Source organism: Uloborus diversus, chromosome 10 (genome assembly GCF_026930045.1).
Source record: "Uloborus diversus isolate 005 chromosome 10, Udiv.v.3.1, whole genome shotgun sequence".
In the NCBI taxonomy this organism is placed as follows: Eukaryota; Metazoa; Arthropoda; class Arachnida; order Araneae; family Uloboridae; genus Uloborus; species Uloborus diversus.
The window spans coordinates 85,843,420-85,987,598 of NC_072740.1; the positions used below are offsets into that span (position 1 = coordinate 85,843,420).

Sequence of the window (144,179 nt, forward strand, 5' to 3'; positions counted from 1 at the left end):
CGGTACATATTGACATGATTTTTACAATGTACATGATTAATTAGTTAAAAAATAAGTTTAAAAGTTATTTTTAAAAAAGTCTCGTATAACACGGTTTCGATACTACACGGAACGAATTAACCGTGTTATGCGAGGGACGCCTGCATATTAGACGAAATAATGAATTCATATTTATTTTGAAATTTTGTCGTAATATTTTCACAAGCATTAAAATTATGGTGTATTATGTGTGTTTAAGTTATTTCTTGTCACCCTGTATTAAGCGACCATCAGCCTTTGACGGACACAGCAAAGCTTAAAACTACAAAATTCTCAACTAAGCTGACATAGCCTACACATGGGTAGCTAAAAGTATTTTGCATGCAAAGGAAATGCACTGAAATTGACGTACCTTTTTGTGACACTTAATCAACAAGCTTAACCTAGATTGCTTGAACGAGTACTCTTGTAACTTAGCAAAAACACCTGCACTCTTTCCTGTATTTTTACAGCAATCATTTACAATAAGGGAGGAGAGTATTTTTCTGTGAAACTGTAATCGCGAAACTTGATCTGTGTTTAAACTAGTACTTGTATAATTTTCAAAGGTTCTTGCTTTTTTCTCTGTATTTTTATCAAGTGAGGGAAGAAAAACAAGTTTTCGGTAAAACTGTTATCAAGACACTTCGCAGATCGTAGTGTTTGAAGGAGTGCTTATGTAATTTAACAGAGATACTCACTTATTTTGCTGTATTTTTACAATGTAAGCCGGCTGGTGGCGTGATGGTAAGGCCCTGGCCCTATACCCCTGGGACCCAGGCTCTGACCTGAGGTGGCTAGTCGGTGGATCTTCGAGATGCAGAAAATCATCAGCGCCCATGTCGTATGATTATGCGGCATGTAAAAGATCCCTTGGGTATTCGTTTGGCTTTGAATTCCCTTGGCAAATTAGATTCCTAGAGCAGCTTCGTATCAAAGAGAGCCCAGATGCCTCCAGCAGGTGAAAATTGGGCGTCAAAAACTACTTGTGTCATGCATCAACGTTTTAATGGTGTCACGTGAAAGACTGATGTCTTGTCGGGGAGCGCACTAGGTCTGGTAAAGGCCAAATGGCTTCTAACACAGCCCCATTGGAAAAAACAAAAGTTACAATGTAAAAGTGCATATGAAAATTATTTAATTTCATTGTCCAAAACTTATAAACTTTCACTTTTTTGATTTTTTTGTATTTTATTTTATTTATTTTATTATTATTATTATTATTACTATTATTATTATTATTATTATTATTATTATTATTATTATTATTATTATTATTATTATTATCATTTTTGAATATTGGAAAGACTTTTTATTATATAAAAATACTCAAAAAATTCAACGGTGTTTCAAACTTCTTTTAGGAACCTTTAATGAACTTGCATATGCAGCAAAACTTCGCTGTAACAATATCCGATAACAACGCAACTTTTAAAACATTATTATGAAACGAATACTTGAAGGATACATAAACAATAAGTTGAAAATAAATACTAACTAACTTCTTTGCTAGATTATAAAGCTGTAGTATTCGTTTTTATTTTCAAAACTATATTACACTTTCAAGGAAAAATCGGTAACTTCGAATACATAAAACAATACTTCTGACATGAAAATATAGATAATGAAGATTCTACTGTCCCGAAATATTTTCTCAATACATACATTTTTGCTTTTGTCCATAGCTTATGATAACTAAAGATAGGATTGATGTAAAGATGCATAGTTGTCAAAACATTAAATGCGGTCAACAGGAAATGATGAATAATCCTCAATCAATGCTTTGAAGAAAAAAGAAATATACCGCTAGTATTGTCTTAAAAAGGACATACAATGTAGTCTTGAGACGAAACTTACACCATTGTTACATGAGGCAATGAAATAAAATTGTGCTACATTGCAGTGGCAAGGACGCACCGATGGGAGGTCATGGGAGGTCGCGGTGACCTCCCAAAAATGTCTTTATTCAGCAAGTTTCGTTTGACGATTCGGCACATTTGAAAACATAATTGCGATATTGTAATTTTTAAATTCCTGAATGTTCCTTTTCATTATAAGTAACGTATGTGTGTATAGGGAGGTCACGGGAGATCACTGTGACTTCCCAAAAATTTTCCTTATTCGGCAAGTTTCGTTTGACGATTCAGCACATTTAAAGGTATAATTGCGATATTGCGGATTTTAAATTCCTGAATGTTCCTTTTCATTAGAAGAAACGTATGTGTGCATCCCGTATTTTATCATTCGGCAAAATTTGGAGTTTTATTCGGCAAACTCAGAAGTCCCGCCCTCCCAAAAATTTTAGTTCAGAGTGCACCTGTGCAGTGAACTCAGTCAAGGAGATGTTCTGGTTGGATGGTTAAATACAGGGTGGTCCAAAAATTACGATCAATTTTCCTGAAAACACAAATGTATTCATTTCTTTCACATGTGTCTGAAGCCAGCCACCTTGTCTAGTGGTCAGAGGAGAAGTTTGATTGTGATAGGGAGGTCTCGGGTTTGAATCCCGGCTCGGACATGGATGTACTTTCTCTCTCTCCTGTCCTTGTCCTTTCTTTGTGTAAATGTGTTGTTGTGTTGTAAATTGTTGCGTACCCTATAAACGGGTTCTTATGGCATGTGTGTACTGTGGCAATCGAACTTCACACCAAATTTCGGTACAGTTGGGAAAGTGAAGCAACGCATCCCAAATTTCCAGCCTAACTGGCACAAGACAACAACAAAATGTGTCTGAAGAAATGTTCTCCTGCGAAGAAAGAATATCCATCGTTTCCTGGAAACTGGGAAAAAACATATGAAAAGATGCGTCATCTGTACTAGCGAAAATACGGAAAAACAGCCACCAACTAAGGGCCGATATCAGGCTACTTGTGAATAAATTCAGGCGACCCGGTATCGTAAGATGTTGACGCATGTCCAGGATATTTTTCAACTGCCCCGCTACCTGTTCGTTTGGGTCCTGGCTCTGAGGGAGAAGCTTTGCTTCGATTGCCGAAGGTCGTGGGCTCGATTCTCAACGGTGTCCTGGGTGTTATTTCCTCTCTTTACACTACAAGTCTTTCTTATGTTGTCTCATATGTTAATAAAGAAGTTCAACATTTAGATGCAGTGGCACCCAGCATCTTCATAGTGGTCTATGACATGGAAACAACAACAACCTGTTCGTCCGAATTTTTTCCCAAGTAGCCTGCTGATTGCTCTTGTTGGTGGCTGTTTTTCATATTTTTACCGGTTTAGCTGACGCACCTCTTCATACTTTTTACCACCCAATTTCCATGAAACGATAGCTATTCTTTCTTCGAAAGACAACATTTCTTCAAACACATGTGAAATAAATCAATATAGGGTAACGGAACCAGTAACAGACATGCTTAAGACATCGCTCTCAGGTTAGCTCAATTTTCTGAGCCTTTTAATGTATTTAGACTTTTAAAACTATTTTTCTCTCATGCAACTACATCTCATCTAACGTTTGGCTGCTTCTGGATCCTCTGAATATATTAATTCTATTTTTATTTGCTCATTTTCGAAAAAAAGGTCCGACCACCAGCAACAGACATCTAAAAAAAAAAAAAAACAGACGTAAAAAATGATGATACCCAGCAACAGATAGGATGAGGAAAGGATGAGCAATGGACAGAATTCCCCTTTTCTCTTCAAAATGTGTAACAGTTCTTTATTTTTAGATCTAAAACCTTATTAAATTTAAATGAACATGAAACACCGGCAGACCTCGTGGTGGTTGTTCACAACCTTCCACCACTGTCTTGTAAATACCTACTGGCTCATACAATTCACTCTGATTACACTAGATGGTTGTATGTATTCACGGGCCACAGCAACATCAGTTTTACCCGCCTAAAATTCTTGCTATTTAAATCCAAATTTACGACTCTGTTACTGGACCCTTGTCTGTTACTGGTGCTGTTACCCTACACATTAGTGTTTTTTAAACACCCTGTATATACCTAAAATTTTCCGTTTTATCGATGAAAAACGGAAATTAGAATCTGCGCTATGTGCCTACATTTTTTCCCTCTGAATAGGGGGAAAAGGTCTGTCATGAGGACAGGAAGCCAGAGGGGCAACAACAATGGTTGGTACTTTAGTTGTAACTCAAAGAAACGATAATTGTGTGTCTTTATATATAGCAAAGCAGGCCGGGAAAGAAGTATCTATATGGATCTCTGGGATACCTACAGCCCAGGCTTATGTTTAGCTTTAAATTAAACCCAAATCACTGCCATATGATCGCGCTATGAAAGCGCTAGAGTTCGATACGATGCAGGTTTTCTCCGTTGGTTGGACAAAAAAATTGCTGAATGTATTGACTTACTTTACAGTTAATGTATCCATCTAAGCTAGCGTGTCCCAGCCTGTGGTACGCGTAAAATTGGTGGTACCTGAGTTGCTTGATGGGGGTACGCGAAAAATAATCAATGATTTCGGGAGTAAAAAAATTAAAAATTAAATAAAAAAATGTCATAGAAATATTTTTTTTTCCATAAGTCTTTTTTTCCCAAACAATAACATTATACAGAACAGTTGTTGATATTTACAGTCGATGATCTAAAATCCGGTAATTGATGTAGTTATTCTTTGATGTGCACTTAAATTTTATATTAAGCGCACACCATTATTAATTATCGATATCGTTATTATTTGGTGTGCTTCGAATTTAACCGTTAGTTATCAGTAACTTGAGATGTCAGATGTTAAAAAATAAGTATCGTCACTGATCACGTAGACTTTAGGGCATGTAACTTTTGAATCAATCTTCTAAAACTGTTCTTCGACAGCCCAAAGAATCCCATTAAATTTGTTTCATAAAAATAGTTTATTATGAGAAAATAAACTGCTTTTTAAAACTTTGAGCTTTTGTTAAAATCATTTTTTAGTAAACGAAATATGACAAAATAGAAGGTGAGTATGAAAATTTAACCAAACAATATATATATATATATATATATATATATATATATATATATATATATATATATATATATATATATATATATATATATATATATATATATATATATATATATATATATATATATATATATATATATATATATATATATATATATATATATATATATATATATATATACTCTCTTCAAAAATTCCAGCGATTTTAACTCAGACTGAATAAATTTTCACTCCTTTCCAGTATCGAAAACGCACTTTCCTTATAGGAGTGAATTTCATTCCTTTTGCGGAGCGGTTACTTTCACTCCTTTTGGATAAGCTAATTTCACTCCCTTTTGATAAGTGTTTTTCACTCTTTTTTAAGACTAAATTAATATCCTAAATCAGTGGCTGCTTTCCGTTTTGGAAAGCCGCTATTTCACTCTTTTTTAGAATAAAATAGGTAAAATCATTTCACTCTCATTTGGTGAAATTTTTTTAAACGTGTTTTCATGTGCTTATGCTGTGTATTTGAATTTAAAACTGTTTTTTAAATCGTTATTTCATTTGAAAAAAAAATTAGTTTTTAAGTTAAAAAAATGAAAAAAAAAAAAAAAAACTGTTTTTAGTGTTTCCGAAGAGGATGCACAGAAACTGTATGGTAAGTACGAAGAATTTTCTTTTTTATTAAAACTTTAACTGGTAATATTTCTTGAACTACACGTATATCGTTACAAATCACCCACGTGCAATATTACGTACATTTCCGAATCTAAAGATTGAAATAAAATTAAAAAACCCACACAGTTTTAAATAAATAGATTTAAAGTTTTGAAACTCTATATTGATATTCTCGGTATGCCTTTTAACATTAATAATGTTTTAAAAGTTACATTAGTCCAAATTAATTAAAAAAGTCACTCATGAATTGTGACAAGATACGTTTGAATTCAATTTTGTTTCTTCGGGGCCATTCATTAATTAAGGACAATTTTGGTAATTTTTGACATTCCCTTCCCCCTATGTAAGGGTATGTAAGACTCCCCCCCCCCCCCATCTTACATGAGATTCTTTTTTTTCTTCACAATAATAAAATAACAAATATTACATCACTGGGATTGTTCTTAAATTAACTATCATTATTTTTTTTAATATTTTTAAAACATTTTTGAGTAAAGAAATGTTTACTATAAGGAATCTAGACCGAATGTTTTTTCGACAAATAATTTTTGTATATGATGCGATAATAATTAAAAATAAGACATGCAAAACACAGTGCGATTCTTTTATTATATTTCATACGTTTCATTCTTCGAAACACAAGTAAAACACAGCTCATCCTATAATGCATACTTTTACCTTCCTGAAGCAAATGAAATATAATATTTGCCAAACCACTTGACCACGAATTTCTAATATAAAATTTTCCACCCCCTCCCCCTCAGGACCCTTACTTAATTAATGAATGGCCCGTTACACATATGAATGAGTGTATTATACAAAATTTATGATACTCTTTAAAGTTTATTATACACAAAAACAATATTTGATTAATTTAAAATATACGCAGTGGTTGGAGCTCCGACCATAGGGAGCGGATTCGGTATCCGACCTATAGATTTGCGCATGGTTGGGTCTGTAACACCTGCCTAAAATATATATACAGTACACACACACACACCAAAGATGGTAACGACTGTTTCAAATGTCATATTTCTGATTCGATGACCGAAACAAAATTGTTGATGAAAGTTTCATTAATTTGGAAGAAAAAGTTACAAAAAGTTCGCCGTAACATTGCACGTGGGTGATTTGTAACGATATACGAGCAGTTCAAGAAATATTAACAGTTACAAGTTTTAATAAAAAAGAAAATTCTTCGCACTTACCATGCAGTTTTTGTGCATTTCCTTCAGAAACCTCATTGGGAAACAAATATTGTTTTAATGCATTAAATGAAGACCTTTAGATAGCGACATTCACTTGGTATTCGCGACCAACGTTAGTTAAACCGAACGTGGAGGTATAGAAGATTCTCCCTAAACAAAATCATGTGACAGAATCGAACCAATGAAAATGTTTTTGAGTCCTTCTTTTAAAGAATGTTTGTATTTTTCGCTCATCAAAAGGAGTGTTTCCGAATTTCACGCCAATAAAGAAAAGTTTTGTTAGTCTTGGTTTTTTCGTAAAGCGCCTTTTTTCGATAAAGCTAGCACTCAGAAAGAATGAATGCACTCGCAATAGATTTCACTCTTTTTAAGAGTTATTTTTTCGTTCTTTTGAATTAAGAGTATATATATATATATATATATATATATATATATATATATATATATATATATATATATATATGTGTGTGTGTGTGTGTGTGTGTGTGTGTGTGTATGTGTGTTACATTGAGTTTCTAATCCGACATGACCTTTAGGCATGTTTCTGTGTAATATGTCTCATCATATGATGAACATAAATACATGCTCGTCCTATAAAATGTATAATTCAAATGACTAAGCACTCGCAATAACAAATTTCACGAAGTACAAACATTTTTGTAAAGTGATACAATTTAGCAAATTGTGCACCCAAGTGGTACTTGAGCCAAAAAAAAAAAAAAAAAAAGGTTGGGACGCGCTGATCTAAGCAAAAATATTTTCACTCATCTTTATTTGAAATACCACTAGGGAAATTACTTTCGAATTGCAACGATTGTTTTTGCTCTTTAATGATTTTTAATGATTCACTTATTAAAATGCGAAAAACTTTATAAATTGTATGACTATATCGGAAGAAAATAAGTTAAAATTACGTGAATATAACAGCTTTAAAAGTCTAGACTAAGTTGAACAAATGCAGAATATTTTAACTTTCTTTATAGCTAATAGTTTCATCAAAGCATTGATGCTTTTGTTTTTACCCATCTTCAGCAAAAAACAAAAACATCTAAGCTTATTTCAGTTCTTTAAAAACCCACTAATTAAACAGGTGAACCAACTTTAATTTACGTGACTACAACCAGGGCCCGATTAATGCATGGTCCAGCGGGTCCATGGACGTGGGCACCACACTTTTTGGGGCACAAACATAGGGTAAATTTTGTTGTTTCTGCACTTTTTTGGAACTATAACTTCGGAAATGTACCGATCATCTTGCAAGAGGGGCACCAAATTTTACCTGGACCTGGGCACCACTTTGACTTGATCGGGCCCTAACTACAACGAATTTAAAAATTTAGGCTAATGACAATGGAATTCATTTATTTCGCATCAAAATGCAATGGGCATAAACCCTTTAAAGTAACATATTTTCTTCACGTGTATCTTTCTTTCAACCGAAGTCATTGTTCATGAGAAATTATTATCATTGTAACTCTTGTGTACTATGCTTCTCTTGCAGTTTTCCACATTACATTCAATGCTAGGGTTATATAGATATGTACGAAAGTTCAACTACTCTAAACGTTTTCAGGAAACACAAAACACATTCGTTTCTTTATAAAATAATGAGTGAACACTAAAAAAAAACTGTAAATTTTGAAGAAGTTATCCGTATTTTTTACAGAAAAAAACTGTTCGTAATAAAATACAGGATTTCTCTGTTTTTTTTTGAATCTGGAACCGGTAATACTTTGTTTTTCTTCGAATCTTCGAAATTTCGCCCGCGTGTTTGGATTTTGGTTCTCGTGCTCGAGTTTTTGATCTTATATTTATTTAAAGCGAGTAAGTCTTAAATCGTTTGCAACTTCCATTTCCTAATCAATATTTGCATCCTAATCAATATTTTATTATTATGTTTTTTTGTCATCTGTTACTGAGGCATATTCGGAAATGTACCTTTGTATACATGTATTTCGTAGTAGTATAGTAAATATTGAAATGTATTTATGAAAGTATAGTTTCATTTTTTAATCTTCATAAAATAATAAATCAGCTTGAATAAATAATAAAAATACGGAAGATTTCTGTAAAATAAACGGAAGAAAACTGGCGTCCTGGCTGACAGTTTTTTTCCGGAAATTTTACGGATTTTTTTTTTACATAATATCGGTTTTTCTTTTTTTCCTTTTTTTTTTCCTTTTAAAAGAAAGAAAATAACTACTTAATATCATTCAAAGAAATATCAAGAAATTTGTATTACAGCACTTGTGCATGTATCGAAAAAATTTCAACCGTTATCATCTTTTCCACTTCTTTTTTTTTTTTTTTTTTTTTTTTTCCTGAACACAGTACCAACCCCATATGAGTAAAATTCTAGTATTAGCAAGGTCTTTAGCGAAGAGCTAAACTTTGATTTTGAAAATACAGTAAAACCTGTGAAGTTGACTACCTGTCTAAGTAGACTATTTTTTTTTCAGGCACGGAATTAGCCCTATATCATATAAATCAACCTCTGTTAGTTGACCACCAAAGTAGTGCACCGCAAGTGGTCAACTTATACAGGTTTCACTGTATTGCCATCTTGATAGCTATAATAACTCCGCTTGTGCTCTCTCAACTCCCTTCTTAAATATTCATCATTGTTCGTTGATGTATTAAAAATCACTGTGCATAAAAATGTGCACTGCTGAAATAATTTCTAAAAATAAATAAAGGTCGCATGTTAACATTCATATACTTTTTATATTGTTAAAAGTCCAAAAAACAGCGGAAAATTTTTGGATTGTACAAATTAACACCGACGAATAAATTAGATGAGTCAGAACGGAATGTCAATTTAAACTTCATAGAAAATAATGTCACATTGATACCTATAATAACTTTTTTATTTCGTAATATCCCATCTTGAGTACCCTTTAATGCGGGAGTAACTATCAGTGAAATCATTGTGCATTTAATGTGCAATGCAATTTAAAAGCTCCAAAATGTTAAAGTCTAAACTTACTATGAATATATTTTCCCGGATTTGCTGCTAATAGAAGCACCTTACGTTTGAATTCCCTATGGTGCTTAAATTTTCGGGTAAATAAATCCGATAAGCATAGACAAATAAACAAACTACTATTTAAAATAAAATGTAGAATGACAATATAAATGACGTTATTTTTTTTTTAATTGCAGGTAAAACAGCGCTTAGATATTTTTACTAAATGTACTTACCAGTCCATTGGCAGGAATACCAAATTCTAAAATTCAAAGTTGAGGACATTTCCATTCATTGCATTCAATCATTGTCGTTTGAGGCATAAAAATTAAGCACATTTCAGATAAAATTTAAAATGTTACTCATGCAATCCGCGTAGAAAGTGCCACTTAGGCAAGGTTACCAACTGCTCCGCATTTTGCGGAGTTGCTCCGAAAAAATGGAGAAACTCCGTGGAAGTTATCTTGCTCCGCTTTTCCCGCCCGAACGTTTTCAAGCTCATATTTTGCTATTTTATCATAACAAGTATGTAAGTATGAGAAATTAAAGATGCTTATACTCAAAGATTGAAATATTGTTTAAATCTGTTTCATTAAAGTAAAAATAATTGTTTCTGACTAGTGCTTTAAACGATTATTAAAGCTCAAAAACAATTTCAGATAAGAGGTTTTAGTTATTTTCATTGATTTTTGTACAAAACACTGAACTGCTCCGCAAAATTTTAAATTTCTCCTCAAAATCACCACAGATGCTCCTCAAATTGTTCTTCCAAGGTTGGAAACCCTCCACTTAAGTTTCAAAGATAAATCAAACAGTTATTCTGACTTTAGTTTTATACATTTATAAGAATAAAGTATAGCTGCATAGGTACTAAGTTTGGAAGTTTGGAAAGAAGAAAATTGCAATTAACTAAAAATCCTGGGAATTCTTTTATTGAGAACTCTTTTTTCAGACTTGCGGCAAAAAAAAAAAAAAAAAAAAAAAAAAAAAAAAAAAACAGGAATATGATAAACACACTGTTGAAAGCGAAATATATGTTCTCGATTATTAAACACAATTTGAAACTGTGGGAAAACTCAAGATGATAATTTTAATAATTTGTGAAGATAATTGATTTATTTTTTATTATTTTGTTTTTATCTCAGTCAACGACTCTGAAAATGCGTGATTTAGGGAAACGTGAGGCAAAGTGAAATAGTCAAGATAGCTGACCTTTTATAAAATGATTAACAAATTAAAATTTACATTGAAACATTATTTTTTATTTTTGGCTTTAAAAAAACGTCCGGTTATTTTTCATGGGGAAAGTAGAAAATGACATATTTTTCTAATGAAATATTTTCTATTTGGTTATTATAAATGTTTTGATAAAATGAAGAAGTAAATAAAAGAATGAATGACTTGGTGAATAAATAATGAAGCAAGAAGAGAATAAATAACTTAATTAACTAGTATATGAGAAAAACAAATGAGTGAGTAAAATAGCGAATGAATAGGTGAACAAATGAATAAATGCGTGAACTATTAAATGAAAGAATGTATATTAATTAATTAATAAATGAATACGTAAGTGGTTTAATAAATGATAGAATAAGTTAAAAAATGAAGTATTTTCACTTTGCTCAGTATGCAATTGAGTAGTTCCACAAAATATTTACAACAAAATAAGCTTAAAGTAAAGTTAATAAATACTGCACTGAATATCAGTAGGCGTCAGGCGTCATTAATTATTTAAAATGTTAAAAACAAGAACTTGATCGTTTTATAAAAACAAAAATAATTTTTGACTTACAGCAAAATATTACAATATGGATGTTATTTTTTGAAACGAACTATCGTACGCTTTGATTTTCAGAGGTAACTTTTTCCTAATAGACGACATATGCTACTAAATTGTTAAAATATTGCCAGATAGGTAGCGCTAAAAACAGAGCAAATATTTCACAACTTCTCTTTGCCCCGTTACTTCACTTAGCCCCACATTCCCCTATATCACCCAAATGTGAGACTGACACTACATATACACGATAATATTCTATTTTGAAGGAGGTTACGATTCTCTTCCAGACCTTTCAATTTTTGACAAAGCTTTTGTGATTGCGCGGTTTTACGGAATCAATAAAACCAAACAGGAAAATGTTATCGAAAAAATTCTAGATACCCCCAAAAATCTGTGTACAATACAGAATTTTTCAAAAATTTATCCTGACACTCTATCATCTTGAAAATGAGAGTGTCCTTAAAAACGGGCGTATGTTTTAGAAATAAAAAATTGGAAAAACTGTTATTATATGCATTGAAAACGTCGTAATCTTAATAATTATCCCTTCGCCTAAGGAATGAATTAAAAAATCCTTAACTGAAGTGAGTTGTGTTCAATGTGAATATCCGAAAAATAATGCAATGAAATAAGCCTATAGATTTCCCCTCCTTTTTTTTCTTCTTTTTAAGTACATTACCTGTGGCCAGGGATGCCCACTTAGGGGGGGGGGGAGGGATCATAGCGCAGACTGAGCCATTGAAATTTTTAGGGGAGGGGGTTTTGAGGGGTATTTTTTACTTTTTTAGGGGGGTCTTGTTTTGGAGCGTCTTCGCGATATTTAGAGGGTGCGGGTATGCACCCTGGCTCCTAGGGGGGTGGACACCCCGGCCTTTGACTCTAAAGTTTGATACCCAAATATGAACCTTTTCTATCGTAAAACAGAATCACACCGGGAAAAATTGGACTGAACACGTAACGCGTTGTCTTGCACTTCTTGCTGAATAGTAGTCAAAAACCACATCCTTATTAAGGGGCCCTGGGCGCAACGATTGATTTTTTTTTAAACTACCACTATGATTTATTAACGTTGCAAACACACACTGCTGGCCTCTGGAGAGGGGCCTTACAGATTTTGTTTGTGGGGGGCCCAAATTTATAGATCCGAGCCTACCAGCTAGGGTGCGACATGGCACAAACTACGACATTGAAATTTTTAGGAGGAGAATTTTCCTTTTTTTTGGGGGGGGGGAGGGGAGGCTCACTCTTGGGGGAGGGTTGTAGAATTTACAGGGGTGCGCCCTTGCTATTTGGGGTATGGGCACCCCTATAGTTATATTAGTTGATAGCTGTCCATAATATGATGTCATACTCTTTTTCTTTTTACTTTTCACCCCCTTCCTCCCTTTGTCACAGGATCACACTTCACTACACCTTTTCGACCCTTTGTTACATGTCAAGCTTATTTTCATAAACTTATTCTACGAAAAAAAAAAAGCTTGATGTCACATTTTTTGTTACCCCTCCCTCTGTCTTCTCACGAACTGTGACAATTTTTTGAACCCCTCCCCCCACTCCTCAAAGCGAGACATCATTTGTGGACATACTGTAAGTTCAATTAGTTCAATAATATTTATTTTCTTCTTATCTATTTCATTGGATGGCAATTTAAATGAATAATTTGCTTCAATTGAAATGCTTATTAATCCTTTATTTCTTTAGCGGCTGATGCCTCTTACTCCATGAATGTAGGAATAATTGCTCTCATGATGAGCCAAAGGACATTAGATTGATTTTGGAACTTTTATTGGGAAAACTTGTTCTAAGTTCGTTTGAATTTTTCATAAATTTATTTTATATAGTAAGGGATAGTTCAAAACTGACGCGCTTGAAAATGTGGGCTTGGTAAATGTCTGAAGGAACCAATCAACATTCACTGGTTTTCTTCATGTTTAACTTCAACCGTGTATTTAGAAGAAACTTTCTTTTAGCACTTCCAGGCGGCAGACCTCCCCTCTGCTGTCGTAAACTTCTGCTCAAGTGACATGAGGAAATATAACAGCACATCGGTGATCTCAGCGGTTCTACTATTGTTTTATTTAACAGGTACGTTAAATATTTTTCTGAACTTAATGCTTCCCGATTCGATAAAAATAAAAATTGAAACAACTGCACGATTGGCGATGCTTTTCATTCGGTATTCATGCTTTCAAATCTTCGGCCCCCCGCACCCTCTAATTAAATATTTAAATAAACAATGTTGTATTTTGAGAATATTTTTATGCCTTTGTATGAAATTTGAGAAGTTCAAAGTTCGATCTGTGATTGTTTTCCGTTCAGGTTTGATATTTCTGACATCTGGCCCGTGTATTTTTTTCTTTTGCTTGGCGACTGTTTTTCCCCTAGAACGTTAGGTGTGGCTGTGATAAGACAAGAAGCCCGATTTTAAAAAATTACATAAATTACTAAAATCTCTTGCGCTGAAATTGAACATATTGATTTGTTGTATGATCAGAAAACGTTACGTAATTTAAATATCAAAGAAGGACTCGTGCGGCCGCTGATTATACTCGAAAATGTATCAGACATTTACTTTTTTGAATGTTTTGCTATTAGCATACTTATAATTTAAAATTTGGGTTTTAATTTAAACTGTACTGCAGTTTTTATAACCTCTGATCTCCCATGACTTTTCTTTTAAATTGCCTTAGTATTTAGAATATATTAAAAATCATCTTCATCAGAACCATGCTGTTCAAAATTATTTCTTGTTTGTTCACAAAATGTAAGATGCATATACAAAAATTTGTAAGTTGTTTTCCAAGCATTTGCAAGAAATAACTCCTGATATGAGTAGAAAATTTATACATGATATTATAATTTATGTTGTAAGAAATTAATTTTGTGTGAAAAGGTTTTTATAAATTTTCCCCATATGCAGTGAAATCTCTTTGCAATGAATACTAATACAGTGAAAGACCTGTTTCAAAACGAAATTTATTTTCCCTCCCGTTTTAATTGATTACATGCTAGTTCCACTGCAATGAAATTCCTGTTGCAGTGAACAAAATTTACAGTCCTTTTGAAATTTGTTGTAATGGAATTGGAATTTCTCTATTAGAACCTTCAAAACAGTTAGGAATGCATTTTTTAATCTTGCTATCAAAATGTTCACTCAATAGGTTATTTTTATACAACCAAACAGTGGCCGGCTCTTGCTCCCCCCCCCCCCAGATTTAAATACAATATATTTCATAATATATTATTGGAGGAGGGGGGGCTGAGGGACTGTAGCCTCTTCTCCCTTTAATCAAAACTTAAACTATATAGCCCTCCCCCCTCCCTCATTTGTGGGCTGAACTTACACTATTTTTAATACTGCATTACATTTAGGGATTGAAATATGCCTTACATTTAAATAAACTACTATATTTTGTGGCATATTATTGGAAGAAGGGGGAGGGGGGCTAAGGGTCAGTGGCATAGCCAGGATTTCATTTCGGAGGAGGTTCAATCAGTAGCACAGCCAGGAAGTCATTTCGGGGGGAAAGGGGGCTAGAGAAATTTGACAAATTGATATGGAGATCTTCTTAAAGATATAAGCAAAATAGATTTTAGAGATGAAAATTTTATTTGACTGTTATTAATGACAAGTAATTTTGAATGCATTTGAATTTAAAACAAGCAGCAAAATTTAATGCAAAATAAGAATTCGAAAATTACAGCAAAATTACAAGAGTACAATCTTCTGTTAGACATAGCCATTTTTTTTAACGACCTCGTCAGGAGTTATATAATCATCATCACGATAGACAGATACTGAAGCCAAACCTACCCACCTATTTTCGGTCATTTTCTTCCTTAGATATGTTTTAATTCTCTCAAAGCATGAGAAACTTCTCCGGGTAGAACACTTTGTATTAGGAAGTGTTGTGCTTGGAATTTTTAATTACACATTAGTATGAGACGAAATACTCTGTTCTAATGAATAAAACCGAAAATAAAATTCTCAGCAACCCTAAAAAAATACCAATGAAGCTAATCGACTCATCAGCAGAATGGTTCCTTTGCTGCAGCGGCAACAGGGATGCACTAAAAGTATTTTTTCTCTTGACGTCATCGGTTCTCTGTCTTGTTCCCAAGCTAGATTAACCAATTCCCCAGAAAACCCAAGCAGGGATGAAATTCCAAGAAGTTTAGAGGAAACCAGATAAATGAGAAGTGCATTTTGATAGATTCTAAACAGATAGATTCTCAGAATTTGCATCTACTTCAATGATAAAAGGGCAACCAATGTTTTGGAGACTGATGCAGAGAGGAATATTTTCGCACACTAGCGAAAAATTAAGAATGATTGCAATAAAACTCTCGCCTTACACCCCCCTCATTTCGTGCCCCCTTTATATTAATGGTGGGTTGGAGGGGGGGGAGCTATAGTCCCTTCTCCCATTTGGTCAAAACTTACAGCAGATTACACAATGTGATTTGCAATGACATAGAAGGTTTGGCGGAAATAGCTTCGTCATACTATTCAGGTTTTTTAATCTGCAGTTATTAGCTTCTAATTACTTGTGCTTCTAATGAACACAGTCGTATATTTAACTTCGTTCGAAGGCTAAGGGGGCTATTGTCCCTCACCCATAAAGTCAGAACAGTATAGTTGTTGAAATATTTTTATAGTGTGCCTCCAAACCTTCCCATTTCCTAAAGGTCACCAAATATCGACTAAAATTGTGTCTTTCGTCACCTTAATGTCATCACAGATGGTTTAAAATTGCCATTTTAAAGTTTTTTATTTGCAAATTTTTAGAAGGAACATTCGATCCCTTAATATTTAAAGATAGCTTGAATTTGACTATGGTTACGAAAAAGACTCAGGAAGGTAATTCAACCCCATTTCACCTAACGTTACTGTGGCGGCACAAATTGCCATTCAAATGAGCAAACCAAAGAGAAGCGAAGTGAATTGAGTAACTTTTGACTAAAGGTTAAGGTGAGAACAAATGTGTCAGAAGCTCAAACGTTTTCTTAGCTATGGAAGTTTTTACCTTTTATGTTCTTTTAAAGCGTTTACCCTTTTATTGTTCCTTAAAATAAATGTTGAAATATGGATTACTTCCTGTGAATTGTAGAACTTACACCAACGCTATCATTACAGCGCGGCATAGATAATCTACTCAGCTTTATATGTGGTTTTGCCTGAGCATGGTTTTGGCTACTCCAAACTCATGAGCACAAAGCTAGAGCACAGCTGCAATTTCTGGATGCTATAACTAAACTTTTCGGTGTTTGCTTGCAATTCCGCCTTAGCTTTGTGTCTATATGGCGATAATTTGTAGCTTTGTATCCAATTGAGATGTATATAGTGTTTTCAGACCTTTCACATGTTCGCGAAAGTATTTATATTCCTCAGTTTCCTATATAAGTTTATTTGAAGTGAAAAAAAACATTATTTTTAGTCCTAAAGTCTTCCAGAGAGGGATAAGAGACCTCTTGTAGGGATAATTTTATATTGTTTAAACAGGAGTGTCTGTCCCTCTAAGAGCAATTGTTCCCCCCTCCCCTCCCCCAAGTTGGAGAGTACCCACAAAAATGAAGAAAAAGACACTCTAAAACAGTTACTTCCCACTTTGAACTAGGTTAGCCCCCCAACCTGTTCTAGATCCGCCACTGCAGCCTAACATCATCAACTTGCAGTAACTTGAAGCCTTGTAACCAGGGCTACGGAGTTGAAAAAAAAATTACAGACTCCAACTCCTGGACTTTGAAACGTCCGACTCCAACTCTGACTCTGGCTTTTTTTTTCAAATCCCCCTTCTTCATGGCAAGGGGCAAAAACTCCTAAACAGAGGTTGAATTATTAATTCCTTTTTATGAAACTTTGCATTGTATTTTATTGTAAACCTAAGATGTATACAACGTTAGAAATTCAATTTGAAAATCAAATTATCCAATAGTTGCGATTTCTAAAGTGAGATTACTTAAAAATCCCATTAAAAAAAAATGAATGGGATTAATTTGCTCCCCTTTAATGTTTAACTAAGAGATGTTGAATCAAATCCTGTGCTTTCAATTTTTGAAAACTGTAACATGCGGGATTTTTTTTTTTTGCTTAGTCAAAAAACTTTTCTTGACAGGGGGTGGTCTTACCCCCTCCCGGGTGACACACATCTGGTGGGTACCACCTCAACTTAATCTCAGAGTTTGTAAAAATTGAAATACTTTAATTCTGAAAATTTTCTCCAATAATATCCCCCTAAGTCTTAAATTTCATCTTAAAAATTTCAACGAAAATATTGCACAATATTGCAGGAAAAGGTCGGGTACATGAACGTCTGGAGCAAATTTTACCCAAAATGCTGTGATATACAGCTTTGTATGAATAACTTTTACTATAGCTTAGGTGAGTTATAGTGAAAATTAAAGAATTAAAAAAAACCTGGAGTCGGCATGTTTTCAAACGACTCCGACTCCACACCCCTGCTTGTAGCTCGAATATCAGATTCTGGTTATTTCTCAGGTAAATGTGGATCTTTCTTTCTCCTGCTTCCTTCTGGAGTAAATATGGGGTTTTATCCAGAGTGTACTACTATGCAAAAAGAGTTTGTTTACTTGCTGGGTATCGGGGCCGTGTCCAAGGGGAGGGTTTTAGAGGTTAAACCCCTCCCATTGGGGGAAAATAATGATAAAAGCAATATGAAGAAAATGATATTTAACTTAGTTATAGTGTTAATGTTTATGTCAGTGCTCTTTTTTTTAAGTCATTTTCTTTGATTTTTTTTCTGCAATTTACGAGTGCCCACTCTTCACCAACTGAAATTATATTTTAGAAAACCAGTTGCAAAAGAACCACTGAATAGACTGACAATACAAAACATCCAATGGGAATATTTTTTGGTATACAGCATGTAAAAATATATATATATATATATTTGTGCGAAATTTTTAATACCTTTTGCAATATGCAATGGTGTTAACAGATAAAAAGGCTTGTTTCTGAAGAAGCTGTAAAACAACATTCTATCCACTAGCAAAGCCGGAATTTGGGGAAATAGGGGAGGGGTCACAAACGTCCCTACATGTATATAACACTATACTTGTTATCTCTTCCTAGGAATAGTAATGCGCTTTAAAATCAATGGCTCTGGTCCCTAAAGTACTCCATTGCTTGATTATAACCATAAAACAGGAATGAATTATTTGGTACAAGAGGTGTTTTCATGCCACTGCGAGAAATGATTTTTAAAAGATCTTTGAAACCCCTCCCTTTGTGAAATCCTGGACACGGGCCTGCTGGGTATAGCCGCTATGGATGCTGGGAAAAACCACGTTTTTGGGTACAATACAACACATATAACCTCTTTTCACATGTGAATGGTGAATTTTCCAACTTTTTTTTTTGGGGGGGGAGGGGGCTGGAGCAGGGAAATGGGAGGTACAAAAGTCTCATATGAAGGTGGCTATTGAACCAAACTCTTGAGAAGGCTGTAGGATGTTCTCACTACTCGAGTTATGAAGGTTTTAGCTAATCTTTTGGAACTTTTAGTTATTTAGAGTTGACTATGTATTTGAGGTAAAAAAAGACCATGTATAACAGAATGACTTTCACACTTAAAGTGAACCTACCAAGAGTAATAACTCCCAATGTGAGTTGTTCAGTTCCCACAGGTGGATTAGATGGAGGGGGAAGAACAAAGAACCTCCCTTTGAGGGGGTGGTTCATGGCACAGACTGCTGCGTTAAAATTTTTACGGGTAGGGATGATATTACAGCGTTTCTGTCTCATTTTTCTGGGGGGGGAGGTCTTTACTCTTGGCACCTCATCTAGCATTTGAGGGGGTCACCATCACCCTTGGAGGGGGGGCACACCTACATGAGATATTCTACTGGACTTTCTACTTATCATCTGGCTGTTATCCCTTTAATTTGGGATAGACACTTTTTATTCAATTCTTGGATTTTCATATGAGTTGAGGAATGGGAATATCAATTGAATCGATTTTTGTTAAAGAGACGTAAGTCCATTTACAAACAGTGTTGACTTACGCCCATTTTGTAAAAAGAGATTTGATTTTGGATAGTGTCGACACTGAGCACGTGTGCATGAAGTAAGGGTGTATTAACGCTGAGAACACTGAAAAGTCATTACGGGACTTTTTCTGGTCACAACTCAGGACTCAACTATTTTTATTGGGGTTTTACTACCGGAAAATTTACAAATTCAACCCTTATCTGTACTAATAATTATAAAGAGAGAGTTCAGATTTTTGTATATTTATATATTCGAAGTAATCTCCAGAACCAATTCAACTATTTCAAAAATTCTTTCACTATATGAAAGGATCGTATTCTTACTGAGTGACATAGGCTATACTTTGTGCATATATGTATTCATACTATTATTTCAAACCAAAAGTTTGTCTTCACCACCAGTTTCTTTTTTGTAATGTTTTGCTGTTACGTACGTAAAAGCAAACCCCGATTGCCCCACATCCGTAATGACATATTGAGTAATGGTTCTCTTTAAACTGAATGCTTATTGATGCCAGTATGAGAACCACCAAAAGCTCCACATGCATTTGAGACTGCAGAAGATAAGGTATATAGCATTCTGCTATCCTGTGACATTGAAAACCATTTAGAGTCACATAATGTTAACGCATCAAATTTTAAATAAATGTAATAGAACTGAGATTCACTTCGGGTAAAATAGTTTTTGAATTTAAGTAGTGTAGATAGACAATAAAATAATCCGTGTTTCTAAAAGTTGTATCTTGCATGCATTTCTGTCTTTTTTAAGGTTTTTGATTCATACTAAAATCGAAATGAGAAACATCTGCCAATGAATTCAATTAAGTACATTTAGTTTAGACAATTCTAACTGAAAGAGTAATTGCACACAATTACTGTACTTTTAAAGTTAAGAGTTAAAACAACAAATAAAAAAAACATTAGCAAAGAATTTGATCAAGAAGAGAAAAAAATAACTAAAACTTATTTGTTGAACTATTCTTTATGACCACCATATCTACTCATTTAAAAACACTATAATAAACTTATTAAGTTCACAAATATCCTATCAGAAAGAAATTGCCAAAAAAAGTCAGAGGCATAAGAAAAAAAGCAAGTTTTCCCAGAAAAAGGAATACAAGAGTTAAAGATCCTGTCAACCTATCAAGCTGCATGACTTATAGAGGATGACAAACCTTGGAAACTATCCTTAGTTGATACATGTAACTTTCCGACTCCGCTCCTAAAGTCGAAGAATTATTTACAACTATTCTGTTTTATGTCAACTTTTAGACACAGTTGCTTTGTGACAAACATTCAAAAAAGATCTCTGTAACAACATATTGCAAGGAGAGTGTCAGCAGAAATACTGTGATTGTCATTCAATGTCAATCAATATCATAAAGGCAAAGTTTGTGAATGAAGTGGACACTCCATAGGGGACTTATGTTTGCCACCAGAGAATCAATGAAAAAATATCTATTAAACCAGAAAACCTGGAACGTAAATTAATGTTGATCGGCATACCCGGTGGAACTGGAAAAAATTATTAAATTGAACAACACTATTCAAAAATCAGTCAACAGACTTTTGCGATAGTGTTTTACTGAACTGCTGGGATTTTACTTAGAGGTATAAACTGGCCATTCCAAATTTAAACTACTTTGAAAATCTCCTCCAAAATGACTCTGTTAGTTTAACAAGAAAAAACGGGCAGTTGGGAGAATTTCTTTAATAGGGTACTCCTCAGGACTTCTCTTCATGCTTTTAAAATTAAAGGTGGTATCCCAATAATTTTATTGCGCAACCACAATTAAATTCACTACGGAACAATATGATTTCAAATATTGTTTTTACACCACCAGCAACAGATCAGTTGGCCTATAATCCTTGCATCCCCATGGTCCCTGCATATTTCCTTTTCCAATTTAATAGATTACAATACCAATAAAAATTTCTTATGCCATCATCAAAGGTACAACTATATACGATACGTAGTGCAGCGTTAGATACGGGAAGATTGTATTGTTCAGTGGGAATTATCTGTTGGTATTTCATGATTAGGAAATGTAAATCAATTTGTTTCAAATCTCTTAAGAACAAGAGAAAAAATGTTGCTTACTATTAGTTTTCAACTTAAAAAATACCTTTGTAATATTTATTTAAGGTAGATAGTTTTCTTAACCTGAACTAGGTCGGGATGGGCCTCTAGTACATATATAAATGACTTAGTCTGAAAAATAAATTAATTGTGGTTCAGTGTTTTATTCAATCACCTAAGTACTGTGTTGTTGTTACCTATCCCCTTCCCCTTGGTGTAGGAAAACCTGCACCTGGAAAGCCAGGTCTACATCCTTGTAAATGAGATTCTGCTCATCACTTAGCTGCTTCCATGATGCGCCAATAAAAGCAAGAAGATGAGCTTAACTTGCAGAAAAGGAACAAGAACAAGGAGAGAAAATTTTCTGCTTGTTTAAAAACTTAAAGCACTTTAAATATCTACTAAGGAATTGAGCCGTGGCGGATTGAAGAGGACGAGGACCACTGTAAGAAATCAACAAACCAGGACTCTTGGCTGCGTACCAGTGGTGGGGCGGCAGAATGCGCCATTACCCAAGTACTGTAAAATGACCTGTTAGAAAAATAATAGTTGTATGTCTATTATATATTGTAATCAACCAAATGACGATTTCATTAATATAAATGCAGTTTACGCCAGATTTTTGCTAAATTTGGCTAAGAGGTCCTTTGATGCTCCAGAATTCACATAGGGTAGTTTTCATTCGCAATGAGGGCAACTCTCCCTCCCACAGGGGATTTCCTTATACAAATCCAATTTTCGTCAGATATTTGCAAAATTTGGCACAGAGTTTCTTTGATGGTCAGAAATTGTCATAGGGTTTTTCGCCTACCTATGAGGGAGAGGGGGGGGAGTCCTTAAACAAATCCAGTTTATGTCAGATTTTTTCTAAATATAGTACAGCGGTCCTTACATGCTCAGGAATTCACATAAGTTTTTTTGTCCCAATCGGGGGTGACCACCTAGGCTGGTTTCGCCAGAAGATTCGTGAAACAGAATATTACACCTATTAATGACAGTGACTGAATTTTTGGATTTAAAAAAAAAGTCAAATGATGTCTGAAATTGCTTTTTGTACCCATTGACAGAAAATGTTTTCCTATTTTCTTTTTCTAAAGCCTGATTGTTAAACATGTGTCACTTGATGCAACATTATTTTTGAGGTAGACTGTGCAATGCCGGGTAATGCAGCTAGTGACACATAAATTAGTGAATGTATATTTCATAGTTCTGTGTGCTTAATGGGTGTATTATGATAGTTTCCAAAATTTATAACTGCATTCTTTTAAGATATATTCTTAGTATTTTATTTTAATATTACTCAAGTAAGAAGTAAAAAGTCCTTATGCAAGAGGCATTAAATGACTAAAAATAAACTATTTAAGATATCAATACGAAACATAGTTCTAAACATTCAAATTATTGAGACTGCTGAAATTAAAAGGTTTAAACAAATTACAGAACACCTTATAATCTTTAAAACTTTTTCATAGCTAAACATTTTTGTCATGTATTGAACTATACCATTTGCATCCCCCACCTCCCCAAGAAAGTTTTGAAATAGGGAAACAATTGTATTTTTTTTTTTTTTAATTTGGGAGTGTTTTTTTGTTGCTTTTTGATATAATCTGCACTGTACTATTAACTTTTGCACCCCCCTCCCCCAGAAATTTTTGAATTCTTCCGTGAATATATCTATATATCAATATTTGGAGAGCGATATATTGTGGATCGCCCAGTCTTGCTGTTCGCAGATATTTATTTTAGTTTGAGTTCAGTGTTATGACACACATTCTTTAAAGTGTTAAAAATAAATATTGGATCATGTAAAAAGTAAAATGAATTTTTAATTAATGTAAATACTAATTGGCTCTTGAGGATGATGAATTTACATTTTAGAATTTTTGCAAGTGCTCTGATAGTTGAATTTTATTCCTTTAGTAAAAATCTTGGTATTTTCTTTTGTGTCTGTTATTTAAGCCAATTCATATTTTGTTTCTAATTTGTTTCAGACTGTGTGTTTTCTCAAGATGAAGTAAGAAAAAGTAATCGTAGACTGATTGATAGGGAGCAAAGTAAGCATTTGCTTTAGAGTTTTGAAGCTTTAATTAAAACATTTAAATTAATTATAAGTCAACCTTTAGATTGAAGAGGAGGGTCTGGGCCCTCCACCGGAGAAATTTTTGAAATGGTTGTCAATTAAAGCAAGTGTGTGTAGAGTTGGGAAAGGATTCGTTAGAGTTATCTCCAGAGATTTTTTCATAATTGAAGTCTATTTTTGAAGTCACTCTAACTTGGGATGTCGGTGGCTCTGCCTTCTTCTGGAAATTTTCTGAATTTGACGTTTTAAAACTACGATTTTAGGCTATTTTTGTTGAAATTGTGGAATAGAGAAAGTTTGGAGACTTGCTCAGAAATTTTTTTCATGTTGAACTTCCTGGAAAACCCAACCGTATTCCATCTTTGATGACGAGTTGATGATTAAGAAAAGGGAGGGGTATTTTTCCTTTTTTTTTCTTCAAAATTGAAGTTAATTTGATGTCTTTAGGAGAGGAAAGATAGATTTCTGTCTCTATTTTCAATCAAAATTTTAAGCTTCCTGGGGCAATGTTGGGGAAAGGGATAAAATAAATGATTAGAGAGTACTGCCTAGAATTTTTTCGTGCTTGATGTTATAAAAACTTGAGTTTTATTTATTTTTGAAGTGGTTTGGGAATGAGAACATTTTGCGAACCCCTTGCAATTTCATGCTATCTTTGTTTAAAGCATGAGGGAAACAATAGGCTTTCATAACTCTCCTCGTGAAATTTTGGAAAGCAAAGTCACAAATACTCGATTTTGGCTATTTTTGATGTTGTTAGGAAAAATGTCTGTGTTAGGGGCTTTTTCCAAAAGTATTTTGGGATAGCCCTTGAAACATGCTTGTCCTCAGCAAATTTTTCAATATTCAAGTCCTAAAAATGCAAGTTTATCATATTCTGTTGGGGGTTAGGTAGTCTCTCCTAGAAATTTTCTGAACTTAAATAACTTAAGAATGCAGTTTTCCTCTTCGATGGTCTTGTCAAGGGATGTTATGACCATACTTAGATACTACACTTGAATTGACCTTTTTCTGAAGCTGCTGCAACAAGAAGGGCACAGACCCGAAGACAAGATTTTGCAGTGACAACTTATTTGTGACTTCCACATCTTCACTAGTGGATTGGTATGATCATTGATCATACCAAGTTCAGTGCCGAATCTTTGATTTTTCTAAGCCGGGGTAAAAACTTGAAACTGCTGCCTTGACTCTTCTTCCTTCAAGTTTTATGCCTAGTATCAATGAAAAAACAGAAATAGGACAAATTGGCTGCCCTCTGAAACTTGCAACCCAAGGCAGGGGCCCTGACTTGCTCTCCCCTAGATCTGACATTGACCAAGTTTAATAGTTTGTTGCTCAGATAATAGGATGTGTTCCCATTACCATTTTTTTAGTCCTTACATTATGAATTAGAATTTTAGCGAAGGTCAAAGATGTTTCATATTTCTTGTTTTTGTATTGTTTTATGCAAATTTAAGTTTTATTTAATTCAAAACTTTTATTATTTTTTCTTTATTTAAACTTTTAATGTTTTGACAATGAATTTCAGTTTGACCCTTTTTGTGATTGTAAGCATGCGTCAAGAACCAACAATTGTAAAAAAATATAGGTCGTTCAGGTAACCCCTCCCCCTTCTTTTTATATCCACATTTGACTGTCGAACTGACATTTTCCTTGAATTTTATGATACCCTTCTACCTTTAGAAAAGTAATTGATTTCTAATGTCAATAATAAAGTATTAATCCCTGAATTCGGATAGCAAGATGTTTCTGGTTCAAATACTATTCCATCCCAAATGCTAAAGTAGTTAAAAATTGAGTAAAGATTGAAACCATTTTGAAATAAAATGTTATTAAGTTTTGTGTTATGAATTAAATTACTCTCTAAGGTGGTTATAATTAAACTCATCTCGTAAATGACATCCTGAAGCTTAATTAAATGTATGGACTATATACAACATTTGTTTATTAAAAGATATTGCACACTCTAGAGAAAATTCAATTACAGTGGCAAAAATAATATAAATTGCAATTATAACAAATTGTACATTTAAAATATTAAAACATCTAGACTTAAAATTATGAAATGACATGTTGAAAATATCTAAATCATGACAATAAATGCTAAAAAGTTTGTAAAATTTAAAAAGACAGAAATTATCAGCATGATTAAATCTGGTAAAAATATTTCAAAAACAATAATGACTTCTAAGAGTCCTATTTAGGACAGACAGCAAGTTGGTGCAAATTAACAGTATCACAGCAGTCAATTAAATTGTTAAGCACCTTATAGAAAAAAGAAGACACAACAGTTCATAGCCTGATTTAAGACTGGGAACATGATAAATATTCGACAAATAAAAGTAAGAATAAGTCAAAAAATCGTAAGCCCTCAATGTCCTCAAAGGTTGCAATATATTGACATCCCATTTATATTATCCAGAGACTGCAGTCTCCGGATCTCCTAAGCTGGATGTTGGTATATTGCATATAGTTTTGCCTTAGCCCTGGCTTCCGGGCAGAAACTTACTGTTTGATGCAATTAGAGTTTTAAAATATGTTTTTAGCATAAAAATGTATTAAACATCCAAAATGAATTTTGTTATAGGTTGCTAAATGTTTGGGATAAACAATCTAGTTCAAACAACTTTTAAAATGAATGTCATTCAAATATACAGTGTTTCCTTTTTGAAGTCAGTTTTAAAATCCGAAATAATATGTATAAATAAGTTTTTTTTTCCCCCAAACAAGAAGCTTCATATTTTCTTTCTTTCTTTTTTTTTTTTTTGCAAAATACAGTAGATAACTGCTTATCTAAACTGACTGTAATCAAGAAAAGTTCCGATTATCTGAACACTCACGTTTTTTAAGGAAAAATTTGTTAATTGCTCATATTTTTTTGAAAGGAAGGACAATTAGAGAAAAAATAAGAAAATAACATATGCTAGGTCGAAAACATTCTTTTGATCAATGATAGTATCAATAGGAACCTTAACAAAAGAATTAGTACTTGGCAGAAGGTGTGAAATCAAAGTGAAGGCAACAGAATTTCTATCTTTTATGCCTCTTTCTGTGGACTAACTTTCCCACAACTACTTCCTGCTGTTCAGGGAAAAAGTATATTGATACATATTTTATAAATGAAGTTACATGAAATATAAGTGGTAAAAATCCCCTACAGTTTTTAATCAAGTCGGTATTAACAACTGTAAGTGCTGGTTTAAGTGCAAAGGAAAATTGTGCACTCACAATATTTTGAAAAAATATATTTGTTTATTGTCTCCATAAAAATTATTATTCAGCAATTTAGGTGTAGTTAGAAACTTCCTGTTGTATTTTGTTCAGTCCTCCTTAGAGCTGAGACAATCGTATATATGGCACTCTTCTTTACTGTTCTTCAGCTTGATTGAATTGTTAATCCCCCCCCCTTTTTTTGTTTTTCTATTAGTATTCTGTGACTGAAATCATCTTTATGAACTCTAACTGTCATAAACCTAACTTTTTAAAAACATGTCGATTATTTAAAAAAATCTGTTTATTCAAATGTTCAATTTTTGTCTGTATTGTAAATGGGTTTCTTCCTTTAAGGTAAGTATTTAAAAATGGGGATTTGAAGATTTAGATTCCAAATGTTTTATGTTATATAGCCATTCTGATTTTGTAGTATTTTTGCTGCATTTCTTGCTGATTTTTTTCTGCATATGCTTAAGTAAGATTTTCAACTTCATAGTAATTTTTGACTGAATCACTAACATAGAAATTAAGCTTAACATGGGTGGAATATTGGTAAAGGTGTATTCTGAATACTCACTGTATAATTATTCTCTATATTTGTTTCTGTGTTTTGTGTATTTTATGTTAATTTTTGAGCAAAGATGTTTTTAATGAATATCATGGTTTTTCTTTGTAGCGATTTGAAGTTTAAAACCAACAAGTAAACTTTTTGATGGTGTCTTAAAAAAAAAAAAAAAAAAAAAAAAGACTTAAAAGTAAAATAAGTTAGAAAATAGGTTTATGCATTGGGAAATCAATGAACCTTTTCTTTGCTTTTGATTTAAACAATTTTGTTTTAATTTAGCAGGTTTGCATCAAGGTTCAAACATATTTTTTGGTTGGTAAACAATTTTTGTTTTGAAATTTGAGTAACAGTATTTCATCAGGATTCAAAGTGTCTAAATACATTTTAGATGAATATTTAATGATCATGTATGCTGGATTGTTCTCTTTCAGTGCACTCATGAAGACATCTGCGGAAGGAAAAATCTGGTTAAATATTTTGTTTATTGCCAATAACATCTTACCTCTTAATAATTGATTTTGCTGGGATGGTTTATGGATAAATATAACATGCTAATGCGCTTATTCAAATATTTTTATCTTTCATTATTTTGCGCGTAACATTTTGCTGCACAATGAAAGATATCTTATGCAGGTTTGGTTAAGTGCTGGTTGCGTCATAATCATGCTAAAGCTTTGTTATGTATATATAAGCTCTAATATTGCTGAATTTTCTAACTGGAAAATTGGCTAAAGTTTGGAAGTTTAACCAAGACTAACAACTATCTGAGTTGTACTTTAAATTGATTGTATGACTTTTTTGATATTCAAGATTTGAAGACATTTACTTATGGCACATCGAAGAAAGATCCTCTTAATTGGCCTAATTTTGTTACATCTTTTAAAGACCAGTTGGATATATGCTTTAAAGATGGGAACACAAAATTTAGTATCCTATTTCTCGACAGGAAGCTTTCTGTCATATAGTTGTGTATGTATCACGTTTCATTCTAATTTGTTCTAACAACATCTGCACTGTTACCCTTATTTCATTTTTTTTTTTTTTTTGAAAGAATACAGATCAAGGCTGTCAAATTGATTTTGCAACACTAATAACATTATATCATGTGCCTATGGATATTTTTATTTTCTTAAAACAATCAATGCGTGCAGTGATTGCAATACCGGTATACCGAATACCAATATTTAGAGCTGATTTGAAATTTTGAAGTACCGGTATTTGCTGAGGTAAAATACCTATATTTTCGGTGTTAGTTGAAAATAGTAAAAAGTTTTTTACTTAAGGAGCTTTTAATTTAACTTATTTAATATCTACTGCTACTTTAAATGTGTATTTCTTTCTCGATGAGACAGTACCAAAATCAATCTATTGATTTAAAAAAAATGACTTTAAAAGCATGAGCTAATAGAATATCAATGAATAATAGTAGTGGAAAGAATACAAAATGATATTTTCATCACTAATTTGTGTGTTAATCCCACATCCGTGGGTTTATGTGCAGCACATTTTTATTTCTTCCTCTTTGATCACTCACTTGCCCTTTAGTAAAATATAATTTCAAGTGTAATTGCAAATGTATTTGTGCTATGAATAATTTATTCCAGCCATAAATTGGATTAGTAATTTATGATATTTTTACAAAAAATATTTGCCTCAACTGCCTTAAGTATTTGACAGCTGTTGTCAACTTTCAATGGTCAATTCCCAGTGGATATACTAAAAAAAAAAAACTTGTTACTATAACAAATGGCAATTTGTTGTCACCAGTATTGGTGTGCTGGTGTTGTGCTGTCTCGCTATTTAAGTGTATATTTGGGGAAATACTGTGTCATTCTACATAGTGCTTTGAAAATTTGCATAGAGGCAAGGCATGGTGAATGGGAAAATATTTTCAGAGTTTTACATAACTATAAAGAATTTTGAAAAGAAAACAAAAATAAATAAAATAAGCTAACAAGATTAAATTTAGTTAAGTTCATCGTAAATTTCAACCCAAAGGTTTTATACATATAAAGAAAAAGAACACAAACCTATCCTGGTCTGGAGGATATTGTTGAAGATGATGTTAATATTAAAAAAGAGTCATGTCTCGAAGAGAAATTACAACTAGCTACAATTTTTTTGAAAATACCATGCTCAATACAAAAAAAGAAAAAGACATTTCCAAAATCAGATCGCAAGAGACAAAATTATTTGAAGATGAAGGACTACGAACGCAATTAGAGGAGGTCTATTGCACAGTATTAACAGTACCACTGACCAGTCTGAACTTGGAAAGAGTATGTAAAACTGTAGGAAATTTGTGCGCTGAAATGAGTTCCAAGCATAGTGACAGTACAATAGATGCTTTGTGCATAGGCGGATTTACGGGGGTGCCAGGGGGTGCGCCGCACCCCCAAAATTTTTGGTTGGGTTTTGAAAAAAATTAGTTTAGTATATTTCACTCAGAAACGCAGTTGGGGGGGGGGGGAATTTATAGCTGCTATACTAGTAAATTTATTTATTTATTTTTTTTTTTTTTTTGAATCCAGTGTATCACCAAACGTCGCTAGTGCAAGAAAAACATAACTGTGCTCATATTAAGAATTAAAGTAACTTTATCCATTTGGAAAAAAAAAAAAACTAATAAATAATTTCATGCAAATAAAGAAACTTCTCAAACAATTTATTGTTCAGTGCTGTGTTATTGTATAGAATAATTGCATGTTCTGTAATTGGGTATTTGTTCATATATCAATACCATTTCTTCTGTTTTAAAACAACTATAGCTGATCAAGTCCAAAAAAAAAAACTTTATCAATAAAATCTACTCCGAAATCAACTAAAAACCAACATTTATAAGGTAAATTTTCAAAAATTTTTGAAGGAGGGCTCCCGGACATTTTGTTGCAGTGGGGGGGGGGGGGGGGCACAAGACTGGTGACCCTCCCCACAAAATGGAAGAAAAGATCTCATTTTGGGAAAACGCAGTTATTTTACGAAAAAAAAAGAATGTTGAGGTAAAAATCTTAATTTCTTTCAAAAAGAAATATTGACATTTTAATTTTTCAACAGTTTCAGATTATTGGCGGCGAATTGTGTGCCTCCTCCCCCCTCCTCGCACAATCCTCTTTCTTTCATATCTCCCCCTTCCTTTTTTTTCATTTTTAAATATTTCCTTTTCATTTTTTCTATTAGTCTTCAAAATTTTTCTTCTTCAAAGCCCTTTCTCCAGCCAAAGTTATTACAGAGTACCTCAAATTTCGTTTCTTGAGCTTCACTTTCGCAAAATTTCCAAGGAAGCTCTTCTAATCACCTAAATACATCGAAAATAGTTTGAAATTGCGTTTTTGGAGTTTCATGTTTGAAAAGCTGCCGTGTCCGTAACGTTACCAAATATGGTCCTACACTCATGTGTTTAAGACTGTAATTTTGGAAAATATTCAAACAAGGGCCTCCGGCCCCCTTTCTCTAATATCATCAAAGAGAATATTTTGGTTTTGAAAACTACTATTTCGAAATATTTGGGAGAATCCTTTTTTTTTTTAAATTCCATGGAGTATTGCAGAAGAACTTCATTTTTAGGACTTCAATTTCGAAAATTTTCCAGGGGAGAGCTCCAGAACACCTCGTTCGGAAACAGCATCAAAAACTGTCCTCCGTAGTATTTTTGGAACTTTAATTATGAAAAGTCAAAGAGGTAGCGTGGGGGAGGGGAGGGGGTATGTATTTCTATCTGCTTTTCAAAAAATCGTTTGGAGACAGTCTATGAGTCTCATTCCTAACCCAAACTATAACTATAAATATGGACTATAATCACATTTATAAGACTAAAATTTCTAAAAATAGCCTTGGATCCACACGTACCTTTCTTGCCCCTAAAATATCACCAAGAACTGTAAAACTGCGTTTTCAAAACTACTATTTCAAATTTTTTTCTGGGGCGTGAATCCCATTCCAAACCAGTAGCTGGATTCACCCATTGCTTCTAATATCGACTTTCGTTTAAGACTTTTTCTGCAGTTTGAAATGTTAAGAATTGTCCATCCCCTAATCTTACTAAAAATGGTTTACATCACGTTTTTTAGGCTTAAAAGTTTGTCCCGCCCTAAAATCATTTTCTGATTTCGCCACTGCCTTGTTATTCCGGAAATGCCTCCCCTCCCCAGATCCCTGTTATTGTTGCACCCCCAAATATTTCGGCATAAATCCGCCTATGGCTTTGTGTTACTTACAATAATTGAATTTCTTTATCAGAATACTTTTAACAAAATTACGAATAATGACAACAAAATAATATGTTTTTGATAATTTTTGGGGAATTTTCAATTACTGGTATATTATTCCTGTATCATGTTTCAAGAAATACCGAACACTGATATTGTGTTTTTGGTCCGGTATTGCAATCCGTAATTGCATGGTTATTTGATGCCCTTTCAACTATTGCAACCTAGCATATATTTGTTTTTCCAAACTGATCATGTTTTAAAACTTTACTGATATATATATATATATATATATATATATATATATATATATATATATATATATATATATGTATATATACACACACACACACAGTACAATACCGTTAAATAGTGTAAGTCTTCAAGGGAATTGAACAGCATGAACTCTCCCTGGCTAGTAGTCCTCTGCTGAAAATTTAGTGAGGACAAAAATACGATTTTAAGTAGAACTTGGTGGACTCTTTAAAAAAGTTTTTTCTTATAAAACCCATAAAATTCAACTGTATAAACTTAATGAAATTGTAAACTTAAATAAAGATAGATAGAACTAAAGATCTTTTTTAACACACAAGTGTATATTTTAAGAAATGCAAATTAAACCTAATGAAATAGCACCATTCAAGGCTGCCTAAAGCTTAACCCGGCCTCACAGCAATGTATTGACGTGTCTGTAGAGAGAGGGGGGGAGGTGCAGTAGAAATAACTCCCGTACTTGTGCTACCTCAGTTTCTCTGTCGCTAGTGGCATGGAGTTAGCAGGGGTGCCCACCTATGCATCAGAGGAGTCATGGTGCAGACTGCCATTTAAATTCTTTGGGGGGGGGATGTTTTAAGGAATATTTTTCTCTTTTTTGGGGGGTGCACCTCTTTAATTAGTCAGTTTTGGCCTCGTGTATCGAGTGTGAACTACCGTTTAAATTACTTCCATGGTATAGAGTTTGCATTACTATATGCCTTTACCAGCCGGCTGGTGCCGTGATGGTTAGGGGTTGGCCTTCTACACCTAGACCTACGCTAGACCTAGGTTCTGACCTGGGGTGGCCAGTCGGGAGATTTTTAAGATGCAGAAAATCATCAGCACCCATGTCGTACACTACGTGTCCAAAAAAAAGTCGCATGCCTTAATATTTTGTTGGGCCACCTTTTGCGCATATTGCAGCTTTCATACGTCGTGGCTCTGCTGCAGTGAGCTTTTGTAGAGTATCCGTTTTTATTTTCGTCTACAATTCCATCAAGAGGTCTCCTAAACTTTCGATAGATAAAGGAAGTGTGATATGTGATCTTAAATCCTTTTCTAGTATGTCCCGAAGATTCTCGATTGGATTCAGGTCTGGACTTTGTGGTGGCCAAATCATGTGTTGAAATGATGCATCATGCTCATCGAACCAAGATTTAACAATTGTAGCCCGTTGTACTCTGGTGTTATTGTCTTGGAATACACCACTACCATCAGGAAAATAAAAGTTCATAGATGGCACAACATGATCATCCAAGATGTTAAGGTACTGTGCAGACTTCATTTGGTTGGTGCACAATGCAGCCGAGCCTAGTCCAGATGAACAGAAACAACCCCAAATCATTACACTGCCTCCGAAAGAGTGCACAGTGGGAACGAGAAATGTAGGGTCCATTGCTTCTTGTGGCTCTCTTCGAACCCTGACGCATCTGTTGTTTTGAAAGAGCGTAAATCTTGACTCATCGGACCACATGACCTTTCCCCAACCATTAACAGTCCAATTTTTATGATCTTTTGCAAATTGCAGTCTCTTTCTTCGATTAATGGCACTCACAAGTGGCTTCCTTTTTGCAACACAGCTTCTTAGTTCCGATTTTTGAAGTTCTTGTCGCATTGTGCGCTTGGAAATTGTTTTACGTCCCTCGTTGAAGAGTGCTGTGAGTTGAATGGTCGATTTCTTGTGATTTTTCTTCACTAATCGCTTCAGAGAACGCCGGTCACGTTCGTCCAGAATGGATTTGTAACCACAAAGATGTCGCGAACAGGTAGCTTCTCCGCCATCATTCCACCTTTTGATTATGCTTTGAACAGTTCACAATCCTATACCACTAATTTCAACTATGTTTTTGCATTTTGTCCCAATTTAGTACAGGCTAACAATTTGCCCCTTTTTGAACTCTGTTACATCACTTCCTCGAACACAACTACCGATTCCAGCCAAGCTTACTTCAAACTAAACAGTCTTCTAGTGCAACGCCCGCATTTTAAGCTTGCATCAAGCAAAGATTTATGCAAATATCTGTAATACTCATCGAATCACCTTCTTTCAAAATTGGAACTTTTAAAATTCGACCGCGACTTTTTTTTTGGACACTTAGTGTATGATTATGCGGGATGTAAAAGATCCCCCTTGGGTATTCGTTTGGCTTCGAATTCCCTTGGCAAGATTTAAATTCTTAGTGCAAATTTCATATCAAAGAGAGCCCAGGTGTCTCTATCTGGTGGAAATTGGGCATCCAAATTATCTCTGCCATTGACATCTGCGCCTTAATGGTGGCACATCAAAGACTGAGTGCCGTATCGCGGGATCACACTAGGTCTGCTAAAGGCTAAATATAAATAGCCTAAAAACACAGCCCTCATTAGACGAAAAATATGCCTGTACCTCTGCCACATTAATCTCGAGTGGCAAAAGAACCCTTTCATTTGACACTTTTCTGCATCAACAAACAAAATTTTAGATATTGGATAAAAAATAGTTCTCTACGGATTTATTCTCAATAGATCCTTTGCAACTAAAATATGTTACTGTATAGTGTGCTGTGCTGCTGATTTCTGAGCCATGATATCTCAATTGTTTCCTGGGCACCTGATTTCATTACGGGATGACATTTCATAGCCTACCTGTTTTTTTGATCTTGCTACTTACAATTTTTTATTGTGGGATATTTGAAGGCAAAAGCCAACCAATGTAAGGCAAGAACATGATACAAAATCAAAGTTACATCTTCAAAGAAATCGCAGCAATATCACCTAAATGTCTCAATGAGGTAATGAAGAACTGAGGGGAGATGCATTGGAAGGAAGGTATGCGTTTAGAAGATTTCATATTCAAAACAAAATGATTCAGGGTAAGCTATATAAATAGTAAATATTGGTATTTCACAAGAAAAGAAACATTTTTCAATAGGCTTTTATTATTGCTATGTTATTTCACAGTTGAAATATGGACGTTATTTCTGCCCCACCCTGTATATATATATATATATATATATATACGAGGCGTATCCGGAAAGTAAGTACCGTTTTGAAAAAAAAAGCTATAAATTTTTTTTTAAAGATTATTTAATGTTTACATGAAAGATCATACCTTAAATTATTTTTCAACATAGTTTCCACCATTGTTGAGGCACTTGTCGTAGCGGCTCACCAGCTTATTTATACCTGCCTCAAAGAAACTTGCCGCCAATGAAGAGAGCCATAAATTTACAGCGTTTTTTGCATCGTCATCACAAGCAAAGCGCCTACCTCCAAGTTCTCGTTTCATGTGCAGGAACAAGTGGAAATCAGATGGTGCCAAGTCTGGGCTGTACGGCGGGTGATTAAACTGCTCCCAACAGAACTGTTCAATTAGTCTTTGAGTGTCACGAGCAGTATGGGGCCGAGCATTGTCATGCAGCAACACAATTCCTTCACAGAGCATTCCTCTACGTTTGTTTTGAATAGCTTGCCGAAGATTCCTCAAAGTCACAGTCGGTGGGATCATCGATTTTTTTAAACATTATGTACGGCCACAGTAAACGCAAAACACAAGACAAATCAACCGTAATGGTGTGAGTTTGTAGCCGATGAACAGAGGAAACAAGTATGCATGCACTGAGCGCCGACAGCAGCGCTGCAGCGGCATTAGAACGAAACGGTTCTTACTTTCCGGATACACCTTGTATATATAACTTATGATAAATTTTAAGATTTAAATAAAATACCATACGAATGCACAAAATATTAAAGGAAGAACAAAAAAATAATTAATAAATGAAGCCAGCACTCACCTATACATATATATATATATATGTATCAGGGGTACCCACCCCCCTTAACCCATAACAGGGGAGGTGAAAAAGTAGGACGTAACTGGGGACGTGAGGTCTCAGGGACCGCTCTATTTATGAATTTTTCAAAAATCGTGTAATTAAGATACATTCCTGTAATTTTGCCAAGATGTTATTTGAACTCTTATTAGCATGGGGGGAAAATATTTTTGAATTTTGAATCGAAATATGCCTTTTCCGAGGAATATTTGCTACAGTCTTAAGATTTTTTGAAAAAAATCATATGCTGCAGTAAATAACTATGTACTTGTAATAAAGATGAATCTGTTATTTATTATTGATTTTATTTTAGTTGTTTAATATATTCAGAACATTTTAGTACCAGAAAATTGATTATATCATGTTACGGGAAAGTTTCGATACCCCTTTAACTATTATTATTTCGCGTCGTATTTTGAGGAATGATTCAACCTTCATTGTCCCTAGAACATCATTGCGTAACGTTTGTAAACATTTCAGACACATCTCAACCTCATCTAGAATATTTTGCATCTTTTCCGCATTATGCGGATAAGATAAATGAACCTTTATCCGCGGATGTAACGTTAAGAGCCACGTCTACTACAACCGTGACACTGAAGAGGAGGTGCGGTCTCACAGACTGCTTCTACAGAATGCAATGAAATTTAAACCAGAGGCACTTGCCTAAAGATACTGATAAGCAAGGGGGATGTTAAAGGTCACAAAACAAGAAGCTATTGGGTAAAACCATTCAATCGGACTGAAAATAAAATAGTGGTGATCAGATGAACTTTTGAGCAGTCTGTGAGACCGCACCTCCCCTGTTAAGTGTTAAGGGCAGGGGTGAACCCTTAAGTAAGTGGTAGTAATATTTTTTTTTCTTAGTCAACTTACATATCTTGAAATGCTAATACAGTTCCATTTTATTGCTTATAAGGTTTCAAAAATGGAGGTGTAACGATTTTGACTGTCATAGAAACAAGCAGTTACTCCTAAATATTGTGAAGACCCCCCCCAAAAGCAAGAGCCCTCTAAAAATGAGCAAAATACCCCTCAAAACACTCCCCCTAAATTGCGCCATGACCGCCCTAGGTGGGCACCCCTAGGGCCGTCCCAAGAGAGGACACGATCTTGAGCTATCTTTGGAAACATTGGAAAAGGGGTCAAAGAGTTTTTTTTGGGGATTGAAGTTTTAAAAATGAATTTCAGACAATAATACATGAAGTTAAGGGGGAGGATGTTCCAAGCTTTCTTACAGAAATTTTAAGAAATTAAAGTCCTAAAAATATTTTTTATCCACCTTTGATGACGTTACAGAAAAGGGTATTGTTTAGAGCTCTTCCCTGAAATTTTTCGAAATTGCAGGCTCTCTTTAGTGATGTAAAGGGTCATGATAGTGATGTAAAGGGCAGGCTCTCTTTAGTGATGGGTTTAGGAATCCACATGCAATTTTTAGGAATTGAAGTTCTAAAAATATAATTTTGGGTGTTCTTCCATGTTGTTTGAGGAGTGATATTCCGGATAAGCCTTGTACTAGAATTTTTCCAAAATTAAGATTCCAGAACCATAATTTTAGGTTTCTTTGGCTATGTTCGGAGACCACATTACCCCAATTTTCATCCATTTGTGGTCCCAGTTGATAACTTCGAACATTTTTGACTGAGATGGTCAGTTTCAATGATACCTTTGGTCACTTTTTCCACTTTATTTTATTTTAAATATCATGCCTTTTTACCCCACTGCACGTGAGCGACGCAAAGGAGGGTAATGTGATTATCAGTCTATGTATGTATGTTTGTTCCTATGTGGCATTGTACAGGCTAAACGCCTTGGCCAGTTTTGATGATTCCTACGTCAATCTATTTGTCTTAACCTTGGGAGAGTCACTAAACATATGACATTAATCAAAATTCACCATATCATTCAATCAGTCGCCATTTTGTCATTTCGCGATCATGTTGCATGCTACCTGCGTGCGACACAGTGAACGATAAAGTGACAGTGAATTTTTTGTTTACTAAGCCTACAAATTCCATTTAAATCTTTAACATGTTGCATTTGTTGTTGCGTTGATTCAAGGGACTGAGTTTTGCAACATGTACATTTGACAATGTTTTCGATTTCGCGTGATCATGAGTTATACAGGCTGTTTTTTAGCGGTGATGTGGTTGACTTTAGTTGGTATATTTTTGCTAAAGGTCAGGCACATGTAGCTTCAAGCCGAGTTAAAATGATCAGTAGTTTAGATTGCTGCAAGTTACTTAATAAACCTCACGATATAAAACCTCTCAATGAAATGACAAGATTTCAAAATTTACCGTCTTATAATCATAATAACTAAGTCAATGAATATTAACTAAAAAGTGTAAAATAAAAATAATTATTAAATAAAAACAAAAAACCCGACTGCGTAAAAACCAAAAATAAAGAAAAAATATAAGCCCAATAGTTTAAAATTTTATTCAGTACTACTGAATAACTACACCATTGAAATAGTTCTATAATATCGATACACACATAAGACAAATCATAAATTCAAAAGCAGAATAAAAGGATCAACAGTTCGGCCCCATTCAAATTTTACGGGGTTCCTTGATTTAAAAAGGAATGGGCCCCGACTGTTGATTCTTCTATTCTGCTTTTGAATTTATGATTTGTCTTATGTGTGTATCGATTATAGAACTATTTCAGTGGTTCTATAGTGGTTTAAAATTTTATTCAGTAGTACTGAATAAAATTTTAAACTACTGGGCTTATATATATATATATATATATATATATATATATATTTTTTTTTTTTTTTTTTTTTTTAACGCTGTCGGGTTTTTTGTTTTTATTTAATAATTATTGTTTTGAAAAACATATTTGTGGCAACCAAAAACTTTAATTAAAAGAGAAAAAAAAAGTAAGATGTTAATTTTCTCTTCTTTTTTTTTCCTCCAAGCAAGAAGTACTAGTTTTTACTGGTAAATGGCGCTGATTACAAAAGGCATGCAAATGGTGAATTTAAATAGTTCAATGTATGAAGTTCCCTTGGATTCCTACATACTTTTAAACAAAGGTTATAGTAGGGGAGCCCAAAGAGTTTTTGGGGATTTGCTTGAGCACATCAGATAAACATAGAGGAGATGCCTTACATCTTGACGAGTACCTACACCAAATAATGTTGGCCCTTTTTGTTGGTGGATGCATCTAAGACAGCCTGTTAGATTAGTTTTTTAAAAAAAAATCAGATTTATTGAAGAGAGTCAGATCAAAATAAGGTGGGTTAATTACTAGCTAAAAAGTGTACATTTTAGAAAGTCTGATAAACTGAGCTTGACGTAAGGGTGTGGGAAGATTACAAAGCTGCAAAAAGAAATGTTGTCTAGACATTCTGGAGTGCTGTTGGTTTTTTTTTTTTAATATATACAAGAATCATGGAAAATATATAATCTGCTGTTTTCTGCGAGCCAAAGAAATAAAAATCATCTATCAAGTTCAAAACATGCATATGCGCAGTAAGCGATTACAGCTGATTACAAAACTACGGTACGGTTAAAGCTTGACCACGGAGAGGTGACGGGTGACTAGACAGCTGAAACGAAGTACTTCATTGGTTAGTAGGTATGACGTGCATGATTTTTTTTCTAGCTGTCAGATTAATAATACCCCTCTAAATAATCATCAGATTTTAGGCTACCATGACTGGAACATCAAGCTAAACCTTCTGTATAAAAATCTGACACACTTGAGTATTTCAATTTTAAATATGCGTCAAAAGTTACCTTTTTATTTTGAAATGGTTGAATTGTATATTGTACTTTTAACTTCGTGAAAAAGATCCTTAGAGAAAATAATTTTCCTCAGAAGAAAAATAACCATAATATTTGATGTTAAAAAAAGAGAAATTATTTGGGGGGAAAATCATAAACTTGTTAAATTAGAGAAAATGCAATGTGGCTTTAAAATATGCCCATAGATACTCATTTCATATTTTAACATTCTTGGAAGTCCCAAGTACATTTTGAAATTACCACAGTGCAGTATAATAGAATGGCACCGTTGTATTCTTAATCAAAGTAATTTAAATTTAAACAGCTTAGTTTTTGCCATTCTCTGAAATAATTCTGTTTCTAGTCCTTTAATCAGAAAGGAATACATTACTGGCCTTTTTCCATATTTAAAAACATTTATCAACAATCTTCCTGTTTTGCTATTTGAAAACTGATAAGTTTTTTTCATTCTATAATGATATTTACTTTAAAATATAAAAGTACTATGAACTTAAGTTCAATTTTCATAATTTTTTTCTCATTATGAAGATACATTGTAAAGTTGTAGTCATGTTTTGGTCTTCTTTTATGCTTCAGTTTAAAAGTTTCAACAAAACAAATTGCACTTTTCTTGACTTCTGCTATATTTTAAATGTGTATTTGTATATAGTGTTCCCTATTTTCATTGCTATTTTATCTTTCAATATAATTGCATCACTGATATAAATTCTTCATAATATTTACTTTTATTTTGTAGGCATCTTTTCTCAAGGATCATATCCTTCACCTCAAGCATGTGAAGATTCCAGCTGTTATCCAGCAACTGGTAATCTTCTGATTGGAAGAGAAAGAGATCTTTTTGCATCTTCTACTTGTGGGACAAAGGGTGTAGAACGTTATTGTATTGTTAGTCATTTAAAAGAGCGTAAGAAGTGTTTTCATTGTCATAGTGCACCTCATGTGAAAGACAGCCATGAAAGGCACAAATACCATGGAATTGAGTCAATTGTGTCCAGGTAATATTTTTTTTTCTTAGTCAATTTACATATTTTGAAATGCTAGTACAGTTCCATTGTATTGCTTATAAGGTTTCAAAAATGGGGGTGTAACGATTTTGACTGTCATAGAAACAAGCAGTTACTCCTCAATTTTAAGGCTGTTTCCTTTGGTTAAATAGTCATAAAAGGTTGAATTTTTATGTTAAAGGATTTAAGTTGACAATAAATAACTTAAGTTCGTGTGATCTCAAAGTTGAACATTCAGAGACTGCAATTTCCAGCAGGGCAGAACTGCAGTCTCTGAATGTTATAACTCTGCTGTCATTATATGCTTGTATTTCTGCTTTAGTCCCAACTAACTTATAGTTTATTGACTAAGATTTTACCTTCGCTGTACAAGATGAGCTGTGCCATACTTGCAGACTCTCTAATGTGTGCTAAATTAATTTTAGCTACCAGTATACAGATAATTTTAGCTTCAATGAGTGGGCATCTGCCTCCAGATAGGTTAGGGCTTTTCTGGACTGATAACCCTAAACAAAGGCAAACCTGCAATCTCTGAATGTCATAGCTGAGCTGTCAGTATATGAGGTCAATGCTGAGGAAACTATTAAAATTATGCATAACGTACATTTTTAATATGCATTTAATCATAAGTAGTTGCATAGTAATACTTTGCTGGTTGAGACTGAACAATACAGAAAAGAAATTTTATTTCAGTTGTATATCTATCATGAAAAAATTAGTTTTCCTGATTTTTTTCTTTCTTCCAATTGTTGTCTGCTCGAAAATAATCATGTGAGCTTGATAACTATAACTCAGGGGACTTCTACCTACTGCCAAGGGAAGCTTACAAAATTTTTAAATTTGATAATATGCTTCCTGTTAACCCTCCTAGTGGCAAGCCTAAGTATACTTGTGCTGTTTTACGGGATTTAGCATTGAGTGGGCGTGCTCCTGCCGCTAGGAGGGTTAAACATTTTAAAAGAAAACTGAGCCCAGAAAATCTCAAAAACTTGTTAAAACAAAAACATTATGGGTGTATGGGGGGGGGGGGGGGGGCTATTAGCGCTAACTACACCATTGGAACTGAAATATTGTAAGCTTGTGAGCCCACTTTGTTTCTAAAAACTTACAACTTGGCCCTTGAATATAAAAGGTTGGAGACCCTGCTGTACCTGATTAAAATTGGATCATTTATTGATTTTTTTGACGTTTAATGTCTTATAATAAAATATTTTTCTTTCAGAATTGGCAAAAAGTCGAAAGGCCGGACGTGGTGGCAATCTGAAAATGGAAAAGAGAATGTAACAATTCGTTTAGATTTGCATCGAGAATTTCATTTTACTCATCTCATCATTACATTTAAAACATTCCGACCTGCTGCAATGCTTATAGAACGATCTCATGACTATGGAGCAACATGGAGGGTAAGGTTTTCTCACATACAAAAATATTTCACAGTACTAAATCTATTTAAACATTTTTAAAACATAAATGTAACAACCCAGGTCTTGTTTGAAAATTAAAAACTAAAATTTTTTTGGAACGTCTCTGAAAAGGTAAATGCAATTTATGCAGACATTGATTGCACAAGTTACCACCCTGGGTTTCATCCTTGCTGGGAACACCACTGGAGGCATCACATAATCTTTTTTCCACAAACATTTCAAGCTTTGACTTGAATAAGCGCTATTTGTAGGAACTTTAAATCTACTTATTTAAATAATCTGCAGAGAATCTGTAGAATTTCTCAATTACAGAAACTTGAAATTGCGAAACACCTATGATTTGACCTTAATATCTTTGAGTTTGTAATAATATCTACATTTTTACATAAAACTTAGGAGAAACTTAATGAGGGTAGGTCAACCTAAGTCAGATTTTATACCAGTAGCATTTTTAAAGTTAATTTCACTTGGACAAGGCTAGGGATGGAAATCCTCCACTTTCCACCCAATTTCTACTTTATTTTTACCAAAATCCCTTTTTTTTTCAAACAGTGTCAGTTCCAAGATTTGACTTAAAATGAAAGTAAGAAAAAAAAAACGGTATTAAAAAAATAGTTTAACTCTACTATTATAATATTTCATATTGCATTATAATGCCTGTCAGCTCTGTTAAGGCTGCTCTTCAGTGAGGGAAAACATTGAAGTTAGGGTGTAAATGGCTTTCTTCCTTGAACGACGGGAGTGAACCTCAATCAAGTGATTGACACTTCAACGGCCAATGGAGTGGACGGTAATCGATGTAAGGCATGAACACGTGACCTGTCACAGCTGTCATTGTTCTGGAGGGAAAGGATCCCCTAAACGACCCCCGTCGTGAAGAACAATCAAAGAAATTAGCTGGCGGCCAAAACCCCGCTTGAACAGTACCGACGCGAAGGTTGCACATAATAGAAAATAGAGTCAGTACCAAAGGGTCTGCGGTAATTTTTGAAACAAAGTTTTGTTTTTTGGATATGCGTTCCCAGATTTTATATTCATGAAAATTGATGAATGAAATGAAAATTTATCATAAATTGAACAGGAAAAACGATTTGTCTTATTTTTTTTTAAACGATGTTCTCAATTACCATGTCCGAATCTTATTTCGTTCATAAAGCTAATTTGTTTCTTGTCTGAAGTTTAATTAAATAATGCAATTTTTTGCGTTAGGATATGATTATATATAAAAAAGGAAAACATAAGAGGTATAAGCTTAGTGTAAAACTGTGGTGTAGTCCCGGAAAAAAAGGGTGAGGTGTGAGGAGGAATGATTTCATATCGGTTATCAGATATTTACAGTCAAGAGGTGGAGCGATGCTGATTTTATTTTTAATTATTGGGAGGACGGCAGAAATGGCGTAATCAGAAAACAATTTCTGATTAGGATATGGTTACATTTCAAAGAGGGGGAGGGGGGATCCCGCTATTTTTAGTATATATATATATATATATATATATATATATATATATATATATATATATGGTTGAAAAAGGAATACTTCTGCAATTCGATGAAGGATATGCAATGCTGAACTGACATTTTTGTTAATTAATCAATTAATATTTTAGATATTTATTTATATTTTTCCGGTGATTCTTCATGCACAAGGCTGCATTTGTTTACTATCAGTAAACAAATCATCTCGCAAAAATATAGATAATCAGCATGGTGACTAGAGCATCATACACAAGACTAAAGAATTAATACACTTCTTAAAATTGAAATTCTTTTTCAATAATAATAATAATATTAATAATAATAATATTTTACGCATCAGACGAAAAGTGCAACAGGCTATAATAATAAGTAGTTGGTAAGTCTTTTATTGAAGTGTATTTTCGAAGCACGCAGTTATATGATGTTTGAGAACATTTGAAAATACATTTCGTGGGTGGAATTACACGAGCAACAGGGAATTGCAATAATGTACTTAAATTAAAAATACAAGCTGCAGTTTACTTGCAGTACACTTGGAACAATGTACTTCAAATTATTCAAATGCAAAATGTTGGGAGGAATAGAATAACTTTTTAAATATTTTTTGATTTTTTTTCTTCTCAGGTCTTTTTTCTTCTAATGGTTTTCAATTTTTGGTTACATTAGTTATGCATTGCTTTCTGCGATTCAAAATAGTAATAATAACAATAACCAGAAATGCTTTCCTTTCTGCAGATACTATGGTGAGAAAAGCAACGGCTAAAAGCACAATTTTCAGAAAATTCATTCATGGGTGCATTTCGAAATTAAATGAAACCTCTTTATTACCACACAAAGTTGAGAGCTTCGTGCAAACGAAGTCCTAAACTTGATAGCTGCACTCAATCAAACTTTCATTGATGCAAATTATTGCAATCAATCAAACAATCATAACAATTACGCGGAATATTTCCGGATTCGCTTTTTCCCTACTTAGGTCAATTGTTTGCTCGTAAGAACGTGAACAATGTCTTACATACGTAATTTATATTCAGAAAAAAATATCAGAATTGAAAATATAATCCGACATTTGCAAATCACACACATTAGTATACTATCCTTTAAATTTAAAAAATATTTCAATTTAATTTTTCTCTTTTTGTATAAAAGTATTCATGAAGCAGAATTTATAAATTGTTGAGTATACTAACATTTATTGCTCTAATTTTTCTTTTTTTGATCTCTTCTCGTCTTCCTGGGGAAATTTTAAACTATTAGCAAAATTAGGGTGACTCAAACAACTCTTGAACATGGAAAACAAATCTGTCAGGCCCAATAAAAACTTTTTGAATGATGTAAAAGACAGAAACACATGTATTGATAAAGATGTTCTTAGTAACCCCAAAACAAGTGTAATTTAATTTGCACGTTTGTACTTTAAAATAGTGTAATTTCTATGTTAATAAGTGTTAACATTTAAAATCAACAAAAATTGAGAGATGTGCGCAAAATTTCGTGAGACTAATACAAATCATTCGCCCTCGAATACCTTATTATTGCTTGACCAAGACCAAATATATTCTTTTTTGAGCGACCACGGTTGCTTATTGTTTTCACTTGTCCGTAGTTGATGTTCTTTCGACTTTATTTTTCTATGCTTTCAATGCATTCCTATACGAACGGATTGAATTTATTTATAGACAAAAAGTTTTTCCACCCATCTAAAACAATTCTTTTGTTGAACTACAAATTATAAGTGTAGAAAATGCATTGCTTGATTGAAAACTTGTGGCTATGTATTTGTTTTTTTTTATCCAAGATATTTAAAAACTTTGACCTTTGACACTTTGAATTAAAATTCAACTAGAAATTTGGTTTTTCATACTAATATTCAAGCCGTATATATTGTATTTATGGTTCAGTTCCCTTCTTGTTGTTTACCTTTTTATAGCGAAATTGAGACTATAAACGAAATTGTTCGGTTCCTTAGACTTCACTATGAACAGGCGCAACTGCACAGTGCATACACACAAATATATATTGATAAAGACCGGCTAAAATTGAAAAACCTTAGGTTTCAGGGAAATGTTTTAAATGTCAGACAAATTATTTGTCTGAGCTTATGAAAATTTCAGTGTAACACGACTACCGAAAGATTCTTAGAACATTGTGTATTCATCCAGTTAAAAACAAAATGGTCAGTGTTCTCCCCCTTACCCCATCAGTTCTCTAATTATCTGTAAATTTAAACCAGTGGTTCCCAATCTTTTGCACGTTACGACCCTTTTTTGACCAAGTAAAGGACCCGTGATCCCGTAGCCTACATGTTGGTAAAGTATCGCTAGGTGTGGACCTAACCTGGCAACATTGTGAGAGCTACGTTAGATCCTACATTACAAAACTGTTATGTTAGATTCGATCCATCCCCAACTATACTGTGGTAGGAATAATGTTTCGATCGAATAAGAAACGCTACACGACCCCATTGGGGGACACGACCCTGGGAAAACACATCTGCTTTCCCAACTACACATGTATCATTTTTCTCCTTAGAAAGTTTTCAAAAGAAAAATTCAGTGAAATCCTGTTACAACAAATATCAGTTTAATGAAATACTCATTTCAACCAAATAAGTTTTCAGCCCCGATTTTGAAGTTCATTGTTAATGGATTTCACTGTATTATGAATTACATGATCAATGTGTACATACCTTGTAAAGAATTTCTTACGAGTTTGGCTCGAGAAATTATTTTCAAAAATGTTTGTTGAGCTATGGAAAGCATTTTATGCGTTTACATTTGTAGTAACATAGTATAATAAAGACAAAAATAGATTCCAAAAATCTAGTAAGTATTTAGAATGCGGTTTTGGAACCCCGTTTTTTTTTTTAGAAATGGTCGCAATTTTTCGAAAAAAGTCTCAAAAGAGTGTTGGAAATATTTTGCCAGATTTTTTATGGAGCAAGATGTCGAACAGTACCTACCACCTTTTTCAATGAAATTCATTTTTTTTCGAATTTTAAACAATCAAAGAATGGATATTTCAAAAAAGCAAAAAGTACACGACACAGACAGAGGCTGGAAAATACTCGGAAAAAAAATTTACATGAAAACTTCAAAGGAATTTGTAAAACTTTCATCCAACTTTCCCCGTAGGTTAACATTGGATCCGTAGGCTTTCAGACTTTCAGTGAAAAGCACCCTTAAATTTGCTTATAAGTAGAATTAATATACATATTTATCTTTCTTTGGACGCACCAGCTCCATTGTTTATGCTTTCTTGATGTAGTGAAAAGTAATGGGGGTAGTGCATCCCCAGAAATAGAAATATTCATTAATACTATATTATAAGCATACTTAAGATAATTTTAATCTTAATTATATCCGTGAATTAATTTGAGTAACATGGAAAGGTTCTTCACTGAAGGTCTGCAATGCAACTTTACGCAAACTGCGATACTTCCTTTTTTTTTTTAAAATTTACAACGTGAAATTTTTTTTACGGATATAGGACTTATAGGTGTGAGTCCTATACTCTGGTTTTATGCCAAAAATAAGGGAAAAAATTGTAAAACAAACCCCTAGAAAAAAGGATGGGTTTTGATGATTTTAAAAACATAATAAGTGGTAATACTCCCCATGAGTTAACCAATTTTCTCCATATGTTCTTGCGTACAAAATTAGCACCTCTCTAGTCCCTCAGAAAAGTATTAATGTATAATATAACGATCCCTTCCCCTCCAAATAAAAATAATGGCTATGAAACTGAAAAAAATTGCGGGCGACATTTCCAAAAAAACAGGACGTGTGAATGGAAAAAGGTGGTCATATTTGGATTCAGGAGATCATTTAGCACAAGAATTCGCAAGAATTATCTCAGAAGCACTCTTTAAAAACTATATCCTTTCTAAACACAAATCAAATCGTGAAGATGTTTCCAAGCATGTGGATTCACTTTCAAAAGCACTCATTTATTCCTTCATTGAAAAATGCCTCTGGAAAAGAGGGGAGTAGTAAATGGAAATGGTCGTTTGCGCTAATGACTGTAAATCTTATACACCTCACCAGGTTTCTCCCCTCAAGAAAAGAGGGACTGGTGGGAGGCGTGGCTTAGTAGAGGAATTGAGCTTTTTCGAAAATATTTCAGACGGTTGGAACCCCGATATTTTTTTAGAAATGGTCGCATCATTTCAAACTTAGTCTCAAAAGAGAGCTGGAAATATTTTGCATGATGGGGCGTTCTTAAAATTTCGATAGCACGATTTGCAGATTTTTTACAGAGCGAAAGGTCCAACAGTACCTCGTTTTCGAAGAAATTCATTTTTTCTCGAATTTTAAAAAATCGAAGAATGGACGTATCAAAAAAGTGAAAACTAAAAGACACAGACATAGGCTTGAAAAATACTCAGAAAAAAATTGACCCGAAAACTTCAAAGGAATTTTGTAAAATAACATTCAACTTTCCTCGTATGTTAGCATTGGATCCGAAGCTTTCAGACTCTCAGTGAAAAGCACACTTAAATCAGACATGAAAACTTCTATATTCTAGTTATTATTATGCTTTAGCTTTTTATGCATTCAGTCTCAGTTTTTGCCGAATATTATAAATCTCATTGTATCCAACTTCTGCATCATTGTTCATTTTTATCTACTATATGCTTCTACTTCTTAGACATTAATTACTTTGTGCTGATGGTTTTTCCAAATCCTTCAATTTTTTACGAGGCGTGTTTTTAAAGTAAGTTCCGTTTTTATATAAAAAAGGAACGAGTACAGATAGAGCTAAGTAATTTAGTGCACAAAAATCTACCACCCTTACGCTATTTTTCGACATTGCTCCCGTGATTTTCCAAGCATTTGTCATAGCGTGGTACAGGTTTTTGTATACCTATTCGTACAAAGTTACCGCCTGTTTAGTCAACCATGAGGACTCTTACAGGGCTTTGGCTGGGGCGTTTTTGAACATCCTCTGGTCTGCCCTCACCTCGCTCGCAGCATCTTTCATTTGTTTCGGCATCTAAAGTCTTTCCAAGGTGGTCTGTGGCACAACAGCAATAATGAGCTCAGAGAACATGTTATCCCTTGGCTGACTACACAGGCGGCAATTTTCTATGAATAGGTATACAAAAACCTGTACCATGCTATGACAAATGTTTGGAAAATCACGGGAGCAATGTCAAAAAATAGCGTAAGGATGGTAGATTTTTGTGCAATAAATTTCTTTGCTCTATGTGTACTCGTTCTTTTTTTATATCAAAACGGAACTTACTTTAAAAATACGCCTCGTACTTTCTATTGAAGACTTGCATGCACAGCCTTTTGCCATGCCTATTCGAAAATTTTTATTCTGTTTCAACCGAGGTAATTCAAGCCAACGGATTTAACAGTGCTGAATCATATCGTACTTATTTTTTCTTATGAAACTTTCTTTTATTTATTTAGATTTTTTTTTTAACTGAGTAATTTAGCAGTTTTGAATACTTTTTCAAAATTGATTGTCTAAATATCTGATTGCTATCGAGAAGTTACTTTACACATCATAAAATGGTTTGAAATTATTGTGAATGTACTACATTAATATTAATTTTAAGTGTTTCCAGCATTAAAACTAATATGTTGAACTCTTCACATGAGGAGTAAAATGTTAAAGAAGAATGTTTTTTTTTTTTTTTTAAATTCTGTGTATGTTTCAGTTACTCTTTATGGAGTTGTTTAACTCTTGTTTTTAATAGTTGTAAGCCATCTCTTGTTAAGTTATTTTCTTTTCATTTTTCTTTTTCTCTCTGATGTTTAAAACCTACAGTTGAGTTTTCTTTAGTGGAGTGATTGTTGATGTTCAGGTCTGCAAATTTATTCTTTGAGAAAAAAAATCAACACCAGAAATTTAAACTACTGACTAATGAATTACAGTATAGTCTCAAAGATCTGAGCTAATTTGGGCTTGTATCACCTTGGATTTTCCCAAAAATTCTTTGAACAAGATTAGAATGTGCACTCTTTACTTGTTGTCTGCCTTGTACAAGAAGTGTTGCCTTCATAAAATATTTATGACTCAAATTTCAACATTAATTTGTGTTCTAATTACCCATTAATGAATTTGGATTAGTTTTTTCATCTGAACTTGTTTATGTCTGTAAACTTGTAACCAGCCAAAAAATTCATTTTGATAAGTTTTGTTATGTATATGTATGCACAGTATTTACCTCACATTACATTAAAAAAGTTGATCATTGAAAGTTAAATTTTGTCTATAAGATTTGTACAGCATCAAGTTGTGCACTTCCCTTTTCAATTATTGAAAAAGGCAGTTTATTATTCATTCTTTGTAACAAAACAATGTTAATTTTAAGTTGCTGTTTTTTCTATATCAAGTTATTATCTCCCAAGTATCTCCTAATTTATCTTGAGTAGTCAATGAATATTTTAGGCAACTTGGTGAATGCTGTTAACATAGATCTTTAAATACCTTTTTATTACTTAGTTTTGTGTAGTTAGGAATTTTTACCATTTGAAAAGATTTTGATATTCAGATTTTAATGTAAATCATTGTTTGCTATAATAATTATACTTCAAAATAAAGCATCCTAAATTAATCCGAACCTTAGACTTTTGAGACTTAGATTTTTGAGATTTTACTGTAGTTTACTTATAGGATGTATTTATAGCCTTTTCCGCTCTGCAGCTTTCACATTAAATCATTTGACTGCTGTTTTTTAAGAGATTTGGATATTGTATATTAGGGTGGGCCGAAATAAGTCGAAAAAAAAAATTTTTCGAAATCAATTTTTGGATAGCGCGCAAAAGTTGCGTAGTGAGCTAGTAAACACTCACAAAAAATTTCTTGGATATTAAAAAATATCTAGCCGGCGCTATTTGACACTGAAAAACCGAAAAAAATGAGAAACATGATTTTTTTGTCGAATTTTTTTTTAAAACTAAATTCCAAATATTTTGCTGGAATGCACCGAAAATGTTATATAATGAGCCAGTTCGAGTCCATAAAGTGTTTCATTGATTTTGATGAGCATATAACCGCTCCTTTCCGATATCAAAAATTGGAGAAAAATGAAAAAATATTGAATTTCTTTAAAAACCAACGTTAAAATTATTTTTCAAAATTAAATCATAGACTAATTAAATAGCACTATTAATCACAGTAATTATTATCACGCAATAGTATCACGCATTTTCTAGAATTACATATAGAGATAATAACATTTTGAAAAAGAAATCTTCAAATTTAATTTATAATACCTCATGCATAATGAATATTATTTTTTGGAATAATATTGTCCCTTATGGAAGTTCTTTCCTAGCTTGAAGTTTGGCACGAATGTATCCATCTAGGGCAGTTTCACCACGAACTTTTATTGCAGCTTCAGTTATTAGTTTCGCACAACGTTCCACAGCTTGCGTGTGACAGGGAAATTTCTCGAAAGTAGGCTATTCTTTGCACATTTCTTTCAATTGTTGGTCTTTTAGATGCATTGTAAGAGGTGGCTCTGTTACAACACAGTTTGTCCGATCAACTAAATCAACATAATCAACGGCTTCAAAATTGAGTTTTGGATGCTTAAAAAATCGTACAACATCCAAGCTTTTCGTTTTCTTATTTCTGGAGTTCAGAATGCGCCTAACAGGTAATTCCCGATTGTATTTTCTTGAGTCAAACAACATTGTCAACAGTAGCTGTTCAGGATGAGCGAAATATGCACTATTTAAGAGAACTTTGAAAATTATCTCCTTAACACTGTCTGGAAACTGCCTTGCAAGAGAAATCATTTTCCAAAAATGTTGGGCACTATACTGGCAGTCCGGTTTCATTTTTATTTCAATCCACATTTGAGTATAAACTAACATTACATATGTTCTTTTCAAGCATTGTAAGATTTTCTGATGGAGTTGGAGTGTCTATATACAAGCGTAAGAAACGGTTTGCCATCGCGCATGACTGAGTTTGCCTGGGCTGCTGTCAGACACGATAGAAGGACAACTATCATTTTTACGGAAAGACAGATTCTATACAAATATTGTTGTTCAGTACTTAAATTTTTTATATCTTCCATGTCCAAAACCAGAAGATTGCAGTCAATTTTAACAAATTTGACCACCGGATTTTTTTACAATCTCTAAGAAGTTGTCCGATAGCTCCAGAATATGAATGTGGCCCTAACTCCAGAATAAGATGCCTCAGTGGCAACTCATTAGTATGCAGCAGATATACGTTCCACTGAAAAGGCCTTTTGAGATATGTCTTAAGTAAACGAATTACTCCACCTTTCCATCCCGTATTTACATTTGTTCCGTCGCATCCAATAACCGATGAGTTAAGCAAGCTCATATTATACTTTCTTGCAAAGCCTATGATACTTTGCGAAATTTCTTTTGCACTTTCACCGTTAGTGATAAATGACCTATGTACTTGCTACCTGGTTCTTCTATCAGTGCTACATGTGCTTCAGGTGCTAACTTTTGATGGCCAGATGTCTTTTGAAGGGTGTCATCTTTGCCACCGTCAAAATACAAACTTTTTATAGCTGCCCCTTTAACTGCTCTTAAATCCCTTTCTCTTAGCTCGCTCCTTTTTTTATCGACTTCCCTCCTTACTTTGTTTTTATCGACTACATATTTTTGTTTTGTTTAGGAGAAACTAAGTTGAAATCAGCGAGAACTGCTGTAACAATTTTAGCCACTGCTCTATTTGAAGCGCCAGTTAGATCTGCTGCTAAAGCTGTATGAGACACAGAAAGTCAAACATATATAAAATAGTTATAAAATAATCTTAAGAATAATAGAAGCTGTTGAGCGCCGTGTATTATCTAGGAGAAACAATTGGAACCGAAGATTAAAAAATTAGCATCTTATGTAACTATTTTTTATTTGAGAGTGTGCATTTTCTAAAATTGGCGTACAAATGTCGCATAAAATTGATTGAATTTTCAGTTTTTTTCTAAGTAACGTATTGAGTAACATTTGAGTATTTACTTATTTCGAAACTACTTTTAATTTTTTTTTTTCATTTTTCCCATGTTTTAGTCTTAAAGGAGCGAAATGTATAAAAGTCTTTGAGGATTTCAACTAATTCACTGACAGATACTTCTAATGTTTGCCGAAACTAGCTTCAAAATTTTATTTTTGCCCCCCCCCCTTTTTTTGGAAAAAAGTGCATTTTTGCCCTTTTTTCAGTTTTTCAAGGTCAAATAGCGCCGGCTAAATATTAAACAAATTTAGCGAAATTTTTTATGGGTAATAATGGGCCCATATAGCAAATTTTCCACACTATCCAAAAATAGATTTCCAAAAAAAAGGTTTTTCGGCCCACCCTATTGTATATAGTTTCTTATGGTAAACTTCCAGTTATTCTTAACTTATACTTATTCTTTTGTGAAATGAGGAGCAGTGTTTTGACCTTTGTGTTTAATGCTTTTATGATTGTACTAAAAAATAAAAAGAAAAGAAAACAGGACTAGTAAATAATTCATGACTTTAATTTTGTGCAAACAATTCAATAATAAAAATTTCATTAAGACATTGCTTTCTGTCTGCAAGTTCTTGTTTTTAGCAGACAGCAAATTAACATGTGTTTTTGTCCATTTTGTGTAAAATTTGTTCTATCAATCTTGATTATCACTTGGAATATTCTCGTTCTTCTGTTGGTGTTTACAGAATTGGTTGTAGTTCAGCTATAGATATCATATTTAATCTCTTTTATAATTTTATATTGATTTCATTTAAAGTTGATTGCATATGCATTTTGATTACATATGTATTTTACCCACAGGTTTATCAGTATTTTGCCTATGATTGTGCTGAGTCATTTCCTGGAATACCTCGTGGCCCACGAACAAATATTACTGAAGTTATATGTGAATCTCAGTATTCAGGTGTAGAACCATCTACTGAAGGCGAGGTACGTATATTAAATAATGTAAAAAGAATTTTTGTCATCATGTAAATTTTATTGTTTTTAAATAAGTCTTTTATTTCATTCTCTATGTGTTGTTTTAATTTAAGTTTTTTTTTTTTTTTTGTAGGTTATTTTCCGGGTGCTTCCTCCAAATATTCCTATACATGATCCATACAGTACTGAAGTTCAAAATTTATTAAAAATAACTAATTTACGAATTAATTTCACAAAACTTCATACATTAGGAGACAATCTTCTTGATTCACGGAATGAAATTAAGGAGAAATACTACTATGCTATTTATGACATGATAGTTCGTGGTAGCTGTTCTTGTTATGGTCATGCAAGTAGATGTGTTGCTGCTCCTGGTGATGTCAATCTTCCAGAAATGGTACTTATGTCTTCTTTCTTATGAGCTATTTAGTAGAATTAGGAACTGAGTTATAGTTTTGAATATAAATTGTTACTTTATTTTACAACAGGTTCATGGTCAATGTGAATGTACTCATAACACAAAGGGTTTAAATTGTGAAGAGTGTGAAGACATTTTCAATGATTTAGAATGGAAACCTGCCATTGGAAGACAAATAAATGCATGCAAAAGTAAGTTTTGAAATTCAGTTTTAAAAAAAAAAGAAAACAGGAACTACATTTCAGTATAACATTTATAATGTGAGACATTTTCAACTAATTTTCTTTTTATTCAAGTTAGTTTCTATATTTCTGAAAAGCATTTGGAAGATACATAATTTTGTAATTTGTAATAATTTCTTAAGTATCATACAGTATAAGCATTCATGGACAATTAATTAATTTAATGTAGACTATTGTTAAGTGTTTTATTACAGGTATTAGTGATAAGGATTTTATTTTTTTATGAAATCATATTATTAATATTTAATTTGAAGTGACAGAAACCGTAATATTATGTCTTAAGTTTTTTCATTGAACTCATGTATTATTCTTGACAGGATGTAACTGTAATGGTCATGCAACAAGATGTCATTTTGATAAAGCTGTATTCTTGTCAACTGGCAATGTTAGTGGAGGTGTTTGCGATGATTGTGAACATAATACCATGGGCAGGCAGTGTGAAAATTGCAAAGAATTTTTTTACCAAGATCCTGGACGTGATATAAGAGATCCAAATATCTGTCAAGGTTGCAAATTTCCCTTTTTTTATTTTGAGTTTATTTCTCAATCTGTTTTGTCTTATTCTCTCTAGCTATCAATTGTTTTTTAATGATTTGGTGAAATATGATTTTTATAATTGGGGGATGTAAAGACATTTTAAGTATAAAAGTTTAATATTACAGGGTGTGAGATAAAACTTTTTAAATAGTTATTTTCTTAATATTGCTACATTATTTTTTTTTTCTATTTTTATTTTCTTCAACATGCAAAGTGTCTTCTATAGATTGTTGTCATGTTTTAGCTACCCAGAGTGTCTGAAGTTTTGAATAAAGTAATTGAAAGGATTGCGAAAATGCACAATACGTTTTCTATTTTCTTCTTTCTTTTCAAGCAAGAACTTGAAATTACCTCATTACAATGTACATTAATTTTACATCCTGAAAAAAAAAATCATGTATCTTTCTTTAAAAGCTAGAAATAAGCTATATTTCACAAAATAATTTATTTCATATGTACAATTATTCTGTCAATTTTTGAAGAAATATCATGTATATTAAAAAGACATAAACATTTCTTTGCAAACTGTAAGTTTATGTCACATGTTATTAACTTGTAGCATGCACTTGTTTTGCCCCAAATTTTTCCAAACTTACAGAAAATTTGACTGCATACACAAGTCATCATTCTTAAGCTTGAAATAAAATGCGGAATATTTGGAACAATATAGGACAATAAAGAAAAAAAAAAGTTTTTACTGAATTTATACTAAGGGCAGAAATTTTCATTTATCATTATTTTTCTTAGCCAATTATACTATGCAACTTCTCAGAAAATATAGTAAAAAACAGTTTTTGCAACTATGTTATTGAAATTTAAGGTTAACTCAAAAATTCGTATGTTTATTTGTCTTCAGGTTATGTTGGTTCATAATTCAAAGACTCATTTGTTTATTTGAATTCAAGTTCTGTTTCATCCATTACATAGCTTACACCTGCATCAGACTTGATATTGTCTGCCACTTGATTTTTATCAATGTATGTGAGTCTTAGATAGGTAAAGGTTTTTCTGATGGTTAAAGCTTGGGAGAACATCAATATGTTCAAGTGAATTTTCTCAATAACTTTTCAGTTTGGCACTATTTAGCTTAAATGATAGAGTATTTGTCTCTACAAGAACATCAACCAACCTTGAAAGCTGTGGGAGATATATTCATTTTTCAAAGAAAGTTTCTATACTTTTCTTAACAGCTGTGGGTTCCAGGGTTGGCCGAATTGGACCCAATTGGGTTGGACCCAATGGGTTTTTTTGAAAAAACCCATTTAAAAAAACCCATTATTTAACCCACTTTTGGGTTTTTTAAAATTTTCTGAGAAGTTTTTAAAAAAATTAATTTAATTTAAATACTTTTACAATTTAAACTTCATTTTTATTTGTTCTTCACCACAGACAAAGAACAAAAAAAATGAATTTAGAACTTGAATAGTATTTCTTAACTCTTAACGGCATTAAAAAAATACTTCAGATTTTAAATAAATGTATTTAATTTTTTTCTTTAACTGGTCAATAAATAACTCAAATTATATTGACCAAGTCCTGTCAGTCTGATTTTCTCAATATTTGTAGATTGTACAGAGGAAACTAATTTAGTTAAAAGGCTTTCATGTGAATTATTTTCTGCTAACCAACACATCACAAATCTCGAATAAACACAAGGTATATTTTTTAGAAATAAACAGATTTTTCAAACGGTCGACAGAAAACAGAACAGGTGCAGTATTTTCATTATCTTACGAAAAAGTTTAATATTTCTTACTCTGTACACAAAAATAGAAAAACATGCAACATACAGTTAAAAGAAATATCTTGATTAATCTGGAATTCAGTAAAAAGGGATTTAAACTACTTGAGGTTCTACAGTAGTTTTACATAACAAAATAAAATACAATTAAGTAAAATGCAAAAAAAAAAAAAAAATGTAGTAATTAAAAACGTACAATAGATTTTATCACTCGAGAAGTAACTTTACCTTAACTGTTGGTAATAATGAAAATTAAAAAATCTGAAACTTCACCATTCTTGGGTTTTTTCGTCTTTTATATTTTTCTCCAGAAAATGCTGAATTTTAACTAGTTTTCCAGCTTTTTTTACCCGAAGACAATTTTTGCACATTGTCCATATACTTACACTACAATATTCTATAAGTACCCCCACATTTTCCCTAAAAAAAGACAAAAAAACCCACATTTCTTTTAAAAAAACCCAACTTTAGTTGGGTTTTTTTGGGTTTTATTTAAAAAAACCCAAAAAACCCTGGGTCCATGGGCTTTTTTAAAAAAACCCGGGTGTTTGCCAACCCTGGTGGGTTCACTAGAATTATTGCTTTGATGAACATCACTGAAATGTTTTTACCACAACTATTCCTGCCTCCTTGCATGTCAGGGAAAGGGGCATATGGTATCATTTATTTAACAAATATGAACCCCATCTATCCTCAATTATAATCTTGTTTTTTTTTCCTCTTTAATTCAGTTTCTTTGTTTTCTAAAGGTATATTGTGCTTGAAATGATAAATGTGCTAAATTAAATGACGAGTTTGTTACTGTTATGAATCAATTTTATGTATTTTGATTGATCTGAATACATTTCTCGAGTCTACTCAATTTTTTCCCATGCTGCGAATTATATTTCACTTTCCAGCACTTATGTATTAAAATGTGCAATCTTTTCTCATTCTTAAAATAATTTAGAATGTTCTCTATTTGAGCACTTAACAACCTCGCCCATGCCATAAACTAAGATGACTTTATACTAATTTTAAAATTTTTGATTTTCACCCTCTTGTGCAAGCAAATTACCAAAAGGTTGCAAAAATTAATTTTCTTCTTTAGCACTTCCAAATGAAGAACAGACCCCGAAGAGTTCCTATTTTTCCTACTTTTTCCTACTTTTCAGATCTCTCTCCTTATTTTCCTACTTTTTCCTTTTTTTTTCCTACTTTTTCTTTCTATAGTATAGAACTTTTAATTGTGCATTGATTCTTATTTTTACAATGCCACACCGATAATTTTCTGCATGTTTCAATTTTGAAAAGCAAAAGAAGCAAGCAGATCCTGAGCTTTTCATTGACTGACTACATTAATTTCTGGAAAGAACAAGAACGCTGCGGCGTTTGCGTGTTTAAAAGTTAATTTTTCGTAAGTAACTTTTTTGCCGTTGCGGCGTTTACGATCGACTTTTCTTTTTATTGCCCCGACTTCAGCCTACTGTTTTAACGAAACTAAAAAAAAAAGATACTGGCACATTCTGATGCAATTATATATTATTTATCCGTCAATTACAAGCTTTAATTAAAGCAAACGGCCGACTGTTCAAAAAGTTCGGGAAAAGCCGAATTTCCTAATTCGCAAATTGTTTGTATGATTGCAAGTGAAATGGAGCTCTATATTTAAACAGAAAGGCAAAAAAGGAACATAAGGAAGCAAAAAATGAAAAACTTGTACACTGTACATATTTTATTAATGTTAGTGCAAATTAAAATCAACAGACAACAGAAATTCGCAAAAACGGACCACTTCAAAACTAATCACGGAAACTAACTTTTTTCGTATATAAATGTGATTATTGTTCATTCTAAATTGTAAACATGATTATAAAATTTATTAAATTTCATTTTCTTTCCTTGCAAAGAGTGTATTTGCAAAAAAAAAACGGCAAAACCTGGATGGGCAAAACATTCCCAATTTTTGGAGAAAAATCGGAAATCAATTTAAATAAGAGATTCCGTTTTTATTTCTTCACATTTTTAAAAGTTGAGGGATAGAGCCACAAGCGAATATGTATTTTTTTTTCTTTTTAATGGGTATTTTCTACTCTGATATATCATCAATATCGAGGAGTTGCTCATCATTCTTATGTGCTGTGTTTAAGGCAATGCGGCATTTCTGAACATTAAAAATTTTTTTCAAAGACTCATACTCTTTTCGGGGTGCAGCAATTATACCGATGCGGCGCATCTACTGTAAGTTATTGTACTTAGTGCTTCTGATCAAAGGGAGGGGGAAGAAAGAGATATATGCAGGCATTTGATGCCAGGTGCTCCCCCTCCCCCACTCTCAATTTCGTGAACAATTTCTGAATGAATATTTTTGTTGTATGGTGAGAATTGAGAGAAACTACATTCCTTCCCTTTTATGCACAGAGAAACATTAGAAACTGATCTTTGTCTTTGATAAAAATGTTATGGTTACCATGCATGGATGTTTCCTTTTTTTTTTTTTTTTTTTTGGTGACAAAAATTTTTGAACAAAAGTGAGGTAAAAATCACCAAACCATTAAAACAATATTCCTTGTTATTGCTTGATCTCTACATAGTATAAAATAAAGTCGACAAAAAGCGTCTGTGTGTTTGAACTCGCAAAACTCGAGAACTACCCAGCCGATTTTGCTGAAATTTTCACAGTTTGTTCCTTTAAGTCCGGAGAAGGTTTGCAGACCAGTTCGAAAACAATTCGATGAATAGTTCTTATTTTATTCCAATATAGGTCCAATTTTCACATAAATTCCCGAATATGGGGGTGAAAAATTACTTGCACATATTAATATTACATATCGTAAGAAATGGTAGAATGTTCCGCGTTCTACGCAATTTGGTTCAATGCTCTAATTTTATTATGGCGGGAGTTATTTGCATTTTTAGCTCGAATTTTTTTAGGCTTAGCTGAAATTTAGGCACTACTTTCTTCATTAAATAAATCAATAAAAAGTGAAGGAATCGTCCCACAGCTTTCTTTTTGACGCCATTTTAAAAAGCGACCTTTTTTTACTCCAGATCTAACTCGACCTATGGTCGAAAAAATAAGCTTTTATCTCGAAAGGAAAAAGATTACAAGCCTTTTTAAATCAAGTTTTAAGAAATCTCGATTCCATTCAAATTGCGAACCATTTTCATTCGCGTTTTAATTCCTTAAACTTATTTTGTGTTTTCATGGTTACGCATTTTAAATCCATCTTTCTGGATTTAATTTCTTAAAAGTATTTTAATATCTGTCGTCTTTGTTTGGGCGGGAAATCATTATTATTTTTTTTTTTACCCCTGATTGTTAAATATACATCACTTGACACAATTTTTATTTTCAAGGTTAACCGGGCAAAGCCGGGCAACGCAGCTAGTTAAAATTAAAACTGGCCGTCACATTGATTCCCCCCCCCCCCCCGCCCCCGGAGGTGGCTAGCGAAGGATGTATACTAAATGCAAATTTTATCTGAAAACAACAAAAAGTGCACAAACTTGTATAGTTAAGTATTAATTTTCCAAAGCCAGGGAGGGGAGAAATTGACCCCACTGACCCCCATAAATGACGTGCCTTAAACAAAAATGTATGTTGAATGCTAAAAATACAGAACATAGTATCGCTACAACGCGATTCGACTTACGCGAAATGGCTATAACGCGATTATTTCACCAGTAAATAATATTTGACCTAACGGTAATTCCTCCCCCACAGCACGAAAATTTTCAGAAGGGAATCACGGTGTGAAAGTTTCAGCTTTGTTATTGGCTACTAGAATATTAATGGACCTTCATCCCTTTAGCATCACTGACAGCAGAAGTTCCCACACCGTACTAGTCTGAACATAGCTGTGTTTGTGTGTACAACTTACTACTCCTCATTTACCATATTTTTTTTTAATTCTAAATGCGAAAGTTGATGAAATATAATGGCATCTAAGAGCACAGTTCCATCTAAAGTTTATGAAAAGAGAAAGAGAATGTTTCTTACAATTAAAGAAATGCTTAAGTTTCTCGATGTGTTTGAACAAGTAGGAAGTGGAGCGAAGGTAGCACGACAATTAGGTGCGAGGAAATCTCCCATAGGTACAATTAAAAGTCAAAAAAAGAAAATCCGTGAAAGTTCGTCACATGGGCGTGCACAGGGTTGGAGGACACCTGTTGGCCTGGGTCCGAGCCTAAAGTTGGTCCGAGATTTTTAAAATGAGCGGAAATATGTGTAGAGATGCAAAGGTAAGCAAACAATATGAAGGGGGGCTGTAAAAGTCATTTGAGACGGGCCCCAAAATTTCTGTGCACACCCCCTGGTTCGCCTAGCAGTGTCTAAGCGAAATGCAAAAATTATGAAAATGGAAGCTCCTCTTGTATTGAGGATGAAAGAAACCAAGAGGAGGCGTGGAAGCGTTATAAAAGAGCTAGCGAATCAACTGAATTTAAAAATGTATTAGAATAATGATTTTATTATGGAGTATAAATCATCAACATCTTCATTTTTTAAAGTTACAAGTATCATTACTGGATCTACTGCACAGTATTATTATAGTACATCATTTTATTATTACAATATATACAGTGCGTACCGTACTGGTTTATTTTATGTCACGTTGATCACTGATTTCGTGCACCTTGACAGTATTTTATGTTGATTAAAACAGCTTTTTTTAAAGTACAAATAAAAATTCAGTTCTTTATGTAAGAAACGATAATGTGTAGTTAAGGTATGGTTTAAAACAGTTTAAGGTGGTGTTAACAAGTGTCCAAAAAAACTAGGTATGTTACAAAAAATTTTACACTTGCGCAATTTATACAACGCGAAATTTCTCCTTACGCGAGAGGTCTTGGAACACATTCCTCGCGTAAGTCGGGATTCGACTGTACAAACCCTTTAGTTTACTTATTTCGTTATTTATTTAGTTTAATTATTTTATTATAAATTTTATGTCCCATATTTAAGAACAAATTAATTTTAGTTCTGCATTTTCAGTCTTTTTCCTTTTTTTTCAAATTTAAACATCTGTCTCTGTTTATGCAAGAATGCATGTCAGCTGCTGATTATTTTCAACTAAAACTAATTTTTAATATTTGCTTTGCTTTTGTATTATAGTTTATGACAACATGAGCTGAAAGTGTTAGAGTATTTTCAAATGATAAATAGATGCTCTCGAATGTTTTCGTCTTTGACAAAACAAATCTTTAACAGAAATGGTTTTATTGCACCAAAATAGGAGTTTTTTTTATTATTATTATTATTCGTTTTTTTTCACTTAAAAATTTTATTACTGTTTTGTTTGTTTGTATTTTATTTTCATATTTTTGTAATTAATATCTTTGTTTCCACCAGTTTATTTTTCATACTAATGATTGTCAGTCGTCTTGACGTGTGTGTAGTCCTATCTCTTCCAATTTTTTCCTACTTTTTTAAGTGATTTTTTTCCTACTTTTCCTACTTTTTTAATTTTTGATTCCTTATTTCCTACTTTTTCTCCTCAAAAAACCACTTCGGGGTCTGGAAGAATGGAATTGAATTGCATGCACTTTCTAACAGTTTACTAGATTTAATAATATTTAGTTTTAAATTGCTGTTAAACAATAAGCAGGATATGTAGCACATACTTATACATAAAATCATACTAAAAGACACTTGACTCCGCATCAGGAATCACTAAGTATAATTTTCTGATGCTTTTCAAAATTTCAGTAATAAAAGCTGCAAATTGGTACTTCTTAGCTTCTTCAAAACAGCTGGTCACATTTTTACTCTACAAACCAAAAAAAAAAAAAAAAAAAAACCTCTGCTGAAAACTGACAATGACACATAACCTCAAAAGCATGTGCAAAACAGGACTGTGTGACACTTGGGCATGTAAACCTACCATGGCAACTTAGTGGTGTTGCCAGTATTAAAATTGCATTGCAACAGTGTCGAGATTTTAAAAGAGGAACTCTCCTGTGCTCAAGTATCCAAACTCTCCCCTGTATTTAGTGTTGATATTCAAGTCCTGTGAAGAATACTGTTGCTTATCCACAGTAAAAAAATATGTGTGAAATGTTTACTTCCCTAATGCATGCAGGGCTGCAGAGAGCCAAGGCAGGCCCTTTGTCAGTTATGTCGCCGTGCCCCTCCCGCCTCCCAAAAAAAGAAGAAAAGAAAAGGGGAAAAAGAAAAAAGAGGGAGGTGGAGAAAAAAATCAAAACTTCTTACTAGAAAACAATTAACTCTATTTTAAGTGCCACAACAATAAATACCAAAAGAGTAAATTTTACCTATTCTTCACATTTTCTCTTATTCGGAGATTCCCCATTCCCCCCTTTTTTCTTTCCGTTTTGTATTAATTTCTTTTTTTGCATCAGTGTCACCCCCCCCCTCCCCACGAGAGCTCCCCCTAGGCTTACATAGCCTCTCTTCGGGCCTGAACGCATGTGAAATTTTATCATGGATATTATATTTCATGTTGCTTGCAAAATCTCTCAATTTTTTTTCTTTCTGAAGTTGCAGTAATGACTTGTCACATAGGTTTTTTTTTTTTTTAATTATGAAAGCAAAAGCTTACAGTTATATGAGAAAGAAGAGATATTCAATGATTAAGTAATGTGGTTCATGCTGAAACATGCTTTTATAAAACATGTTGTTCAAAAAAATTTTTTAAAGTAGAATGAAACATGAAAAATAGAAAGGAAACTGACTATTGAAATGTGGAAAGTTTTCTCTAGTCACTTATTCTATACTTGTATTGCTATTCCTTAGTCACTATTTTTTTTTCACTTTGTATATCATTTATACTGCAAGAAAGGTTTTAAAATCTCAGATATTTGCAAGTGTTATGAGACAACTTTTCTTATTAGCTTTCTTCTGTTTTTCAATCTTACCTGAAACTACTAGAAGTAACCATAAACAAGGGCTCAGTTAAATTCCTATAATGTTACTCATAAATTTAAAAAAAAATTCAAAAATACCTTGTTCATTAGGGGAAAAAAAAACTTTTAGAATTTGAAAATAGAGGCCAATTCAGTATGAAAGAAGTAATTTTGTTAATTGTGCAAACAATGAGCTATTTTAATGATTAATGTGAATCAAATGTTAAGTTCTCTTAATTAAAGTACAGCTTACATTTTAGTTATCCATTTAGTTCAAATTTGTGTTAAAAATAGTATAGTATTAATATATTTTGAAATTAGTAAATTTGGAAATATACTGGTAATTTATAATTTTGGTAGACTGTCTAAAATTGATGTATTTACTCTCCATCATTTATTCACACTTCAGAAATACTGACATTGATAAGAACTGTCACAAAGGTGAGGAATTTTCCATTAATATATACCTAACAAATACATTTTTCAGTTGAAGAAATTCTTTCTTTGTTGCTATAATCTGCATATGCTAAGTATATGCTCTTCTCATGTGCATTTCTTTTTTTACATTAATTTATATCCCTGAAATTCAAGTTCACGGAGATAAGAATTCTCAATAAGCACACTTGGTTTTTAAAACAAAATCTTTTTTTCTTGTTTTTCAACAAAAACTTTGCAACTTCTTTATGGCTGAAAATAAACAAGGGGGCTCCCTTGTATCATGGGAAATAAAATGTGATGTTATTACTGCCATTTGTTAAATTAACAGATAGGGAATGTCATTTTGTGTTTTGGTAATGGAGGATGAGAATTTTTTGTGTGACGTAATTCCTTATCCTACTAGAACTGAAACACAATTTTAAAATTTAAATATACTTAAACATTTAGTATTTAAGACACTTACAAAAGGAATAATAAATAAATATATACTCTTAATTAAACTAGTTATTAAGCAATATAAACTGTCATGTGTGACGTGCAACAGAGGTGAGAATTCACATGCTGTGAACCAAAAATATATCAAAATAAAAATTATTATTAAAAAATTGTCAGAAGATTTAAATAGATGTATTTTTGATGAAATTAAAAAACATTGTTAAATGAATTGTTCCTTCAGATTTTTAATGTAAAAGATGTGTGACAGAAAAGTTACTTTTTGAAGAATAACCCAATTATGTTTTAACATTAGTATTTTCCCATTCTACAGCTTGTGACTGTGACCCAAGTGGCTCATTTGATGAAGGTGCTTGTGATTCACATACTGACACTGCGGCAGGATTAATTGCTGGGAGATGTCATTGCAAAAAGAATGTTGATGGACGACGTTGTGATAAGTGTAAAAATGGATTTTGGAATTTCCATGCTGACAATCCAGACGGATGTGAATGTAAGTATAATTCATTTGCATGTTTCTTGTTCAAACATCAAGATGGAATGAGAACAGCCAACATGTTTTATTTTTGTTCAAATGTGAAAAATTACACTTGCAGACCTATCTCATAAAAATGCAAAATTTGAATAATGTACATAAGTACCTTCAATTGCTCATCTGTCTTTAATTTTCTTGCCATTTTACCCTCAATACTACTTATCTAACTCTACTTGATAAAATTGATTTGTGCTTTTGTTTTTATAAACGAAGCAATAAGTTCTGATGAAAATATAGATAAAAATTCAACATTTTTGAACTCCATCGTTATGTAATTTACCTGAGAGCTTGATCTGCAACCTGCTTCCAGTAGTTCCAGAGTCATTCTTAATTCCATTAGTTTCTATCATGATTACATCGTGAGGAATATGTAGGATGGTTTCAATGGCCATTTTTCTTAGAAACTCAGAATGACTTCCTGTTTATTGGAAGAACACTTCAATTCAACTATTATAACTTATCCAAAAAGTGTTTAAGGCATAAAAAATAAGTTTCAATCGTACAAATCTGCTCACAGCATACCCTCACCAAACAAAATAAAGCATAAAGACATAAATTAAAAATTTGAAATATATGTCATATGAGTCTATTATTCCTAAGATTACCTGTTCAGAGCCGCCAACTACGACACATTGGGTTTAGTAATTTCGCATTTACTCAGCTTACTATGCACTATCAAAAATTTCGAAATTTTTTTTTTCCTAAAAAAAAAACTGATGTGCAAATCCTTTTACTATTTCTCATCGATCCGTTTCAAATAAATGTTCTATTTAAGCAACAATCCTAAATTATGCACTTTAGGACATTGAACTCATATGTTGTAGGAAATTGCTTCCTGTCTTTCAGGTTTCATTCCTTTTGCATCTTGTAAACATTATATTTCGGGTTGTAGGTAGCTATTTCGACATATGTTACCAATGATTAGATTATTTTATAACTTATTTTCATAATATATGTATAATTTTTTTTCTTAAATGGAGCAACATTGAACACATGTTTGAAGTTTCAATCGTTTTGCATCTTATGCATATTTTAATACTTAGGATTATTAAAAGTTAATCTATATAGCATGTTACCGAAATATAAGCTTACTTTTTACTGTAATAATTATTGAATTACTTTTATGTCAAGATGGCAACTTTGAACATGTGAACTGAGGGAAATTGTCTCTGAGTTTATGATTTCAATCCTTTTGCAGCTTGTGAATTTTTCAATATTTTGGACTTTTGAAAGCTGTTTGAATGCATACTATTGAAGATAAGCTTATTTTACTTTATATTTTAATAATTGATGAAATTATTTACTGTTTCAAAACATGCGCAGGCCAACATTCAATATACATTTAATGCAAATTTGTTTCCACTACCTGCAATTTCAACCCTTTTGCATACTTTTACTTTAATATTTTGGCAGTTGGGAGTCATTTAATGTGTGCTACCTTAGATTAGCTTATTTTCTTATCCTACCAATTGAGACTTTTAAAAAAATATATTTATCGTGCACTGTTTATATTTTTTTTTTTTTTTTTTTTTGTGGCTTTTTAGTTCCTTGCTTGGATTTGAGCTAGATTTTTATTTAAAAATGATTGTCGCAGACTACAGAATAGTATAATTTTCAACAGTATAATTTAAATTTTCAACACATAATGTTTTAGTTTTATTTTCTTTAAATTACATAATTGAGGCATTCTGTTTTTAACTTATGAAATTATGAAAATTGTAATTCCAGCCCCCCTCCCCTTATGGTGGTAGAGGGTTAGGGGGGGGATATAATTGGACAATGTTTAAAAACTACACATAAATCGTAAATTTTCACATTTCTTAAAACATTTTACTTTGCATTACTGTCTTAAAAAGTTGGCAGCCCTGCCTGTTTTAAAAGTGTTTAATTTGACTGTCATTGCAGGCATAATATCCTCTCTTGCTTGAAATCTCTTTCCTTTCAATCACCTTTTGAATTTGGGGAACAGCCAGAAGTTGTAGGGGGACAGATTTTAGGAGAGTACCGAGCCTGTTGAACCACATGAGTCTGGTATTTCAACGAACGAGTTTGAATCAAGTGTGAAAGATGTGCTGGAAACTCATTAGTGAAAGTCATCTGCATGTTCCAAATGTTTTCCACTGGGCTGTCAACCAGTTTCTAGCAAAATTTGATGAAGTAGTGCTGTTTCAGTGTTTCCATTATTTTTCTCGAAATTAAATAATACTATGAAAGCACTACCTCAGTCAAGCACTGTTTGCCAGCAACTGACATTACAGACAGATGGGAAAACATTCCCAAATGTACCTAAAGCAACTCGTGCAAATAAACTTGATTTGTATTCATATCCATCTGGATTTGACAAAAAAGAGCAGTTTGTATACTTTTCTAACAGACCTCATATATTGGTTTGTTGGTCAAATTAAAACTAAATTGCTAAAATTCATTGACCTCTGTGCAAATAGCTGAATTTCAGTGCAATTTCACTCTTGATAACACTGACTATGGTCAGTAGCTGTAGTTGGTATTGTTTACTTTCCATTTACTTTTTTAAAATTCCTTAGTTTATTTGTTGATATGTTTTCTATTATAATTATAATTCTTTTATGTTTCATTTCTATAATTTACATAAATCTATCCACATTAATAGTGCACTTCAAAAGTTGACTTGAATAATTTCTGATCATATTGCAAAATGTTATTTTACTTTACATTTATTCTTGTACTTTTAGTTTTTGTGACATGCTTTCGCTTTCTTTTTTTCAGCATGCTCATGCAATGCTCTGGGAACAATCGGTAGTTATGGGTGTAATGTATACACGGGAGAATGTGTTTGTAAAAGGAATGTAATTGGTAGAGATTGCAATCAGTGTTTGGTAAGCTATCATCTTCTACTTGTGTATGTAATAGTTTTTTAAATAGTAATAATGTGATATAAATGCTTAATTTTTATGTGTTAATTTGAATTTGAATTGTGTTACTTATAAAATATTGTCAGAAAATATGAAAAAAAGAAATTAATAAATGAATAAAGAACTTTTGTATCTCAAGCAACTGTTAAAAAGTTATATGGAACCTACATTCTTGTCTTTTTTCGCCTTTTCTTTTAGATTCTATTGTTTCAAAAATGATCTAAGATATGTTTTGCTTAGAACAGTCTTGCTTTGCAATTTGCAACTCTTAAACACTATATTGGCAGATTTATCATGTATAAATAAATACTAATGTGATGTATAGAATAAACGAAATATTTAAAATTGTGTAAGAAATAGAAGAGAAATAAAAAAGAAAATGAATTTCCGAGTCAAAAATATGCTGATCTCAGGGATGATATTTTTCCAGTTTTCGCCAAAATTCCGGCTTTTTCTGCAGGTTTTTTAAAACCTTTCCTTTTTTCCTCTTTTAGGCTTCTCAGTTCTCTTATTTTTCTTGAAAATCTGAAATAATTCAACTTTTTTACTTTTTTGTTCCTGTTTTCTTATTTCTATTTTCCCTCCTGAATATTTATTTACCGCAATTTTTGCCATGAACATAAGTTTGGGAGTAATGCCAACGTGAAACGCATGCTTCTCTAAAAATTGCATGCTTTGTTTGAAATTTCAATCCTTTTGCATCCTGCAAACATTTCAATTATGTTTTATGGTGGAAGTTTTTTTGTCCTATGCTACTTTTTATCTGCTCTTCTTATTAATTTATTTTTTTCTGTAATTTTTTATTTATCAAATTTTAGTTGTTGGTGCAAAATCAATTAAAAAAAAGCAAAAAAACCTGTTAAACAAAAACAGTCTCAGATATTAATGAGATTTGGCATTGTTACTACTTTTTATATGTATGTATTTATAAAAAAATAAAATATTTAAGGTAGATCCCAACTGGTTTAAGTTTCACAGCCTGTTCATTTTTTTGGGATTTCATGATTAAATGAGGCAACTACAAGTTGTTCTTTTTGTCATGATATGGTGTTATAAATTTTTTTAAACCAAATACAGTCAGACCTCGATATAAGGTCACTCTGCATATAAGGTCACTTTTCTTCAGGCCTGGTTCATTGAACAGGAATTCTATGTCATTAAACAATCGGATATATAATCAGATCTTGAATATCTTATTCGCCTATAAGGTCCGATAAGGTTGCCGAGAATGTAGTAGAATGCGGACAGTGATACTGAAATTTTGAGGCAAGCAAGAACACTCACTCAAGGCAAAAATAACATGAAGATTTTTGATTTTTTTTTTTGTTCAGAATATGCAAAACTTAGAAAACATCGTGCAAAAATTAGAAAAATTGCTACAGTCCTGTATTTTGAAGTATTTTGATTAAAGTAACTTGTACATCAATACTTTGCTTGAGTATGTTTGTACATTACTTTATTCTGAATTAAAAATTTAAAAATACAATATTGATTCTATTATTCTTAATTGGCTCAACTCAATTAAGAGTTGTAATAAACTGATAATTTTAAATGGATTTAATTTTGCGGAGAAATTATGCTTCTTATATACTTCCTTATGTTATGAAATGGTTATAAGGTCACTCCGTTTGTAAAGTCAGTTTCGGTAAGTCCCGAGCGGTGACCTTATATGTAGGTCCAACTGTAAAGAGGAATATCAATGAGAGGAAAAAGAATACCTATCATTTGTTAAATTTCAATTTTTTGCTATAAAAAGGTATGTTCTCCCCACACAAAGAAAACTATTAGATTTTAAACTGTGGTGTAAATTGTTTACTTAACTGACAAACCTTGTTTTAAAATATATGTCTTCATTCTCAGTACCATAGATCCAAATGTTTTCAATTCAAAAGCTCATTTTTCTTTAAAATTTTGAAAAATTTATTTTGAGTGATGCAGCCAAGATTGCTCTCTGAATCCCTCAGTCCTTTATTAGGGGGACTAAGGGACAAAGAATTGCTGCCCTAATGTTCTTTTGCAGAATTTAAATTTAAATAGAAATCAACAAACGATGTGCAGTACAAGAATTGGTGGAATACAGCAAATTTGTACAAATTGGGGTATTATATACAAATGAAAAGCAATCATAACATGGGAAAAAATATCTTGATGAGAAGATATTTAAGTTTTTGTCCTTCAAATTGCTTCCAATAATGCATGCTAAACAATTTATCAGAATGCATTAATATACAACTAATTTTCTAACTACAGTTATTCCCAAATCTGGCATTTGTTAAGAGTTGTAGAATTTCTAGAATTTCCCAATTTTCTCAAATACGTAGTACACAACAAAATTTTTAAAACTGAGAAAAAAGGAAGTCCCAGGATTTTAATTCTACAATACTGAGTTTTGTCACAGCTTGAATGTAGAATTGTTTTCTTTGTTAACCATCCAAGCAATAAATTAATGCAACTGTTAACTTCCAGATTTTTTTTTTTTTTTTTTTTTTTTACAGAAATTTGAAAGATGCCAGGATACTATGCTTCAAAAACTGAATTTTTAGATATTGTGCTTTCCAAAGACTTTTGATTCAGTTTTGGATATCATTACTTTTCCACTTAATTTTACTGAAAAAAAAATTCTATTGCCTCCATTTTGCACTCTGACCACTTTCATCCCTGTCATTTTATGAGATATCTTTGATGAGAATAAATTTAAAAAGTGTGTAAAATCAGGTATTTTTGTACATCAATATCTGCTATAATAATAATGCTTAATCGTTGTTTCCTTAATATTAAAAGTTACTGATTGACAAGAATACATATTTTCTTAGCATACAAGTGTCTAATTTTGAATATCATGGCTGTGCATAGGCTTGCCAGATTTCTGAAATGTTCAACGGGACCACCCCTCCCCAGCATTACAAGTATTCAAAAGTTTATTTGGGGTGTTTTATATTGCAGTTCATTCTCAATGTGCTATGAATAAATGGTTACTAATTATTAACCTAAAGCAGGGGTATTTAGAAATGACAAAATCAGGCAAATTTCTTACATTTTATTAATAAAAAGTTTTTTTTAGTTAGAAGAAACACCTTGAATGGGGAATGAAAAGTTGAACAATATTTACATAACATTTTTATTTGCTGTGACTTTTTTAGAAAGTTTTTTAGTTTGAATCAAGTTGTAAAAATCCTTACAAACAAGTCCAATATTAATTTTACACATCAGTGTTCAAATGAGAAATTAATTATCCTAAATATTCTTTCACAGTTAATTATTTTAAGACTTTTTTTGGTCATCTATGATCAAATTTATCATTTACCGGGACATCAGTTAGATGGAGCTTGTTAGGTTATTATTTCTGAAACACCTAGCAAGTTAATAGTTTATTACATTAGTCTTTGTTTTGAACAACCCTGGAAGATCTTCTGACTAGCTTCCTTGCCTGTTCAATCTGACAGGATATGAATATCACAATTTAACTAAGGGTTTTGTAATGCTTAGCAGAGAAGGATGGTTGAAATTTGAGAAATTGAAACGGTTTGCACTTCTAGGAACTTGGTATATATTAGGACATTAAATGCATTATGTATTGCTAATGTGTGTGGTTTGATTAAATTAAAACTTTTATAAGTAATATTAAAATTAATTTTTTTCTCTAGCCTGAGTATTACGGCCTAAGTTCTGAGGAAGAGGGATGCAAGGCATGTGATTGTGATCCTGGTGGATCATATGATAATAATTGTGATGTGGTAACTGGACAGTGTAGATGTCGAGCACATGTTGGAGGTAGACGTTGTGATTTTCCTGAATCTGGATATTTTTCGGGAAATTTAGATTATATGGTGTATGAAGCTGAATTAGCGAAAGGCACACCAGTAAGTTACATTTTTAATAGATCCTTATCAAGTTTTTTTTATTATAAATGTTTTGTGGAGAGCCTATTTTCACCTTATTTTGTAAGTAACTCATTAATCAAGCATTCATGATTAAATGTGTGTGTACTTTTTCCAAAGACAATGCATAATCTATTTTAATAGGATTGCCAAGTACTTGTGCGAGAACCCTTTGGAGATAGGGACTCTACATGGACAGGCCTTGGTTTTATGCGTGTATTTGAAGGTTCTCATCTTGAATTCGACATAACAGATATCCCACAATCTTTAGAATATGACATTGTCGTAAGATATGAACCACAGGTAGGGTAATTTTAATGTATTTTTATTGTGTGAAATTATTTTTATAGCGTTTGTAATATTACTTTACATATACGCATATACTTTACATATACTGGGTGTTGTTGGGTACTATGCATAAATGGGAAAATTCATTAGTGCATTTATCAGTGGACCCGAATGCAGCAATATCAGCATTCACCTAATTGGAACAAAGGGCCTCCTCTAATTTTGGGCTTCTGTGCAAATGTGGGTGTAGCAAAAGTTTTGTACCTGATAAAAATTCACTCAGTTCATAATTCGCAAAAATTAAACTAATAATCTGGCCCATCTCTAGTAGTTCCATTTTGAAAACTGTCAGTCCATTTTGGAACCCCTGTGTTCCAAAATCGTCAATTGGTTTAGTAATATATACAGTATAACTTCAATGTAACGATTTCCTCAATTTAGGGATGCATTTCACTGGTGCGGATTTAACTGCATTGAATATATATGCTCCTCAATTTAACAATATCCTTGATTTAACAATAACTTTTTCCAGTCCCTTGACAATCGTTAAATTGGAATTACAGTCGAGTCCCGACTTACGCAAGGAATACGTTCCAAGACCCCTTGCGCAAGTCGAAATTTCGCGTTGTGGAAAAAGGTATACGTAAAAACTTTTATAAATATACCCAATTATTTAACACAATTGTAAACACCACCTCAAACTTTTAAACAATTCCTTAACTGTACATTACCATTTCTTACATCAAGAACGGAATTTTTATTTATATTTTTTTTAAAAAACATTTTTATTTGACATAAAATACTGTTACGATGCAAAATCAATGATCAATGGGAAAGCAGGACATAAAATAAATTAATGTAGCACGTACAGTGTACTAATAAAATAATGCACTATATTGTACTGTGCAGTAGATCCAGTAATAATATTTGTAACTTAAGAAAATGAAGATGATGATTTAGGCTGCGTGATCAAACCGTTTTTTGAATAGATATTTTAAATACAGTTGCATCACGTTTTCTTTTATAACATTTCCATCTATGGCAGCACCTCTGTTCCAGGTTTACCCTAAGTTACAATACGGGGCAGCTTAAATTTTCATCAATTTTGCGATTTGCTTAGACACTACTCGGGGAACTTTTACGGCTCGTATGGAAGAGTCACTCATACATTGTCATGTTACCTTACTTTAGATAAAACAGCAGTGTTATAGGTGCCATTACATTTCATCAACTTTCACATTTAGAATGAAAAAAATCAATGGAAAATGATGATTAGTTATTTGTATGCACTAACAAAGCAATGTTTAGACTAGTTAGTGATAACTTTCGCATTTAGAATAAAAAAAAATTAATGGAAAATGATGATTAGTTATTTGTATGCACTAACAAAGCAATGTTTAGACTAGTTAGTGATACTAAAGGAATGAAGGTTCATTTGCGAAAAAAATATTTTTAGTAGCCAATAACAAAGTTGGTGCTTACGCACCATGATTCCCTTCCAAAAATTTTCGTGTTGCTGGCGATTAATTTGCGTTAGATCAAAAACACTTTACTGGGGAAAAAATCGCGTTATAGCCATTTCGTGTAAGTCGAATCGCGTTGTAGCAGAGTCGACTGTATACTGTATTTAATTACTGGAAGTTTCACCATTTACACTTGTAACACGAAAATTTAGAACAAATTTAGGGTACATGGTACACCTCCGGCTTAAAAACAATAGGTTTTAAAATACAGAGACGAAATAGCTAAAAATATATTTACGGATATTTAAGTGCTGCTTCTTTAAAAGAAGTGGCATAATTCATGAACTTAACTTTTTTTTTTTAATCAGACAACATTTAAAAGCTTGTCTTGTTTGCTTTCTGTTCCATCTTCAGGCATATCATCAAATTCTGCTTCATCTTTACCATCACTGTCACTAATCTAATTTATAAACATCTAATTTCTATACTGTCATGATGAATTTGGCCTCTTTATCGATTTGTTTTCTTCATCTAGCATCTATTCAAATGAATTCAATTGTTGTTTGACCTTTACTTGGATGGGTGATACACTTACATAACTAATGGCATTTATCCACTTGGAATAGCTACTACGTCACACATGTATATTTCATTTTTTCTTGTAAAGAAAATAGTGCATTTTATATTTCAATTGTACATAAAAAGTAGACTGTAATTTTGAGTTATAGGTGTGCATTGCATCAATGCATGCTATTACACCAGGATGTATGGTATTTAGCTATTATATCATGACAAATAGTAAATTGATGTTCTAGAAAAGAATATTAATCTTTTTGCAATGCTATTTTCAATTAACATCTTTTCATTTTAGGAGTGATATATTATAAATAATGTTACCTTCACATTATGCCAAGGCACATCTTACTTTTTTTAATGAGCTTCAACATTCTAAACGATAATACTAACTCCCTCCCCCCTCCCCCCCCCAATTTTAAGTAACATCAAAATTTAGCTCTGTGTGTCAAGATACTTCAGTCACTTGGTAACTAATGAATCACATATGTTTAAATGCCCGATTTTTTTGCCAAATTGGTTGTCATATAAATTTGGTAAAATTTTACAATTAAATTAAACTGAAATAGTATTACTCATTTTTCCTTGAACTGATAAAGTAATTCCATGGTGAATAATTTTAATATTCCTTAAAACATTTTGATTTATGTTTCATTCATCAAATTTCTTGCCAGGGTAATTCATGAATTTTTTTTTTAATGAATATCATCAGGCCTAGTACTGAAGACAATGGTAAAAGTATAACCAATTAATGAAGTTGAACAGACTTAAATATTAATTCATTTCTTCATGGTATAAAAAAATGGAATTACAAATTGAAAATTTTAATTTGTTGTTAATTACATTATCAGCTCTATTTAAAATAATGTATATTATAGCTGCTGACTCTCACTCTCAAATTTTGATGCCTTCTCCCAAAATCCCTAATGAAGTATATTTTCCCGAATTTTGATCAAACCAATGAAATTCCTAGGAAAAAGTGTTTTCAGTGATTGTAATTAGGAAAAATTCTCTACAGTGAAATTATCAGGATGACAAAAATAAAACCTTTACATACATGAGTATGAAAATTTTATGTGTCTAATCATTTTTGAAACATTTTAATTTCATTTTCCTTCTTTTTAAAATGTTATCTCCCAAAAATGTAGTAGAATGTTCCCAGTTTTCTCCGGAATTTTTTAATTTCTCCCTCCTGCAGGAACATGCATTTTCACTATATGAGAAAATAGACTTGCCCTTCCCTTTTAAAACATCCCCCCCCCCCACCTCCAAGTTCAAGGTTTCAGGTCTACACTGGCTTAATTTAAGAAATCTCTACTTGAATTTTAAAAATCCTTTGTAATATCAAACTTTTATTGTTAAACAAAATTGGTCTTATTGCTTTCTTTGGAAAATTTCGAATTGATCGGTACCTCGTTTGACTCTTGACTCACAGCGATTCTCGAGAAGATCAAGCCTCAGACAGAGAGACAGACGTACGGATGCGAACAGATTTTAATAGTATGGATGGATTCATTTAGTCTCCCAAATTCTATGTACTCGTTTCCCTAATTTTCAACCCTCAATGTAGGCAGCTATGATATTTTTAGAGAATTTCTGTCTGTTGATTGATACCTATCTTGTTTTCATAGCATAATAATGAGAATGGGAATCAATTTCTTTTCTTAGACCCCATGCATTTAAAACTACTGGCAGATTTTATTTGATCATGTAATGTTTACAATAAAAGATCTCAACAGAAATTAATGACAGAAAGAACTTTTTTCACTGAAACTATTTTAATATGGCATTTGTAACAGTTGTTTATGTTAATATTTTTTTGTTAATGCTGCTTAGATGTGGTTTCATGTTCAAGATTATATATTCCAGGTAAATGTTTTACCTTTATAATTCAAAAAAAAAAAATTGCATGCTTAGTTTTTACTGTGTTAGAATGAAACTATTTTGTAATTCTTATGTGGTAGACTCAGATGTCCTAGAGTAATGTAATTTGTGAAACAACCTATCAAAAAAGGAAAAGAAAAAATAAAATCAAGGCACAAAATAAAAGCTAAAATATTGTGAAAAACCAAAATTCATCTATTAAACAAATTTACTGAAGTATAAAAACCCTAACACTTTCTTTAAAACCAAAAAAAAAAAAAAGTTAGAAAATTAGAAGTGTATAAAATCATTGAATTTATAGAAACCCTCTAGTAACATGATTCCCACGGCCATTAAAAATGCCATAATTTTCTACATATCTTTGTGAATTAAATTGCTCTGGATTTTCCTCTGGATTTGCCAATTGTTAAAAAATGTTTATATTTTAACCTTTGAAAGTTGAGATAAATATCTTTTTTGGTCCATTTTATTTGAAATTTAGGATCTGTTTATTCCCTGCTATACTGTACAGTAAAAGTTTTTGTAGGGTTGAATGACTTTTAAATGCAAGAAAGTGATTAAAATTCTTTTGATGCTGTTGAGAGGTAGAATTTTTACCGTTCTATAATTATCTATGCTGTATCTATACTACTGTGTTTAGATGACACTGGAAAGAAAAAATCTTTTTATTTATTTATTTATTATTTTTTTACAGCATTTGAGTATAAAGCTATTGTTGATTAGTTCAATGCTATATATTTAACAATATTAGAATGAACAAATGCAGAAACTTGAAGTCTGTTAGGGCTACAATCAGTAGTCCTGGGTGCAAAAATTTTACATACTCTGCAAAATTATGCATAGGCCATTGTTAAGGGAAGAGGAGATGCTATTAAATACTAACTGTTTGCAGTATTTTTTGTTTTGTATTAAATTCTTCTTTGAGTTTTCATAAAAAGATTTTTAGCAATATCCTACTAATTTATGAATGTTATCTGCTTTTACAAAGCAGGTAGAATGTGATGTTTCACTTTAAAATTTGTAATCAATTACTTCAATTGCAACAGCTACCAATAGCAAACCATCTTTTACTCAACTTTGTCCTTGTCTTAATACTTTGAGTAATACATTTTTTATAAATTCTGGACATTTTTACATCTTTTAATTTGAAAGTGGGTCAAAATTGTTGCTTACATGAAAGTATGTAATATTATTTTAGATAAACCATGTCTTTTTATCTTTTAAGTGTATTCTAGTTATTAATATTTTTTCCTGACTTTTGGATTGGTACTTCAGTTTGTTCAGTATGTTTAATGCATGCTACTGTTTAAAGGTTTCAGGATAATGAAGATTTCTTTTGGACTTATTACATCATGTGCACTTAGTAAAATAGATTGTCTATTTCAGCACTTTTCACTTCACAATATTAAGAAAAGAATGCCTACTATTAGCTATTTATGACTATATTTCAACTTTTCTTAGCTACCTGGACAATGGGAAGAAGCTCGTATTGTCATCGAAAGACCTGGTCCAGTAGATCCAAATGGCCCATGTGCAAATACAATTCCTCAAGATGATATAAAAGTAGTGTCTCTCCCATCAGGTACTTATAAATTTACTATGTTAGCACACATGGTAGATCAAACCTTGTTTTTTTTGGGGGGGGGGGAGGTAGATCCAGAGCAGACATCCTTACTATTATCATTGTGAAAGTGAGTTTGTTTGTTACATTTTCATGCCTTAACTACTCAACCGATCATCAACAAATTTTGTACATCCAGACAAAGCAACCAAACCTCTCAAATTTTAATTTTAGAACCCAAAAATGGCTTTAAATGGTTCTTTCTACCCAAAACAATTATTCAATTGTCTAAATTTTAGTCTCATTCAAATGCCCTCAAAAAAAACCCTTTAGCAGATTTTCTTCCTTCAAATTTTAAACTGCCAAGGTCCTAAAATCCCTAGGAGAAATGTTATAAGCAATTTTAAGTAACCAGAAATCAATTTCAAATTGGAAATTTATCGTCTGCTTCAAGCTCAGTTTTAATTTGCTGGAAAAAATCATTGAAAAGAAATATCTGTTGCCATTTTTTGCTTGAGTGTGAACAAATAAAATTCTTGCTGTTGCTTTGAGGCTTTTCCTGTAATGGGGCAGTTTGAAAATTTCTTCCTTTGGATTATTTTTTTGCTTTTTATCGTTATTATTATTATTTAAAAACTGCAGACAGAAGATAATCAATGATTTTTACTGAATTAATGGAAACTTGACTTACATTTCATCTTACCAGGAACTTTTAGATTTGTCTTTGATGTTACTTCAAATTGGATGTTGTTGATATGGATTTTGAGGAAATGAGGTCGATATTCTAATGAGGACTAATGGAAAACTTATTCAAAAGGGAATAAGTTTTTGTTACAATTCTGATAGTGTTTTAAAAAGCGAGAATGTTGATGATATTTGAAACTTTTTCTCATTGCGAAAGGGGGTTTTGAAACAAATTTCCTTACCCAGATAGATATTTTTAGGGAGACTGTTGATGTTATTTGAAAACTGTAATCTTTATTCTTACAGATTTTTAGAAATTTGTCCATATAGGAATATGAAATTTTAGGGAGTATTTTTATTTTCCTGATTGAGGTTGATTATTTTCTTCATTCTAATGGGAATTTTTAGGAACTGAAGTCTTTACTCTGATGGAGATTTTATAGACTGTAGTGCTTACTCAAGTATCGATTTTTAGGGACTAATGTCGAGATTCTACTGGGAATTTATGAGGACCATTCTCCTAATTTGATTGAGGATTTACAGGATCTGCTGACCTATTGTGGAACTGTTATATTTTAATAATCCTTTTAGCAAATTTTCTTCTGATTCATTTGTATTGGGATTCATAGAGGAATGTTAACTTTATTTACAAAATTTTCTCCATCTCATTCAAATGAGCATTTTTAGTGACTAATTTTTTTATTCTTTTTTTCCCCTGCAGGGCAACGATATGCTGTAGTTTATTACAATTTAAGCATTGATTTTCAGGGTCTGTTGTCCTTACTCTGATGGGGAATTGTACACTGTCGAAATTCCCTGATGCTTCTAAAAATTTAGCAATAAAAGTATTGCAGTACTGTTAGAATTTAAAGAAATTTGAATTTTAAAATCTTAGAAAAGAATCCTATGCCAAAAGGGTAAAATTAATTTTTCCCACAATGTTACTATCTCAACTTATCGTCTCTCTGATATTATTAATTTAATGCCTTAAGTTTTGGCTTTAAACTTTGAAATTGATCCTACATAACCATATTACTTTTCAGCTGCCAAAACTTGAAAGTCATTTCAAAACATTGCAGCTCATTAAGACTCACTAAGTAAACTGTAGTGTTTGCTAGTTTTCCTACCAAAATCAGTAAATAATGAGGTAAATAATAAATAATCATGGAAATTCCATTCTGAAATGATTTGATGCATCACCTGTGAATTTTAATTTCAGTAAATTAATAGAGCTTGCACATCATTATTAGCATTTTATTGTTCTTAAAATGAAACTTATAATCAAACATGTATAAAGGATAAAATAAAAAAATACCTTTGTGCTGAACAGTAAAGTAAGACAAAACAACGTAAGCAGAAGCACAAATTTGTTAATTACAGCAGACACGTGTTTCGGCGTTACAGGGAACGCCTTTTTCAATGCAAAAAATAATGAGCATATGGATGAAAAGTCATCCGACAAAAGCCGAAAAAGGCGTTCCCTGTAACGCCGAAACACGTGTCTGCTGTAATTAACAAATTTGTGCTTCTGCTTACGTTGTTTTGTCTCACTTTAATGTATAAAGGACTTTGTTATGGAACAGATACAAATTTATAACATTTTACATGCTTCGAAGTTTGTTTTTGCATTTTATCTTTACAACAAATGGAAATGAATGCATCAAAAACATCCAGACAATGTGTTCCTCATTATTTTATTCATATAGATGTTTGAAAATTCCTACAAATTTAATGTTTTCATGTTAAAATATACTGTGAAGGGTTCCAATCTCACTCTCCTTACATGCAGTACATTTATTTGAAAAATAAATATGAACAATTAATTTTAAAAAAGATAAACAATTGAGGACATAGTGTATGATTTTCTTTATGCAAAAAATATTTTGTTTATATTTGAAACATTTTGATCTATTTCAAATAGTAATAAGTTTGAAGTATAATTTTTATTCATTTTTTTCCCTGCAGGGCAACGATATGCTGTAGTTTATCCTCCAGCATGTCTTGAAAAAGGAAAGAATTATAATGTTCGTCTTGAGTTTAAGCATTATGACAGAGAAGTGAAAACTCCATCAGCTTCTGTTCTTGTAGACTCTGTAAGTAAAATTAAGCTTACCCTTTTAAAGTTGACATTTAAAATACAATAAGTTGCATCTATTCTGTATATATTTTTTTTTTTTTTGTATTTTGTAGATAGCTTTTGTACCTCGAATCGACAGCATCCCCTTTTTTCAAGGATCAGCTGCTAATGAGTATCGAAGGCAAGAATTTGAACGATTTCGTTGTGGACATGCATTTTATTCCGTTCTGAGACCTCTACCTAATGATGTGTGTAAAAAGTACCTTTACAGCATTGGCTTTTATGTTTATGATAAAGCTCACGGTAAGCCCGGGACTAACAATTATCTTTTAGCTGTGCATCTTGCTGTGAATTCTTCAATTAACTTTTTTCTTTAACATTAATAATATAACTCAATAACATCTCCATATTATAGGAAATGCAGCAGTAATACATTTTATGTACTTAAACTGGATATTATATTTTAGTGAAATTTTGTTGTCCTTGTTTTTGAATAAAATTTTTAGAATGCTCATGTGACCCAACTGGATCTTTAAGTACATCTTGTGATAGTTTGGGCGGCCAATGTACCTGCAAAACAAATGTAGTTGGAAGAAGATGTGACCGTTGTGCTCCTGGTACATATGGATTTGGGCCTTCTGGATGTCGGCGTAAGTACTTTAGTTCAAACATTTTCATTTCTTTAATTTGAGGTATAATCTCTATTTCAGTTAAAGATAGATCAAGTATTTGAGTTTGATAACGGAATGAAAATTTATATGCTGGTCAAACTTGTATTAGAGCTTGCTGTTTCCTTGTATATTTTCATGCCAGAATGAATGTTTGGATTTCAAATAATTTCTGTCTCTTGGTTAATCCCTTTCTCAGGCTTGAAAGTATCTTTTAAGTTTGGAATTGCTAATAACTAAAATCTTAGCTGTAAATAAAAACTTTGAACAACATAATTACGAAATGCTTGTTCACAAAAAACAGTATCTACCTACATGTTAATCATCTCTATTAAAATATACGTAAAGTATTTATTATTTTTATTTTTCAAGCTTGTGATTGTAACAGTGTTGGCTCATTGGATAACTTTTGTGATTCACAAAGTGGAAACTGCAAGTGTCGACCTAATACTTATGGGCGTCAATGTGATGAATGTCACCCAGGATATTGGGACTATCCTAACTGTAAAAGGTGTGATTGCAATGGTCATGCAGAGACTTGTGACTCCCGAACTGGATATTGCATAGACTGTAAAGATTTTACTGCTGGCCCTAAATGTGACAGGTAATTTATTAAACATTGACTTACATATTTTTGCTGATACATAAATGTGTTCCCACTGATACATATTTTTGCTGATACATAAATGTGTGTGCACCAGAATTAAAAAGTTTAATTCTGGTGCTGATGAAGCATTTTATATCTTTCTGGTTGCACTGGTCCTTAGTAACAGATTGATTGTGTTGATTTCAAAATTATTTCCTTTATAAAATGGAGTAAAAAAACTGCAAATTGATTTTTTGTCTATATCAAGAACAACTTGGTTTTTATTTAAATTAATATTATGCATTTTATACTATCCATAAATGAAAAAATTAGCACATTTGTTTTTCATATTACTTTTAATTTTTTGATATGCATTTATTCAAAGCAACGATGCTGAATGCTACAGATTCCCGATAGTTCCCACGAGAAAATTCAAAAAAATAAAGTTGACTATAAATTATGGAAGCGGCTCAATTTTCTATGGAAAATAAAACAATATTTGCAAAATGGAATTTAAATGCTGGGCGTAAGGTGTCATTCATTAATTGTGTAAGGGTCCCAAGGGGGAGGGGGTGGGAAAATCTCTACATACCCTTACTTGGGGGGGGGGGGGGTCAGACCCATTCTTACATAATATTTTCCAAGTCAATATTTTATATTAGAAATCACCCGGTCAAGTGGTTTTGCAGGAATCATATTTCATTTGCATCTGGAAGGTAAAAAATGTTTTAGGATAAGCTGTGTTTTACTTGTTTTTCATTAGACATCGCCCCCAACTACCCCCCCCCCCCTGGTACCTTTCACATGGTGACTTACAGGATAGGATTCATTCAGGTAAAGCAGCACCAGACAGTGGGAGATTAGGGGAATGGAGAAAGCTTAAACATCCAGTTCTAACCAGAAGTTCCCCTCACTTGAAGCATACATATTTGTAGCAACCTTGCGTTGATGGAAGAGGAGGAAGTTTTCATGGTATAGTTGACCACCCTTGTAAGTTGACCACCTGTCTATGTTGACCACTTTTGTCAGGAACGGAATTTGTCCTATCTCATATGATGAAGGAAAACCTCTGTAACTTGACCACCTCTCTATCTTGACCACCTGTCTATCTTGACCACTAATGTACGCCGAATTTGGTTTGAAGTATTGTAGAAAACCCTTTGTAAGTTGACCACTTGGTTTTTTTTTAAAACTTTCTGCAGTAAATTATTTTATTTTATTATTTATTAATTATTATTATTATTATTCTTATTTGATAGCTTTCCAAGAATGTTTTTAATGCTTTGATGACAGAGTAGCATTTTACTATATTCAGTAAATTACCGCCCATTAGCCTAGGCTAAAGCAGAAATACGTGAAATACACCGCCAGCTCAGTCATTTCCAGCCGAGGACTGCAGTTTCATGCTTATTAGCACTCATCAGCCCGGCATAAGAAAATGACTGAGCTGGAGATGGAAAACCACTTAAGGAAGCCAAGAGTGCGAAGCAAACTGGTAGCTTGCTTTTTATTCTCTAAACTGCAGTGTCCATTTGTAAAGTGCATAAGTCTTAGTGCTAGTTTTTTTCTATTTTATCTTCAATTTCTAGGGTCATTAGCCCCTTTAAGGACGCGGGCCCCTCGCACTGCGGGTACACAGATCTGGGCTGCTAATGAGTAAAGTTACATGTTTCTGGTGCAAGGGATTAAGAGACAGGACATTTTAATTTTGCCTTTATGAACTGGGAGAGTCGAGCTTGTTACTCTTTGTGCTATACATAAAAAGGCTTCAAAAAGAAAGTTAGTTGAACTTGAGATTAATAAAAAGTATGAAATATTAAAATTAATTGAAAATGGAGAAATCCAGAGAAAATTAGCTGGCATATATGGAATTTCTAAACCTACAATGTCTAATATAGTTAAAAACAAGGAAAAAATAACAAAATTATTTTTTGTTTATTATTAAAATACTAATAGGTATTTTTAATTATTGTTTCACTTTCAATAATGTTAAACACTGAAAGTGAGTTTAACAGAAAGAGTAAGGGTGAACTCTACAGAAAATGAATACATGATGCAAGAAATGACAAAAAAAAAAGGGAAAGATTACCGCCCTTTATAAGTTGACCACCTGTCTAAGTTGACCGCCAAAGTGCTGAACCGCAAGTGGTCAACTTACACAGGTTTCACTGTATCACAGCACATCTGTTGAGGTTTGTTTTTGACGTATTTGTTACATACATGCAATGTGTGCCAACTTATTGCAAGGATTTTCTCATCTCTGTTTTATAATTGAATCATATGTTAGGTATTAAAATATGGTGTATTTGTTGCCTTGTACCTTGTAGCAACAGATCCAATACTGAATCAAATAGCAGTATTTTGCCTGATGGTTATTCAGATAAAGGTACATTTATTAATGAAAAATCTTTTTTTCTTTGGGGAGAACTTTTTGTTCTAAATGACATATTTTATTTTGGTTTACTTATTACTTTTTTGAGGGAAAGAGGTTCTTTAATTTTGTTTGAATTATACTTAAATTCTTTTTCCCTTGCCGGAAGGGGGGGGGGGGCAGTAGTATTTCCATTTGGTACTTTCTGCATTGTAGGGGGAGGGGAGTGGGATTTTTTTTATTTATTTATTGCATTATGGTATTGCACATTTTAGTTTAGTTTTTCCTCTAGGGGAAGGAAGTAAAACTTCGATTATATATTTTTCTAATGAGGAACCTGCGTGGTTTGGGTAATCGCGGAACGTTGATTGATTTGAATAGGGCTTCTACTTAAAACTCCCAAAAATCAACTCAGTTTTTAAAAAACTGACTTGGATTCTTCAAAATTACAGCTTAAAATTAGCTAAAAATGGAACAAAGCTCACGTGACACAAAAAGAGGAGGAGCATGCACAACATCAAGATTCAGTCCCTGGGTTACAATAGAACCGGTTCCGAAGGAGTCGAAACGAAGGGGATAGGAGCGTGCGCAGCGTGGTTTGCCGTTGTTTATTGAAAACAAAGGTGCTCTTATTTTGATCTTCGAAAGGGGAAGAGGTGTATATCTTAGCTGAATCACCCACCCTCAACCCCCGAAATTCCGACAACAAGAAAACTGACTTTGAATTGAATATCAATATTTTATTCACAAGTAAATAAATTCAAATTGTTTACACAATAAATTAAATACAGAGCATTTATTGACCCTCTCTATGTCATGGGCGTACGGTTTATTGAGACACAACCGCCCCCCCCCCCTTTTGAAAAATTCATTTTGAGCTGTACATTATTAACTAATTCAAAATAAAATCACTTTAAAGTAAAATTTAAAAGTTAATAAAGAAAACAAAAATGAAAGATTTATTTCTATATTTATGGATACCACTCAGAATTTTACAAACTAGACCAGTGCCAGTGACTGCAGGACCTGACTAACTAAAATTGAGGCCAAGGCCTACAATGCTTTGGAAGCCCCCCCCCCCCCCCCTCTATTCTATCACTTTAAGTCAACGCAAAATAATGTTTAACATTTACTTAAAACATGATTCATGATTTTTTTTTTTTCATTTTCACAAAAATACATGATTTTTCAATGCTGTGCATAGGTTTTTTAAAAACTCGAAGCCCCTTAGGAAGATTGACCCCAGGCCCAATGACTAGTAGACATGTGCCTTAATCAGGCCTGAGTGACTGTCACAGCTTGCAAAACATGCTGACATTCATAAAACAGTATTTGTGTTCATAAATGAGGCAGAGCAAATGAACACTACTTGCCATTTTATCCATGAAAAATAATGACACTCAAAAGAAAAATTAAGAAGATATCAAACAAAATGCTAGTGTCAAATAGGCAGATACCTCTCCCCACATGGAATATGGGGGAATAAACCTTCTTAATTTAATACTTTATAACATTAAACAAATATCAACTTTACTGTTTTCTATCTTTGTGTGTCAAATTTATGCGCTTTTTTTTCCTAATGGCGTTGTTTCCATCAGTCAAAAGTACTACTTTTAATCACTGAAGTTTATAGAACGAAAAAGAAATAACAGAGAGCCAAGAAAATCTTTTATTTTCAAAACGTTAAGTTTTTAATTAATTTTTCAAAACGTCCGATTTTTAAAACAAGGTGTGGTCTTTATGACATCAAAAGCGATGAACTTTGGTGCGCACTTCACTGGCGCTCTGAATGTTTACTCTTGCTGTATAGCACGTTTCCAGGTTATGATAATTCAGAAGCGAATTAAATATTGTGCTCTGCGGTAATGGCATCAGTGAATGGTATTTCATCACTTGTGATGTCATGTGCAGAAGCGTAAAGAAAGGAAATTGAATCTGCGCACCGATTAAAATAATTTTTAAGAATATTAAACTTTGTCAAATTATTTAAAAAATGATCAAATCCTATGTTTTTAAGCATGTTCTTTCAGGAAAAAATATTTCCTATAAATTTCGGGAACAACCCCATTCTCTTTACCTTTTTTTTATTTTGGCCAGTTCAAATTGATATTATTGATCTGAAAAATAACACGTAATGTGTTAGGTTAATTAATATTCGTTATTTTTGTGCTTTTAAATGCTTATACATGTTTTCCGATTGATTTAAATGCATAGTGAATTAATTTTTGATTGCTTCTTTTTTTTTAATCTGATGTAGTGACATTTTACAGATAAATATAATTTAGTTTTTTAACAGTATTCCTTTTTTCGAAATTGTTTTTGAAAAGCTAACACTTAATAAATATAAATAAAAGTTTCATTTGCTACTTTTTTATATTAATTACTTATATAATTCATATTTTTATTCATTAACAATTCAATTACGAAGACGTTCATCTATTGTGCATTGAAGTTACAACGAACCAGCTTAATTTTTCTGGTCACATGGGGGGGTGGGGGAGGGTAACGTCACGTCTTCGTACGACCCGGGTTTTAGACGCAGAAGTTAGAGCAGAGGAAAGTAATACAAATTAATAAATGAAAACTATATTAATCTTTATTGTAACTCCTTTCGAATTTTCTACTTCTTTCAATATGTTTTGAAGTAAAAAGGAAATATGATTTTAAATTTAAAATTTTTGAGAATTTATCATTTCTTCAATACGTTTCTTCCTCATTTTTATTGTTTGCTCGTAAAGTATTTTATTTATTCATTATTTTTATTCATGAATTTTGCTGACTAGAGATGCAAATCATTCAAAAAGCCTCTTCATTTTTTTTTAAATCTTAAAAATTACTCAAAATTCAAATCAAGACTTTTGATTTCAATAATTGTTTTCATGCTATAGTTGAAGCAGAGCAAAATGAAATAAATCAATACATGAAAAATAACATTCCATCCTCAAAGAAAATAAACTCGTTTCAATTCGAAGAATAATATTAAAAAAAAAAAAAAAAGAAGTGATCAGGGATAGCTTTTGTAAAAAGTAAAACAATTTTATATAATTAATATACAATTCTGTTAGTTTCTGTAAAGTAACTTTTTCAACAGAAGAGTGAATAACACAGTTTAGTTTTTTTTTCTCTCTCTCTTTTTAATAGTGTTGATGGCATTGCACTATTTTTATCTCTGGGTACTCTAAAAATATTCAACTTGTTATGTACGATTCTGAATATTTCAATGAGGTAAAATATAGTACTTGCAGTTCGGCAGTTTGTGCGTGTAGCCATCTTGAGAATGATAGCAATGTTCTATACACGCACGTGCGACCAGTGCCCGAAGGAGCGAGGAGCGGGAATGAATCTTGACGTCATCAGCGGAGATGGGGAAACTAAGGGGGCGGGGCTAATCAGGAGACTTTAAAAATTAATTTAAAAATAACTAGCAGTCCGAATGAACTGAAATCGGTGTCTATCGTTAAAAAATGACTTAAATTTTCATTTAAAAAAATAAAAAAAAAGCATGCAGGTTCCTCATTGTAGTGCATATTTTAATTAGCTCTATTTAATTTAAATCTTATTTTTTCTGGTCGTGTTTTTTATTTGAATATTGAATATTTATTGCTGCTACATTGGTCAGGTATTAAGAACTTCTGATAAACACTGAAAACTACTGAAAGTTGTTAAGGTTACTGCTACTCAATAAAAGAGTCGCATCTTCAACCAAAGTAATTTTCTCGTCTCTCCAGCACTTTTTGTATACCGATGCCATGCCTTTATGTAATAGAATAGATAAATTGCTATGGAAATTGAGTTTTAGATCAAATATCAAAACATTTTATTTTTTAAACTTTATTGAACATTTGTTTTTGTCCAAAAGTTGTCTTTTATGATTTTTTAAAAATCAGATCCAATGCAACCTCATTTAACTAGACTCACTGGGACCAAAGGCATTGTGGATAAACAGAAATCCAGATAATCTGAGTAATAAGCAAAACACATTTTTAAATAGGGCTACTTATCTTTTATTGCAGCAAAATAGCAACGCTTTGCTTCAAAGCTTCATAGTGCTTGTTTCTCTGAATACACCATATTTGTTTGTTAAATTAGTTCTGTACTTAATTGTGTATTTTATGCAGGAGTTATATGTTTATAATTAAAATAAAAGCCAAATATTTGACCTATTTATAGTTCTATTCTTGCAGTCATAATTAAAAGTTATTATTTAAGTAAATATAAATTTTTTAAACTTGTCAATCTGATCTTTGTTGCATAACCACTACTTGGGCCCATTATATTTTCATACACTCTCCAGCAGTTTTTGTATTCTCATGTCATACTATCTGATTGCAATGATTGAAGAAAGCATTTAACCTTATCTTCCAATTTGCAATCATTGCCGAAGTTCATTATTTCCAAATATTCTTTTAACTATGAAAGTTGATATTCACCAAGTGCCTAGCATAGCTGGAAGTTCTTAGAAGTGCCTAGCATAGCAGTATTATTAATTTTCAGTATTATCTTATTTTCTGCATTTTATTCATAGTGCAGAGTTTAATCTAATTAAGGACATATAATTTTTAATTAATTTTTATTTATTTATTTTTTGAAAGATTTATTGTTGTATGTACTTTAAACCTATTCTGGTTAAGATGTCACTCTGCTTATAATAACGTTTTGTTGATAGTCTGAAGGGGGACCTAGTAACAAGGTTATGTATGTATAAAGTATACATAGTTATTTAATCATGTATTATTTTGATTTCAATAGGTGTGACACTGGGTATTATGGGGATCCTAGAATTGGTATTGGTATCCCATGCCGTCCATGCCCGTGCCCTGGTATTGCTAACAGTGGTCTTAGTCATGCTCAAAGTTGTGAACTTGATCCACGAACACAGAACGTGATATGCTTATGTGACATCGGATATGCAGGTAGTATTGTTTTGATCTCTAAATTGTGGTCTTTCAAAAATGAATTTATTGAAGAAATGTTAAAAATATATGAAAATAAAAGTTTGTTATTTATCTACTTATTTATCAGGTCTCGCAGCTGAATATTTTTTTTATCCCAAGTCGTTATAATTTTTGATTCTTTTAAATTTTAGTCAGTTTTCCCTTTATCTTGGAATTTTTTTTCGCAAATGATTTTATATTACATTTTTTGTCAAGTGCTGCTGTCAAACCCTGCTATAGCAAACCAGGGATATAGCAATCGTCAGGTTTTAGCAAACTTTTTAAATGGTAGGAACTGAAACCCCATGTCATTAAAATACAATTTCAATTGCTTGTAATGATCTGCAGACACAAAATTGACTGTAGTGATCCAAAATTTTCTGATATTTTAAGCTTTTTTAGCCCTTGTGACCTTTCTCACCATTTGTTCCCTCAGCAAACACCATCTTCTGCATTTATCCCTTTTACGTAATAATACCCCGTCTAAACCATATTCCTCATCTATTGTTCTTTTGATAAAGCAACTGTTTGCCAAAAAGGGAAGAAACCCCTTTCCTAGCTACCTTACTTTTCAACTGGAATTTAATCTTTCTATATGTTTGTATGTTAACATCTTTACTTTTCTTAAGTTTTTTTCAAAAATTGACCCTCTACCAAAGTAATTTTTCATTCTATACCAAAACAAAAATGTGATAGGTTGTGCAAGTGCAAGGTTTATTAGCAATTTTTGTACATTCTTTGCTTGTAGAGGTTTTGGAATTCATTTTGCATTGCATAATATGAAAACTAAACTTTAAAAAAAATCATTGCCTTTCATAGAGGGGAAATAGAGCTATATTATAACAATATAAAATATCAAAGAATTTTAGTGTTTCTCAATTTCTGTAAAATTCTTTAATATCTTGAGAATATTTTTTTTCTCTTTGCATTTTCATTTTGGCTATCATTTTTTGTTTAAAATTAATTTATATTTTCTTTCATAAACTAAAATCAAATTAAGAGCTGTTTTTTTTTTTTTTTTTTTTAATATCTAAACAGTCGTGTAAGTACTAGTATTGATTTTTAAAGTTTCTATACATATTGCAAAAAAAAAAAAAAAAATTATTTGATTGTTTATGATGTATTTATATACTTCAATTTCTAATTGTTTGTTCATTTATCTTGTTTCCTTTAAGTTTTGTTCAACTATTATAGTTTTGCTTTTCAATTTACTTACAATATTTTCTTTTTTTTTAAGTATTATTTTCAGTTTTGATACAAAATAGTTATTAAGATCTACTTTTTAGGTGAGAGATGTGATCGCTGTGCAAATAACTATTATGGTGAACCTACTAAACCTAATGGAAAGTGTAAAAAGTGTGAGTGTAACAGAAATACTGATGAGACAGTTGTAGGAAATTGTGATGCTGAGACTGGAGAATGTCTTAAATGTTTGTATAACACTGCTGGTCCTCATTGTGAATACTGTATGGATGGATTTTATGGGGATGCTACCAAACAAGAATGCTTAAGTAAGTTTTATTGTGACTTATGCTTAAAAATTTGTTCAATTTTCAATATGCTGTATCATATACAGAGAAATTTTGATTTAGCAGCACTTATTTTATTTATTTATTTTTTTTTTATTTTCAGAATGTGTTTGCAATTCTCTTGGCACTTCTGATGTGAATGGTCATTGTGATAGAAATACAGGACAGTGTCCATGTCTCCCTAATGTTATTGGAATATCTTGTGACAGATGTGCTCCAATGCATTGGAATATAAGCAGTAAAATGGGATGTAGAAGATGTGATTGTGATGCTTTGGGATCTCATGCTTTTGAGTGTAATGAGGTTAGTTAAATATTTTTTTTAGTTCTTACAAATATCTTTAATTGTTTTGTCGTGTTCTCTCAGAACCTATGTGTTTCTTACAGTTTGATGGTCAATGTCAATGCAAACCAGGGTATGGTGGCAGACAATGTGATGCCTGTCAAGCAAACTATTGGGGAGATCCTCATGTGCAGTGCTTTCGTAAGTTTTAAAATCTCATGAAAGCAATTATACTGGTTTAATATTTTAAAGTTTTTAAAAAACTTTCTCCACTGTTTGGCGACCTTTTGACTAAGTACCTTGAAATGAATTCCTATTCGCTACTGTGCACTAAGGGACTGGGTGAACCTAATTGTTCAAAAATTGTTATAATGTTCATTACACAGCTTTGATAAAATGGTTTGCTGTTCAAATTTTTAAAATTGTTGCTCACTGTAATGTAAACTGGCCCGTTAAGCAATTCTTTGTCTGAATATATGTTTATACATTATTCCTAGTAAAAAGACATTTCATGTGTTACTAGAGTCAATAGTATTCAGACTTTTATGTCCCCCCCCCCCCCCCTCCGGACTGTGTTACTTGTTGTCAAGAAAAGGTTAAATCATGAATGAGATTGTTCATGTGTTCAATCTTGATTAAATTAACAAAAATTTTATTTAAAAAAAAATTATGAAAAACTTGTTCTTTTTCAAAACTTTTATTTTGAAATATGTCATTGTTAGAAATGGTCAAATTAATGCGTAAAGCTATATTTCAACTACTGAAAGAAAAAAATCCTTGATCAAATCAAGTCAAAGAATCATTAATTTGCACAAATTTGAAGCATAATTTGCTGTATAAAAAAAATTTAAAGGCATAAATATATATATTAGTTTTGTTTTTTCAGCTTGTGATTGCAATAGGGAAGGTTCTAAAACATTGCAATGCAGGAGAGAAGATGGCTCATGTGTTTGTTCAGATGGAATTGCTGGAAAACGTTGTGATATTTGTGCTAGAGGTTATACTGGAAATGCACCGTATTGTGATCCATGTGGAGAATGTTTTGAAAATTGGGATGCGATTCTTCAAGAGCTTAAAGGTAAAATTTATATTCATTTTTTTGTGTTATTATGTTTAAAGATCAATAGCAGATTTCTATGTGTAACTATGCTAACTTAATTTGTATGTGTCATTTCATGCATTATCAGGTCCATTTTTAAAGGATTTGGGTAAGGTGCAATGCTTTTTTTTTTTTTTCAAATTTTAATGTTTATTGTATGCAAGTACTGTATTTTACTTGTTAATGTTTTTGATATTTCTTTTGTATGTCACTATTTTTTTACGTTAGAGTTTCTTATCTTACTATCTCTAGATCAAACACAACAGCTACTTGATGATGCTAGTAACATTAAGCAAACTGGAATAACTGGTGCATATTCAAAGGAATTTGCTGCCATGGAAAGCAAACTTGAAGAAGTCAGAGAAATTTTAGCTGATGCTAATATAACTGGATCTGATATTGAAGATTTACAAGATATGGTTGATATGTTAAGGTATTTGGCTCTTACTTTTTTTTCTAGTTAAGTCTTTTTAGCAATCCCATATGCTTAGTTTGTGTGGCAAAAGAACCAGTGGAAATCAGATCAGGGACTTCTGACTAAATGGAAAAGTGAGGTAACGTTTAAAAAGGAAAAAGAAAAATCAAAAATCAGGATTGGGGGGGGGGGGGTGGATACTACTAGGGGTTTGTTGTAAATTATTATTGTTACATATTTTATTATTTATTTATTTATTTATTTATTTATTTGTAGTAGCTATTTTTTGAGCATATAAATTATTGAAAATACAAGTAAAGGTATTTTTTCTAATTAAATTTTTGGACTTAAAACAAACTTTTCCATTTAATTTCAAAACAGAAAATTCAGTTTTAAACTTCAGGTTTACTAATCGTATTGCTGTGAAATTTCAGTAAAAGATTTGACCATAAAGTATTTGCTTCATCAGAAGTATTAATCAGGCTGAAGAAAAATTTAAACCTTCATTTAAAGAGTCATATTAACTATTAGAAAAGTTTCAGTAGAAGATGTCATTTTAATGGATTCCAATTTCTTTCTCATTTTATGGATTAAATATTTCACTCTTATTGCCTATTGACTTCATTTTTCTGCATTCTGTTTTAGCTGCAGAGCAATTTTTAATGTGACGAAATCTTTAAACTTTAATTATCTCTGATGCATTTATGTGAATAAAAAGTATTTTAAACCTTTTGTTGTTATTTGATATAATAAAATGGAATTATTTTTCACCTTATGAATAATCACAAATGAAACTCAAAAGTATCCATATGTGTAATATTTTCCCTGTGAATCATATATTTATACTTAACCATTTATTTTTTGATAATACTTTTGATAATACTATTCATGTATGATTGAACATAAACTGAAATACTTGTCAAAATTAAACCTTAATCTTAGCTGCAGAAAGATCCTTGTATTCCACATTGCAAAATAAATTCTCTTAATAAGTTTAAGTTGTTTCATATTTTTATTTTTTTAATACTTATTTCAAAGCATTTAAATGGGGAATAGTACAATGATTATAGTAAAATTGTTTTTATACACATTGTACTACATGAATGCTTTTTTTATTTTAAACTCTGCAAACCATGCAGAAAATGAAAATGCATAAGCTGGAAGTATTTTTAATAGTACAACATTTATATATTTCAAAGGTCAAAATAATATTGAAATGCATAATTTGCTTGTAAACTAATTGAGATTTTACAATTTTATTCTGTAAATGCAGTGATATTAATTAAGTAAAACATAATTGATTCTTAAAATGATCTATAAAACTCACAACATCTGATCTAAAATTGCACATTATAAAGATCTGATTTTTTTTTAAAATTTTTTTACTGATAATTTTATTTTTCTCCCCCCCCCCTTTTTTTTGATGTACTTTTAAAAAATGGAACAAAACATTGTACTTTGTTTCATGTTATTTTGGGCAATAAGAACTTCTATTAGTAGGGCATATTGCAAAATATTTAAATACAACACTTTGCAAAATATTTAATTACAAAATACTTTGTCTATCAACTAATGGATTACATCTAAGAATGAACAGGCATGTTGTACTGCACTAAGCCTAATAATTGTTTTGTAGCTCAGAGAAGGTTTTTTTAATATGTAAGTTGGAGAAAATGCTAGTAGAAGAATGCATTTGAAGACTTAAATATTGTATTCAAATAAGAGAGAAGTATCTTGATTCCAAGATTTTTACTTATCATATTTATACTTATGAAACTATAAATATGCTTATCTAGTTTACAAATCAAGTTTGTAGACTATTATTTTGGTACCATAAGTTAAATGTTACTGATTTTGTTGTAAATATAAATCTTTATGAGCATTTTTCAACATTTCAGGCAAAACCTGACAATTACACAAGAGCATTTGGATGTTATTGATCATGAGTTGGATAATACAACTCAAAAAATTTATGATGCAAATTTAGCATTAGCAGATTTACGTCGACGAGCTGATGATTTAACAAATGATGCTCAGACTTTGAAAACTAATGCTACTGTTTTGCAAGAAGCAAATGTTGAAGGTAATTATTCCTCTTTTGAAATAAAAAATCCAATTGATATAATTAGAAAAATTAATTGAATTATATTTGCTTTGAATGAAGAATATGTTTCAATGCATTATATATAAATCTACTTATTGTTGCATCAGTTTTTGAACATAAATGCATGTGGAGCAAACACATTTCGGTGCTTTTAAATTATGAAATACACATTTAGGCTAGCTAAACATAAATATTTGTTTCATTTCTTCTTTTTTCCCATCTTCATTTACCTACACTTTTACACATTTTACAAGCAGCTATTCTTGGTCAGTGAGCATATAAGCCATGCTTGTACAAAATTAGCTTCAGATTCATGTGTTTCAGCATTGAATTATGTAATGAAAAGTTTGAACACTTTTAATCATATCTTGAATGTCAACACTGGATTATGCATGCTTAATGTATTCAATAATGCAGAGATTTTCTTAGCATTTGTGGTATGTTTTAATAAGGATTTCAAAAGTTGTGTTTATTACACTTCAAATTCAAGATTCCTTTACTCTCCATTAAGAAGAATCCCAAAAATGGTTTACTTAGGTATTTAAAGATAATTTTTAAAACTTGATTAATTATTATTAAATGATTTAAAATATATTCATATTTGGGACTGAATTCTCTCTTTCTTTTTAAATAGTACACTGAAACCTGTTTTTTTTTTTTTTTTTTTTTTTTTTTTTTTTTTTTTTTTTTTTTTTTTTTTTTTTTGTGTGTAAACTTTAATCAAATTAGGATACAATCGACAAAGTTATCTATAAAATAAGTGCAAGGTAATTATCTTCAAGTGATGAATGTTATTTTGTACCAGTTTACCACAGTAAAATTCATGTGTTGTTAGACTATGTAGAATAATAGTTTTGCATTATGATTGTATGTGAAATGAGAACATTTGTTGACCAAATTTTTTTTAATGTTTGCATGTGCATTTAATCAGATTATAAAAGGTTTGGCTAGATTCCAAGCTGCTGTCGTGTTTTGAATTTGTTTAAAGAAGCAATTCTTAGTTTTTTTCGTACAGATTTGAATCATTTTCTATGTGAGATTTTTATGCAGACCCTATTCACCACATTTAAAAAAAAAAATTATTTAATTGTGCTACGAAAACTTTTTCATAGCTACTGGGGATGTTTTGGGCATTTTTATTTATTTATTTTATTTTTTTTTAATGCGGTTCCTTTCCACCGCACAAAAACAAGTTTGAGAGTAAACATTCTTTTGTAAGATTTGTAATCGACAAAGCAGGTTATTTCTTTGTTCATAAAAAATGTTTTCTTTCCTTTATCAAAGGTAAGATAAAAATAGTCCTTTAATTTGAATAGAAACTTGAATTTCAAGTTGGCATTAATGCTTTTAAGTACAGTAGTGATAAATTTATGCTTTTTTATTGCTTTGCATTTCATTGCAACTCCATTTTAAACTTTGCTTTAAAATTACCTTTAATAGTGAATATGAGGGTGCAATATAGTTAAAATCTTTTTTTCTATATGCAGGTGCTTTTAACATAACTAAGAAGGCCAAAATAAGATCTGATGCTGCTGAAAATAAAGTGAGAGACTCGAGAGCAGTCATCCATGAGTCAGAGGGTCATCGTCATAGAACAGAAAGGTTGCTTGAAACTGCTACAAATCTGTATAATCAGACATATTTACAAAATGAAGCTGCTCTAATGAAAATATCAGGGAAAATAGGCCAAATAGAAGAAGAAATACCACAACTTAATCACATAGTAAGAATTTGTTTCATCTACTGTTCTTAATGAGCATGAGTCACCAATTTCAAAATCATACTAGCTTTTGGTTTGTCTGCTTTGTAAATTTGAACTTTTTTAACTTTGAAATGGTATTCAAATCATTTTAAAAGCTTTTTGTTCTTTGTTCTTTTTGTGTTGAGAAAAACGTTGCACAATGGTCAGATAAAGTCAAAGAGAATTTTATTTTAAATATTAGTTTTATATTTCTCAAACTATCCCCAAGTCTCTTCAGATTAAAATATCCACAGGCTGTTCTTTGTGTAACTCCAAACAAACCAATGACTTTTGAGCATTTAGAAAGTTGTATTGCATTATCTCTATATGAGGACATTGTCAAAAAATATTGGGGAGCTAGTGAACTAATGATCTCAAATTAGTTCTAAAGTTTACTCAGGGGTATTATTACTGTTTTTTTTTTTTTTTTTTGATTTAAAATTGAGGCAAAATACTTGTTTTTTGCAAAAAAAAAAAAAGGAGACTTAGACTTCCGGCTAACTGTATTTTCCCCTTTCAAATGCAATTTGGTTATGATATTGATGAATTTATAGCATAAATGAAAAATTTGTTTATTTGTCATGTTAATTAACATGAAGCTTTTAGCACAAGAAGCATTCATCATCAACTTATACTATTAAAGCTAAATTTTGACTTCGCTCAATTTGTTTGAACTTACTTAAGTTTTAAAGTTTTGTTCCCAGTTATCAAATTAAACATTGACATTTTGTTTGTTTCTTTATGAAGCAATCATCTTTTTGACAGCATCAAATCATTAGTTTGAATAATTTACTGTTGGCTGACAAATTTCACGGAAATGGTATCTGCTGCTCCACTGAAGTTAAGATCTAAATGTGGCTCTAAAAATACAAAATTAAAAGAAAAAAGTAAAAAAAAAATTAGTGAAATGAAGTAAGTTACTCAGATGTTGAGAAAAAGAGAAAAAAGTTCCTTTTTATGACACTATTATGTGTGGTTATCTGTTGATCATGTTTATAAACATCATTTCTTTGCAAAAAGAATAATGGTTCCTCAAAAATCCTAGCTGCTGTCAGGAGTGGTCTAGGAAAGGAGTTTGATTTTTTTAATTTCAGTAAAACATATGTAAGTCATGCTTATTTCAACCTATTTTTTATGTACACAGGTTTGTGATGGACATGGAACAGTTTCAAAATGTGATTCTTTATGCGGAGGAGCTGGATGCGATAAATGTGGAGGGCTCAGCTGTGATCTTGGTGCTGTAACCAGGGCTGATAATGCTTATGATCTTGCAAAAGATGCTGAAAAAGTGATTCGCGAGAAGGAAGGAAAATCAAAGAGTTTATTAACTGAAGTAAGGATCTTTTATTTATAATGGTCATACTAATGCTAATGGTCTCTTTTGCTAACTATTTCTAGTGTTTATAAGCTGAACATCAAGTCTGGTATTGAACTACTACTTAAGTTTTCTGAGTGCAATTTTATTCACAATTAATTTTCAAAAGGTTTCACTGGATACTTCTGTTGCAGGTTGGGGAAGCAAGACAGGATGCAGATGAAGCTTTAGAAGAAGCTAGATTAGCTCATGAACGGGCACAAGCAGCAAAAAATAGATCTGAAAATGCTACTGGTGTAATTGAAGAATTGCTTGATAAGATTGATATATTTTTAGAAAGTGGAGGTGCAAAACCTGCTGAAATTAGAGAGTTGGCTGAAGAGGTACTTTTTTGTGCAATTACAAAAATCATCCAGTTGAACTGAAATCTTCTATTTAAAATAGATGATAAAGATTTTAAAATTATGTTAAAATAAAGACTAATTTTGTATACTTTTTCAGTGCTTACGTCTCTCAATATCTTTAGAACCAGAGCAAATTCGAATCCTTGCAAGGCAGATTAATGATACTATTGCCAATTTAACCAACATAGATGCAATTCTAGATGCAACTGCGAGTGATCTTGCTGAAGCTCAAGCTTTAAAAAATAGAGCAGACAGAGCTAAGTACGTGTTTTCTTTTATGTAAAATCATTCAAAAACATTGAGATAATTATCTATATAAATTAAAGTGCAAGCTTTTACACAATGCTGCTAAAAATGTTTTTCTTATTTCATGCAAAAATTGTTCAAATATTCAGACAGGCATTCCAGCTGCTCATTTGGAATTTTCTTCCTTTACATTTTACTTTCAGTCTTTTCCTTATTTTATTCATTTCATTTATTATGTTATTCGAGAAGAATGATATTCTATATAAAAATTTGAAATGTTGTATTCTATTTGAAGTTCTTATGATTAAGCATTCATCTTTTCTGAAGGGTTTTTGAGCATTTTTATTCTTTTAGTTTTCTTTTTACATGGTGGCGACAGATCAGGGAAAAGTCAGGGAAATATCAGGGAATTTTCAAAAAATAACAAAAAATCAGGGAAAATTGATTTTATGAAGAAAAAAATTTTTTTTTCTGCTTTTCAAAATTAAGTGCTCTAATTCCCTATGCATTTTCCGCTAATTATCTGTTAAAAAAAAGTAAAATTAATGAGGTGCGATTATACACTGCCGCATATTTGTGCATCTTTTTTCCCCAATGTCAAAGTATTGAATCTTACTTCTTAACTACAGGATGAACTTCCTAAGATTGCTTCTGTGTCTGTTTGGTTGTTTATTTTACATATCTTGAAATTTCCTTTTCCGCTTTCAATGCTACGTAAAATAAACAACCATACAGGCAAAGAGGAAGCTTTCATTAATGCCTTAGCTTCTTTTCTTTCTTTTTTTTTCTTGCATTTCAAAGTTGTTTGTTACAAGCAATCTAAGATTTTTTTCGTTACATACTGAAATCATTTTAAATAGAGTTAACTTGTGTACTTAAGTAAATATCTTTATTTTTTTATTGTTAAAATGTTGTATTCGTTCATAAAACCTATGTTCTTAATTAGACAAAAGCTCCCTATGAATGGATGTCAAATGCTTTCATCTGTTTTGCGTAAATATGTCAATTACTTATATAAGAATAACTACATTACTTTTATTCTTTCACTATTACTTTTTATTCTTGCAACAATTATTATGCTGTTTGACAAAATAATTTCAATTACTTTTTAGTTCTATCATAAATACACATATGTTTTTAAGAGTAATTTTAATAGTTTCTTAAAATTCTTATGCTAAGTGGTTTCTGGAAGTAAAGTATTTTTTTTTTTAATTTTCTACAATCTTTCCATGTAGAAAAATTTAATATACTGTTTTGTAGGGTTTTTTCCCAAAAAAAATTGTCTTGATATTTTTTTTTTAGAGACGTACCGAGTACTCGGTAACTACTCGGTACTCGGCCAATTTGCCAAGTACTCGGTAATCGGCCAAATTTTGATCAGGTACTCGGCCATTACTGAGTAGTTGTAAAAAATTTAACATTGTTCAAAGCAGAGTTTACAATTAATAAAAAAGTGCAAGTATATAATATAATGCAATCATTTACAAGTCAAATTTAAATTTTGAAAATAATGAAGTTTGTTATGCTTTAATGGAGTAAATCTTTTATTTTAATACCCCAAAGTTAATGAAACTTGTTAATGGATTTTTGTCACAAACAAAATTATTTATAAGAAGAGCATAAAAACTCCTTTTCTTAAAAAATAAAATAAAGTTAAAAGCACAAATGTGCAGGAACACTGCAGACACGTGTTTTGGCATTACAAGGAATGCTTTTATCAATGCACAAAATGTGAGCTTATGGATTTAAAGACATACAACAAAAGTCAGATTTTTTTTTACATTCATTAGCTCACATTTTATTCACTGAAAAAGACATTCCTTGTAATGCAGAAACCCATGTCTGCAGTGCTCCTGCACATTTGTGCTTTTAACCTTGCTTCATTTACTTTTAAAAATTATTTATCTTTGGCGGACTAGAAATATATAGATTGATATAATTTGTTTTAATTCCAAATTGATTAATCCTACCTTTTACTTATTTGTTAATTTTTAATTTAAAAAATAACTTATTTAAAAATAATTGGCACAAACAAAATCTTTTAAATAATGCGTAGTTAAATTTCAGCTGGAATTTTGTTTTAAAAACTATTATTTGGGCATGGAGGTCTATACTAATATTCCAATGAGTTCAAAATTCGTCATGTATGTGTCGGTGGTTCTTCTTAAAACATAACTGGTACTCGGCTACTCGGCCAAAGTGCGACTTGGTACGTCTCTAGTTTTTTTAACCATTTTATTTAAAAAGTAGCATCTTTTTAAAATATATCTTTAGGTCATCTACTTTACACAACTTAAAACGTTTAAAATACTGCATTTTATACAAACCTACAATGGATTTCAAGTAGAACAAAGAAAAAAAACCATTATCATTGGTAACGTAAATCAGGGAAATTTGGTGAACTTAATCGGGGAACTTTTTTTCACAGTTCCTGTCGCCACCCTGTTTTATTACAAAATCAGACCCCGAAGAGTTCCTACTTTTCCTACTTTTTAGAGCTCTCTCCTTATTTTCCTACTTTTCCCCCTACTTTTTTTTTCTTTAGTATAGCACTTCTAATTGTGCATTGATTCTTATTTTTACAATGCCACACCGATAATTTTCTGCATGTTTCAATTTTAAAAAGCAAAAGAAACAAGCGGATCCTGAACTTTTCATTCATTGACTACAGTAATTTCTGGAAGGAATGCAGTGGCGTCTACGTTTTTAAAAGTTACATTTTCGTAAGTGACTTTTTTGCTGTAGCGGCGTTTATAATCGAGTTTTCTTTTTATCGCCTCGACTTTAGTCCTACTGTTTTAACAAAACAATAAAGAAATAGATACTGGCCCATTCTGATACAATTATATATTATTTACTCGTCAGAAGCTTTAATTAAAGTAAATGGCCGACTGTTCAAAAAGTGTAGGAAAAGCCGAATTTCCTATTCACTAATTTTTTGTATAGAGGATTACAAGTGAAATGGAGCTCTATTTAAACAGATAGACAATGTAAAACCTTAAAAGGAATGTAAGAAAACAAGAAATGAAAACCCTATACACTGTGCATACTTTATTGATGTTAGTACAAAATAAAAGTGACAGATAACAGAAATTCACAAAAACGAACCACTTCAAAAAGAATCGTGGAAACGAACTTTTTTCATACATAAATATGATTATTGTTCATTCTAAATTGTAAACATAATTATAAAATTTATTTTTCTTTCTTTACAAAGAATATTTGCAAAAAAAAAAGGAACACGGCAAAACCTAGATGGGCAAAACGTTCCCGATTTTCAGAGGAAAATCGAAAATCAATTTAAATGCGAAATTCCCTTTTTATTTCTTCACATTTTTAAAAGTTGGGGGGATTTTCATGTGCTGCGTTTATGACAATGCCGCATTTCTGAATATTTAAAAAAAATTATGAGACTCTTACTCTTTTAGGGGTGCGGCAATTAGACCGATGCGGCGTATCTACTGTAAATTATTGTACTTAAGGCACCTGATCAAATGGAGGGGGGAGAAAGAGTTATTTTGATGCCTGGTGTCCCCCCCCCCTCACTCTCAATTTCGTGAACAATTTCCAAATGAATATTTTTGTTGTATGGTGAGGATTGAGAGAAACTACATGCCTTCCCTTTTATGCATAGCGAAACATTAGTAACGGATCTTTGTCTTTGATAAAAATGTTATGTTTACCATGTGCATGGATTTTTCCTTTTTCTTTTTTCTCCCTGTGACAAAAATTTTGGAACAAAAAGGAGGTAAAAATCATCAAACCAGTAAAACAATATTCGTTTTTATTGCTAGATTAAAATTAAAACTGACCCGTCATTTTGATTTTTCCTCCGGGGAGGGCTAGCCAACTATGTATACTGAGTGCAAATTTTATCTGAAAACAACAAAAACTGCACAAACTTGTATAGTTAACCATTAATTTTCCAATGCCAGGAAGGGGAGAAATTGACCCCACTGACACCCATTAATGACGAGCCTGAAACAAAAATTTGTTGAATGCTAAAAATACATAATATAATACAAACCCTTTAGTTTACTTATTTCGTTATTCATTTAGTTTCATTATTTTATTAATTCTATGTCTCATATTTCAGAAAAAATTTATTTTAGTTCTGCATTTTCAGTCTTTTTCCTTTTTTTTTTCAAATTCCAACATCTGCCCCTGTTTATGCAAGAACGCATGTCAGCTGCTGATTTTTTTAAACTAAAACTAATTTAATATTTCTTAATCTTTTGCTTTTTGTATCATAGGTTATGTCAACAGGAGCTGAATGTGTTAGTATTTTCAAATGATAAATGGATGCTCTCAAAGGAATGTTTTCGTTTTTAGCCAAACAAATCTTTTACAAAAATGCTTTTATTGCACCAAAATATGAGTTTTATTATTATTATTGATTTTTTTTTTGGCGATCACTATATTACATTTTATTCTTTCACAATTAAAATTTTTATTGCTGTGTTGTTGAAAGGTGTTTGTTTGGATTTTATTTTCATATTTTTGTAATTAATACCTTTGTTTCCACCAGTTTATTTTTCCTACTGATGATTATCAGCTTGTTTCTTTCATTTTGTTTTTGCTTCTTTGTCTTTCATTAAATCCCTTTAATACTTTGAAAGTTACTGTTAGTTTATTTTACATTAGAAATAAAATTTACGCTAAATTTGTTTCCTCTTGACGTGTATGTAGTCCTATTTCTTCCTATTTTTTCCTACTTTTTTAATTTTTGATTTCGGATTTCTTTCTCCCCCCCCCCCCCAAACCAATTTGAGGTCTGCAAAATTATTAGATGACCAACAATTTACTTGTTTTTAAGTCTACCAGATATAAGTACTTAATAAGTTATATGCAAAATTGTTAGTTGCAAGTTCTAATGTCTATCATTAAAATAGAAGAAAATTATCCTTTAAAACCCTGCAAGCATCCCTCCAAATATGAATTTTTTAATAATCCGTGATGTTGTGGAAAAGATTAAAACCTGAAATAAGTGTTTCCATGAACTGTTTCTCAATACTTTGCAGTGCTTTTATTAATGGATTCTAAATATTGAGTTTTAAATTGTAAACTTATCAATAGCGATAGATTACAGGATATAAAAACAAGCTCTCTAAAAATTGCAGAATACCTGCTACCTATGACAGAAGTGCACCTATTTACTGCTAAAATCAAACTTAAAAGACTGTTGTCTCACAAAATAACTTTAAAACTGCTATAGTTACACAATAAATATAATCAACACTTTTGTTTCTGAAATTATGAAATATTTTGTACACAAAGTGACTTTCAATCTAAACAAACCAAGTTTCTGTCCCCTCTACCCCCCCCCCCCCCTCCGCCATACTCAGCATAGGTAACAAAATTTGAGCAACTCTGGTGTGCTTTTATGGATGGTCGATCATTAACACTTTAGCAAATTGACAGAATTTTTTTCTTCTGATTTCCGAAGAGGGTTTTTTTCTCTTATTCTTGAAATCATGAAAAAGTTATTCAAAATATGGTCTTCTATATTGGATGCTTCATTAATTGGTTTTATAGAAGAAAAACAACCAGAATGACGGATCAACAATCCTATTTTGGAATATTGATGGATGCAGGCAGCATTGGATATTCAATTTTTCTGAGCCAGGGCAAAAACTTGAAATTGGTCCTCTTGCCAATCTTCCTTCAAATTTTTATATTGAGTTTCAAGGGGGGGGGGATGCAGAAATAGGGTTGATCTGCTGGCCCCAGAAGTTGCCTCCCTAGCGCAGCTTGCCTCCCTAAGATCCATTGGATGCAAGGCCCAATTAACTGGTAATTTAGTCCTAGTAATGTTTATGCATATGCATATTAATTATTAGTTAGGTAAGAAACAGCAAATATTTTTTAAGTGATGATAATTACTAGATTTTTTCAAACATCAATTATTGATTATCCCCAAGAGGTGTTTTTTTTCCCCCTTCAATGTCATCTAGTCTGCAATTTTAAGTTTGTAAACAAATTCATAGCCCCTAGTTATAGTTAATTAAATAGCTTGATAATGTTTTTAACAACTCTAATATGCTCTTATTCTGTTTTATTATTATTTTCTTTTTTGAACTGAAATCAGATTTTTCTGTAATATAATATGGAAGTGTGAAAGTTGACCTCAAAATTTTTGAAGTATATGGTTTCATTTCAATTTATACTTCTATGTTAATAGAATTTATATCAGTTAAGCAAACAAGGGTAAAAGTTTGAGAAATTTGCTGTTCTAAAATGTTCAGGACATTGCATATTGAATTTTAGAGGACAGTATTTTAATATAAGAAAGAAATAGATTAAATTATTTTACATCCAATTTTCCCTTGAAACAAGATTACTTAATTACTTTTACTTAAATGATTATCTTGTTTTAAGATGTACGTATGTATGACTTCAAAATAAGCAATATTGGTTTTAGCAGTTTTGTCTTTTTTTCCCCTAGAGAAAATGCTGAGACTATTCTTGACACTGCAAAGCAAGTTCTTGAAGCATTAGAAGAAGCACAGAAAGCTCAAGAAAGAGCTCAAGCTGCTATTCTAAAGGCTAATAATGACATAACAACTGCAGATACTGATCTTGCTCAAGTGAGTTATATTTAGAAACAATTATCATTTGCTATGTGTGAAATTGTTTTGATATATATATATATATATATATATATATATGGCCAATTCCATGGGTAACTCACTGACATCTTTGAAGCAAAATAATGCGTGTTGTCAAGTTTTCTGAAAGTTTGATAAGCTTTGATGGAAAACTTTACGCTTTATGAGCCAAAAACCTTCAAATAAAATTCGTAGTTCTGAAAGAAATGCTTATATCTTCATGAATATCAGTGATAATATCTCGAAAGTAAAATAATTGTGCATAGTAGGGTTCCTAATTTTTGAAATTTACAGCTTATTCTCAGTTATTTACGATGAACGATGATTGTAACATTTTTGTTTTCCACAATTTGTGGTTGGTCCCCTAAATGCATGGGTGATATAACTTTCAGTGGAAAAGGACAGCTAAAGCACACTTTTCATGTGACAAATGTTACAAGGCAATTGGTCTTTTATTTCTTGAAAAATCCTTTAAATGTGAATTTTTGAAAGTGTCACAATATTTTTGGTTTATATATTGTATAGTTGCCTCAGAGCAATAGTAAAATATCCAATCCCAGAAATAACTCTGAGATATCTTACTGTTGTTCTGAGGCGACAATGTGTAGAAATATATATTTACTAGCCACCTGCCGTGCTTGCCTCCACCTCGCCACTTACGACAGCTCGTACAGTGCAGTGCCTTCGGCACTGTACTTCCTTTGGCTTTGCTTAGCAAAAGAAATTTAAATGACGTTTTCGGTATGTAAATTACATTCTTTCAAAGGAAAAGATAAAAAAATTATTGCATCAAAAAATGCATCATCTGCGTTGATTATAATTAATAAACTGTATTAATTTTTTTCCGTGGCACAGCTCTAGAATCATTTGATCTTGAACTATTCAATAACTTCTGTTTTAAGCAGAAAAAGAGAGAAAACGAAAAACCTTCACTTTGTGAGTGACTTGCACTTGGTGGCTTGCCAGAGCAACGGGGAATATTATAGGGAAAAGTGTTCCAAAAGAAGGGGGAAATTTTCCAAGGAAGAACCGCCAGGAGAAAGAGTTAGGGTTTTGAGTGTTTTCAATCAATATCTCTGCTAATTAAAGTCGCACAAATATGCCACGTAGCTAAACATGTAGCCAAGAAAATTACAAATATATCAATACCTGGTTCGAAGCTCAGTTTTCTGTTGTTCACCTGGAGTAGCGATGACACACATAGATATAGTCACATACAACTTTTATATATAAAGATATACAAGGAATTCGAAATCATATAACAATGTGAGGTGGGAAAGCCTTTCCCGACCCAAGAAGTTTGAGATGTGCCAAAAGTTTTCCAGACTGTTCAGTGTTCCATTCGTCAAAGATGTGATATGTGAACCGCAGCTGGGTAAAAAAATTTCAAACACTTGCTTGGACCCACGTACCTTGAACGTTTTATATGCATTATTAAAAAGATTTTTCACTTACCCTCCCTTTCCGTTATGGTGCTTCTGTGTACATAACTGCTATAGGAAAGCATTTCCGACCCTGCATTGCCATATGATTTCAAATCGTCAGGATGCACCCTACCCCTTTTACGAGTTCCGCAACATTTAACTACTGGGACACCCTGTATATATAGCAACAGAATGGACATTGTCTCTTTATCTAAGCAATTAAATTTATTTGTCATGTAAAAAATGGATGCATAATTTCTTACACCAATGGAAAAGCAAGACATGGGATAAAAAATAATCAGACAACAGAGGAGCAGAAACACTGTAATAGAAATTCAACTGAGGATAAAGAACAGAGAATAAAGTCAACCAATCAGAAGCCAATGCACAGAGAGGGGGGAAATTGATATTTTTATGTGATTTTTTTTAATTTAATTTTTGTGTGTTTTTTCTGTCTCTCTTTCCTTCATTTCCAGTTACTTGACTTCTGATTGTTTGTCTTCATTCTTTGTTATCATTGGTTGAAATTCTAATTCATATCTTTCTGTTCCTTGGTTGTCTGATTGGTTGATTTCATCTTTTGGCCAGTGTTCTCATTGGTTGCCTTCTAACTTGACTTATTTGATGTATATGTCGGTGCCCTTGTTGTTGACTTTTAAGCACTTCTTGCACTTTGAAATAGCTATGCAGTACTTCCTTAACAATTTGTTGTTCATGTATGCTGATTTTTCATTTTACACAATATATATACATAAAGCTATTTTGGATCAGTTTTCATGTGAAATGGTATTTTTATTGCAGTTAACTATCCATTTATAAATATTCAGCTGAAGACAAGTGCTTACTGCCAAACGGCCCAACCTTGAGGGTCACGGATCTAGACGAAACTCTGGATTAAGGTTAATTCCCACTAGATATAAGCCCAGGTAAAGCGGTTTGACTGCATAGGTCCTAGTTCGGCTGTGATGGGGGTCTAAAGTTTCTAGTTTAGCTCCAGAATGCAATGGTTTTTCCTTTGAAATTTATGTTTTTTTACTCTTTTCGTGATATTGCATGGCAGTATCACTCAACTAAATGCAATCACAGTATAGAATAAATTCCACCGTTCCTACATTGTACTTACAAGAGATCCGACAGATATTAGGAAAACAAGTATTGTGCCAAAATTTCAAATTCCAAAGAAAACGCTATTGAAATTCCGGAACCAAACAAGCAAATTTAGACCCTCCTTGCAGACGAACTAAAGAATATGTACTCTAACTCTTTTACCTGGGCTCATATCTAGTACGAATTGACTTAAATCCAGAAGGTTATCCAAATTCGTAACCCTCAAGTTTTTGACTTCTTATCTACACTGATTTACAGCACTCCAGAATTGCAATGGGGTCTTTATTGGAATTTGAAACTTTGGGACAATATCTACCCTCCCAAAACATTTGTTGTCTCCTGTCAGTACAACGAAGGGGTGGGGGAATTATTCAATGCTGTGAATACAGTTAATTGGCACATACGGCAATGCAAAGGCAAGAAAAGGGTAAAGAATGTTTAATTTCAAAGGAAAAACCATTTCTTTTCTGGACTCAAACAGCAACTTCGGACCCCCGTTGCAGCGGAACTAGGGCCTATGCAGTCAAACTGCTTTACCGAGCTGCATATCTAGTGCAAACTGACCTAATTCCAGAATTTCATCCAGATCAAGGTTGTACCGTTTGGTAGTTAGTTCTTGTTTGCAACTGAATTTTGTGATAGAAAGAGAAATTGTTTAAAATAAGTATTTAAAAGTGAATTTTAATGTGGTGAAATGTGTAGGGAAACTCCTTATATGCAAAGAAAAAATAATGTTCTGTTTTAAAAGAAATAAAATTTCAGTATCTTTGAAAATTCTAGTTTTTTTTTTTTTTTTTTTTTTTTTTCTCCATCATAGTAAATCTTATTGTGTGGTTGTCAATACTATTGGAGGGAAAATTTTGCTTGGAACTTTATTACCTTTTCTGAAATGATGTCTTTTACCTGAAAAGAAAACATTTAATACTGTACATTATTTAATGATTTTATTTCTAAAATTCTTGATTTTCAGTTAGTAATGCTTGATATAATTGTATGTATATCTGTTTAGATTGCTAGTGAAACTGCTGCTGCTCAAGAAATCTCTAATAAATCTGTTGAGGACATTCAAGGCATGCAGGACAGGTTAGATAAGTTGAAAAAAAAGTTCACTGAAAATGAACTAAATGCCAAGAAATCAGCTGTGGAAGCTAATGTTGCTGGCAAATTAGCTGAACAGGCTGAAAAGGTAACATTTTATATTCAATGTTTAACAGATTATATGCATATCTAATGTTATCAGAGCATAATTTTTCATGTAAATGACAAAATACAAAAGTGATGACCAGTGGTGTTCCCATAGGGTATACTCCATATATGCCGCATACTCTCAAACTTTTTTAGACACATAGCGTATACCCTCAAGCTCCAAAATTTTCCATATTATGACATATATATGTGATCACATGCACATATTGTGCATAAAAGATAACTGAGAGTATACCCTGAGAAAAATAGATGAGAACATCACTGGGGATGACATCAGGAGCAGATTTTTTTTTTTAGCAGTCTGTGATGCAGTTCAAAGTGCAAGATAAACCAACATTAAATAATTCATAAAATCTAAATAAACACTGAGAGAGGCTCAAAAAAATAAGGTGATGTTACAAGAATATGGTACAAAACATCTTTAGCTGAAGTGTAAGAGTTTCGTTTTTTTTTTTTTTTTTTTTTAATGTAAGGTTCGTTTGTTTTTCTCTCTCCCAACTAATAAATAGTCTGCAGACTTTCTCAAGAATCTGCAATGCACTTTCTGTTATTGCACTGATGACTATCAACATACACAGACCAAAACAAAAATTTAGTATTACAAGATAGCTTACTTAAGGGGATTGTCTCAAAGCCGACAATGTAGAAGGAAGGACATTTCTTAATTAAGGAAGCATTGATCAGTAAAAACAGCAGTTAAAAAATGCCCAAATTATAGAGATAAGATTAGTGTTAAATCTGAGAAATCCTGCCAATGCTAATAAATACAATTGCTTGTGGCATTCCTGTTATTAGTTTTCTGCTATAATTAATTTTATCTTTATTCACAATAAAAATTATGTACTCAAGTTCCTTCATCATTGAACTCTCTAAAATATCTTGTCTTCATAACCAAGTTGTGACTGTAAACAAGGTCACTTTAAAAAATTTGAACTGTATCTTCAAATGCAATTTTTGTCTTTCCTTTATCTTTGTCTTTTCCTCATTACTTATACTTTGCAGTAAGTGGCATGATTGGTTCATCAAGATTTACTTAATCTATTTTTTAAGCTTAACTAAACTTGGAAAGTGTAAACCTAGAATGACACTTGTTTTCTCCTTAATAAATACCATAAATTAATACACCTGTTAAATACCACCTAATCTCTTCCCTAGTGATGAATAAGAATATAACTGTTTTGTAGTTCATAGTATACATTTAGCATGTGGCTCTGAAAGTGGCTAGTTTTAAGGTGCTTGAAGTTTTATGTTGTAAGTAAACAAGCATTATACTCAAAATTCTAATAATAGTTACAGAATATTTGGCATAAATATATATCATATAATAAATTTTTGTTAAATGCAATGATTCTCCAGGCTGCAGTTACTGCACTAAAAATATTCATTGATTACTAAGTTTTAATTATGTTGTAGTTCTCAGAATTCTCATAGTAGTTACCAACTTATATAAATCATAAATAAATATTATTTAGTTATAAGTTTTTCTTTACATAAAGCTAACTTTGTTAAATATTTGTGTAAATTGAAAACAATGAATGAAGCTCTAAGTAGTAGTTACAGTAGAATCTTGTTTACCTGGCCCCCGTTAATTCAGAGTTTATCTGGGTCTCCAGTTTATCTGGATCAAATATGTAGAATTTTTTTTTAATATTATTATTCACTTAAATAAATTTAAATTATGATAGTAAGATTAGAACTATAAGAACTCCAAATTTTTACTTTTTGTTTTGATTAAATGTAAAACATCTGCACATTATAGCAATCAAAAAACAACATGGCATACTTGGAACGTCAGTTCGACTGAACTGTAAATGATAAGAGTGTTTGCGCAAAGCAAACATATGAAATTTTGTTATTAATCTTTGTTTTTTTGCAGTAGCAAAAGGTAAGTCTGCTTATTAAGGAATATGTTTTGCTTATTACCCAGATTTTGGCTCTCTGGATTGCCTTTGTTCCCGTGTTAGTCCAGATCATTGAGGTTGTACTGTACTGCTACAAAAAAATATTCACTGATTTCAAAACTTTTGTTGTATTGTAGTGTAGTGTTCTGATAATACTTGAATTTGCGTTTTAATTGATTTCTTTAGGATGTGCTGGATTTAGAAGATAAATATAATAGTGCCACTCAAGCTTTAGAAGACAAAGCAAAAGTTAGTGGAGCTGCAAAGGAAAGAGCCGATAGTTTAAGGAAACGGGCCAAAGAGCTAGCAGAAGCAGCAAATGGAAGATTAAATGAACTACAAGGTAATTTTCAAGTTTTGGAATTTTTGTATTATATGTTGGTATTTAACAAATAAATCTCATACAGGAATAAAACAAAGTATATTTGAAAAGTAGAAGATGTACATGTTTGTGAAGTAAAGTGTCAAAATAATGCTTAATTTTGCTCTCTGCTTGTCTCTCCCCTGAATTCTGGTTCTTTTCTTCACTTACTTTTACAAACTAGTGTAAGTTAATAATTTTTCCTCTCAGCATTCTTAAACATGAAACCTTTTGTTTCCAGTTAACTTTTGCAGCAGTCTAGCTGAAAGTAAATGGCTTTGATTAAAAGTTGTATTTCTAAGCTTTTTTGCCAGTATTAAAAGAGGTTTGAATTACCACCAATCTTATTGCAGTACATGAAGGCTACCTAACATTTTAGCTCTCGTATGATCTCATGCTATTTAATTTCCTTTCATTTCCTTGTATACTCGTCTAATTTTGATAAACCTACTATCAAGGTGTACCATGAACTTTAATTTCATGCTTTGGTACTCCAATGTTTTTTGAATGGATGGGAATTTTTAAAAATATATTTATGCATTCTTTGATTTTTTTTTTTTTTTGGTGAGAAAATTATACTGGCTGTAAATTCACTAAATTAATTTTACACTTTAATCCACTTTAATTAATTTTACATATATTTTTATAATGAAACTCATATAATGCTAATTTTTATGCTCAAGCTGACTCTCTTATGCAATTTTTAGCATTTGGTAAACCAGAGCCAAATTCAATCGGATTTTACTACTGTTTTTTGGTACCTTCACAGAAATTGGGCACAAAAAGTTTTCTTAGTTGCTATTTTTTACAAAAATCAACATTTTAAAAATAAGTTGCTCTGTTTGAAATACAATTTGTTCATGGAATGGAATTTTGAAGTAATTGATTCAATCATCTTTTACGCACAAATCTTTTGTAGTAAAATTGTATCCATTTTTCATATGCACGTGGACAATAAGGCTTCGCAATCGTTGTGGATTTTGTGTCGGCAATCTGTTACCATATGTTTCTAATTTTTCCTTTTGATAATATACTGAACTGTAATCTCTACAAAGCTTATTGAATTAAAACACCAGAATCTTTTTTTTTTTTTTTTGAGCATTTATTTTACTTTTTTTTTATATTTGGGAAAATTTTTACAATTGAGGCAGTGAGAAGCAAAGGGATGTAAGTGGAAGTTTTAAATTTTTTAGTAAAATGTGTTTGAAGTTAAGATCTTAGGTAGACTTTCATTGATTTTTTTTCCCTAAATCATGCTGTGTAGCCGCACCTACCAGGGCTATTAGTACCATCTCTTGCCCCAAAGCAGAGGAGAGATTCTCCTATCATTTGTACTGGTTATCTGCAAATTTTTAATTTCATCACTTACATCTCTTCGCTTCTCACTGCCTCAATTTGTAAATTGTGGTTTTCAGATATTAATTGGCTAATAATCATGCATGTACCTACTACTGATATTTATAACTAAAATATCAAGCTCTTAGAAATCCCTTTTTTCCTGTGCTTGAAAAATCTTGATATTTACAATTAAGTATGGACTTTCCCTTATATTTGTTTTTATACATATTGATTTGCCCCTTTTTAAATTATCTATAGGAAAAGTGTATGCTGTTTATTTCTTACTGTAATAAATATTTTGAAATGAATATAGAAGCAAAAAGTTTTTTTTTTTTTTTTGACCTCATTTGACTGCTAAATTTGTACTATTTAAAAGTTTTCCCTCAACACACCTTTTCATGTCATATTTTTGGATTTCCTCTTTTTTGCATTTTTAGTCGATCACATCCCTGTGTATAGAACAGTAAAATACCTTTGACATTGCCAACCTATGTAACGCAAATATTTTTAAATCTCAACTTTTCAGACGTGAGCACTAAGTTGTGTAATAATTATAAAAACCTATTTTTGCATAACAAACATAATGGCTTTTTTTGGCAAATTAAATTTTAAATTCAGTTCCTCTTCTTTCCACCTTAATTAAAAACTTTTAAAAGAAAAAATAATACAGTAGGCACTGCTTAATATGATCACTTTGGGACAAATAGAATTTGATAACAATAACCGACTAATAACAATAACCAAAAAGAATCCAGGAGACACAAAATAATGAATTTTTTCCAATTAAGATGCGTTTATTTTGGCAACCTCAAATTAAAATCACAGTGACTCAACTGAACGCACTTTCAAATTATAAAACATTTAATTAACAGAATGGAAATATCGGAATTATAAAAAGTTAAAGCTAAATTATGCAATTTTTAATCACATAGTAATAGGTGAAGTAAAATATGACCGTTTTCCCTGACATTCGTAAACCAGTTTCAAAGCACATTCAGCTTTTCTATCTTTTCCAGCATAGTTTTGCTTGTTGTTTAAATTTTAATTTAACTTCGCTTTGTTTTCAATCTCGATACAATTCTTTAATAGTTTACGAAGCAATGGCAACAATGGAGGTCCTTCATCAATGCCATGCCCTATGACTGAATTTTTTTAGGTACAAAAGAAAGTATTCTTAGGGGGAGTCTGTGGTTGTTGGGGGCAAACTTTCTGTAGCTCCATTCCTAGAAAAATTTTGAACTGCTATTGAAAACCACAAAATGCTACACAGAAAGTTAGTCAAGTCAGGATTTGCCTATGTATTTCTGTTAATTGAGGAACAATAACGGGGAAAAATTGAAAGTTTATAAAAAAGTGATAACAATAAATGAAGACGCTGATTACAATATCCGACTTTTTTAACGTGTGTTAACATACAAGTGTTCCGGGACTTCGTGATTCCGATAACATTAAGCGAATGACAACATTAACCGTGATCACATTAAGTGGCGCCTACTGTATTCACATTTAAAAAATCTCATATTGTCCTTAAAAATGCAGCTACTATGCAAACCGTTAAGTGCAGGATAGTGATCTATTATTAAACCTATTTTATTTGTGAGCGATAAGTGAACTTGCAAAATAAATTATGGTTTTAATTATATTTTTGGAATTTTGTTATTACTTGTTCTGATGTGATTGTCTATTGATATATACTGATTATTATTTTTATTAATTAGTGAAATGATCTATATGATGCTAAAATCTTTATAATGCAAGACCTCTGGTCCCAAAATGTGCCTTATTACGGTCTTCTACTATATTAGAATATATTTGATTACTAAATAAGATTTTCCCCCTACTAAAACTTCTTAAATTGCCTTATTATTAGTTTATTTTACAGTATTATGTTACAATGTTTGAATTTTTGAGTGATTTATTGTATTTACTATTTTATTTCAACTTAGGCATGGAGGATGAATTTGATGATAATGAAAAGAAACTGAAAAATTTCTCAGATTTACTGGATAGGTTAAATATGGAAATGGAAGGTCATCTAACATTTATTGAAGAAAAATCTGCATTTTATCGTGACTGCCAGGCATAAAAAAGAGGAACAAATATATATGCTTCAATGACTTAAATTTAGAATTTTGTGCAATCTTATTAAATATTAAAATACATTTCTCTGTTAAATGAATGTGCTGTTTGATAAAGATGACTACTAAAATGCTATTGTTTTAAATATTTTCTCTCTGTATTATCATACATATGTATTATATTGTTCCACAAAAGTTTGCCTTCTGTGAAGGAGATGTTACATTCTCTTTTTGCTTAAATTTTTGACATCTGCAATAATGAACTTGAGCTTGAACATCCATTATTTATTTTTCTAACTATGAATTGTTGTTGATACTCAAGAAGCTGCATTCCAATAAGCACCTGTTACTATTTCTTTGAACAGTTTTTTTATCTTTTTTTGTTCCGTTCTTTTTTTTTTTTTTTCTAGTTCTTAAACTATATTTTTTACAGGTATTGCTTATGGTGCTTTTTACTGCCTTACTCATTGCGCTTTATATGCCTTATTCATTGCGCTTTATCTGCCTTATTCATTGCACTTTTACTGCCATATTCATTGTGCTTCTTACTGACTTATTCATCACTACTTTTATAACATATATTTAAAGATGATGTTGAAATATCTTCTGGAATCAAAGTGTATGTTTGTTTGTAACTTTTGACCTGAATAGACAGTGAACGTTTTGACTACTTAAATTTCTTAAATACAGTGCTTTCTTTTTAGTACAAACTTGAGTAATTCAAATTATTGGTTTCTCTGAACAACTTTTGTTCCCCTCAACTTTCCCATTCCTCCTAGTATTAATATAATGTTTTTAGTTCAAAAATTTCAGTTGCTTTTGGGTTACATTGAAATCTGATCACAAGAATATAAGAATTTTGTGGCCCCTAAAATCAATTTTTAGAAAATAAGAGAAAATAAATAGTTTAAATGGTAAAAACAATATTATTGAAGTAAAAAATATATTAAATATATTGATTACAACACGTGTTAACAGAAACCCATTTTTCAGTAGAGAAAATATTTCAAGCTTCTGATACTATGATCTTTGCGTGGATCTTTACTTTTTGAGCCTTTAAAATGTTTGAGCTTTTGAGGATGTCAGTAAAAGAGAATTGAGAAAATATATTGAGATAAAAATAAAACTTACATTAAAGAGTTTTTTTTTTCATTATTAGATACTATAATTAATGCTATTCAATTTTAGTGTTTGCACTATTTTCCTAACAACAGGTATGTTCTTTATTCAAATTTCAGAGATTTCTTTTTTTTTTTTTTTTGCTTTTTTTCAAGTTTGAATTATTAAGAGGCGACTGTATTTATTCAAAAAATCTTTCACTATTTATGTGCCCATTTTATTTTAGCAATTACAAAAGTAATTAAGAAGTATTACTGTTCGATCTTCAAATAAATTAATTTGTTTTGAATGCCTCAGCCCTCAAAAAGCTGAATTCTAGTACATTTTTCAACCAATATTCCTAAAGTTTTTTTAAGCTTGTTTTTGTGCAGCTAGTTCCTCTCTTTGCTTGTGGTGCTTTTACTGCCTTACTCACTACTACTTTTATAAGATATATATTCAAGCATCATTTCAAATAAAAACCCTTAAAAAATCAAAGTGTATATGGGAAATTTGTAACTTTTTGTGATCTGAATAGAAATTGAATGTTTAAAGGAAAACTTAAACTCACTTAAGATGTGCCAATGAATTGTTTTTGATATTCTTGGAATTGCATTCTAGCAAGCTTTAAGAGTTTCATTTGAACAAGTTTTTTTTCCCTCTCTCTCTCTTTTTAGTTTCTTTTTGAGCTTAATTTTGTTAGGTATGGTCGTTTATAGTGCTTTGAATTATTTTTCATTGCTATTTTATAGCATATGTTTAGTGAAAATATTGATCGGAATATCTTTTGGAATCAAGTGTTGTAAAGAAAGTTTAACTTTGGAACATTTTTTTAAAAAATTAGTTTCTATGAATTTACATAAACATTTCCAAAGCAGTTCAATAAACATACTGACTATGTCATGCCCATAAAGCATTTAAAGCAACAATGATTTTTTTATATTTACGTTCATATACAGTGCTGTAGTTTGGAAAAATATTTGAGGAACACACCTTTTTTTAGGGTAGATATCATGTTTGACCAATTTTTGTCAGTTAAGATTCACATCAGCTTTGATTTATGAAAGCAAATATTTATTTTTTAAAGGTGCTTTGAAGCCATTTTACATTAATTTTGCCTTATTTTCACTAAATATTTCAATAAACAACATGCTCAGCACTGTAAGTATTATATGTATGTAAATATATGTCTAAAGCATACATATAAACTGTTTGAAAAAGTTTTCAGAATTTTTTTCCTGCATTTAATTATCTCAAAATATGGAAAACATAAAGCTTATATTTATATTTTGTGTTCAACCATGTACATTGAATACTATGAAGTCATATGTATTTCTAGCATGTTCATAAACTTTTATTACTGCCATAATTTTGTTTGTTACATGTATATTGTAGTACATTTGTTTGTCAAATATTTGTTGCTTATGTATTTGAAAGGTGAAAATTTCATTTTTGCCTGTTGTGAGTTCCAAAATACATTGGTATATTTTTTATAATAATATACTCTTTTAATTTTAAACTTTACATTTAGAACATTTGCTGAATTAAAAAGTTGTATTAGCTTATGACTATTTTTAAACTTGATTTTTTATATTTTTATAGGTAAAATTTATTTTTTAAACTTCTCTCAAAATGTTATGTTTCACTTTGCATTTATTAGTTATTTTGGAACTGCATTTCTCCCTAAAAGTCATTTTTATGGTGCATACGTTTTTGTGTAAATATTTTATAGCATAGACTGAGAGATCTGACTAACCATTGTCATATAACATTACTATTCACTTTTTACATTCAAAGCACTTTGAATTACTTAGTTTTGTGCAGCGTGTTGAGTCAAACTCAGGATGATTATCTCTGTGCCAAATTGATACTTACAATATTTATATAATTTTGAAGGTCAAATTTTCGTACTGATCTCATGCTAGATAGCATTTGTTTTCTTTTAGAATTATTTTTGCGTATTATGAAACTTGAAAAGTTTTTTGAAGCCTTGTAAATGTTGTTTATGCTAAGAATTAAAAACAATTTTTGAATTGTTAAACTGACTTGGTAAAACTGTACTTTGTAAATATATGACTTGACACTTAGTGTTTCAGTTTACACTGAAATTGTGTTGTTAGAAACCTTGTTTTTTTTTCAATTTTGCTCCTTTGAAAGACATTAGAATATAAAGCTGTTGCATTTTCCTTTACAATCTTAAAATATAGTTTACTTTTACAAATAAAATATTTATTCAATTTTATTAGATATTGGGCTCATTTAAAAAAATCAATGTGTTTCCAATTATATTGAACTGCATGATATGTTAAGAGATGTTGAAATGATTCTAAAAGTTGACTGTGTGTGGTGCCAAGAGATCATAAAGTGCCCATATGTCTTCAAAATGAAACTTCAGATGATTATTGGTTTCTGCAGAGATTTTGTTTCATTTTATAACTCACGTGTTTACTTTCCTGCCAATAATCATCTGAAAAATTCAATTTAATGCTGATTGAAGTTTTTGATATCTGTCTACACAAACAATCTTATAAAAGCAATCATATACCTATGATTTATGTATCTTTCAAATCGACTTCATTCAGCGAAAAAAATTGATATTTTGTTAAAACATTTGAAATGTAATTCATAAAATTAAAGAATTAAACAGAAGTGTCTGCCTTTTACTCTTAATTTGTGTACTATTTTAAATTTTGATTTACATATTCTATAAAAATGTGTGTTTGAATACGTGTATATGTGTGTTTCAACGCACTTAGTTTCCCGATTTTTTCGAACTTATCCTTATTGGGAAAAGTTAAGCCTTGCGAGGGATTCCAATTATATACGTATATGTACAGTGGAATCTGCTTAATTGGACCAAATCTCCAAAAACCAAAACAAATCCCATTACACAAGCCTAATATTATTCACTTATTGGGACCAAAAATGGCTTTAATCGGACCAAGGAACAAGAGAAAAAATTGAAAACAAATTCAAAATTGCCCACTTAAGCGAGTTTTAAGTGGATCAACGAACCTAATAGTTAGTGCAATAAAAATTAATAATAGTTCATCATAACTTTCAATTTAACCCAGCAATATTTACAAAAAAAAAATGGTTAACAAAACTCCCATTTTATGGTAGCACTGTTGCAGCAAAAATCAAAATTTCAGTAAAATATTTCAAACTTCTTCAATTTAATTGTAAAATATATAACTTATGCTTGATTGGACTTTCTTAAAGACCGATTAGCACTTTTTAGCACTAATTTTTCCACTCTCACATTTTTGGTTACTTCTGATTGTTGCATTGAATTGATACTGACTGAAAGGAACAACAAAACCATATTGGCATGGGAAAAGTGTAAAAATATTTACTTTAATGGAAAAATTTCATATACAGTAATTTTTCTTCTTAGTATGCTTACCATACATATAGGGCAGGGGTGCCTACCTAGGGGGTGTCATGGGGCCTGACTGCGGCATTGAAATTTTTAGGGGGGGGGGGTTGAGGGATATTTATCTCATTTTTTGGGGAGGTCTTTGCGATATTTAGGGGTACTCTTTCTCTTAGGGGGGAGTACCCTGCATATGGGGCTTACAATAATAAAGGCATTTATATGTTTTGTGTATAGCATGTTTGGTCAAGCTACACAGGCTGTTTGTTTAATCGGACCAGCCTTATTTTAGGACCAAAATGGTCCTGTCCAAAATCACCGATATCTTCCTTTTCACAAACTTTGTGGCTCATGAGAATAAGTGCTTTTACAGTAGTTTCATAGGGTTATTACTAAAAAGGTTCTTAGGGGTTACTTAGGGATCTTACTAAAAAATTTTTCAAAAAATGTACTTCTCAAACATTTTTGAGATTCATGGGAGAAATTAAGCTTGTCTCCTTACTTAATAAACTCGCATAATTTAATATTCATTTGAGTTTGTTGCATTTAAAATTATTCCTGTTTTAATTCTTCATTTACCCAGAAACAAAATTATTTTAAATTGACTTTTTATGGTTCAAAAATGGTTACTTAGTTTCTTTTTCTTGTTTCGATTTGAAAAGTAATCTAGTATTAGCTAAAACTAAATTCGCTATAGGCGCATATGTCATTTACCAGATGTTAGATAAAATCATAATTTTTCTTGTTCTATCAAGCTTTTTTTTTTTTTAAATCTCCTGACAAGCACGATACAACAAAGCGTTGTTGCCTTTATCATGTTTTTGAAGTTTTCCTGTTCTTTTGAATCGTGCAGAGCAATCATTATCCTCTTGTAAGATAATTCGGAAGAGCTCTAGTTATAGCTTCAAGACTGCAATTTCTTCCTTATTTTGAGCTTATCAGTGTGGAATCGCCATAACCGAGTTAAAGGTTAAAAACCTGATGAATAATTCTTTTCTGCAAGCTCCAGTAATAAGTTTAAATATTTTTACTTTATGATAGTTGGCTATTAATTGAAATATCTATGTTTTACTGCATGATCATAAGATTAAAAACTTACCTTGCTTTAATAAATATAATTTGTTATTTTTACATTAAATGCTTGAATTGGGTCGTTATGCTTTAAATAATAATGTGATGTTGTTTCATAATCTGTGTATGTTTTTATTTTTATTTAAAGATTACTAAGTTCCAAAAAGTGATATTCTGCTTGATTTTCTAAAAAAAGAAAAAAAAATTCTGAGACCACAGATCCCCCATACATATAATAGCCAATGTTTGAGTAACGCTCCTGATGTCATCAACAATGAAACTCGCACCACAGCACGATATTTTGATAATTTAACATGCAGGGAAAGGCTTTATTGTGACAAGGCTGAACTGGATCCAGTAACTTAACTGTTTTACTGGTAAGACTCATTTCAGGGGAATGAAGAATCGAAAAAGTGTTTAACAAGGAACGCTAGCTACTGTAGTTTTGAGTTAATCAATTGAGTTAGAGTTAAAATTTCAACTATCGAAAAATATCACCAAACAGGCAATTTCTTCATTCAAATGTAGAAGCAATTTCCACTTGTCATATCTTGACGGGTGATTTTCTAGTGATAAATGAAAACGGATAATCACTTGCTTTTATGATAAAAAATATTATTGCATGTATCTTAAAAAATTTTATAATCATTTGTAAGCATTATTGTTTTTTATGTAAACCTAAAACAAAGAATTATTGACAAATGAAGTTATTGATTTCTTACTTCTCAGCTGTAGATACAGGTCCAAAGATGTATGTGAAGTGGAAAAATGTTTTAATGAACTGTAAATCAGTTATATGAATTTTATAATTAAGGTTGAAATTACATCATAAGTCAAAATATTATTGAACTTAAGTGTTCCTTTTCCAGCAATGAATATCTGAATAATTCCCTTTTTTTTTCAAAAATGAATGACAAAGAAAACGCTGTTTAGAACAATCATATTGTAGAATTCATTTAATTAATGATCTACAACCAATTTTTTACATGAAATAAATAAATTGCAAACTTTATATACACAAAAAGCATTAGCCCTAATTCTGTATAATGTATGGCAAACTAAGCTTACTTCCAGCATAAGCTAGTTTCTTGTAGGATCTTTTTCGCTTTTCTTAATAGCGCATCAGAGTATTCTGATGTCTATTTGTTTTATGGTAACTGGCACCAACATATGGACGTCTAGAGGAAGCATGTCCATCATAACAAGTGGGGTTTGGGGAAACCTGAAAAGCGTTGACAGTGTTAATGCAGCAGATTTTTAAACAAGATAAACTAAACTATCATCAAGTATTCAGATAGTCTTACTTTAGTATTTAAGCCAGTTTTCATTTGAAACATATGAAAATGTCCTAAAATTTAGCATTGTACATAGTGAACAAATGTTATCAAGTGTACTTATGACAAATATTAGAAAATGAACAAAGGAATATGAGTTTTATTTTTGAACATGACACTTTAACCTGTGGTTAAACCCTGGAAGAAAAAAAAGGTGGGACTTTTACAGAACGAACATATGAGTAATTGAAATTTAAATGACATTCATAAAAAAAAATAGTACTAGGTTTATGTTGTCGCCTGTCATGTGCCTCAACTACACCTCTGACTTGAATTAGTTGAATGTACAATAATTTCTACTAAGATGCTTAGGCCAAGAAACCTAATGAACCAATTATATTTAACCTAATTAAGTTAATTATGTTTGGCTTTTAATAAAACTGATTTAAGTCGATGTACTAAGAAAGCCTAATTTTTTCTCATTTCGAATAGCTTTTGGTCTTGAAATTCACAATTCAATTTGTAATGGTTGGTGTTTATTGAAATATGACTTGTTTCAGTTCAGAACTATTTTATATGTTTGTACATAATCAATGTCTGCAGCAAGAAAATAAATAAATAGATTGGAATCTTCTTGCTTGTGGAAAGAAACAAGTGTTTCACTTACCGGTGAGAGTGTTAGTGCTCTTGAACGTGGTCTGGTGCGGTACTCATACCATGATAATTCCTCATCACTGTTCTGCGGTTGAAGATAATTACTTGATCGATGTGTATATGCTCCCTGGTCTTGACAAGTTGAGGGCATATATGGCAGTTCTACACCAGGTTGCTACGGTAGAAATTATTATTTATGAGTCTATACATGAGACATATATCCCAGTTTAAAGCTTAAAATTGTGAAAAAATAAGCAAATGGATAATCATTCATTAAGGGTTTTTTTTTTAAAAACATGTGTTTTTGTTGTTACACTTTGCCTTATCTAAGTAGACATTGTCATGTAATTGTTATTTGAAATTTCATCTCACTTTCTCACGCAACTTTGTACCCAAAATTTTACACCTACTTTTTCTGTTCAGATCTGCCAACTCTCTGGTTTTTCAATGGAGATTTTCATTTTTTTGCCCTTTTCTCCTTGATTTTACATTTAGTTATTGCATTTGCCCGCTTTTCAGCTGATTTTTATTGTACTATTATTTGTATCGATCTTTTCATTGGTAAAAGGAAAATCCCTCAATTGGTGGTGCTGACATTGCTTGTTGACCCTTCCATGACCCAATGGCACCACTGATCTATAGTTTGTCGTATGCACATGGAAAATAGGCTTACGCAATTTTAGCTCATAACTTGTGATCGGGTAGCAATCTTTTAGTATCTGTTTCTGGTTTGCCCTTTTTCTGATAATTTCTTAAACTGTACACCTTGCATAGCCTCTTGAGCTAAAATACAAATGTATTTTTAGCCTTCCTTGTTTCTGTCTTCGAAAAACCTCTTAAGGGAGTCAAGAGAGCCAAACAAACTGGTAGCTAATGTAGAATTAGCACACCAGATGAGTGACCGCAGCAATGGTGCGGTTCAACTCAAAGTCCTCGGAATAACTGAGCTGGTGGTGTATTTCAAGTATTTCTGCATTAGCCCTGGCTTAGGGTGGTAACTTACTATAAAATACTATGCTTTGCCATCAATCTTTGAGTTGAAACGCACCATTGCTGCGGTCACTCATCTGGTGTGCTAATTCTACATTAGCTACCAGTTTGTTTGGCTCTCTTGGCTCCCTTAAGAGGTTTTTTGCCTCCAGCTCATGTGATTTCTATTCCGTGCTGATGAGTGCTAAAAAGCACGAAACTGCAGTCCTCGGATGGAATAACTGAGCTGGTGGTGTATTTTAAGTATTTCTGCCTTAGCCCTGGCTTAGGGCGGTAACTTACTACAAAATAAAAAAGGTATTTATTATGTAATTTAAACATTATTTTTAATGCAATGTTATCTTTTGCATCAAGTAGGGGGTTTTTTTTTACTAATTTTATTTTAGTTGAACTTTTCCACTCTTTTATTCTAACAAAGTTACAAAATTATTTATTTTACTTATTTTATACATAAACAAGTGGAACTGTCCTAAAAAAGAATAATCACTTACCACCGGGGGTCATTAAACAAATGATGGCTTGACATGGGATATTTATGACGCCCGTGTCAAGCGATCTTCAATTATAAGTTGGTATAGATTTGCATCAGAGTACATCTTAGAACTGGTACAAGTTACTTGAGTAAATTAACTTACCACCGTGGCGTTTTTCGTGACCGCTTTAGATGCATGCACAAATAATATCGCACGACAACTTATCATTTTCGTGAAGCCTTCAATGATAAAGTTGGCGTGAATTTACATTATTTGGATGCATCATACAGCTGTGACTGGTGTGAATTCTTTTTTGAGTTGAAAAAACTTACCACCGTGAACGTTTTTCGCGGCGTATATATCAGAACATGTCACAATCATCTTCAATAAGTTGAATTGGATTTACATTGGAGTTGGGGTGCAACTTATCTGTGACTGAAAGGTGAATTTACTTAAGATATTTAAAAACTTACTACAGTGACGTTTTTCGCTGCATCAGATATATGAGCCCATCTCATGCGATCTTCCATGGTAAGTTGATATGGATTCACATTTGGGTGTATCATAGCTGTATTCACATAGCTGAATGGTTGATTGCTATTGTAAGAACGGGAACTAAGCATTTCAGTCTTCTGTTGCTGTTGTTTCCACTTGCGGCTAAGTAATAATTAGGAACATGTTATTAGCAATTTAATCTCAATGTGTCAACAATTATGCATAATGCTGTATGTCTACAACATAATGTGCTTAGATTTCTAACCTGTCCTTTGTTGCTTTTACAAAATAGAGCTTTTTTTTTCTCTCTCTCTCAAGTTAGAAGTTTTTCTTGAAAACCCATTTTTATTATATTAATTTTGTGAACACACATTGGTGCACTTTATTCTGTTATTTCTTGAAACTCTTTTTGTGCTGATAAGAAAAAATTCTTCAAATTCATTTAGTCCCTCCTAATATTTAACATTATTTTAAATATTTAGTTTTGCATTCGAATTACCATGGATTGTGTGAGTATTCAATACAGGAATAATATGTTGTAGAGTCTAATGCTACATTAGCCAGCCAGCTTCCTTCGAAAAAAGAATTGAATTATCTAAAAAGTTTACCTTTTTTACAGCAACTGATATGAATTGTGTAACGTTGCATATGTTTAGTTTTGAAAATATGTCCCTTAACATGACTCGATGATTGCATGCAATAATAGCTGATATAAAATGAACAAAAATAACTACTTTTGGTTATAAATGTTTAGTTATATAGCTATTAAGAAATAATGATCCGGATATTTTCTGTATGAACTTCGATTAATTTCAATTTTATTAATGTCAAATTATCTCCAATAGCTCAGTTACGCCATAAATTTCAGACTTAAAAACACACTTAATAGCATCGTAGGCTGTATTTAGGGTAAGGTGATTAGATGTTGACATTGGTTGAGCGGGATAGCATTGACCTTGGGGGGGGGGGGGGGTCTTGATTAAAATCTGAGCAATCGAGTACTACAGTATAGTCAGGGTTCGTACGCCCTTGAAAAACCTTGAAAAGTGCTTGAAAAAAAAAGTTTATTTTCAAGTGCTTGAAAACCTTGAAAAAGTTTCTTAGTGCTTAAATTCTCTCAAAAATCAACGAATTGTGCTTAGAAGTTTTAAAAAAGTATTTCACCAATGCAATTTTCTGAACATGTGTTCAGTGCAACATCGCGAAAAATTGCTTCCGTGTTTGGGATTTCAATCCTTTTGCATCTTGTAAACATTTTGATGTTTTTTACAACCGAAAGATATTTTAACATATGGTACCTTAGATTAGTTTATTTTTGTTTGATTTCATTAATCAACAAAGAAATTAATTTGGAAACCATGACAACATTGAACTTACTCGGGTTTCGCGGAAAATTGCTCTTGTGTTTGAAATTTCAATCTTTTTGCATCCTGCAAATATTTAAATATTTTGGCTAATCAAATGTTAGTTTCGCATATGCTACCTTAGATTAGTATATTTTTTGTTTAATTTTAATAAAAAACAAATAAATTTATTTCATGGGAAACATGCCACGTCGAACGAACTCAGACTTTGCGAAAAATTGCTTCTCGTGTTTGAAATTTCAATCTTTTTGCATCTTGCAAATATTTAAATATATTCACTAATCGGATATTATTTTCATATTTGCTACCATAGATTAGCATATTTTATGTTTAATTTCGGTAAAATATAAGTTTATTTTATGGGAAACATGACAACATTAAACTTAATTCGCGAAAATTTGCTTCCCTTGTTTGAGATTTCAATCCTTTTGCATTTTGTAAATATTTTTATATTTTTGGCAATTAGTAGTTATTTTGACACTGCTACATCAGATTAGCTTGTTTTATTTTTTATTTTAATAACTAAAGAGTTAAAGAATTTATTACCTTGGTCTTGTTTAATTATTTGCTTATTTATTTTTGCAATTTTGAATCATTATCTTTACCTAAATTTTGGTCATAACAGATTTTTTTAAAAAAAATTTAAATTTCAGCAGTTGAGCACCTAACAAATTAACTTAAAGTTTGTATTTTAAATATAAAGTTGATTTATGTAATTTTATTTATAAGTACATCATTTTTTTATGTCTGTTAAAATAAATAAGGTGTATAACAGGGGTGGTTGTGTTATGATTATTCACTTGAAATCCAGTAGTGTTCGTTTTTATGCTTTTACGTCCCTATATCTCCAATTTTCCCCTTTTCCTCAAATGTTCAAAATTACTACTTTATTAAGATTGTGGGTACTTGGAGCTTACTGAAAGAGGCTTTAATCAGCAAAGGGGTAGATAGCTTAAGGAGGGTCATTCATCTTCATTTGGATATAATAAATTGACCAGTACCAGCCTAGCTAGGCCCAGTGCCTGTTGCTGGTTATCAACAGGCACTGGGCATGGTATTTCTATGCAGAATATTTTGACTTAATAAACTGTTTTATGAATTGTATGCATAGCAAAAGTTATTGTTGTACATATGTATATTCAAGTAATAGGGGTCTTAGTTTAAAAAATTATCCCCCCCCCCCTCGCCCCATTTTGCTCTGTGAAACTTTCAGGTAATGAACCTGAATATTATTGCCTTTCTAAATTTAAATTCTAATTTCAACAATAACCCATTTTTTCCCAAAATAAAGCTACTTTTGTCATAATATATGTCAACTTCTTGTGAATCTTTTCAATTTCGAAATATGGCTCTATAAATCTGAACTTGCATATTTATTCTCTATTGCAAGTTAATCAATGAAAGCTGAATAGACTCAAGTTTGCATTCAAAGCATTTATCACTGCTTAAGCTGCTTTTGTATATTTTGAGGTGTAGAGACTGGACTGTGGACTTCATAAACTTTTCTTACTTCCTAATTTTTAAATTTACTTGAGGACAGTTGAAATGCCTTATTGGCTGAACAGCTAATAAATACATACGAATAATTGATTTGCATACTTATAAATGATTTGCAAACCTAATATTTTTAGAACTTAATAGTGCAAACTGAAATAACTTTCTGGGTAGTGTTTTTGTCCTAAACGCCCTTATATTGTAATAAACCACTGTATAGATATTGGAAATAAATGTTGAAACGGGGGGGGGGGGGAGTGACTTCAAAAACTCCTCTCTGGCAATGCCATTGAACTTGGGTATTTTAGTTTCTTCCCATAAAAGTTAAAAGCAGTTATGAAAGGTTTTTTTTTTTTTTTTAAGTATTATGGAAAATATACAAACCTTTGACTGCTGCAAGCTTTGAAAAACCTCAAAATTAAACCTCTTGGTATCTGCTTCTCTTAATGACCAAACTTTTCAAACATTTTCAGAAAAACTTTCAACGCAGTAGATCTTTCATCAAAGCGTCTCTCGTTGTAGAAAAAGCAATTTTGTTTCCCTATACTTTTTTGTATTATTGCCTTATTTCTATGTGTTTGTAGTAAATGAAATCTGCATACAATATTTTTAGTACAAATTTATGATATTGCCTTGAAAACAAAATTTTTTACCTTGAAAAGTACTTGAAAAGTGCTTGAATTTTTTTCTGCCTAAAGGGTATGAACCCTGATAGTATTATTTCATTCTTCAGCATATTTTTCATTTAAGATAATATTTTTTTATTATTTTTCTTCTGTTGCTTAAAAAGTCAATAAAGTTTTCCACAAGTATCTTTTAAATTATATCCCACGCATAAAATGGCTTTGAAAGTCTCGACTGTGTGGAACATGGTTCGTTTCAAAATTATGAAATATTTCTGACTATTTGTTCTCTATTGTGATTTTTGCTGATGTCCAACTTCTAATCTTTTCCTTATCAATATAATTTTTAAACAATAATACCTCATCAAAAAGTTCATTTTCGGAAATATCACTGTATGGGAAGTTTGAGCAATATGACCTAGTATTTTTACAGATCATTCCAATTAAATTTTTGTTTCAATGTAATCAAGTATTTTATCCAAAAATCGGATTTTTTCTTTTAAACGACGCGAAACCTTCGACGAATTATTAAAGGTCAGGACTGTCCCACCAAAAACGGAATGTTCGGTCACCTTAATTTAGGGGCTGTCTACAAATGATGTCACAGTTTGAGGGAGGAGGGATTTCGTGAAATTGCGAGTTTATGACAAGATGGAGGGGGAAGGGGTAACAAGAAGTGTGACATCAAGCTTTTTTCATAAGAATACATTAATGAAAAGTATCGTGACATGCAGAGCCTGATTACCGCAGGGTCACGCGGGGCACAGGCCCCTCCTCTTAGATTTCAAGGGGACCCAAAATCCCCTTAATTTATCATTAAAAAAAATAAATGATGATTTCACTTAGCATCTAGAGTAAAAGGATATCATTAATATTTTTGCAAATTCCAAGACAAGAAAAAAATCTCTTATTTGTTGATGAAAATTCCCCTTAAAAATGTAATCTTTTTTGCAAACCCTAAAACCACTCCAAGTTTAGTCTGTATTTAATATTTAAAGTTATATCATGGATAATTTTGGTATTTACTGAACGATTTTAAGTTTTATTTTAGGTTGTATTTATGGTTTACATGCATTTTTGAAATAGTTATCAGTTTCTTTTATATTTTAATATTCAATTTTTAACAACTAAATTTATTTTAATGTTTCTAATTTTAATTTGAACTACTAGGGATGGTTCTTTATTGGTATTTCTTGTGACGTTTAAGAATTATTATGTTACGAACGAAAGATAATATTAATACAAGTTACCATTGTACTAATTGAAAAAAGACTTGAAATATTTTGGAGAACACAATAAGTCCTTAAAACAAAGTTTAAAACGCACCATTAAATATAAAATGTGCAGGACTTATTTCCGGATTAGGAGGAATCCCTTTTTCAATGCAAAAAAAAAAAAGTGCCAATGGATGAAAGGGAAAAGGCATCCAACATAAGTTAATTTGGCTTATGCGAGGCGTCTTTTAATCCATAAGCACTTTTCTTTGTGTTTGATAAGGGGTTATTTGTACCCCCAAAACTCTTGTCGGCAAGTTTTACCGCTATTTTCATTTTGAAAGTTTTTTTTAATGTTTTTGACTTCTTGCATTAAGGTAAATTATTCAATTTTACAACGATAGATGGTTTTAAGTCACATTTCAAAAATATTTCTTTCTTATGCAGAGAAGAAGCTATAGATAGAAGTTAGTATAATCCGAGAATTTGTTGCTCTATAAAAAGTTTGCAAATTACTAATTTTATTTCATAGCGGGACGTAAATGATTTCTACGGGCTGTATTTTTGACTCTTAATGAAATTAGGTAAAAAATCCACCTAAAACAATTTCATGTAAAAGATCAATATTGTGACTCTGGAAAAATTTTCCACACACTTGCATGTAATACATTTTTACAATTCATTCTTGACAAAATTGCTCTTGCTCCCAGTCAATGGTTTTGGTAACCTACTAAAGAGGCAACTTACTTCCAAATACAGAGGCAACCCAAAGTGAGAAGAATTATGATGATTGCAGCAACAGAAGCTCCTAGTGCTACTCCAAGCACTGAAATACACAAATTTACATTTATATTTGCAGTCAACCGTACTACACAGAATAGTGTATATACAGATTCTTTACTTATTTACATTTGGGTAAGCATTTTTTTTTAAATGGAAAAGAAACTTATTGAAATCAGATAGCGTTCACAAAGTTATATTTGTAAATCTGAAAAACGATCTTAATTTTTGGTAATATTAGTATTTTTTATTTTATCTTTCCTAAAACTTCAAGAAGAAAAACAATTTTATTTTAAAATAAATCTAATGAATAGCGTAATTATTATAACTAACACATTATTTGTCTTTTACAGTAATAGGCTAAATGTTATTTTAGACTATTGTATTTCACTTTTGCATATAGAATTTTTCTGAAAAATGAAGCCTAGTAATAAAAATACTAACCTTCTCCATCTATTTCACAGCGTGTTCCAATGTAATTCCCTTGGCATCTGAAATAATATAAGATTCATAAATGTAATAGGCATGCTTAAAGTTTTCTATACCAATGCTCGCAGTATTAGGAACAAGATGGATGAATTGAAAAGCATAGTTATGGATGAGAAGTTGGATGTTATCGGAATTACAGAGACATGGGCTACCGAATCTGATGCAGAGTTATTACATATTGCTGGGTATAATTTGTTCAGACAGGATAGAGTAGGTAAAAGAGGTGGTGGGGTTTTATTTTATGTTAGAGACAATTTTATTTGCAATGAATTGGTCATAAATGATAAGCCTACTGATATTGATATGGTTTGGCTGGAGTTGATGAGCAGTAAGGGCATAAAGCTACGCTTTGGAAACATTTATAGGCCACCTAATTCAAACCAGGGACAAGATGAACAGATGTACCGTATTATTAGTGACATGTCTAGTAAGGGATCCGTTATCATAATGGGGGATTTCAATTTTCCGGGTATTGATTGGAATAATTTTTATCCTGGTAATGGCAAAGAAGAGGAATTTTTAAAAGTAATTGGTGACTGTTTCTTAGATCAAGTTGTAACTCAGGGAACTCGAGAGGAGGCCATTTTGGATCTAGTTTTTTGTGACATAGGTAGTTTTGTTCAGGGGTTGAGTGTAGGGGAGCATATTGGAGATAGTGATCATAACAGCATTAGGTTCCGGGTTAAATTTGAAGTGTGCAAAGATGATAATTTTAGGTTTGTGCCCAATTTCAGAAACACCGATTTTGTTGCACTTAGGCAGAGCTTGAAAGAGGTTTTTTCGTCAGGGTTGGAAAATAGCGACGTAGATCAGCAGTGGACGGAATTTAAGGATAAACTTGCTAAAACCGTTGGGGACTATGTTCCATTTAGGAGAAAAGGTGTTAGTACCAAAATTTGGCCCATGTGGTTCTCCAGGGAGACTAAAGAAGCTCTTAATTATAAGCAAGCCACTTTTCGTAAGTTTAAAGAAACTGGTCAGAGTGCGGAGAGGCTCCAGTATGGTAAGGCAAGGCGAAATTTTAAGTATTTGGTACGGATTCAGAAAAGGGAATTGGAGCAAAGGCTGGCAGATGACATTGATGGGAACCCTAAGAGGTTTTTTGCTTACGCTAATTCCGGGAAAGCTCGAAACAGTCAAATTGGGCCTTTGGTTGATGAGCATGGAAATTTAATCCAAAACGATAGGGATATTGCAAATGTTCTAAATAACTTTTTTTCCAGTGTGTTTAACGATAACTGTATCTCAACAGTTGACACTAACAAGACACAAGCTATTATACAGCTTGAGGATTTTGTATTTTCCAGGGAGGAGGTTTTATTTCATTTGAAAAAGATTAAAGCAACTAAAGCTCCGGGACCAGATAATATTTATCCAAAAATTTTAGTTGAGTGTGCAGAGGAATTAGTGGATGTTATTTTGAATATTTTCAATGCTTCTTATAACTCGGGGACGGTGCCAGAGGACTGGAAGCTGGCTAACATAACGCCACTCTTCAAGAAGGGGTCTAAAGGTATTGCTGGGAATTATAGACCTGTAAGTTTGACTTCGGTGATTTGTAAGATTTTCGAAACTTTGATCAAAATTAAGATCATGATGTTCTTAGAGACTAATAGTCTGTTGACTAGTTTGCAGTATGGTTTCAGGAAAGGTAAATCCTGTACTACTAATTTATTGCATTTCTACGACAAGGTTACCTCAGCTTTAGATAACAAAAAATGTGTGGATGTTGTTTATATTGATTTTCAAAAAGCTTTTGACAAGGTACCGCATGTTGCTCTTCTCAGCAAGTTAGCTGACATTGGAATAGGAGGAAAAACTTTACTTTGGGTTAGAAATTGGCTTACTGGTAGGAAGCAAAGAGTAGTTGTGAGAGGAAATTATTCTAATTGGAGTGATGTTTTAAGTGGGGTTCCTCAGGGATCAGTTTTAGGGCCTCTTTTGTTTATTATATTTATGAATGACATCAATGAAAATATTTCTGGAAGCATGAATTGTTTTGCTGACGATGTAAAAGTTATGGGGATTGTCGAAAATGAAGAACAAGTAAAACAGCTGCAAGAGGATTTAGATCATATTACTAAGTGGGCAGATAAATGGGGTATGGCAGTTAATGTAGGGAAATGTCAAGTGCTACACTTAGGTCTTGGAAATAAGCGTATGAGATATCGTTTACAGGGTTCAGTCATAAATCAGGCAGATAATGTTATGGATCTGGGTGTCTTTATAAATCAGGACTTCAAGTTTAGTCAACAGTGCAGTATTGCTAGTAACAAAGCCAACAAAATGCTTGGGTTCATCAATAGATCTATTTCAAACAAATCTAAGAAAGTTCTTCTGCCTTTATATAGGAGTTTAGTAAGACCTCATTTGGAGTATGCTGTTCAGTTTTGGTCGCCTTATCTGAAGAAAGATATTTTTGTATTGGAAAGGGTTCAAAGAAGGGTAACTAAATTAGTAAGGGGACTCTCAGATTTAGATTATGATACCAGACTTAATAGGCTTAACATGTATAGCCTGGAGCAAAGGAGAGTCAGAGGGGACATGATTCAGTTATTTAAATTTATCAAAATGAAAGATGTAAATGGATTAAATTTTTGCGGGGAAAGCAGGACAAGGGGTCATTGTTTTAAGCTATTTAAATCTCAGGCTAACTTGGAAATCAGGAAAAACTACTACTTTAGCAGGGTCGTGGGCACTTGGAATAGCTTACCGGAAGAGGCGGTAATGAGCAAGGGAGTGGATAGCTTTAAGAGGGCCATTGATCTTCATTGGGGACTAATTAATTGACTAGGACCAGCCTAGCTGGGCCCAGTGCCTGTTGCTGGTCGTCACATTTGTATTTGTATTTTGTATTTGTAAAATTTATTTTCTTTCGAGTCTTTTAACTGAATAAATAAAACTAAATAGCGCAATCTACGTATACTACGATTGAAAAAGTTTAATGATTATATACTCAAGGTTACAAAGTGAAATTTTCAACAAATAAAACGCGTTTGAAACAAAGGAAAACGAAATTCCTGTCGTCCGTTACTGCTCACGCGCTCAATGTACTTAAACACTATCGTTAAAAGTTTCAAGGTTTGAAAACAATCGTTTTTTTTTTTTTTTTTTTTTTGCCTGTTGCATCAGCATCAAACCAATTTTCGGGAACGTAAAATAAGTTCTTAATTTACAAAGTACGCTCAAAATGTTTATTAGCTCTCATTATTCCATCATTAAAAATCGTATTTATGTAACGATATTTCCGAGAAGCATAATTTGTTGATAGCGTTATAACGTAATGGAGAAGTTTTCGCTATTTGAGGGAAATCTATATAAACAATCTACTAGACATCCAAATCGACAATGTTGTCGCTACAGGCATGTAACCAGCATAAAAATTTCTAACCATGAATATGATTACAAGATTTATGGTAAAAATATACGATTTTGAAGTCTATAAATTGTTGCTTGGATATGCATGCAAACAGTAACGGTTCCATTTTACATCTACACGCAATGACCAATTAACTGGAATCAGTTCACAAGAAGGTTATTTTTGATTAGGAAAGAAATAGCATGAGCTAACTTATGTGACCGATCACTTGAACAGCAACATCAGAGAGTACATCAATTTATATAGAATTAATCAAGGGTGCCCACAGGAGAGTGATTTTGCGCAAATTGCCCCCATGAAAAATTTTGGGGGAGGGGGGATTAAACATTTTTTTATTTAAATTTTTTATTGATTTATTTTTAATTTAAGTTATTTATTTTGTTTTATTCTGTTCATATTTTATTTCATTTATTTATTTAGTTTGTGTGTGTGTCATTGGCGTAGCACAGAACTTTTCTAATAAAATAATAATAATGATAATAATAATAATTATAAATAAACAAATAAATAAATAAACAAAGAAATAAAAAATAATTAAATAAACAAAGAAATAAAAAAATAATTAAAGAAGCAAAGAAATAAAAAAAAATAATTAAAAAATAAATAAAATCATATTAAAAAAAATTAAAAGAGAGCTTGAAAATAAAAAATAAACGAGCTGATGTGTGCATCACATGACTTCCTTTTACACCAATTTAATGTTATTCCGAATAATTGGCAATTTTAATGTGAGTCAATAGTTAATTCTCTAAATATCACCATTAGTGGCCAAATGGAAACCAGATTTTTTAAAAAAAATCACCAAGTTGGCGACAAAACTTGGCTACCAAAGGACTGGTGATATATCGCCAAGTGTTTGCCAAATTATAACACCACTTGAGATTGCATCAAAATTAACAATGATTCCTCCCCCCCCAAAAAAAAAGGTGCAAAAGACCCCTTTAGAAACACCCGAGTGCAACCAAAAGGGGAGCTGCACAACTAGACCCCAATAGGAGTCTACGTACCAAATTTCAACTTTCTAGGACATATCGTTCTTCAGTTATGCGACATACATACGCACGTACATACGTACATACAGACGTCACGAGAAAAGTCGTTGTAATTAACTCGGGAATTGTCAAAATGGGTTTTTTAGACGTCTATACGTTCTTAGGTATATATGCACGTGTGGTCAGGTAGAAAAAAAAAAAAAAAAAAAAATATTCATTCGGGGGTGAGCAAAAAAATTAAGGTATATTTTTTTGTGTGAAAATTTTCTCGCGAATACAATACTTCTTTTTTTGTAAAAAGGTAAAGAGGGTTGAGATTTTTTTTTTTTTTGAGGGGGGGGAGGGGTAGTTTGAGCCATAGAACTTGAGGGGGGATGGGCACCCCTACAGAATTAATGATGGCTTCTGTTAGAGCTTGAAATCCAATTTCCCACAGTTGGAACTACTGAATTACTTTGAGTTGGTTGATGCAGATTGACTCACAAAAACTATTTCATTCATACTTGTATTTTCTACGTTTACACGAACTAAATTTATTGTTTTCATTTTCTTACATTTTAGCAAACTTTTACTAGCAGTCTAATAATTGTGTAAATTTACTTACTTGCACTTTTTCTTGTCTGCTTCAACATAACACTGACCATGATAGTTGCAGTAATCATGAGAACATGCTAGAAAGAAATTTAAATCAATATTTTACAGAAACAATCCAACAGAAATAAGTTCAAAATATTTAGAGTTTAAATTATATATTACATACCTGCACATTTTCTTCCGCTTCTTTTATTGTCCTCCACGAAAGGATCCGCATATCCTGGACGACATTTGCAAATGAAGCTTCCAAATACATTAAAACATGCAGCGTCATCCGAACAATCATTCAAATCCAAATCCGAGCATTCATTCACATCTGTCAAAAGCAAAAACACCATTAAACATCTGTAATCATTCTTGGCGAATTTGGCAACAGCAAGTTTTCACAAAAATTTAAGAAATATTTTAGTAGGGGCCGTGGTAGCCTGATCGGTAGGGCATTGGACTCGGGGCCGGAGGGGCTCGGGTTCGATCCCCGCTGGTCGAAGACCCACCGTCGTCATTAAAGGGGACTGGGCGACGTTAAATATGCTCGTGGTCTCAATGTCCTCCAAGTGAAACGATACCTCTGGGGGTGCTAGTACCAGGTAGCTATTAGCTCTTGGACTAGTTCTAAATTCTCATTAACTGTTCGATCCGGTGATGGTGCTGCCATCTATCGGTATATAAAATAATGGAGGCAAGGCACTAGTATGCAGTCCTCGACATAAATACAGTTGTAGTCAGTTGTGACTCTTGAATAGAATAGAATAGAATATTTTAGTAAAAACGATCTACAGAACTTATTGGGGCCTTTTCAAAAGATAAGGGAATCAAACAGAGAAAGTCCAACGCCATGTGTTTGTTTACAGATATACACTGGATACCAAAACGTTAGCTCTCGCACGTACAAGCTTTTATACAAGCTTCCTTGGTCACATTCAGATTTGAAATGGAACGAGATGTGTACCAAATGCACATAATGTCAGTTGAGATAAAAGGAAAAATGGCGCAAATGAAAAGAAAATCTCATACCACCTTTGGGGTATTTTTTGAAATTAATCTTTGGGGGTGAGAGAAGACTAGGTAAGATAGAGAAGAAATTCTGAGAGTTCCACTTGTTTCTAAACCCCCAATTCTATAAGCAATATACCAGACAACCCAGTTATCACACCCAGAGACTGCAGTTTCGTTCTTATTAGAACTCATCAGTCTGAACTTGTGAATAACCGAGCTGGAGGCAGATGTCATCTCATTGAAGCTGAGAATGCCAAAAAACTGGTAAATAAAGTAAATTTACCTTACCAGCGAGCTTCCGCAGCATGATGCGGTTCAACTCGTGAATTGAAGTCAAAGTTTGGGTATTTATAGCAGTGAGTTACCACCCCTAAGCCAGGGCTCATGCTGCGGACAGTCGCTAGTGAGGTAAATTTACTTTATCCACCAGTTAGTTGGCACTCTCAGCTTCAATGAGATGACATCTGCCTCCAGCTCGGTTATTCACTTATCCAAACTGATGAGTTATAATAAGAACGTAACTGCAATCTCAGGATGTGATAACCAGGCTGTCTGGTGTATTGCATGTAGTTCTGCCTTAGCTCTGGCTATGGGCGGTAACTCACTGCTAAATTCTATAGGCGTCGTCATTGTTATAAAGTTTTTTTTTTTTTTTAAGTTCTCTCTTAAAAATGTAAATCTTAAGATCTTACATTTTTCTCCCCAGCAGTTTTACAAATGCGAAGTAACTGATTTCTAGTTTTATTCCTCCTGTGGATACTGTAATCATTTATTTATGAATTTCACCTTCCCAGTTGTTTCTGATGTGTAATTTAGTTGTTTCCATTCACCCCATTAATCCAGTACCCTGGATTAAATGGCAACAACTAAGCTTTCCATTCTTATTTTTTGGAAAATTAAATTTTAATGTAAATTACATTTTTGTGCGTATTTTTCATAAACCTGGGGCATAATTTAATATGTTATGTGATATTTCTTTTTAAATGAATCCTGATAATTTTTCAAGGATTCCGCGAGTCGTATGCGACCTACGAGATAGTGATTTGAATATTGTGAGTGTAGAACTTCTTGAGCTTCTAAATTGATTGTTTGTAGTACGATTATCTGCCTACACCAACCTCACCGGGAAATAAATGGGGTGTTTTCATTTACCCCCTTGTCTCTGGGGTAAAAGAAACACGCTGGGGTAAAAGAATCATAATTTCATTCGCTAGCAAACAATAGATGATATTTGCTTTTAACACAAATCAAACTCATATTTTTTTAAGGAACTGCTGAGGTTGAAGTTAAAGGAGCCAACAAAATAGTGCATGTGCGGGACATAAACAAATAAATATGGTTAACTCCATCAGAAAGTGAATCATGCTATTTCAAAACCGAGTAATTTTAAAGAAACATTTACAGATATTGTCATTATAAGGGCCACGTTTCTGGAATTTAATTGTTATACACTCCTGTTTGTGAAAATTGCAACACCACGAAGGACTTACGCGAGTGAGCTGAAAATTGCAGGAAATGTAAAGTAGGGCATGATATGCAAATGATTAGAATTGCAGATCGGTAGCGCATGCGTATGCTGAGCAGCGCCCTCTGAAAGGCGGATCGAACCGAATATAAATAGACGGCTGTAGCGAGGCGTGTATGATTATCGATGGTTATATGCTAGAGTAAACGTTAACAGAATCTTTACTATGCCTCTTCGACGAAAGAAAGCGAAATGAGCAAATTTCCGAGTTTGAACGGGGCAGAATCGTCGCCCTTCGTGAAGCTGGATTGTCTAATCGTGCAGTAGCCGCTCGTGTGCAGCGTAACAGCAGCACAATCATGCGTGTTTGGAAGCAGTGGACGGACGAGGGTCGGACAGCTCGGAAATCTGGGAGTGGACCCCGAAATGTGACGTCAGCTCGCAATGACAGACACCTGGTGCGTATGGCGCTGACGAACCGCATAGCTTCTTCTAGACAATCGGCAGCACAGTGGTCAACAGCTACAGGTGGTTCATTGTGTGCTTCATCAATTCGGAGACGTCTGCTGCAGCGTGTGCTGCGCGCAAGGATTCCACTCACGCAAAACCGTCGCCGCTTGCGGCTACAATGGGCCAATGTGCATAGAAGCTGGCGTGCTGATTGGTAGCAGGTCGTCTTTTCTGACGAATCCCGCTTCAATTTGTGGCACCATGATGGCCGAATTCGTGTCAGGCGCTATGCCGGTGAACGGCACATTCCGGAGTGCATTATCGAACGCCACAGTGGACGAACACACGGAGTTATGGTCTGGGGTGCCATAGCATATCATGGACGATCACAATTGCTACGAATTGTGGGCAATTTGAACGGTACCCGATACATAAACGAAGTTTTACTGCCCCAAGGTATTCTTTTCCTGAAAGGATTGCCGGGGTTTGTATTCCAGCAGGATAATGCCCGTCCACATGTCGCCAGGACTGTCAAATCCTACCTCGATTCGCAGCAGGTACAGCTTCTTCCATGGCCTGCATATTTACCGGATATGTCACCGATTGAAAATGTGTGGGATTTCGTTGGGCGGCGTCTCGCTCATGATCCTGGTCCTGTTGCTTCGACAGATGAACTTTGGTTGCGCATACATACAATATGGAATACTCTTCCGCAGGCAGATATTCAAACTTTGTTTCACTTTGTGCCGAGTCTTGTAGCAGCTCTTATTGCGGCGCGTGGTGGCCACCCAAAATACTAATTTCCATCTCTTTTTATTGTTTGTTTGGTTTGAAAATTTAATCATTTATTTGTACCATTAGCATTCAACTGTGTATTAAATTTCATTCAACTATGATGCTTCCTTCATGGTGTTGCAATTTTCACAAACAGGAGTGTATTAATCGAAACAAGATTCGGTTCTATTTAAGATGCGTGAGCAGAGTTCTATTGTTTATATAGTATTAGAGAAGAATCAAAGAGAATCTCCGTTTGCCCCACATATAGGAATTGACAATGTCATCTGCTGTTATTTGTTAAACATTTTAAAAATAATAATTTTTGAGCAATCACGAATTATTTATTGTTTTCACTTGACCGTTGAATGACGTCCGTCCGTTGATTGTATTGAGCCATCACGAATTGCTTATTATTTTCCCTTGACCGCTGAAATGAAGTCCGTCTTTTGATTTTATTTTTCTATGCTTATAATGCAAGCGTCCCTGTGCCTCGGAATCAAATCATTTATAAGCGACGTTCTCGACTTTACACAATACTTTTTAAGCGAAAACAGTATCTAGCATCCATTATATAACATCCAGCATCCAGCCCCTGGCATTCATTTGAATTTTGACGTCTTTAATTCAAATTATGGTTGCGACCAAAGGCCATTAGTATATACAAGAAACCCAACGAGTAGAGTCCTATCACAATTCGTGATTGCAAAAAACATAATTTGAATTCAAGATCTCAAAATTCAAACTAATCTTTTCTTTTTTTTTCTTTTTTTTGTACTGATGATCAATTATAATATCATATGTTAATACGCTAATTCAGAATGAATATCGAAGTGGTAATAAAATTATGCATTACAATTTATGCATATAAAGTATGTATGGTATTTATTAAAATGACTAAAAAATCGCCTGTCAAGGTATGACGGGTGAAAATTATTTCTACATTTGAACGAAGCAAGTGCTTGTTTGATGATATTTTGATAGTTGAAATTTTAACCCTAACTCCAGTAAATAGCGTTAATTGTTTCGTTTCTTCATTCTCCTAAAATTTCAGTGTTACCAATAAAACAATTAAGTTACCGGATCTAGTTCAGTCTTGCCAAAATAAAGCCTTTCCCTGCATTTCAAACATTAACAAAAAATATTATTGAGCGAGTTTCATTGTTGATTTCTTCAGGAGCGTTACTCGATCAGTGAATATATATATGAGGAGGTTTGATTTGACTGAAATTAATTAATTATCGGTTATTGAACTGTTCTTTAAAGAATCAAGAAGCTACCTTCAATGTTAGTCAAGGGGCTCAATGGACCTTCCACTCTGAGCTTGCTGTCACCAATGTATTGGTTGTTCTTTCTTATTGATTCTGTTATTTCATGCCTCAGTCGGATGCGTACAGCCTGAGTTCGTGTAGACTCTTTATCTTCTAGATACACTGTACAGTTAATAAGAAACTTTTCACCAATATTGTAGAAGGAGTTGATGGTTAATCCAAGAAAAGTCCTGGAGAATGCTGTATGTATCATCATAGAAGAGAGCTGTAAAAAGAAAAGAGGTTATTTTCAAATTTTTTATCTCTTTGAATATCAGTAAACCAGTAGAATAAATTGGAACGCTAGATCCAATTTGCGATTTAAAAGGATGTTATTGTAAATATGAGATTGAATGTCCCTTTTTCTTCTCAAAAAACACTTGAGAATGTGCACTAAATGGATTCGATATTCAGTCGTTTTAGTTGTCCGAAGGTTGGAATGCAAGACATATAGTATATGAATTATGATTTGTTAAAAATGGCAACGGTAACTTTTTTCCTATGTTATCATTTTGTTTAGTTTTTTTTTAAAGATACATTATTAAAAGCATAATTATATGCGAAAATTATACCTCCGTCTAATAATAAAGGCACTGCAAGATATAAAAAATTTTGCATTTTGTTTAAAAGTCATAAATATACTGATGACTTCTTTTAACATAGTGACATTGGCACACTGGCGTCACATGATTGATCAAACATTAAAATCAATAAACGAAGCTGTAAACCTTATTGTAAAAAAAGGAAAGTGTATAGTGATTTAATTTTTTTTTTTAAATTGGTGACCCATGCACTTTAAAAAGTCTTCTCTCTAATGGCACTAATACTTATCTATATATATAAAAATGAATGTTTGTCTGTATGTCATCCATGAACTCAAAAACTACCCGGCAGTTTTGGCTGAAACTTTCACCGTTTGTTATTTTTGGTACTGGGAATGTTTATAGACCAGTTCGAAAAAAAAACCGATCGATAGTTCCTTTTTTATTCCAATTTAAGTCACAATCCATTGGATAAATACGAATAAAATTATCGGCTGCAGAAATGAATTCGCGTGAAAAATCTCATTGATAAGAACTTAGCTGTTGCCATTTTTCTTGAGTTTGAACAAATAAATTCTTTCTTTATTGTTTTATGGCTTTTCATGCAACGGGTGGATTTAGAACTTTTTCTATTTGATATTTTTAGCGATTGATTGATCTTGCAAACTGCGTGAGTACAAAATTTGAGTATAGTCACGGCTTCACTTGATACCTCGACCGATTATTATGAAAATTGCTATATATATGTATTTTTCCACGGAGATGCTTTCTGGTAAATTCATGTGCAAACATTGTTACACTCCGCAGCTCTGATTTGTACGTAAGTAATTCCAATAAGCCACTGGCTATTTGTTCAAAGGAAATTTTGACCCACAAACATACAAGTGAAGCTAATAAAAGCGTGTTAAAAAGATTACATTTGCATTAGTATCAGGAAGTTCACCTATTTCTATTATGATAGTAAAATGAAATGATTCTATAAAACTTTTCTCACAGTATTGGTTTGATTAGCGGTACTTTTTCTAGAAAAATTTAAAAGAATCCATGTACGCTCTCTTTTTGAAAATTGCACATATGAAGATAACTAACCAATTCGAATAATAAAAATAAAATATAATATTATGGTGAAAAATGACTGATTATGAGTTTCTTTAATACTACAAAGAATCATATAAATGGTCAGTACGAAATAATAAAAATGAAAAACTCCTCATATAGTAAAAAAAGGCGGGAATTAGGGCTATTGGAAAACTATAGTCAACTCTCGTTAACTCGAAGTCTCAATTGACCGGCTAAAACGTTCGAATTATTGGTAGTTCGAGTTATGGGAAGATTCCACTACAGTCTCAAGAGTTTGGGACCCAATGAAAACTTTGAGATAAAGGATTATTCGAGTTATAAGCTTCAAGTCATCGAGATTCGACTGTATTCCATATTCTCAAATTCACCAACAAACAGACCGTATTAAATATTGAGTTTATTTTTTTTTAAATCTATTTTTCTGGAAAAGGAATGAATCTTTTTCATTCTAGCATTTATGATGAGTTCTATAAACCACTAATGACAGGCACGAAAAACCGCAAGATTTTGATTTATTTATGTTTTAGCCAGTTTATCTTTTTTTCCCCTCTTTCAAAAATTTGCTTCAGTAACTGATATCCTTTTAACAAATTACAACTCAGCTCTCATTTATTAATGGAAGCTTGACTACCCATTGCCGGATTTACCATCATCTTTCTCAACCGCTCTCCTTACTTACTTAATCTCCTCAAACTCTATCTATAGGGTGTATCAGTACAGCGTTTACAAACTTTCAGGGCAGATAGAGTACACTTAGACAATGGGAAATCACATAGCAATGTATGGTCGGAAACTCTTTCCTGACGCGATAGTGACGGCACAAAGCACAACAAAGGCAGGACAAATAAGAAGAGAAAACATGTTTATTATTTTAAATACAGCAAAAATGCTGGTAAGTTTTTGTCTGGTGTACACGATAGATGTCGTTACGTAAACCGAAGCACCAGATGACGGTGCATGCGCACACGTGGTTTTTGTTGCCGCGCTCGCTTTGACATTCGATTATCAATGCGCCGGAGATGTAAGGCATGCATGACGGAACGGGGTCGTAATTTCGAACACCAACTTTGATGACGATCGTTGGGTCCTTCACGTTCTTTTTTCTTAGTTTTTTGCTGTACTAAGGATAATAAACATTTTTTCTTCTCTTATTCGTGTCTTGTCTTTTTGGTGATTTGTGTTGTCACTACCGAACCGAGAAAGCGTTTCCAACCATGCATTGCTATGTGGTTTCCCATCGTCTAGGTGTGCTCTAGCTGCACTGAAAATCTGTAAACGCTGTACTAATACACCCTGTATAACCACTAGTACTGCACTGCACATGTGCCATTCCACGAAAAAGTTAACCCTTTGTCCCGCCCGCCTTGACGATTCATATATTTCATTAAAAAGTAATAATTTTAAAGGGTAATGACAAACTTTTTCGCTTAAGATATCACACATAAGTTAGTAATTTGTAGGACAGAAAAAAAAAAATTCTTTCATGTTTCTTTCTTATGAAATATATGAAGCGTCACGTTCGGGACAAAATGTCAGTTTTCCGTAGAATGGCCCATATGTGATATTGTACAATAAATAGGATATAACTATAGACTTTTTTTTGGTTAAAAAATTTTGCTGAAAAACGACTCTTTTCTGTCTAAATCATCCTCTGGATTTTCCGTAAATTTTACGGCCCCGCTACTGATGTTTAATCGAGATTCTACTGTAGGTTAATATGGCCCACAGTTAAATATATAGTTAATAAAACTTACCTTTTTCAAAATGAGCAAATTGGAAATTTCCTTTAAAGATTAATGTACATAAGGAAAGAACAATGTATTTTAAAATATTTTATAAAAAACTTGCATTGAAATATTATTTTTGATTTTTGGCAGTAAATTTCTATGTTCTAAAAAAAAAAAAGTAGAAAAATTTCACTTTGCCCCATGGGGAAAAATGAGAAATAAAATGTTTTCTAATGAAGCATTTTCTATTGCGTTTGAAAAATATTTTTCGTCAAATGAATGAATAAACAAATGAATTAATAAATTTATAAATTATGAAACAATAAAAGAATAGATAATAAATTAATGTATGAGAAAAAGTAAATGAGTGAATAAAGTAGTGAATGAATAAGAAAATAAGTGAATTCATGAATAAATAAGTGAATAAATAAATAAAGGAATGTAAATGATTTAATAAATGAATGAGGAAATAAACGAAACGCACTATTTCATCTTTCACCTTTCCCTATTCACTTGGACCTACGAGCACTTGACAAACTGTATGAAACATAAATATTCGAAACATGCCGAATATTAAATAAGTACAGCAGTGTACATCAGTAGATCTCAATTAATATTTAAAATATTAATTACAAATCTTTATCATTTTATAATAACAAAAATTATTTTTAATAAATCACAAAATATTACAATATGCGTATCAAATTGTGAAAAGGACTTGTATGATTATGTACCTTAATATTTAGAACTATTTATTTTTTGTCTGGAGTCAACTATATGTTTAAGAACATAGTTGAAATATTACGAGATAGGTGGCGCTGCAAACTGAAAATATTTTACGATTTCACTTTACCCGCTATTTCACTTTATCTTGCTATAAAATGCAACGTAAATAAACGTAGTGTTCAATAGTTTACTGCTCTAGTTCATCACTAAAATATCTTTTAAAAGTTTGACTTTGAAATTTTTATATAAACTTATAGAGTACTTCCTGCTTTATCTAGTTCTGTTCCGTGATATGTTGAACTCTTGTTTGCTTACTCTCTAATTTCATTTTCTTTCGGACGTTTCCTGTACTACAGAACGCGGGATGGCAAATCGGAAATGCCTTTCATTTCCATTTAGTAATACTAAGGAGTCACGCCAAAAGGTAGAAATTGACGGAGAAAAATGAAAGCAAAGAAAAAAAATATTAAATTATTGAATAAAATAACAATAATGATAATAAATAAATAGAAAAATAGTAATAACAATAAACAAATAAATAAATGATAATGAAATAAACAAATGAATAATAAATAATAATAATAATGATAATAATTAAAATGGTTGTCGATGGACAAGTCAACAGAAGCTATGCTTTTATTGAGTAACATAAACTTATAATGTTAAAGGTATAACGTTAAATGTTGACTGAAACAACTAGTCGAATTAAGTTTCAGTTAATTCAGTTAAGTTTATCAATTCAATATTATCAGCTTCAGCATTATCAGCTTATGTTATTCAATAAAAGCATAACTTATGTCGGCCAGTTCCACGACTGCCGTTTTTTTCTTTTTCTTTTTTATTTTTTTATTATTATTTTAAATATTGAAAAACATATTCTCCCGGGTGAGTTTGAACCACCAACCTTTAAGCTAACTGCCGAACGCGCTAGCCGGTTGCGCCACGGAGGCTTTGCTAAGGATGAATTATTAAATGAGTTTATATAAACAAGGCACTGCACATGCGTTTTGAAGGTAGCAGGTCTGGTGCCTTTTTATTTCGCTTTTTTATTTATTTTTTACTTATTATTATTTTTATTTACTGATTTATTTTTTATTTATCTTTTTATTTATTTTCAGTTCACCAACGTTCCATAAGATGCATAGCTTCAGAAAAAAAGAGAGAGAGACATGCATAAAAAAATTAGAAATAACAATGT

The 144,179-nt window shown here is 32.2% G+C and overlaps 1 protein-coding gene across 1 annotated transcript; it reads left to right on the forward strand.

Annotated features, from left to right (window-relative positions):
- Window positions 1-13,545: 13,545 nt before the first annotated feature.
- On the forward strand, window positions 13,546-117,298 carry LOC129231294 (laminin subunit beta-1-like). The gene is made up of 32 exons (XM_054865582.1): window positions 13,546-13,648; window positions 23,645-23,707; window positions 40,278-40,536; window positions 41,768-41,948; window positions 53,206-53,334; window positions 53,459-53,722; window positions 53,814-53,934; window positions 54,303-54,491; window positions 64,314-64,493; window positions 67,281-67,390; window positions 71,071-71,286; window positions 71,449-71,607; window positions 76,974-77,094; window positions 79,723-79,850; window positions 79,948-80,137; window positions 80,341-80,484; window positions 80,875-81,106; window positions 88,209-88,372; window positions 89,680-89,904; window positions 90,026-90,225; window positions 90,309-90,405; window positions 91,091-91,282; window positions 91,556-91,736; window positions 93,617-93,801; window positions 95,310-95,545; window positions 96,708-96,896; window positions 97,073-97,261; window positions 97,380-97,543; window positions 103,974-104,115; window positions 107,677-107,853; window positions 109,961-110,117; window positions 113,420-117,298. Exons 1-32 carry the CDS (start codon window positions 13,588-13,590, stop codon window positions 113,557-113,559), a joined length of 5,385 nt encoding a protein of 1,794 aa, XP_054721557.1. The 5' UTR covers window positions 13,546-13,587; the 3' UTR covers window positions 113,560-117,298.
- Window positions 117,299-144,179: the final 26,881 nt, after the last annotated feature.

What these genes read in the sequence shown, in the direction of transcription:
- LOC129231294 (XM_054865582.1), top strand. Translation starts at nt 13,588, where the DNA reads ATGAGGAAATATAACAGCACATCGGTGATCTCAGCGGTTCTACTATTG. An exon ending in CAAAGAGTTTATTAACTGAA is followed by an intron (nt 96,897 to 97,072) that starts GTAAGGATCTTT and finishes CTTCTGTTGCAG; the next exon opens with GTTGGGGAAGCAAGACAGGA. An exon ending in AAGATTAAATGAACTACAAG is followed by an intron (nt 110,118 to 113,419) that starts GTAATTTTCAAG and finishes ATTTCAACTTAG; the next exon opens with GCATGGAGGATGAATTTGAT.